Source organism: Dendropsophus ebraccatus, chromosome 8, assembly GCF_027789765.1.
Source record: "Dendropsophus ebraccatus isolate aDenEbr1 chromosome 8, aDenEbr1.pat, whole genome shotgun sequence".
In the NCBI taxonomy this organism is placed as follows: Eukaryota; Metazoa; Chordata; class Amphibia; order Anura; family Hylidae; genus Dendropsophus; species Dendropsophus ebraccatus.
In genome coordinates, this window is record NC_091461.1 from 37,574,691 (window position 1) to 37,696,586 (window position 121,896).

The 121,896-nt window shown below is 43.0% G+C and overlaps 1 protein-coding gene across 2 annotated transcripts; it reads right to left on the reverse strand.

Moving 5' to 3' along the window:
* Positions 1-69,971: 69,971 nt before the first annotated feature.
* LOC138798529 (solute carrier family 2, facilitated glucose transporter member 9-like) lies at positions 69,972-120,023 on the reverse strand. 2 transcript variants are annotated; one of them, XM_069979039.1, is made up of 12 exons: positions 119,804-120,023; positions 107,696-107,794; positions 100,792-100,952; positions 96,575-96,699; positions 95,172-95,317; positions 94,814-94,946; positions 88,063-88,250; positions 86,536-86,646; positions 81,884-81,985; positions 79,443-79,518; positions 71,739-71,866; positions 69,972-70,373 (listed from the first exon to the last, which is right to left on the reverse strand). In XM_069979039.1, exons 1-12 carry the CDS (start codon positions 119,846-119,848, stop codon positions 70,137-70,139), a joined length of 1,551 nt encoding a protein of 516 aa, XP_069835140.1. In that variant the 5' UTR covers positions 119,849-120,023; the 3' UTR covers positions 69,972-70,136. The 2 variants fall into 2 exon arrangements, with proteins under 2 accessions (XP_069835140.1, XP_069835141.1); XM_069979040.1 differs by lacking the exon at positions 119,804-120,023 and adding an exon at positions 117,203-117,325.
* Between the last annotated feature and the right edge of the window lie 1,873 nt (positions 120,024-121,896).

Consider the following 121,896-nt stretch of genomic DNA (forward strand, 5'->3'; position numbering starts at 1 on the left):
CTCAGCTACATCTCTTTGACATGGATAATTCAACGATATTCAGCCTTGTAAGGACACAATAAAAATTGGCAATCAGCGAGATCAGCGCTCACACGCAGGGCCTTTACAAAGCACAACAAATAGCATGGGGACATGGCACGCAGGTGTTTTCTTACTCATCAACTGATTTTTGGCAATTTTACACAGGCCGATTATTGGCCGAATGAGTGTTCCTAGAAATACTCGTTAGCAATACTCGGCCTGTGTAAAAGGGCCTTAAAGGCATACTCCACTTAAGATTTAACCCTGCTCAATCCCCACCCATAATCTACGCTTGTTTGTAATAGGTTTTTATTACATGAATTGGGCCATTTGTCTGCAGCACATCTTGACTCACACCCTGAAGCTCCAGAAAATCCTCACTTCCTGGTCAACTCCTGGTTTCCATTCCTCTGTTACCCCCTCCCTTCTGAGACAGAGGTCACATGATCTCTGTCTCTTCCGTTGCCAGGCAATCTGTAAAACTTTATCTGTAAGTCTGCCCACCACTGACATCACACCAATCAGTGAACACCTGGTCAGGGGGTGAGGAAACAACAGAACACTGACAGCCTCCTGAGCAGTATAGGGGAAGGAAAACAGTTGTTTTCTCTCTCTCTCTCTAATCTATCTATGAAGATTGATTGATAGATAGATTTTTTTTACAGTGTAAAGCAGATGCAGATTGACCTAGCTGTGGGCAGATACTACAAGGTGAGGCGGATACTTGGCAGTTGGCTCTGAGGTGCATTACATGCTTGGAAATGTAGTTTTCCGGACGGTGCCCTCTTGGATATAAACCAGCTTTTAGAAAAACTTCTAACTCAGGAAAGGCAGCAACTTAAAAGACAAGAGATGGCTCAAAATACTCAAGGGGACTTGGTGAGCAATACCAGCTAGCCTTTTATTTTTTGGCTCTTGGGTGAAATACCTCTTTAAGTGTAAGTAACAATCAACCGATGATCATTTCATTGGCTGATCATTGTCTCTATTGGCCTGATCTGGCCAATTATGGCTCTGAGTAATAGGGCTCTTACTCCTCCGTCAGACTCAGGGGAAATGATTGGTACCCCTACAATCAGCTCCTGTCACTCACTGATCTTACCGCCACTGCGCACTGCAGTTTCTTTGCGCCCCCACTGGCAGTGATTAGCTGAGCGGCCTGTCAGCTCAGAGAATCTGCAGTGCGCAGTGTCGAGAAGAGACCAGAGGGCAGTAGGAGACCTAGTAGGTTAGCGCTCGTTACAATAGAGTCACGATAGGGCAAATTAGCAGTGATTACAATGATACAACATCTGTATGGTTTTTGGTTTTGCTTCCCAACCTACAAAAAATAAAAAGTTAAAAAAGGGAAAACAATGTAGTACAACATTTTCAGACCCCCCTCTTTAACATTTATACCAATGTTTTGTGTTGGGGGCTGTTTTTACTGGCACCAATTGGGCATAAATATTTCTTTTTGCTTTTGATCGAGTTTTTTTCTGGTATGTGATGTAACTATCAATCGGCTTTTCTGTGTTTTTTTTTTTTTACCGTGCAGGATCAGCAACCACATGCATAGAAACTAAATATTGTTCTTTTTATTGGGGAGATGGGGGCGATTAGAATTTTTATTACAGGAAAATGTTTTAAATATTTTTAAAACCATTTCATTATTTATATGTTTGTTTGTTTATTTTATCTATTATATTTTCATCTTATATTTTTTAGTTCCCCTAAGAGACTTGTTATAGCATTTATTCGGTTGCTTATACAATTCAATGAAATGTTCAGCAAAGCTTCTTTCTGCACTAGAAAAAAGGGATATCAGCTGTCTTTGTGCCCCTACACAATACAATTGCCTGAATGTATCATTACCTATGGGCATTATTAATATGTTGCTGCAGAAAAGTACAACAGTATCATTAATATGGGGGGCACAAAAGGAGCATTATTACTATATGGGGCAAAACACTGGTTATTATTACTGTGTGGGGCAATAAAACAAGTACTAGTGCTGTGTGGGGCCTAAAAGAGTAACCAATACTGTTAAGGGGTAATGAAAAGATCACTAATGTGTGTGGACTCTTATTATATGGTGTAGAAAAGTTGGCGCTAGTACTTAGTGGGTAAGAAGCAGGATATTTGTGTGCATTGTGTGTTGCACTATTACCATCTGGGGCACAACTACCATCTTCGGTACAATATGGCACACTGCTTGGTACTATTACTTTTGGAGGCAATACCGTTTTTTTATGGGCACCACATAGCTGAAGCTTGTTTTCAGGGGTGCTGTCAGTGTGGGTAGGGTAACTATATGTATGACTACAGTATTAGGCCACATTCACATGCCAAGACAGCGGCTGTTCTGTGACATGGCCGTGTCACAGAATGGCCGGTGTCTGTGAAGTTCAACCTGGCCAGTACTGCAGCACCGGCCGGATGAACTTCACTTATTTTTATTATGAAGGCAGGCGCATTTGGGTGCGTGTTCCGGTGTGCTTGCATTCCAATTAACCATTGTAGACAATGTATAGTGCGGCCGAGCCGTACTTTACATTGTCTGCACTGTCAATTTCATGCGGCCGATTTTCAATAAATAGTGGCTGCACAAGACTGACATGTCAGTTTTGAGTGACAACGACAACGCTCATTATTTAGTGAAAAAATACATTGTGTGAACGTGGCCTTAGGGAGCGCTGTGCATAAAAGAAGGAACAGTAACATTGGCAGATAGCAAGAGCCACAGGATTGGAGGTATTGGTAGGATGGGGAGTTTGTGTAGGTTATAGAAGGTGGGAAGGGCACTTTTAAAGTGTGAAGCCAAAGACATCCGGTATAGATACAAGTTATGGCTGTAAAATGTTGTCACGGTGGTGGATGGAACCAGAGATAAAAGACAGGATTTTAGCCTGGGGGCAAGCACACAGCACTGGCCCATGAGTAACAGGCCAGGGCCCCATGCTTCAAGGACCACTCTGGCCCTTATCTAGCTAGATGGCCACCTGCTCCCATAGTTCTTCCAGCGGCACTGTTCCAACAGTTTGGATAACATCTTCCGCCCTTCCTGTAATTTGTGACCAAGTAATTCCTACTGCACCCTGTGAAGGGGTCAGAAGTCACTTTCCTGTATAAGTCTGTGGGATGGCTCAGCGGTGACTTTAAACCGCCCCATAGACTTACATTGACATTGACTTCTGGCCTCTTCACACAAAGCAGCAGGAATTCCCTGGTCACAAATGACCGGAAGGGCTGCCACTGGCAGAAGTACAGGTCCGGGTTGCCATCGATCTTTCCTGCACTGATGTGAGGAGGGTAATAATAGGTAAGAGCTGGAGTGTCCTTTAACCTGTGAGCATCCCAAGACGTACCTGGTATGTCCTGTTAGGGAGGGGGTTGCGCAATGAGGGGGAAATGCAATGTAGAGATAAAGAGGACCATACATTGCAGAATCTGGTGGGGTCTCAGACAAATAGACAGCGTCAGTGTCTGCGTCAGCACAGGTGACAGAAGGGATTAGAAGGGGAAAGGAGTACAGGAAATTCCAAACTTAAAAAATGCAACATGTCATCCCAGTCTCAGGGGAGGAGTATAACTACTATACGTCCTGATCCCATATAGATAGCAGCAGCAGTATACAGATAGAGCTAGGTGGGGAGGGACAAGGAGGGGTCTATGAGCTGCCTGGTGATGATATCATCCTATAGTTAATAGGAAGACAGGGGACCCAGGACAGATGACTTAATCCGACACAGTAAACACTGTGATTTTCTGTGGGTCAGACAGGTGATCACATGACACATTGATTCAGCCATGCTGGAATGAAGCAGATAGCGCTATAGGAATAGTGATGGTGAGTGTGCATAATATTGGCAAAAGAACGCCCAAAATATATGTTATAGACATTAGGCATAGAAAAATTTGAGGAAAATTAGGCGTGTACTACACACTGTTATACATAAAGTAAGGATTTTTCATGTAGTGATAAAAGGAAGCTCAGTGGTGAGGACACATGCCTAGGACCTGGGGGTACTAGGTTTCAGGCTAACCAAGGGTAACATCTCCATAGTAGTGTTTGTATGTTCTCCGTATGCATGAGTTTCCTTTCATACTTAAAAAAAAAGATTACTAATGGGGACAGGGACTGATGTGAGCGATGACTGATTGTGTACAGCACTACAGAACATGTTGGTGCCATATAAATAAAGTAATGATAATGTAATATTTTGAGGCTTAACATTGACCAGTTTTCTTGTGTGAAAAAATAATTGTTGCCTTTCTCACAATACCGATACAGGGCAATTCTATCAGAGAACTATAACAATCATTAGCCATAAAACATTTACAACACATCTGTCAATTTTTAGACCACTGGAGCACATTTCACATCATCAGGAAAGAATTACACCTCTCGGCCAAACATATAAACAGTTTAGACACTGGGAAATCAGTTTATCCAACTCAAATCAATAGTTTTGGTGTGCTCAGGTAGCAGAACAATCTTTTTCTTACAATGGAAATTTGCACAACCAGATCTCTACTAAAAGCTGATTTCTGTTTTATGGAAAACCGTGTGTGCATAGACAGGTATGGCGTATGGCAAGTGTTTTTGCTTTTGTACTTTTTTTTTCAGCCTTAGGGACCCATCTTTTTTTTGTTCATTATTCTATTCCAAGAGTCATAACTTTTTATTTTTTATTTAGGTGTGAGCGATTGTTTTTTTTCTTATTATTAGTATTATCAGTATTATTAGGGGAACATATAATGTAGCTGCTAGTAATGTATTTGAAAAAGAAAGAAAAAAGGGGAAAGAAAGGCAATTCCAATTTTCGTGTTGCATTTGAAAGCCTAAACTTTTTTTTTTATGTTACAATAAATAGCCATATAATGCTTTGTTTTTTGTTTTATACTAGCTTTTATTATTTTTTTAAGCGTTTGGAAAAAAATTTGATTTAATTTTTTATGCCATTCATGGTGAGATTTCAATGTTACCTTGCTTGCTCCATTATAATCACAGTAATGTCATATATGCATGTTATTTTCTATTTTTTACCCTTATACATTTTACATTGATGCAGAGGGAGTCCTTAACCTCTGACTAATTGCTTACATATGTTGGCTGCTATTGACTGTGGCATCTAAGGAACTAGAATGCCAGGACTGCCACCCTATGGCTGTATCCATGTTTTCCATGACTCCCTATGGCTTGTTCCAACTTTAGCAAACAGTATTCAAATGGCGAATGATCAGACTCGAGCGTGCTAGCATCTGCAGTCATAATCCCTTATACCTGACCCCTAAGTCTTACCGGCATACAATTGCCAGCTCTGCAAGAAGTAGGCAGAAAAAAAATAGAGAATGACTGCAGGATCAGACTACGCTGGGTTTACTTGTTGTCTGTTGCCATGGCACATATACCTGTTTACTTACTGTAGGAACAAAAACATTAGAAATTAATAATCAAAAAACCATGGCAAAGTTGGTTATCTTCTCATCTAAATGCATTAGAAGAACATGAAGCATTGACTGTGAGGACGTACATACAGCAGGCAAAAACTACTTCTTGTTGGCATATTGCTAAATTTATGACTATAGAAAAGAGAGATGTTAGTGATGATTACACCTGTGTGCAGAATATAACAAATGCATTAAACCTGGACTGTGTGAATACAAGCTGATCTTCTCTGCCTCATGCTGGGACTGAAAGGTAAAATCAAGGCTATCCTCTTATCTCTGACCATCTATAATGTCCTGGGCGGCTGTCCTATTAGAAAAACATGGCCACTTTCTTGTCTCCAGAATGAAGCTTAAAGTGTCACTGTTGTTACAACTTTCAAAATCTAAACCAACAGTAGATGTGAAAAAAAAGCAAGTTTTTAATATACATTCATTACTTTTGTCGTTGTTATCATGCTGTAAAACAAATCTATACTTACCAGAAATCCAGGTCCAGTCTCCAGAAGGCAGATTTTCTGACTCTTGTTGGTTGAAAAAAACAGACTAAACACAGGAATTCCGCCCAGTACATAAAAAGTCACATCTCGATGTGTCCATCAATCACATGACTGCCTTCTCTGTGTGAGCGCTCAGATGGCCTGGGATACACAGGACTTCCTGTTTTCTGACTGTTTCTTTTTTTTTTTAGAAAAAAAGATTCAGAAAACAGGAAGTGCTGTGTTTTACATGATAACTAAAAAAAATAAAAATAATGTAAATTGCAAACTTCCTTTATATCACATCTATCTTTTCTTTCATCTATAAGCTTTCTCTGCATAGGGGTGGGTACGGGGGGGGGGGGGGGGGGGGGGGGGCATGACATCACTAGGGCATGGCTTTTCTCGGGCCATTGTGGTGTATAGAACACGGAGTGATGTATGTGTAGATTATATAGAGGGGCAGTATATGGTGTTATCATGCACAGGAGATTGGACATCTATTGTCTGTCATATTCACTATTAATGCTGACATTTACTCCACACTGCACTTATACATGTCTATCCATTGGATTGGATTGGCTGCACATTGTCATGTTGAGGTTGTTGGCCCCTCCCCTGCATATGATGACATCACTGGTTATTGTGGCCCCTCCCCTACACACAATGACATCAAGCATGGCTTCTGTACTGCTCATGATGACATCACGCACAGTATATAAGCACCTGCAGAGCTCTAGAAGTTTCTCTAGGGCTGGAGTGGTTGGTGGAGGTAAGTCTGCTCTGTCTTTTCTTCTCTTCTATAATAATAGGATAAGCTTCAGGATGAAACTATTGCTGGAATATACTGATCCCTACAGGTATATACTATATTATATATCTTGTGAGGTTGCTCCTCTATCCTGATCCCCACAGGTATATACTATATTTTATTTGATGGGGTTATTTCCTGATTTCTACAAGTATATAGTATATTATATATAATGGGGTTTCCCCTCTTTCCTGATGCCTACAGGTATATATTATATTTTATGGGATAGGAATACCCCTCTATCCTGATCCAGGTATACAGGTATTGGATACGGTGGGAATCCCTCTTTACTATAAATGTACAATGTGTCTGATAAGGCCATATGCTGTGAGCTCCCCCTGGTGGATGTCCTGGGATAGACAATAAATATACAATTAAGGGTGTCATATAATGCAGTACCATAAAAGTTAATGTCATTTTGATGATCTCATTTCTGGTACTATGGGGCAGCCATTTTCTGAGCTGTTTTTACCAGTATTTAGTGATATGTTTTATTGTAAGCCCCATAGACACAATAGGCTGGAGCAGCCCCTATTCACATCAATAGGATAGTTTACTAAGCATGCTCTGTGGCCTGTGCAGAGATCATTGTATAGGGAGGTGGAGGCTAATCTCTGACATCTTTGCCTTTGGCTTGCCAGGCATGATGGGAATAGTAGTTTTGCAACAGCTGGAGGGCCATAGGTCCCCCATCCCTAGTATAGATGAAGGAGTTATGGTAATGGTTTAGCCATGTTTTTATGAGCAGGTACCCGTTGAAGGGATTATCCAGGATTAGAAGATTTTACTGCCAAACTGAAACGCTATGAAAGTGGATAATAGGAGAACCCCTTAATTCTGTGCAGCCCCTACCGATGTCTCCGTAACACTGCGGCCTACCACACAGAGGCATCAAACTATGGGGATGCTTTTCACTGGCAGGAAATGGAAACTGGTGAGGATTGAAGAAAAATGGATGGCAGTAAATACAGGGCACAATTGAGACTCTGGCATGGCGCAGCCCATCTAACTTAAAGGAGTTGGAGCAGTTTTGCCAGAAAGAATGGGCAACCTTCCCAGTGTGCAGATGTGCTAAGCTAATAGACATGTCCCAAGAGACTTCAATCTGGAATTGCAGCAAAAGGTGCCTTGAGAAAGTATTTACTATTAGGGATGGTGTTTTCATTATTGTTTTCCAATTAATTTTTGTTTGAGGAAAAAAGATTTTACACCTTCAGGCCATGTTCACACAACGTATCTTTTACATAAATCACGTCAGTTGTTGCAATTTGCAACAACGGCCGTGATTTATGCAGAAGATACGTTGTATGTGAATGAAATCCTGGCCAGAGCGTATATACATAGTATACAATCTGGCTGGGATTCCAACCGGCTGCACGAAAAATTGACATTTCAGTTTTGTGTGGCCGCTATTCATTGATAAGCGGCTGCACAGATATGTCAGTTTACACAATGGAGCATGCGGCTCTATCCGCTCTCTCTATTGTGTACAATGGTGAATTCAACAGAAATTAACATAATGTGGCTGGTACTGTAGTAGCAACGGGGATGATCTTCACTGACACCGGCCGCTACGTGACACCGGCCGGTGGTTGGCATGTTGTGTAAACAATATCAAACTACTACTTGGTAAAGATGAGCGAATCTTGGGTGCATGCTCGGGTTCTTCCCGAGCATCTGGCATTCAATGGCTGAAGAAGTTGGATGCAGCCCTAAGACATGGCTGTATCCATGTTTTCCAGGGCTCCCTAGGGCTGCATCCAACTTCTTTAGCCACCAGTAATAAAAATTGTGCACATTTTGGTTCGGATGAACCCGAGCGTGCTTGAGGTTTGCTCAACTCTACTACAACAAAACAGAACACCACCAAGTGAACTGAATACTTGTGCAAGACACCATAAAGGATTACTTCCACCATCTAGATACTACAGGGTGTTTCCGACATCTTCATTCCATGTGGTAATTTTATTCCAGTGGCATTTATAGGCGTGTATCTGTGTGGGTTTTAGGTAACAATAAATTACATAACACTCATAAATTATTGTAGATAAAACGTTAGTCGTGGTGAGAATGCAAATGTTCCGCCATTTGTTCTGCCAAGATCAGAAGATAGGCATATAAAGACAGCCAGCTCCATGCTCTACAGAACCATAGAATTTTCTAAGCACCTTACCATCACCCAGGGACAGAACTAGAAATCATAGTGGTGGAAGGTGTGCTCGGGGCATTAAATATGTTAAAGAACTGTTCCGTTGGGTTTTGCATATATAATGCGTTTAACGTGTTTGCGTTTTTGCCGGAGACGACTGCCGGTGTTTGTGCTGTATATATTGAGTGCCTTGGGTCAGTCAGTATATGTGTTACACATTGTTGTGTATGTAGTAGTGCATTGTCATCACTGTTTACTGCTTTGATAAACTGGTGTTTGGCTGCCTTGTAGCCATGAGAATTGGTACCTTTAGTTGCGCACCAACTGGAGGAAGAGTAAGAAGCATCTAAAACCTCAGCCTGACTAACAGGAGGGTTGGAAACTTGCATATAAGAGGAGTCTCACGTGGAACAATTATTGCGCTGTTGGGCTGTTTGAGGTTGGGAACTTAGGTGTTGAGATGTTGCAGTTGTCTTGGGCCACTTGAGCGAGAGAGAGGGGAGCTATGAGGTAGGAGATGCTGAAGGCCACAGATACTGAGGGCAGGAGTGGTTAGCAGAGAAGGCTAGAGTCAGTTCCCCAAAGCTTCAGATTTAGTGGGGTGTACACTTAAGAGAAAGAAGAATGCTTGGAAAGTGGGTTACAGGTGTGGTCAATGGATCTTACCACAAGTGGCCATAACAGTGCTTTCACTGCTGCCATATATATCTCTAAAAAGGCTCTCAGAAGCTACCTTTGGGTAGTGTACTTCTTGGTGAGAGATACACGATATGATGCACTCAAAGACATTTTGCCCAGTTGAAATACTTTGAGGGGTCGAATCATTGGACTGAGAGAAACGTGTGGGTGGTTTCAACTAATTGCCCATGCAACCATTGTCACCTTAATGTACGGCAGTGCTGTTAACTAGAAACCTGGACTGCTATGGACTGGAACCATTGAGGGCACGGCAAAGTATTGCTGACCCCCGCCCCCCCCCCCCCCCCCCCCCCCACACACACACACACAGCCGGCCAATGTAAGAGAGTGGCATTGCATATAGCGTATACATCACCCCAAACCAGAGACACATGCAGGATTTTCTAATGGTTTGTCATTTTTAATTTGAACTAAAATAACGCATCCACACCAGAACAAAATATCACTACTAATATTACTAATAATAATTAATAATACCACCCAGTACCATACTGACACTGAGTTAAACCTCTGTCCACAGACCAATAATAATTGTGCTGCAGAATTTGTTGGCGCTATATAAATAAATATTATTATTAATAACCTCTATATAGTGGTGATCCCAGCTCTAAACAGGCTCTGCAGACTGCAGTTACATCCAGAGACAAACAGAGGGCATCTTCTTGGAGTTGTTCTCTTTCCTTTCCTTTTCTTCTCTATCTGACTCAGACCAGCTTGAAGACTTCTTCTAACCATGACTGTCTCCATCCTCCAGACAAATATCTTAGGCTCTGCACTTTTCTAGCATATTTTCCACCTTTCCCTACCCTCAGAACACCTTGGTTCCCTGCATTCTATGAGTAATGCCAGAATAGGTAAAAGCTCCATGTAGGTAGATAATCCCCCCATTAAAGGGGTACTCCGGTGCTGATTAAAAAGAAATCAATCAAACTTAGTTTTTACATTTATCATCTCTCCTAAGTCTGTCTCCATTTTAATTTTCCGCTGTTTGCAGTCCCTGAAGCTCCTGGTGTCTTAATTTTTTTTCACTTCCAGGTTTGGGCTTTCCCATGATGCACTTTGTCTCCTGTGATGTCTAACTGACTCTGTAGAACTGTTTGATGGCTTACAGCTTGTTCAGCCAATCAGAGCTGAGCAACCTGAGTCATCTGACAAAGGAAGGCTGGCCTTACAGGGCTTAGACCCGCCTCCCTCTTGATGATGTCATTGTCACTTCCTGGGGTCAACAGTCATTAGGTAAGAATAAGTTTACTTCACTTCCTGGTGGGGGGTTGAGGGGTGAAAAGATAGGGAGGAGGGGCAGGTGGGTGATTGAAGCATATTATAAAGTTATATAACTTTGTAATGTGTTTCAATTACTAGGAAAAAGCTTTTCACTGGAGTACCCCTTTAAATAGCCCCTTCTCCCCGGTAGGTAGATGCCGCCAGTAGTTGAGACCTCCCATTAAGTAGATGTTTCCAGTAAGTTGTAGTTAGCGATGTAGTTATCCCCTCATTAGGTAGGTTATTCCTCCATTAGGTAGATGCCCCCAGTAGGTGTGCAATCCCATTATTATGTAGTTAAGCCACCCCCCAACCCCCAATTAAGTAGATGGCCCCAGTAGGTATACACCACCCTAATTGCGTAGATGCCTCCTGTAATTATAGGTAGTTAATTAAACCGATTTAAGGGATATTTCTATCAGAGCTTGTTATCTCCTATCCATAGAATAGGAAATAACAAGCTGATTGCTGGGGGTCTGACCACTGGGACCCCCACTATCCCGAGAACACAATTGCCTAGCAATGAATGGAGCATTTGGAAGCACTCACCAGCCGCACAGAGAATGAATGGAGCACAGGTGGTAGTGATAACTCTTATTGCAGGGCAACTGCTTTCCTGATCTTGGGATGGGATAATGGTTTAAAGGGGTGGCATACAGCAGCTGATAAGTACTAGAAGACTTGAGATTTTTAAATAGAAGTGAATTACAAATTTATATCTTTCTGACACCAGTTGATTTGAAAGAAAACCTTTTTTCACCAGAGTACCCCTTTAAATATATCAGCAATCCATTCATGTAGAGATTCTTTGCATTCTGGTGCAGTATTTGTTTTGGGCACTAAGCATATATTAGTGAATGTCCCAGTGACCCTAGACATAGCACTTGGATGGAAAGGGTAAATAAACAATGGGGAGAGTAAATAAAACAATCTGGTTTTACCTATAGCAGTGTAACGCCCGGAGTAGTGGATCCACTGGACCGGCACCAGCGATGACACAAACCTCACCAGGGAGCGGAGTCTAAGGGGCCGCTGGTTTTCACCAGAGCCCGCCGCAAGGCGGGATGGACTTGCTGCGGCAGGCGACCCCCAGGTCGCTACCCCTGGCTTGGTTGCTGGTGACGGCAGGCGAGGCGTGGCAGGAGATGGCACAGGCAATAGTCTGCAGATGAGAGAGCACGTGACAGGCTGGACACGGGAACAGGTGGAGTGACAGGGGAACAGGAACCAGGAACAGGGACTTGGGACCAGGTAACGGACAGGACTCAGGAACAGGGACTTGGGACCAGGTAACGGACAGGACACAGGAACAACCGGGAGCTGGGCCAAACGCTATGGGAAGCATGTAGAGGCTCCAACACAGGGAACAAGGCAAGCTGGGATTTATAGGGGAGTGATTAGGTGCAACTACCAATTAGGAGCGCACTGCCCCTTTAAATCTGAGACAGCCGGCGCGCGCGCGCCCTAGGAGGCGGGGACGCGCGCGCCGGCCGGCACAGCGGGAGACAGGAGCGTGGAGAGGTGAGGCGCCCCCCGGGGCCGAGGTGATAGCAGCGCCGGGTCCCCGACTATGGACACCGGCTGCTGCATGGGGCAGGAAGCGGTCGCGGCGGCGGCCCGGAACGCGGGACGCCGCCGCGGCTGTGACAGTACCCCCCCCCTTTTGGCCTCCCCCTCTTTCTTGCCTGCAGATGGCACAGGAAGCCACAAAGTCTTTGACATCTTGAAACCAACTGGGCCACCAGTAGTGGCGAGAGATCCGTTGGCCGGTCTTACGGACTCCAGGGTGCCCGGCCTCCAACGAGGAATGACCCCACTTCAAAATACCTTTTCGAAGCGCAGGGTGAACATGAGTCTTTCCGGGGGGTACTCTCCGAAGCGAGGAGGTGACGACTGGTGCTAGGCGATCCGGCGGTAAAACATGGCAAGGGACTGTGGGCCTGTGGACGAGGACCTTCTGTAAGTTCTCCCGGTGGTGAGAGGACCCGACCTTAGTCTTGGGTACGGAGAGAGGGTACACCTCAGCAGAGAAGGCATCCGCCGAGTCTTGGTCTTCTGCCGGTAGGTCGGATAGAGGCTTGGCTGGGACAGGAAACGACATAGTACTCTTGGTCTGAGGTGACCTGAGACACTGGTTGGAACAGTCCTGACCCCAACTGAGAATCTCCCCGGTTCTCCAGTCCAGTTGAGGGGCATGTTCTTGCAGCCACGGGAGTCCCAGGAGGACCGCGGGGGAAGAATGGGGCAGGACGTAGAAGGATATCTCTTCTTGATGTAAAGGACCCACCTGGAGGACTAAAGGTGCGGTCTGGTAGTACACACGGTCGGTAAGAATTTCGCCTGTGACCGAGGAGATAGTCAGGGGCCTGGCTAGTCGGGTCACGGGTAGCCGCCATCTTTGGACCAATGTTGCCGCAATAAAACTGCCTGCTGACCCAGAATCGAGGAAGGCAGTAGTCTGATGATTTCGTCCTGAGAGAGTCCGGATGGAAACTGGCATAGACAGACTTGGAATGGTGGCATTCACACCTAGGGACACCTGTCCCACCGGACCTAGGTGCGAGCATTTTCCGGATGTTTGGGGACGTAGGGGACATCCCAGCCGGAAGTGATCGGAACCACCGCAATAGAGACAGAGATTCTGCTCCAGGCGCCGGATTCTTTCATCAGGCGTCAGGTGAGCCCGTTCCACCTGCATAGGAATCTCAGGAGAGGGTTGGGACATCGAAAGGTCAGGATTCTGGAAAACCGGCGCCAGCTGGGGATGGCGACGGGAACGGGTTAGTAAATGTTCATGCCGAACCTCCTCCTCCCTCTCCGAAAAACGAGTATCAACTCGGGTGGCCAGTAGAATGAGTTCGTTCAGGGAGGTAGGCAGGTCTCGGGCAGCGAGCACGTCTCTCACACGACTAGACAGGCCCTTCTTGAAGGTGGCCAATAGGGCGGCCTCGTTCCAGTCCAATTCGGCTGCCAGGGTGCGGAACTGGATGGCGTAGTCACCAACAGAGGAGCTGCCTTGAGAGAGGTTGAGGAGAGCAGTCTCGGCTGAAGAAGCACGGGCAGGTTCCTCAAAGACGGAGCGAAACTCGAATAGGAAGGCCCGGAGATTGGCAGCAACTGGATCATCACGGTCCCACAGTGGCGTGGCCCAGGCCAGGGCTCTACCTTCTAATAGGCTGATGATGAAAGCCACTTTAGAGCGCTCGGTGGAAAACTGACTACTCAAAAGTTCAATGTGCATGGTGCACTGAGTCAAGAATCCTCTGCACAACTTAGAGTCCCCAGAGTACTTGCTTGGGAGGGCCAGTCGGAGTGAAGAAGACGCGTCAGGAGGTGGTGTGCGCTGGGCAGTAGTCTGCTGCTGTAAGGCGGCAGTGAGTTGCTGGATCTGCTGTGACTGTTTCTGGATTTGTTGCGCCTGCTGAGTGACCACTCTGGCGACGTCACGGAGATCGGGCACCTCGCCGGGATCCATGGTTGGAGCCTACTGTAACGCCCGGAGTAGTGGATCCACTGGACCGGCACCAGCGATGACACAAACCTCACCAGGGAGCGGAGTCTAAGGGGCCGCTGGTTTTCACCAGAGCCCGCCGCAAGGCGGGATGGACTTGCTGCGGCAGGCGACCCCCAGGTCGCTACCCCTGGCTTGGTTGCTGGTGACGGCAGGCGAGGCGTGGCAGGAGATGGCACAGGCAATAGTCTGCAGATGAGAGAGCACGTGACAGGCTGGACACGGGAACAGGTGGAGTGACAGGGGAACAGGAACCAGGAACAGGGACTTGGGACCAGGTAACGGACAGGACTCAGGAACAGGGACTTGGGACCAGGTAACGGACAGGACACAGGAACAACCGGGAGCTGGGCCAAACGCTATGGGAAGCATGTAGAGGCTCCAACACAGGGAACAAGGCAAGCTGGGATTTATAGGGGAGTGATTAGGTGCAACTACCAATTAGGAGCGCACTGCCCCTTTAAATCTGAGACAGCCGGCGCGCGCGCGCCCTAGGAGGCGGGGACGCGCGCGCCGGCCGGCACAGCGGGAGACAGGAGCGTGGAGAGGTGAGGCGCCCCCCGGGGCCGAGGTGATAGCAGCGCCGGGTCCCCGACTATGGACACCGGCTGCTGCATGGGGCAGGAAGCGGTCGCGGCGGCGGCCCGGAACGCGGGACGCCGCCGCGGCTGTGACAAGCAGCCAATCAGAGGTCATGATTCATTTTACCGGAGCTCATAAAAAAATAAGAGCTGATCTGTGATTGGTTGCTAATATCTTATGTATTCCTCCCAGATAAAAGCCTTATTATAGCCAATGCAATCTGTACAGCCACTTAGAGAATGTCCTGTCTGTCTCCCCCTCTCTCTCAGTTCTATTAGTCAGAGTTCTTCCTGGCTGTAATTTGCATGTAGCGTGCTCTTCACTTGCTGTCTCCGACTAATCTTTTTGAAACAAAGGCGTGAAAAATCTGCCGAAGCTGTCACCCACTTGAGATGTGTCAGCCTGGGAGCACTATTGCACATTCTCATCAGTACAAATGGAAATTTTTATTTCCGGAAATAACCTGCCAGAATATGTCAGATTCAATCTCGGATCCAGCGAAGAGATTATCAGCGGTGAACTGTTCGTCTTTTGTTTAAAAGAATATAAATGCACCAGCCGCTAACATCTTAACAATGCTAGTTTGGCCTTGTCTTTGTCACCTTTGCTACCTCTCCCCCTCCCTATAGTGCTCCAGTATTACTTGATTTATAGCCAGGCCAACTGACTGTGACCTTGCACTCCGGCTCAGGCATTATAACTAATGGCAGGTCAATAAAGCTACTGCTAAAGTGAACTGGGTACATGTGCTGCATGTAGAGGATTAAGGGCAGAAAGGAGGGGCTGAATGGTACAAAATTAAAACTGCCTTTATTGCTACCGTTTGCATTGTATCACTAGGGACATTTAGGCCAGTAACAAAGATGTGATGGAGACCAAAGAAAACATCTGTGTTGCAGCAGCACATCAGCACTGAGAGATCATTAGAGGCCTAGCAGTCTGAACCAGTCCTTATTCTCCGCTGTGCTTAGTAATAACCAGTGTATCACACAACTTTATGGACTGCACACACAGGACATGGGCAGGCCCAAGACTCGTGGTCAGCGGACTTGCCAAACTGTCTGAGTTTGGATATGTTACATGAACACTCGGAAATTGACTTGATGGCTGAGGAAATTGGATGCCACCACCCTAGAAATTCCTGGAAAACATGGATACAACCTATGTTTATGTTCCCACAAAGCCTTTTTTTATGAAAAAATGGGTGTTTTTTTCGTAATGACAGACGTTATTAATGATCGTGATCATTAATACCGACCATCATAAAAAAACTGCATTTTTTCACCTAGAAAAGATGTTGGAACAGCCATAGGCTGTATCTATGTTCTCCTGGCAGCCCTAGGGTGGCATCCAAGCTCCCCAGCTGCCCGGAGTCAAATGCATTCAGGGTTGGAGAAGGTTGCCAAACCCACACTATTTAGGAAATGTTTAGCCATTAGTAAAATAGAGTAAATTAGTACTGATAGGTTTTTTTTTTGTTTTTTTTTGTTTTTTTTTTTTGTGTGTGGGGGGGGGGGGTTAAAACAACAGTGACCAGGGGTGTAGCTACTACTGTAGCAGCCATGGCAGCTGCTATGGGGCCCCTGCCACATCAGGGGGGCCCATGGCCTGCTCCTGCAGTACATTGGGCCTCCCGAGCTGTCATCATTTGAGGCACCAGGTGGCTGAGCGGGCCTCCCGGGTTCTGCAAATGTCCCTTTAACTGCAAGCAAGTTTGCTATGGGGCCCAGCCATCTCTAGTTACACCCCAGACTTGAACTCCTAGACTCTAATACCAAGTGTCTATAATAATACTGATGCTTTATTATATCACAGAGGGCCCTCTGTTTAACCTCAGGCAACAGGGTGCACCTGAGGACTGATCGACTGAGGACCTTGTGGTGCCCAGGGTGCTGTTTAAAAATTTGCGCTACTGTACTGACACACTGTGCCAGTACAGTAGCTGGAATATTTAAACAGCTTTGGAGCTCCCAGCATCATCATTCATAAACTGTTCAAATACTAATTTTAATTGTTGTATATTTTATTTACACATGCCAACAAGAGACAAAATGTACAAAAAATTAGAGGAGAAAATGCAATAGGTTTCTGTAAGACACAATAGATCTTCAGTCATCAATTGCCGCTATACCAGCGAATGTGTCTTGCAGGAACCTATTGCACTTTTTCATTTTAATTGCTGTATATTTTGTTTACACATCTCTTCAAGGCACGAAATATACAAAAATTAAAGTGAAAAAATGCAGTACGTTTCTGTGAGAAATTAGAACTCCAGCGGTATGCAGTCAATTGCCGGCATGCAGCCGAAATTCTAAAGTGTCTTGCAGTAAGGTATTGCATTTTTTTGTTCTAATTTTTGTATATTTTATCCCTTCAAGGGATGTGTAAACAAAATATACAGCAATTAGAACAAAAAAATGCAATAGGTTTTTGCAAGGTACATTAGAACTCAAGCGGTTTGCCGGCAATTGACGACTGGAGTTCTATATTGTCTTGCATTTTTTTTTCTTTTCTAATTTTTGTAGATTTAGTTTACACATTTCTTAAAGCGATGAAATATACAAAAAAATTGAGCAAAAAAAAATGCAATAGGTGAACCAGCCACCCTACTCTCTGCCATGCAGGGGGCACTTGATTAAATGCTCGAGTCTCCCATTAATTTTAATGGGGTTCATTGCTGAAGTGGAGCACATGAGCATTTTAGTGCTTACACAACACTATGGAGCAGTGGAAAACTCCCTACTGAAGAAAGGATGGCACCATAGTGAACCATTTCTTGGGTTCACCTTTTACCATTCTAGGTTCAGGTTGCCATTAGATATCCCAAAGGTCGGCAAGGTTTGTACATGAGCCCTATTAACATGGAATAAGGTTTGTGTAAGGAACTATTGCCTGGGACACTCCCACGGTGACCCAAGCTTCCATCAGCATCTGCATGCAGAGGTTTCAACTCCTGCATCATGGGAAGTTCCCTTTCAGTGATAATGCCATTGCAGTTGCTTCGGGGATGTCAAAAGTGGAATCCCATTACATATACAGCATGGAGTATTAAAAATGGAGGTTCCTATGATCTTTAGAGTAGAACTTCCAATTCCAGATGAGCACCATGAATGCTGTCTCTGCAATAAACAGGAGATAAACTCCAGGAAATAAAATCTTCTTTCTTTTAGTTTCTATCAGGTCGGAGTGAGGTTTTGCATTCTTTGTCTCCTACTGCAGACATAACTGTGGGGGGAGGCTCCTTCTGCAGCCAGTCTTAGGGTGGTATTACACGGGCCAATGGGGGCCCGATAAGATCGGCGCTCATTTACTGGGCCTATTACACGGCCTGATAATCGTTTAACAAGGGCTGGAAAGACATCGTTACCGATGTCCTTGCAGCCCTTGCTTAAATGATATACATTACCTATCCACGCTCCAGGGCTGCTCCTGTGGTCCACTTCTTCCCGGATCCCGTGCGCTCTAGCTTCAGAGCGGCCTGTCAGCTGACAGGCTGTCAGCCAATCACAGGCCGGGACTGCCGCAAGCCTGTGATTGGCTGAGCCGCCTGTCAGCTGACAGGCCGCTCTGAAGCTAGAGCGCGCGGGACCCAAAAAGAAGCGGACCACAGGAGCAGCCCTGTAGCGTGGATAGGTAAAGTATATCGTCAGTCGCCGGCCACGCACCGCTATTACACGTAGCGGTGCGCGGTCGGCGCCCGACAATTATCGGTCAGAACCTATATCAATGATCAGCCGATGACAACGATCATCGGCTGATCGTTGCCTTCATTACACAGAATGATAATGGGCCGGTTCGGCCGATTATTGTTCCATGTAATAGTACCCTTACAGTCAGACACAGGAATGTAGCAAGGGGACAATGGCTGATCTCAAAGAACACAGAGAATAATTCTATAAAGTTCTCATTGTATTATAAGGGTGGGTACACAGTACAGAATCTGTGCAGAGAGGTTCCAGGAGATTCCGTCGCTTGTACCTGCTCGCAGTGGCGTGCATCTCCGCTGGCTCCATAGACACCATTCTATGGCAGGGCCAATTCCGCTATCCGTCGAAGGAATTGACATGTTGATTCTTTCGGTGGACGGTGAAATTTTCCCGCCCAAGAATTGAGGCGACGGAATTTGACGGAACTTCTCCATGCAGATTCTGTAGTGTAAACCCACCCTCATACTTTTTCCTTTTTTTCCTTCTTTCTTTAGGTAACATAAACTGAAAATCATGCAGAATGATAGTGGCACAATGAAGTCAGTACTAGAACAAAATTGGATTTTTTTTCCCATTCAAATCACAAAACTTCATAGATGTTCAATAAAAAATAAATTAATTGAAAAAAAACCAAACAAACAGCAACTGTCCTGTAACCATATTCTTTACCACCTTTGCAGGTATGACATAGGTCCAGCCTAAAAGGTAATCTGGAAACCTCTTATAAATTATATATATCAATTCATAAGGGGAAGAGAGTAGAAGCAATGTGTGAGTGCCAGTCAGGAAACGTCAATTGTTATTACATGTTATTTGTGTCCATTACGATATAGAAATGGTTAAATATCCCAAGGAAGGCAAACACCTGGACTTGTTAAATGATTTCAGATACAAGGATCTACATTAATAATTTCCCATGGAGAAACGGTTGAGTTTTCTCCTCCGATTTGAGCAATTCTCGTCTTAAATTAAAGTGCTTCATCTACAATGTAATAGCTATAGATCGCCTCCCCTGTGTGTCAGCGTTTCATATTGACCTGCAGAGAAAGCCAAGCTACAATATTTCTTCCTAACACAACAGATGCCACTGTCAATTCACAGCGCACTGCAATTTTCATGACATCATTATTTCTGGGGGGAAATCAAAAAATTTCACTGCTGGAAAATATGACACCTCCCCCCCCCTTTATAGTATTAGAAAGCTTTGGAAGCTCTGTGTGCTGCAGGATTGTCATCATCAATGGTAACTATCCGTATTCTTAACAAACCAAGGGAATTTGTGGTAGAAATTCATCCGAACAATCAAAAATTTAAGTAAATGATTATGTCTGGGGGGTTATAAAAGCAGTGACATAACTAGTTAATTCTACCAATAGATTATAGGCCACAGCCTGTCAACACTAATTGCAAGAGAGTTTATTATCTCTGTAGTTGATGGGGTTAAAGGGCTTATCCATGATTTGTCAAAACATAGCTGCATTTTTCCAAAAACTGCACCAGCCTTGTCCTCGGGTTGGGTGTGGTATTACAACTTAGTACCATTCACTTTAATGGAGCTGAGCTGCAATGTTAGACTCACACTGTACAAAGAGAGGCACTGTTTGTGGCCGGCTATCATTTTCAGTTAAAATAACGGCCATTATTATGAAATAACAGTTGTTATTTTTATTTAAAATGACGACAGTCCAGGGAAAAAAACGGCCAAAAAGGAACAGTGTGGGAACATAGCTTTGAAGTGCAAAATGACTAGATACATTATAGGTTTATAGAGGTTATAATCAAATTATCTTATGTTCTTAGGTGACATCATGTCCCCCCTGTCCACCTCACTCTTGGCAACTGTACAGAATATTTACCCAAATATCCAAGGGTCTCCCATACCCTGGCTGCACTGGGAAATGCCCATATTTGCCTGTCTTGATGTGCTGCAGTATCTAATATTAAAGCGACTCTGTACCCACAATCTGACCCCCCAAACCACTTGTACCTTCAGATAGCTGCTTTTAATCCAAGATCTGTCCTGGGGTCCGTTCGGCAGATGATGCAGTTATTGTCCTAAAAACAACTTTTAAACTTGCAGCCCTGTGCCAAACTGGTGTGACCTAGAGTGTCTGTGCGTTAGGCTGGCACAACCTCTCTGTCCCTCCTCCCCACCCTCTTCATCATTAGGAATGCCCCAGGCAGGTTTTCTCCTATTCATCAGCTGTGTGAGCAGAACACATGGGCTGGATCGTTAAGGCACCTGTGCAGTGCTCACTGCAGAGGAATAGGAAAAATCCTGCCAGTGGCATTCCTAATGATGAGGAGGGTGGGGAGGAGGGGTGGTGCAAGGTTAGGGCACAGACACTCTAGGCCACAGCAGTTTGACACAGGGCTGCAAGTTTAAAAGTTGTTTTTTTGGACAATAACTGCATCACCTGCAGAACGAACCCCAGGACAGATCTTGGATTAAAAGCAGCTATCCGAAGGTACAAGCAGTTTGAGGGAAACAGATTGTGGGTACAGAGTCCCTTTAAAGGGGTACTCCAGCAAAAAAAAAAATCTTTTAAATCAACTGGTGCTAGAAAGTGCCAGAGATTTGTAATTTACTTTTAGTAAAAAATCTTCAGTCTTTCTGTACTTATCAGCTGTTGTATGTGCTGCAGGACATGGTAATAATAATAGATGATTGATGGTGATTTGAGCATTTAGTGGTCCATATGTCTTACACAGTACAGAAATATTTTTGCCATTTTTAGTTTTCCTAAGAGTAGAGCAGCTACACTGACATTTAACCTATCCGGAATTTTCCATATGAACATAACCTGTGATAGAGTGCCAGGCTTGTTACACTGTTTGAGGGAGTCAATCGGCTTATGTTAAATCAATACTAAATCAGTAAATAAAAATCTATAAAGCTTCCATAGAAGACATGATTCTTCCACCAATCAGCTCTAGCAATTTCATACAAGTATCATCACCCCATCAGTCCTAATAATACAGTATATTAAGTAACAGGCCTAGGAGCGGTTATTGGTGGTAAAACCTCTGGATAGTCTTCTCTTATATGATGGATACTCCACTGCGACATGTTCAGTTTCAGACTAGAGGTATTCTACAAAATGTGAAAAACAAGGATGTTATCTTTAAGAAACAGCGCCACACCATGCACTGCCTGGTACTGCAACCAAGCTCCACTGTGTTACATGAGTGTTTCAGTGTCTCATGAAGTCTCATTGTTAAATGGCGTATGTCCACCGTCAACACGGGTTTATCTTTAATATAGATACAATCCACATAAATCATTGAGTAACTTTGTAAATACTTTACGTATCTAGTAAACAAGAGTTACGGCTTGCGTTATACTTCAGAGCTGTATTCATATTCTTCTGTCACTGGAAACAGTTGACAAGCTTATTGACACACAAATCCCCAAGCTATGATGCAAAGGAATGCTGGGAAATTTCAGCTCTAAATCCTTAATTATAAATGCAGTTCTGGGTTGTAATACAGACTGTAAGCTGAGATCTACTAAGCAATAATGTAATCCATTTACAAAATTACCTATAGAGACTCTGTCAGTAGGTTTCTGCCGTCCTATCTCAGCGAAGCATAAACTAGTGACAGAGAAGCTGAACAGAATGATGTATCGCTTACATTGTTCTGTGCAGCTGATCCAGAGATATCCTCCTGAATAACATGGACAATAAGTAGTCCTCTCCAATTATGTGTGTGAGCCCAGTAGTCCTCAATATTCATGAGAAGCAGAAAACTCCGCCCACCAGCTGCTGATTGGCAGTTCTCTATCCATGCTGTGTATAGGCAGTCAACTGTTAATAAGCAGCTGGAGGGTGGAGGGGGGCTGTGGCAAGAATCCTATTCTCCTGCATATTAGGAGAATGGTTAAACAGAGTGATGTAAGTAATACACCGACCTGTTCAGCATTCCTGTCACTAGTTTATGTTGCACTCATTTAAGCTAGCATAGACCTAGTGGCAGATTTCCTCTAACTGTTTATATAGATAGTATAATTATAAACTGTAAAATGGTGTTCAGATCTGGATATCCCTTTTAAGGTTTAAAAAAAACAAAGACGTATATATGTTGCAGTGAAATGATAGAATCCAGGGATTTAATCAAGTCTCGGAAAATGATGAAATGAATACGCTGTTCCATCATTTTCCTAGGGATTTGAACAAATGCCTGACCCCTTTCAGGCAAATGATGGAATGAACGATCGAGGAGTCACCCGGTTCTATGTTTGGTGGCGGAGGCGGACAGGAAGCAGAGCAGCACACCTCCCGGCAGTCATATGGCATTGGGGCGGACGGGGAGCAGAGAGGGACAGACCAGGGGAGCAGGAGGCATGTCGCAGGGTGGGGCGGAGGGGACCAGAGGCGGACAGGGAGCAGAGCGGTACACCTCCCGGCAGACATATGGCATTGTGAGCGGGACAGACAGGGCCGGTTTTAGGCTAAGTGAGGCCCTGGGCAAAATTAAAAGTGGGGCCCCAATTAAATGTACCATGTTTGCTGTAGATTGGATGCAGTGTTTCGTCATTCATTTACACAGCATAGTTCGCAGCGTGAAATCTGTAGCGTAAAATCTGCAGCAAACATAGTACAAGTAAATGTCCCCTTAAGGATGCGTTCACATGTAACAAGTTAGCAGCGGATCTTATGCTGCAAGTTTTTCCGCAGCGATACTCTGTATCATTATGAACTCTGGCCCTGCATTCTGAATACCTGCTGCAAGCATGTAGTGACCGCCATGTTTAACTAATTAGCTGCAGGTAAAAATAGAGAGCAACTGCTTACCTGCCCGCACTCCCTCGTCACTCTCCTCCAGGAGTCTCTGGGTCTCTGCACTCAGCCAGTGTGCTGTGTCCTGTGGCAGGCTGTGATTGGCTGAGCGGCCATCAGTGAGCAGGGACCCGGAGACTCAGGCAGGAGCTTGGGCAGGTAAGCATGAGCAGGTAAGCATGAGCTGGTTATTTTTACTAGCAGCTAATTCGTTAAAAATAGCCGTCACTACATTCTCACAGCGGAATGAAAAAAGTATAGCAGCGGATTTGCTGAGAAATTTGCAGCATAAAATCCCCTGCAAACTCGCTACATGTGAACACACCCTAATAGCTGGGTTCACACTACGTATATTTCAGTCAGTATTGTGATCCTCATATTGCAACCAAAACCAGGAGTGGATTAAAAACACAGAAAGGATCTGTTCACACAATGTTGAAACTGAGTGAATGGCCGCCATTTAATGGCAAATATTTGCTGTTATTTTAAAACAACGGCTGTTATATTGAAATAATGGCCGTTATTTACTGTTATATGGCGGCCATCCACTCAATTTCAACATTGTGTGAACAGAGCCTTTCTGTGTTTTTAATCCACTTCTGGTTTTGGTTGCAATATGAGGACCACAATACTGACTGAAATATACGTAGTGTGAACCCAGTAATCACTGCTGTTTTTACGCAAGAAAATCGTAGATCCGCCCCTGTGATTTTAGATGCAGAAAAATCGCATGAATTGACCTGCGTATTATGTGCATAATTTAAGCTGCGTTTTTTATATATACATAATACGCAGGTCAATTCGTGTGATTTTTCTGCATCTGAAATCGCAGGGGCGGATCTATGATTTTCTTGCGTTTTTTTTGTGTAAAATCAGCAGCAATACGGTATGTGTGAAGCTACCCTAAAGGAGTTTTGCAGGACCTTTCTTCTCTGTTTGATCAGGTAGTGATGCTACTGCACACCAGCTACCACCGCACCCCTCCACCACCTGGCAGGCACTGTACACATGTCCTATAAGGCCATATGCATGGTACCTGCTAGAGATGAGTGAAGCAGATTTGTTTTACTTCGTACGAAGCAAAACCTATCTGCTTTGCTCCTCTCTAGTACCTGCATTAGATGGTTTGCTTAGCAGCTGTGCCACTTGGCGTGCAGCAGTATCTCTACACACCCAATGCCAAATTGGGCAGAAAAGAGCTGCGCTGCACAGCGGTATTGTCACTATGCGGCTATGTTCACACAATGTATATTTTGTATAAATCACACCCGTTGTTGCAATTTGCAACAACGGCCGTGATTTATAGAAAACAAATGTTCTATTGAAATGAATGGATTACCTGCCAGATCGTAAACACATAGGGCCACATGTATCATCCTGCGAACGGATGATTTTCCGCCCCCTTTCCGCCGAGTATGCCAGGGGGGCGGAAAGGGGGCGTGTAGTGGGCGGAACGGAGGGCGCGGACTCAGAGTCCGCGCGATTTACCATCCGTTCCGCCCAAATATACACCGAAAACCTACTCCAGTCCTCAGCTGGCGTAGGATTTCGGCGGTGCGCACCGGCGCGCACAGGATTTATGTAGAGGCAGTCCGCCTCTACATAAATTTCCGTAGCGCCGGAGCTGCGGGGGCATTTTTAAGTCCGGCGTAAAAAACGCCGGACTTAATAAATGCCCCCCATAGTACATAAATACATACACATAGTATACGCTCCAGCTGGGATTCCATCCGGCTGCACAAAAAAACAACACAGAACATGTCAGTTCACACAATGGAGCATGCAGCTCCAGCCGCTCGCTCCATTGTGTGCAGCGGTCAATTGGGATGCAGACGCCCACATCCGAATTCAACGAAGTACTGGCCGGAATGATCTTTAGTAACACCAGCCGTTCCGGTGACCCAGCCAGGTCACAGAACGTCTGGTGTTATACGTAGTTGTAAACCTGGCCTCACACATTCTCACACATATTCAAACACACATTATTATGCATAAACATCCAGTACACACAGACAGACACACCATTGAATATGTCTTATAAAACAGTAAACCCCCCAAACACATTATATAACAGTAGACCCCCCAAACACATTATTTAACCATACACACACACCCCATACACATTATATAGTATCCACATATACAACCTCACACATACCTAAACACACATTATGTATATGTAAACACACACATGCACACCTACACATTGACTATATATTATATAAGAATACACACACCCCATACACATTATATTACAGTACACCCCCCCCCATACACATATTACAGTACAAGCCCCCCCCCCCCCACACACACACACACATTATATAACTGTACACACATACACTATATACATATACTTACACTAGGAGCTGAAAGTAAATAAGCTGATGACAGGGCAGGACTGGGAGCCTCATGCTGCTGCTGCCTGGTGACTTCCTCCTTTTCCCTCTTGTCCCGACTGCTGAGCAGTGTAACATTACACCGGCTGCAGCAGGACAGGACCCTCCATGTACAGGACCTCGAGGGGGAGGGGGTCGGCTTCAGCAGCTGCAGGACAGGAGACCCTCCACGTACAGGACCTTGAGGGGGAGGAGGAGGGGGGGTGTCGGCTCCAGCAGCAGCAGCTCGGTCTGAGCTTTCTCTGCCTTGGAGCAGGCTGCTGCCGTATATTCTTTTATCTGAGGTACAGGAACCACAGCAGCAGCAGAGGGGCCCCTGGGGGATGGGGGCCCTGGGCCTTTGCCCTCTTTGCCCCCCCCTAACGCTGGCCCTGGGGACAGACAAGGGGAGCAGGAGGCATGTCGGGTGGGGCGGAGGGGACCAGAGGCGGACAGGGAGCAGAGCGTTACACCTCCCGGCAGGCATATGGCGGCAGGGCGGACGGGGAGCAGAGCGGTACACCTCCCGGCAGGCATATGGCGGCAGGGCGGACGGGGAGAAGAGCGGTACACCTCCCGGCAGGCATATGGCGGCAGGGCGGACGGGGAGCAGAGCGGTACACCTCCCGGCAGGCATATGGCGGCAGGGTGGACGGGGAACAGAGCGGACAGGCTGGGGGAGCCTGGTATGGAAAGCAAATTCTATGTCACAGGGGGAAATGATAGAGTTCATGGTCAGTGATTTGATCAATTCCCTAGGGAAATGATGGAACGGCGCGGTCATTTCATCATTTCCCGGGATTTGATCATTTCACTGCAACATATATATTGTCCAAGCCTTCACTTACAGGTGAAACTACTAGTTCCTTGCTCGATCAATTACCCTGTAGGCCAAAGGCTGCATTGAACCTACAGTAATCCTGGAGGAGCACAGGACTTCTTTGCTTTGCCCCCTGGTCAGGTGCATGCGCAATGACTTGCACTTGTGCGTGCATGCATGCGTCCGCTGTTAGCAGCGGTGGAGAAGTTTGGCCCTGATGGTAAGGAAGTGGACAGGATGTAAATATAGTGCTTAGAGGATAGTGTAGTGCCTGTTTTTATTTTTAGGTCAAGGGAGACAACTACCTGCTAGAGGCACATATCTACCTACTGGGGGACTTAAACCTACTGGGGGTACATATCCACCTTCTTGGGGGCATCATCCTACTGGTGGAAGCCATCTACCCAATTGGGGGCACTTGGCTATCTACTGGGGGTAAATATGTACCTACGCAATGTACCTAAAGTCAGTTTGCTGCGGCCGCTATTCATTGAGTAGTGGCCGCAGAGAACCTGTCAGTTGACAGTGGAGCATGCAGTGGGGAATTAATCAGAAATAAAGGTAATCCGGCCACGACTACAGTACCGGCCAGGATGATCTTCAGTAATACCAGACGTTCTGTGACCTGGATGGGTGTCTTACGCCATGTTAACATGGCCATATACTGATTTTGTTTAGCATTGTGGTATTATTCAGTCTCTGTGGGGCAGTCTTGGTATGGTGGTATTATATGCCCCTTGTATATTGGCATATATTGGAGTGTAGTGGTAATATGTATGGTAATAAAAATTGTCACATGTATAGTGTTTTTTTTAGTACTTATATGACTATTATTTAGAGGCATATGCTATTATCACGTATACATAGGAATTGTGAGTGTGCTTTTGGGTTGGGGGGGGGCAGTTGGCTAATATGACCCCAGATAAACTTACTGTTTACATCTGTACGGCACAGCATAAGGATGAGTAGTCAGAAAATGTTTCTACAGATTACACAACTGCATTACAGGGTCTAACCATAGTCATTCATTAAAAACTTAATGAGAATTTACTGGATAAATCTGTGCTTGTAAAATATCAATTGATCTAAGGTCCCTGTTTTTATTTCAGAAAGAAGGCGGCCATCCTTACGTAGTCCTCAATGGCCTCTTTGGTTATGTAGACAATTATTAGCCCAGAAATTAGTTGTACTGATAGGGAACAGAAGGGACTAGGAAAACAAAATTAAAACAACCTAAATCTGTGAAGGCCTCTTGTTCTATTTAGGTGGATGTCTCTTCCTCTGTATAGGACTATGCACTCTGGTGGAGTTGGATGATTTTTGAAAGGAATTGTTCATTGCATTTTATGATAATATAGCCTTTTTACAATCGTTGTGCCTCTTGTTCACTAACAGTATAGTTTCTCTAGAAGTGTAAGTCTTGCACAAGTTATTTCCAAAACAACAAGGGCTGGGCCCCCTTCACCAAGCAACCCGATTTTTTTAGTACACCCTAGGGTCTTAGGGTAGTATTACACAGGCCGATGGGGGCCCGATAATACCTGTATATGAGTGCTGATCTGCTAGATCGGCGCTCGTTTACTGGGCCTATTACACAGCCCGATAATCACCTAACAAGGGCTGCAGGGACATTGTTAACGATGTCCTTGCAGCCCTTGTTTAAACGGTATACATTACCTTGCCAGGTGGCAGGGCTCCTCTTCCTCTGTGTTTCTCCTTGGGTCCGTGCACTCCAGCTTCAGAGTGGCCTGTCCCAGCTGACAGGCCGCTCAGCCAATCACTGGCCGTGGCGGTCCCAGCCTGTGATTGGCTGAGCGGCCTGCCAGCTCTGAAGCTGCAGCGCGCGGGACCCGGGAAGAAGCACAGAGGAAGAGGAGCCCCCTGTGCACAGTAAGCACAGGGGGGCCCATGTCGTCCTTTCACTGCTGGCATATAACATACAGTATACAGTATATACCTGTGGAGGCGCCGTTGTTTCCACTCCCTGCTGTCTGTACCTGTGAATTAGGAGGCGAAGCTTCCTGATCTATCTCCAGTGTAACGCCCAGTGTTATGTGATTCTGTGGTGTGGTCTCCTAATGCACAGGTGCGCTCAGCAGAAGAGTCGATCAAACTTCGGGAAATCCTAGGTTCGATTGAACTCGAACACTCACGAACCTGCCGCATTAGATTGCTGATGTCTTCCCAGTCCGTGGGGAAGGAGGAGAGTGTCCAGGTACTGACTGGAATTCTGGGATTCAGCCTATTACCTATTACCTGTTCTGGGTTGTCTACCTATTACCTAGGCTAATCCCAGAATTCCAGGCGGTACCCGGGCAGTCTCCTCCTTCCCCACGGATCGGGAAGGCATCAGCAATCTAATGCGGCAGGCTCATGAATGTTCAAGTTCTATAGAACCTAAGATTTCCTGATGTTCGATCAACTCCACTCAGCAATGGAGACAACAGCAGCAATAACTCCAGTAAGGTTTTCCATCACCAAATTCAAAATAAAAATAATTTAGAAAAATGACTCTTGTATCATGGTCGCTGTATATACAGGTAAAGGTGTTTTATAGATTGGTGTAGGGAACCTTGGCTCTCCAGCTGTTGCAAAATTACAACTCCCATCATACATGGACAAAGCTAAAACTTTGGCTGTCCAGACATGATGGGAGTTGTAGTTCTGCAACAGCTGGAGAGCCAAGGTTCCCTACCCCTGCAGATAGTAGGTTGGTTTATATAAATGTGATATATATATATATTTGGAGAGAGCAGTTATTAAGGGGTTAAGTATAGAATAATGTACAACCAGACCAGACCCCTAAATAAACACTGGACCCCAACTCTCTTATGTGTCTCCCCCATCCCAGACTGGTGTCACCCTGAACCCCCCTGCCCCCCTCCTCACTCCACACTGGGCAACCTTCACCCCCCTCCCCAGACTGTGCACCCCTGATTGTCCTCCCCTTCCCACACACCTGTATCTTCTTTTTACTTCCTCCTCCATAGTGCAGTGTACATACAGGACCTGCGGTGACATTATAGTCACATGTCAAGGTCCTTCACCATCTCTTTTCTGTACTGTTTCCTGGCTGCTGTTTAGCCCTGATTTGCACAAAATCGTGGTAAAAACGCTGCGATTTTGCACAAATTATAGCTAAACAGCAGCCAGGAGACAGTACAGTATGGGAACTACTTCTTTTGATGAAGTAAAAATCGTCTCCTGCCTCCCCACACTGACAGAGGGCAGGAGGCTTCCAGGCTGCCTCATCCACTGGGATCCTTCTCTCTCTGCTCCCTGTGATGGCGCCCCCCCCCCCCCCTGGTCTCAGCGCCCGGGGCAGCTGCCCCCCTTGCCCCCCCCCCTAGCTACGGCCCTGGGTAATGTATTCTTCTTTGCATATCGTCAGCGTCGGCTGCGCACCGCTACCGCGCCCGACGATTATAGGTCAGAACCTATATCAAAGATCAGCCGATGACAACGATCATCAGCTGATTGTTTTCTTTATTACACGGAACGATAATTGGCCGAATGGGCCCTATCCGGCCAATTATCGTTCCGTGTAATAGTACCCTTATTCTGATTACAACAGATAATACAAATGCAGGTTTAAGCTTTGATCACACACTGTCCAAATGACTTCCTTTTTAAGGGCCCACTCACACTGAGTAAAAGAAGCAGACTCCGCTCAGAATGCCACCTTCCTCGGTATGTCAATGCGATGCCTCACAAGTGCCTCCGCTCTCCGCTCAAAGAATTAACATGCGCATGAGGCATCACCTTGACACACCAAGGCAGGCGGGATTTAAAGTGGAGTTTGCGGCAGGGGCTCCGTGCGGAATTCCGCCACTATTCCTTTATTTCACAACAAAAAAAGGCAGTTACTTTAAAACAATGGCCGTTATTCTTATAATAATGGTCATTCTTTTAAAATAACGTTATTTGCCGTTAAATGACCGTCATCCAATTTAGACAGTGTGTGAACAAAGCCTCAATGTTTAACATTCTAGTAAGGAGATTTGTCCTTCTTATATTTCATATGGTGTTGGTTATGTCTGATGAGACTGCAGAGTCTTCAATGGTTTCCAAGAGGATTGATAAGATCAAATAAGGAAATATTCTTCACGACCACTCATTATTTCTAAACCTTGGACCTTATGGGCGGATTGTAGACCAACACATTTCACAAACACATTTTGACCCAAATAAATGACCAACTCACACAGCCAAAAACATAAAACCCCCCACTCCAAAAACGAGTCAGTCAAACAAAAGAAATTTCTAAACAGACATTCTCCCTGTCATTTAGAAGAACACCATATGCTAAAACCCGTAATCAATAAAAACATGTTCCCTTGACATCCCAAAAGCTTGTTCCCATGACAGATGTAGCCAAAGGGGGCATCTGAGCTTCACAAGCGATAATATTACAAGGGGCATGCTATAAAAGGCATAAAAGTTCATGAATTTCGCTAGACAACAATGTCACTTTGGGGCTGGTAATTCTCTGAACAATTTATTCTTTACAATATCTGATAGCTTTCTGTATTTTCTGACAACCTTCTGAGCCACAAATGGTTAATATTTGGTCACAAGGATCCTGAATATTATTAACCTTGTGTTTTCTGACAGATAGCTCCTAGTCTTTAAAGGTGACCCCGCTTCCCTGAGTACATGATAAATTAGGTACCTATCGTCACCTGCCTCCAAATTACAGATCATCCTTCTTACCCTGATAGCGCCCATTAGACACAAAGACACAGTCCTTCTCCCTTGGATGCATCTGTCCGTAGAAAGTCACAGGATGTTGGGGACATCTTTAAAATCTGGAATGTAATATGCATCTATAATTTATATTGTATTCTGATAATAATATCTGTACATATAACTGTAACCCCAAGGGTCCTGTTCACACAGATCCTGCTTCTTCATGGCTCACGTATACAAGTGCATAAACGCTCATTACAACCTGTGAGCTAAATATGGCGGCTACCTATAGTAGTCTATGGCCCATAGTGAGGAACCATATACAGACATGAGGAGAAAGGAGCTGCTGCATCTCACACCTATGGCTGACACTAATGCCTTTCAGCTACATTTAAAAAAAATAAGTGTGGAACCATATGCCTCCTATGTGTTATATAATATTTTCTATAAATATGGCATATGCCCTATCAGATGCAGTATTCTGAATTAAGATTATCTTAATAGCATTGAGTGGCGCATTGGTAACACACACCTATTTAGTATGGAATATAGAGCTCCATTGCTTTATTATCACTCTTTACTGGTCATGGGGCAGGTCACAAGAAATCAGACTTTTTTTTTCAAGCAAAAAATATCTAAAACTTTTAGGCCGGGTTCACACGCTGTATGACACCAGCCGTTCTGTGACCCGGCCGTGTCACAGAATGGCCGGTGTCAGTGAAGTTCATCCCGGCCAATACTGCAGTGCCAGCCAGATGAACTCCGTTTCTGTTGAATTGGGGTGCGGGAGCATCCGTGAGTGCCCGCATCTTAATTCACCATATCACTCAATGAAATGTGCGGCCAGAGCTGCACTTTCCATTGTGTGACCTGTCAGGCCTGTGCGGCGGCTATTAAACGAATAGCGACCGCACAAAACTGACATGTCAGGGTTTTTTTTGCGGCCGTAAGGAATCCTGCCCGGAGTGTATACTATGGGGGAGATTTATCAAACATGGTGTAAAGTAGAATTGTCTTTGTTCCCTCTAGCAACCAATCAGATTCCACCTTTCATTCCTCACAGACTCTTTGTAAAATAAAAAGTGGAATCTGATTGGGCCAGTTTTACTTTACACCATGTTTAATAAATCTCCCCCTATGTGTATACTTTCTGGCGAGGATTCCCTCTGACTTCAATGCAATGTATCTTTTCTATTAATCATGGCCGTTGTTGCAATTTGCGACAACAGCCGTGATTAACAGAAAACATACGTTATGAACTTGGCCTTAGACGTTTTTTTTTTGTTTGTTTTTTTTACTTTTGGGATGTTTTTTGATCCCTGTAAAAATATCTAGAACTCCAAGATGTTGGAATGATGGATTACCGGTGGCTGAAGAAGTTGGACACAGCCCTAAGGAGTTCTTGGACACAGCCTATGGCCGTATCTATGGTTCCAGGACTTCTTAGGGCTGCATCCGACTTTTTCAGCCACTGGTGTTTGGGTTCTGAGGAGGCTATTTTACAACCCAAAAGGACCGTAATATGTACATAGCCTGGATCTTGCTTTACACTTTTCTGTATAAACATTTACAAAATGCATTTACGCATTGCAACTGCAAATCCTATTAATCCCATCCCCATTTTATCTTCTCTATATACAAAGCAATCAAATTATTTCAAACTAGTACTAGTATTTAATGACATAAGGAAACCATTGTATCTATGTGTCCACTATTGTCTTTGTTACCATTTATTTTGATATACGACATGGGCTAGGAAAGGTAACTAGATTGGGGTAAGGACTTCAGTTACGGTAGATAGGAGTATGGATGGGTTCACTCATAATAATCTGGCCAATATTTTTAGCCAAAACCAGGAAAGCAACCATATACGCACACAGAGAGACCTTTTCCCATTGGGAATCCAATGTGGAGAATGTTGCCCTTTTTGAGCCACATGGCAGCCATTTCTGGCCTACTTTACAACATCATGTCCCAAAACGAAGAACGTAATCCTGCCAATCATATACTCCCCCACCTGTTATTCTCACACTGCTTTCAATTGACATATCTAGAGCTTACTCATTCCTTGACCCTTATTCTATACAGAACGTAAGCTCAAACAGGGTGAACATATGTGTTAAATAACTTTCCTGTAACAATGTCTTGACCCAAAGAATGTGCAATGGAAACCAGTATGGAGGATGATGGGCTATATAGATAATCTGAATTTAATAGTGTGAACGTTGGCTAAGAAGAGGAAAATGAGACAGCAATTCAGTAATCAAAAAAGCTGCATGAAAAGGCTGATACGTGCCCTATTGCGTTTCGATGTGTTATGTCTCTTTCTAGATTATATAGAGCAGCATGCAGACACATGACTGTCGGGAGCTTTGGGACTTGGGAATGTGGTGGCTAGTATGACTTGACTACTTGACTGCAGCTTATAGGTGAGGGATTGCCTTTGGCTGTTCAGACTCAATTAGTGCAGCTTGCGTGGCTGGATTTTTTCCCCCCTTTTTAAGACTCCTGTTCTCTCTCTGTTTTCTTCCTTAATTGGAACCCAGAGAGACCAGCCAAAATCGCATTAACGCAGGGCCCCGCCAGAGAGAGCCATCCATCTTTTTTTATTACAGCGTAATGGGGCTGCTCGGGAGCCTCCATTCGATTTGTCACCGGCCTCGTTCGCTGATAACGGGCATTTGTCATCACTTTCTCTCCGTGTTAATGTCATCATCTCGAGCTGACAGCTGGCCCCGTCGAGGGAACACTGGCGACAGAGCACATCCGTCAACATAATATTTCCGTGACTGTGGGGACTGCTGCTGCAATGAACACACATTAAAGCACTTATGAAAAAAAAAAAAAAAAAGAATGTCTTGTCATTAATTAAAATGTTAGTGTGTGCCATACCGGTACTTGTATATGTTCGTGAAGGCTCGCGTGGCACAGATTCTGCTCAGCTAACAGGGAGCAGGAGTGATATGGTGTTAACCACCGCACGCTGATCTGCATATTCCTCTTCTGAATCCTCTGAGAACACAACTAGATTGAGAATATAAAACATCAGAATCTATAAAACATATGTGCATCTACTTTACACCTCTAGGAAGCTTCCGACGAGTTTAGATTTCAAACAAGTATGTTTACACCAACCCGGTGTGCCAGAGCCGTGTGCCAAGCTTTCAAGGGATGCCAGCGGAATTAATTTGCTGTTAGAATGAAGTATGACAGAACAGATTAATATGGATCAATGGTCAATATCACATCATAACCAGTAATCGCACGTTCATAGACGATGGGGCTCTCGGCAAAGCACGGTTAGGTTCCCATTTCACTACATCCTTCTGTGCTGTTGGGCAAAGTGTGAAGGGTGGAGCAAGAGGTTTCTATTTCCTGGAGACAGGTTTCTACAGGAAGTGCCACCTAGGAAACGGGCCTAAACCATTACCCATAAACCATTTCTTTACTAGAACATACTGAATTTACCGATACAGTCATCCGGTCAGGTTTTTGCTACTTGTGTACCGCATCTGCATAAGCTACTGGTTTGGGGAGATGGTAAAAGGATGGGGAGAAGGTTAACAGAGACAATGGGGAGTTTTAATAAGCAGAATGCACCTGAATACAATCTACCCCCCACCTACACAAACAAAAAAAATACAAATTCATTATGTCCTTTCTAACAATTAAATCTATTGTTAAGTTTCTAATAAATGAATATATATTAAATATATATAAAGCTATTTTACTACCATTAATTCTTTCCTTTGCATGTTTGTAGGCTTCGGCTGCAAACTGTCTTCTCTGCTGATTGCCCCACATCCTAGCTAGTGTACATCTTGTAATGGACTTACTGCTCCTGTTGTACACTTCAGCTTGGAATTCAGTCATCTCTATCTTTCTCCTACTATATGAGATGCTCCTGCCGGTGTATAGGGTGGGGTTATAGTCAAGAAGGTATAATGGGGGGGGGGGGTGATTGACTGAATTTCTAGCTAGAGTATATAGCAGAAACAGGAAGTTCTGGATGCACATTAGATAGGAGGTGGGCCATTGAAGACCACATAGCAGACAATCTTCATTAGAAGTGGAAGAAAAGAAACAACAGAAAGGTATTAAAGTAACTATAGTTACCTATATATGTTTAGTTATTAGACAGGTTTCAACATCGGACAACCCCTTTAACTATCTTAACAACACGCACTCACCTCCTCGTCTCCAGCACAGGGGTCCACTGTCCTTGCTTCAGTCCCTGGTCTCTTCCTGGTCTAGAGAGGGTACTTGGGACTTGCTGTTCCAAGCCCACTCAGCCAGTCAGTGGCCGCTGACTGGCTGAGCGGACCTAAAAAGTCACTTCAGATCCCACTAAGACCTAGAAGCATCCAGGGCCCGGAGCGAAGGATAGTGGACTCCTGCACTGGAGCCAGGGAGGTAATCGTTTAGTGTAATAGCTCCTGTTAAAGGACCACAAACAGCTGACATGCAAGATGTTGGCTGATCGTGGTCTTTAAACAGGTTAATAAATCTTGATCACAATAGTGTCGGTCTCTTCAGTGGGCCACCTGGACAATCTAAGGATCGTCCAGGCAACCCCTCCCGCAGCTCCCCGCAGCCCCCCACTCGCTGTTTGTGCATGTAATAGCACAGGCAGCGAGCAGGCAATACGGAGGAAGCAAGAGCTGACCTGACCTGTGCCATGTAATACGACCCTAATGGTGCGTTTAGACAGACAGATTTATCTGACAGATTTTTAAAACCAAAGGCAGGAATGGATTTGAGAAGAGGAGCAATCTCAGTCTTTCCTTTATGACCTGTTCCCAGTTTATAGTCTTTTCCTGGCTTTGGATTCAAAGATCGGTCAGATAAATCTCTCTGTGTAAATGCACTAATAGTCTACTAGTTATAGTATCCTGTTCTGTGTTCTATCTTCTGGATAAATCTCATTATTAATTTATATATATTCCCATGATGTGGCACATCCATCGTGTGACGGTATTTTATATCAAAAGCAACAAACTATGGTGCTGGTCCAGTTGATATTACACTTATCATATAAATGAGTCTATAAAGAGTACCCTGTTATTAGAAAAAAAAACTTGTGACACGTCACAGAGACATGTAAAAAGGTTTTGATCGATCAGTCTCAGAATAGTCAGCGTGCAGCATGTTCTCTCTCAGCTCTGTGTTATGTGACCTGGAGAGCCACATACAGTAAGTCTTTGGATCCATCCCGGTTGGACAGACACAGAGCGAGAAAAAGAATATGAACTTCTCCAAGCTTGTTCCACCAATTGGTTGCAGTCTGAACAGCGTTGTTGCAGGCGATCCAGATGGAGCATGTGAGGCACTAGAGTACTACAAGTGCCAGTCTGTCCAGATATGCATGAAGCTTCTTTAATATAGTCTCAGAAGACAATGGGGGAGATTTTTCAAACTGGTGTAAAGTAGAATTGTCTTAGTTGCCCCTAGCAACCAATCAGATTCCACTTTTCATTCCTCACAGATTCTTTGAAAAATGAAAGGTGGAATCTGATTGGTTGCTAGGGGCAACTGAGCTAATTCTACTTTACACCATGTTTGATAAATCTCCCATAATGGAGGACATTTATGAAGTCCGGCATTTTTTATGCGGGGCTTACATAAATCCCGAGTGCACGGAGCCGGTCCGTGTGAAAACTTTGAAACCTTCACCAGCTCAGTACACTAGCACTTTTTCAGCCTGTTCTGCATTCCCATAAATTCTGACAGCTGCAAGTCAAAGATTTTGGTCTCCCTAGATGCAATGAATTATTTTTGGCCGACCGCCAAACCATATATAGCTTCACATTGACATGGAAGTGATTACAATATGCTGAATAGTATTAATTTGTATAATAGTATTTTATATCTGTAGACCCTCAGAAATTTGGGACATGTTTTATCTGGTAAGGCCCTGTTACATGGAGCAATTATCTGCCTAATCAGAACAGTCAAAAAACTAAAAACAAAAGGTGCAACAGCAACCCACAGGTGTAAGGGCTTACCGTATATACTCCTCCCAGCGTACACACGGCAAACACCTACTCTGTAGATATTAAAAATTAAAATATACCACATTAAGGCGTCCTCGAGACATTGTCCCTACTCTAGCATTTTCACACTAGCAATGGCCTCTCCTGGACTGAATAAGCCTACAACTGGGCAGATAGGAACCAAATGATCTCTTTTATAGCAGCCTTGGGACATGGGTGGAGAGCAGGCCAACAGGAGGTAGCCACACACCCCACATTCAACAGAAAAAAAGGGAAATTTTGGCAGCACATCTATGACTCTGCTCACACTGCTTGTGGCTTAAGTACAGACAAAAAACAAACAGTGCAACAGCAACCCACAGGTGTAAGGGCTTACCGTATATACTCCTCTCAGTGTACACACGGCAAACACCTACTCTGTAGATATTTAAAATTAAAATATAATTTTTTTTTTTTTAGAAAAGTGAGGATCTTAGCAAACTATTTGATCAAACAGAGTGTACCATGTCGCCAACGTTAAGGCGTCCTCGAGACATGGTCCCTACTCTAGCATTTTCACACTAGCAATGTCCTCTCCTGGGCTGAATAAGCCTACAACTGGGCAGATAGGAACCAAATGATCTCTTTTACAGCAGCCTTGGTACATGGGTGGAGAGCAGGCCAACAGGAGGTAGCCACACACCCCTAATCAGAACAGTGTAAAGGCCACGGCTGCATAGATATTGTTAACGATGTCCATGCAGCCATTGCTTTCACATAGAAAATAATAAAGCTAATACTTACCCATGCTCCTCCAGTGTCCTGGTGCCTTTTCTCTGCATTTCCTGCTCCCCAACCCGCCATCTTAGACACTTCTGGTCCCATATCTGTACTGACATATCTGTACTTATATTACTTTGAACAACTTAGGCAACACAAGCCCCTAAGCTGCCACCACCATTTGTTTCGGGAACTGTAGGGCTATCTAAGCATTGCAGTTCTTGATCCTCTGCTCTGATCTAGGGCTGCTGCACCATGCTATTTAGAGCAAGGTCCTGTTCCCCCACATACTCCTACATACAGTACTGTGGAGGGGCTGCCCAACACGATTGATGTGTGCGGCAACTGCTGCACAGGGAGCAGTGGGGGCGACCAGTGGGGGTGAACCCCTCCGTATCGAACCCCACCAAAAGTTAATTTTTCCCGGACAACCCCTTTAACTGTGACCCTTCTGTTGCAACAGAGCACACAGGTAAGTCTATATTGCTCAAATGGTACATTACCAGAAATGCTTCATAGACCACAGAACGGTTGTCACTATATAACACCCAACATATCAGGAGGGATTTAAGAAATTGCTAAAAAAAAATAGGGGTAACAATTTGCATAGTGTGTTCCGCATGGTACCATGGAGCCGTCAGGCTTTATTCATAGGCATATGTGCAGTATTTAGAGGTAGGCAGTATTATATTAGTTTATAATGCTTATCTATTGTGCAAGTGTAAAGCCCCTAATACATGGGGTGATCAGCGGGAGCAAGCAACCGCCGACTCAGGACTTCATAATTAGGCTTTGGTGCTGGATGGACAGGTCCAGGGGTTATCATGTACCACATACTCAAGTTTGTCTATGTTTTCAAATGGTTCAAACTGTAGTTGATGTTCCCTGCCTAATAAATATACTGTATATGAAAGCTAAGGCTGTCTGGAAAACATGGATACAGCCATAGGGCATAGGCCTTATCCATGTTTTCCAGGACTCTCTGCATCCAACTTCTTCAGCCACCAGTAATCAAATGCAGAGCATTCAGGCTTGGAAGAATTCGAGCATGCTTGAGGTTTGATCGTCTCTTTACTAGAGGTATCATACTATTTTGAGGCTCAATGGTCAATGGCAATACAGATATTTTTTTCATATGGATTAAAAAATATTTTTTTCATTTTTTCTTCAATGTTATAAAGTTAATAGGACAAACTTCAACCTACGGGATTCAAATGGCACATGGTACATAACCCCTAAACAAGTGCAAACCACACCATACCACATAAATAAATACAGACCCTTGACTCCCTAAATAGATATAGACCCCAGATTAGACTTTGTATATAAAGGCTCCAGGCCGTTTACTGCCATTGTCGGTGAGCTACATGTGTTAAGCATGTAACTTACAATAGACAGTCTTCAGATATGTCTGATTTATCAATTAGCCTAATATACTTTAACAAATCTGGTGTATTTAAAGACTCGCCATCTAAAGGTGGCCATACACCCTCAATAACTGATGGCTAGACAATCAGACGTCATTTCTTCCTCCCATCAGGGCCTCGTCCTCTACGTAGAGAGCTCTGACTGTGGCTTATCTCTCTCAGAAGAAGGGTCAGGTGGGGATTTTCCATTATATTTGACCCCTATCATTGGTGGGTGGTCAGGAGAGCCCCAGACATCTTATACAGACGGCAAAACCTGTTGCGCGAGAGTTTTAGTAAATGTGGCCAATGTGTTATCTCCAGGCACAAGTTTCATTATCTGCTCCATGCAAAAGAAAAGGGTCCGTGGAGCCTCAGTCACAAATTTCAAAACATGGTATTAGCCAGATATCCCTTGTGGGAACTCTCCAGTGGGGAGATCACCAAATGTTCTCTGCTACAACCATAAGTTATGCCGATAAGGATTGGTCACTGTACCTTCATATTAGTGTGATTCAAGGAAGCATGCAGGGAGCTTACCGAGAGACAACCAGGGAATAAGCCAATATCTAATCAAACCAATCCTCTTAAAGGAGAAGTCTGTCAAAATTTTTTATTAAAGTATTGTATTGCCGCCCAAAAGTTATACAAATCCCCAACACACACTTATTACGGGAAATGCTTATAAAGTGATTTTTTCCTTGCACTTACTACTGCATCAAGGCTTCACTTCCTGGATGAAATGGTGATGTCACAACCCGACTCCCAGAGCTGTGCAGGCTGTGGCTGCTGGAGAGGATGATGGCAGGGGGATGCTCAGTGTCCAGTGCCCTGTGTCCCTCAGTGTCCCCCTGCCATCATCCTCTCCAGCAGCCACAGCCTGCACAGCTCTGGGAGTCGGGGCGTGACATCACCATTTTATCCAGGAAGTGACATCACCATGTTATCCAGGAAGTGAAGCCTTGATGCAGTAGTAAGTGCAGGGAAAAAAGCACTTTATATGTATTTCCCATAATAAGTGTATATTGGTAATTTGTATAACTTTTAGGGGACAATACAATACTTTAATAAAAATTTTCGCCGGACTTCTCCTTTAAGTGCATTTGAAAAGGAAGCAAAAAGGACGGAGAATGCAAAAGAAAAGAGAGGAAACCAAATTAAGAGGAAAGGGAGAGAAGGGAACCAGAAAGATACTAGTTTCGTTTACTAGTTTAGTCCATGTGGCTACTGTAAAGCATATCTCTGAACTGCTGTAAACAGAGAAGAGCGTCAGCTTAGAAAAAATGGCTGCACAATCATAATGTAAAGAAATTACAATAGTAATACAATCATAAAATAAAAATATAACAGGCATATACATTTCATTTGAGGCAGACATATAACAGCTATGTTTTATAGGTATTTTAGTGCAAAGATGGCCATGGACTATGCAGCTGTACTAACCTAGAAGCCTAACCTGTTGGTAAGACCAGGCTTAGCTTGCTGGAAGCAATTCTGTATATAGGCAGGGCTTTACCTCCTAGGTGGTCAATACAGCTGCTATACATCACCCCCACAAGTGTCTTTTTTATATTGTTTTAACTCCTTATGGATATTGAGGCCTCATGGATCTTAATGAAAGAGAAGTGTTAAATAACATCTTTTTATCTTTTATTAAAATATGCAAACCCATTAAAAAAAAAAAAAAAAAAAGGAAAATAAAAAATAAAAACCACCTTTGACTGAGGGCTGACGTGAGTGCGGTGTATAGAAAATCCCTATTTCATGCAAGCAGGTGTTTCATAATCACTTTACTTTCCATTTTAATGAAGTTAAGATAGTGAATCTAGCACGCCTCGCAGAGTGGAACAATCTGATTGCCATTCATCTGCACAGAGAAACAACTGCGCCGGAGATAACAGGTGCATAGAGTGATCTGATTAGTGATATGCTGCAGGGTCTTTTTAATGGGGTAGAAAGCTAGTTTAGGAACCACAGCTAATGATTTATTACACCGGTAAAATACTCTCTGATGTCATAATCAGCTTCTAAATGCTCCAAAACACAAGAGTGTGATTGAAATAAACCGTGGTGAAAAAATGGATACAGATGCCACTTAGAATGGATAGTATTTAGGTAAGTAACAACACATAATAAGGACCATCATCTTTGAATGGGGTTCACTTAGAGTCTGGGAGGATGGTTATGTCTTAGCGGAGAATATTTCTAGATCCAGATCCAAAACCGGGTTGTTCTCCGTATTGGTGGAGGTTTAAAGGGGTTGGATCGAAGTGATCAGATTCATATATTTCCTACTGATAAAAGAGGGATGCGTGGGACGACACATTGAATTCTCATTACAATTAAAGGGGTACTCCAGCAAAAATCTTTTTCTTTCAAATCAGCTGGTTTCAAAAAGTTGTATAGATTTGTAATTTACTCCTATTTAAAAATCTCAAGTCTTCTCATACTTATCAGCTGCTGTATGTTCTTCAGGAAATATTGTTTTTAGAGATGAGCGAACCTCGAGCATGCTCGAGTGGATCCGAACCCGAACTTTCGGCATTTGATTAGAGGTGGCTGCTGAAGTTGGATAAAGCCCTAAGGCTATGTGGAAATCATGGATATAGTCATTGGCTGTATCCATGTTTTCCAGACAACCTTAGAGCTTTATCCAAGTTCAGCAGCCCCAGCTAATCAAATGCCGAACGTTCGGGTTCGGATTGACTCGAACCAAAACCCGGTTCGCTCATCTCTAATTGTTTTCTGTTTAGTGTGACACAGTGCTCTCTGCTGACATCTCTGGCCGAGACTGGAACTTTCCAGAGCAGGAGAAGTTTTCTATGGGGGTTTGCTACTACTCATCAACATTTCCTACAGGACCTACAGCAGCTGATAAGTATGAAAAGACTTGAGATTTTTTAAATGAAAGTAAATTACAAATCTATATAACTTTTTGAAACAAGATGATTTGGAAGAAAAAGATTTTTGCTGGACAACCTCTTTAATATCCATGATAAGTATCTGTCACCAAATGAGCAGAACCATGACCCGCATAGAATGAACATACTGCCTCCATATATCGCTGACTTCCTCAAATATTCCTCCCAAAATGCCACCTCTTTGAGAGGAGCATCCAATGAAAGGTTTTCAGATCTATTATATACTCGATATACCAGCCATGTTATTTAAAAGGACTATCTGTGTACATAAAGCTACTGTATGGAATTTCTCAGCAACCAAAAGAACCAAGAGCAATAGACCGAGACTATATCGGAGCAGTAAATGCTTAAAGTGCATATACTATCAGGTACATTTACTTTTAGTGTTGCACATGAATAGAACGGGGCGTGCGGAAGCCACTGCCGTGGGGTTTCATCACACCGGGGGCAATCTGGCCCGCCTCCAGTGCTTCAGCCCCGGATGGTGCTAAGCAATAGACCGATGCCGTGCGCGGGAACCGGGCCTCAAAAACAGGAAAATGGCACCGGCGCTGTTCTATTCATGTGCAACACTTAAAGTGAATGTACCTGATAGTACATTCATTTTAAAGGAAATTTCTTACTGCCTCCTCTGATCACCTTCCCTTCCATGCCTTACAAGAATGAAGAACAAGGCTTACTAGCGGAAGCTGAACCCTGTGCAATCATGTGGAGCATAGAAGTGTGAGGGAGGAGGCATGCATGCTGTAGCTCAGCACAGCCTCTATGACATTTGAATTTAGACGGACAAAATTATTTTGCAACTTTGCAAACAGCCACCAGCTAAGAAATGGATATCAAATGTTGTTTCAGCTACCTGCCCATGTCCACAGCTCTGAGCGGGATATAGACCTGAAAGATTTCCTATAAGGCAATGTGTAAAAACTGGAGAAGTCAATGCAGCTCTAGGGAGTGGCTGTATCCATATTTTCCAAACAGCCTAGGGACTTATTCCTAAATCCAGTATTTTAAAGACACTACGGACGGGTATCAATATCATGCCAGTAGAGGGAAAACTGTTTGAACCTTCGCAGCACTGTAATGATACAGCCACAAAGATTCAAACACTTTTCCTGCTCTCAGGACCATATAGATACATCATGCCGGGTGGGGAAAGACTCCACTACAGGGTTTCCCCATCCATAGCATTTGTAGAATACAGAACATGGGAATAAGCTCTTAAAAAGCAGTTTGAATCTCTCCCCCCTGTCTTCATGGTTCTCTTATGGAGAGGGGAGGGGTGGAGGGAGATGAGGCACCAAAACAGGACAACAAAGAGTTAATTTACAGCTACATCACCGGCTATCGCCTCTGAAGTCAGCACTGACCTCTCTGACCTCTGAATACCAGCTTTCACACAGGTCCCGCTGTGTAATCCTTTGTTCTCTGCTCTCTGCTGGCGATTAATCTCCCTCCTCCCCTCTCCATAGATTACACAGGGCACGACTGATGTAAAAGAGCCGAGATTTCCTGATAATGAGAGAGAGGAGGGAGGGGGACCTGAGGAAAGTCTTTTTGAATGCAGTTAATGGCATATTTGCCTAATAAGCCCAATTACAAAGTTTCTTAAAATTGCCTGTACTAAAAAAAATAAATAAAAAATACGACAGTAAAACTTAAAGGCTACATACAACTTCTTTAGTCACCAGTTATCAAACGCAATACTGCACACTCCACGTTCTCCAGGTTCGTTCCTCTCTACTGATATGTATTTTTATCCTTAAAATCAAACAAACTGATGCATCAAGCAAATTGCAGCTGAATCAATTGCTGGTGCTTCAAATAACACGTATGAAAGCATAGTAACAGACCAAGGTCATAGCAGCTGTGTACTCTATGGTAGTTACACACTTTCAGCAACAGAATGCACCATCCCTAAAGATCTTATAGCCATGGGTCGGACTGTGTCGGACAGTCGGGCTGTGTTACAAAAAGTCAAAAAGACTGCAGTTTGCCTACGATGTGCGAACAACCTGCAATCCTCGCACTTCTATTGCACTCACTACTATTTATTCCCTAAAACAATTTACGGTGATATATCAACCTAACAGTTTTACTATTGTCTAACATTTCATCAGGCCACACATGAAAGATTGTCAACACTACAAAAAAAGCAAATGAACAAAATATACATCTTTTATAAAATCAGAAAGCTGAACCCATCAAACTGAAAATATTAAAGACTGCAAATCTGCAGGGTTCTTTTTTCTTTTCTTTTTTTTGAACGCATTTGGAACTCTGGGAAATTGTTAAATTCAAAGAATACATAAGATTAGTCACCCAGGGCCAAAGCCACTAGTCTATCTAGGAGAAGAGGTGCCAAGAATAAGTTATGAAATGCCCCAAAGAAAATCTGTCGACTTGTAATTAAGAAAATAAATTGTGCAGATCGTTACAGGCGAATTATCTGGAGATGTCTGATAAGAATTACTGTCCTGTTTATTTCAGATTTTGTTAATTTTTTTTTCCCCAGCAGTGCTGAGAGAAACACGGAAACTTGCCTGAGAGTAATGCAAGGATGAAATAAAAAATAATAATAATAAAAAAAAATAAAAGATAGCGCAATGGATTTTACTGAACTGGTTACTGCTGCTTAATTTATGGCTTGAAAGACACAGAGAATAAATAGAGTTGAGCCTTTGGTGGAGGTAGTTAAGGAAGGTGGCAGGGATAAATTGAATATACATGTGGGACTAATTAACATATTTGCTTAACTAATGCACATTTACTTAGCCACAGAGAAAGGACAGGTTATCCAAGCACGCAGGTTTACAAATGTCATGTGTACATATCTACACCGAAAGGTGGAGTGGGGATTATTTGTAAAATAGCACATTAATGTATCCCCATAGGAAACCAGAAAACTTGTGTGTCCTTGCTTACAAGAATAAATCAATAGATAATCCATGTTGTCTAATGGCACCTTTATGTAGAAGATATAAATAGATATATAATAAAATTTTACCGTACAGTAAATAAACAATACTGCCATATATGGAAATTAAATTATACTGTACCAATATACCATTCTAAAATATAATATATCAAGAACTATATTAAATAGTTGTTAAACACACAGTCAATGAGTTGTGTCTGTGTAGTGTCCCAGGACAAGGTGTGCCACTAAGTCTTTATTGCACCTGGGCAAAGTAACTCACTCCGGTTCCCGCAGCGGGATATTGTTAAAGTGTATTTTGTGTTTTTTCCACTAGGGGTCACTACTGTGTTGTTTGTATGCTTTATGTCAGTGCTTCTCAATTCCAGTCCTCAGGCCTCACCAACTGGTCATGTTGTGAGGATATCCCATATAAAGAACACCTGTGCTAATAGCTGATGCACTGAGTATATTTATATCACCTGTGAAATATGAAGGAGATCCTCAAAACATGACCTGTTGGTGAGGCCTGAGGACTGGAATTAAGAAGCACTGCTTTATGTTATGCACAGCTGAAGTAGGCATTGGGTTAACTGTGTTTGTCACATGTGTGTTTTCCTCAAATTACAGGTGCAGCCTGTTTCCCTTCTTTTTCTTTTTCTGTCCTATCTCTTTTCTTCTCTCTTTGCACCACACAGCCCCACCAATCACAAGTAAGCTAGTTTGCACCTACAAAAGGGAGGTTAGTTCCTGGGTGGAGGAGTTTTCTAGTTTTAGTCACCAGAGAGAGAGACACATACACAGACAGTTCCTGCTCCAGTGAAGCCAGGGCCTAGCATAGGCCAGGACACTTGTCAGGGACCAAGAGACTTAACCTTATTTTTCTATGCAAGTAACCACAGCTAGCATGAAGTGTTAGACCCCTCTGGAGGAAAGGATGTTCTCAGAGGATCACCTTGTCTATGCCAGGGATACTCTCTACAAGATATTTGGCAGTATTCTTGAGTTTGGTACTGACCCCAGCAGGACAAAGCTGCAACTTGCCTACGTATTCTGCTGTAACGCATGGCTGTTTTGAAAAGTTTCGGGAAGTCTGCTCAACCCAGAGTAGGGACCTGGGACCTTGTACTACCCTAATAGGATGGATATCCCGACATTGTAGGGCATAAGGCGGTTAGACGCTCCTCTACTCTTACTTCTACAGTTACTACTTCCTCTAAATCTTGCGTGTACCTGCAGTCACTGAAGCTTTATTTTTTTAATTGCACTAAAGAACTTAAAGCGTAACTGTCATGTTTTTTTATTGCAGAAATCAGTAGTATAAGCGATTTTAAGAAACTCTGTAATAGGTTTCATCAGCCAAAAAAGCCTCCTTCTGTACTCATGAAGCAATCTCCCAGCCTCCCCCCCCCCCCCCCCCCCCGACTTCTTATCTGTGCATTATCAGGCAAACACGTCTTCATTACAGAGAAGCCAGTGAAGACGGGCTCTGCTCTCTCCATTGTAAGCCTAAGAAGGGGGGAGGGGCTGAGGGAGATGAGGGAGCAGGAAGAGGTGACATGAAGGTCAGCTGTTTGTAGACTCTCTGGGCAGCTAAACCGCAGGATTCTGGGGTCAGAAAGGTCAGTGCTTATCTATGAACTTACTGAGAGAAGATTGCAGGGTGTTGTGCTGTGCAGGACTGCTCCGTGCTCAGTCACTTCTAACAGCCCCTCCCCTCTCCATAGCCACATAATGGAGACAGAAATCCTGCTTCATTTGATGTGAGGGGGGAGGCTGGGAGATTGCTTTTTCAGTCCAGAAGGAAACTCTTTTAGTACATAAAACCAATTACAGAGTTTCTTAAAATCGCTTGTACTGTTGATATTTAATGTTTTCAGAAATATTACCCTGAAATGACAGTTACGCTTTAAGTAAACCAACGTTATTATGGTTAAGCCACTGGACTCTGTCTATCATTCTGCACCTACACACCAAGTTACACTTGGGTTATCCAAACCTGCAGAAGCAGTGCCTGTCTGACTGAGGGAGGATACCAACGCCACTCCAGACTGACAAGTGCCCATGTGACTCACACCCACCTAGCTGCCACAACACCGCCAAAGCTACCCCAGCCAATGGCACCCTGACTGCTGTGCCACATCTGGTTTTGCAACTTGATCTCATAAAAGTCAGTAGAGTTGAGCTGCCAATATATTAGAAGTTAAACAAAGTAACTAGAAACTGGAAACTGGTGCTTGGGCACAGGGCCATGGCCACATAGTGTATCCACTAGCAGAGCACATGGTCGTGCGGAAGTGAGGAGAGGTATATTAAGTCCCCTTTCTCTTTGGACACCTCCCAATACCCTTTTTATATGACATATTAGTTTACGAATCCAGGATTTCATTGACCTCCAACTCTGGTGAAACAGTATTGAAACGTCCAGAATTCGCTAAATCTGTTTGAAACCAGAAATGGAAACTGTTCAGAATGCAAATGCTGGAAGGAACTTGGAATTTGTACGTTACAGGACTGATACATCTGAAGAAACCAATGAAACATGGTGCCAAGTTGCAGATGCTTTTTTGTAGATAGCCAGACAGTGATTGAATCTCCAGAAGAAATAGTAGGCCTAAGGTGACATGCTTATTGGTAGCCACCCAATATAACCATATAATAAAGAAAACCACGAACATTAAAGCTTTAATGGAAGATTATTTTGGCTACCTAAGATGCACATGGTAATCCCTGAGGAGGTACGACATTTGCCATCTTTAGAAATGTGTCAACCACTACCCATATAACAGAGTAAAGAGCATTAATGGAAAGAGTCACAGCAACCGTACTTTGATTATTCACCCGGTGTAACAGCAGCATTACTGCTCCTCAATGGAGCCATTTTCAAGCCAGTTTAGAGCTGAATTGATGCTGTTACACTGGATGGATGAATAAACAAGCTATAGTTGTTAGTTTTAGAGTGTTGTTGTTCTTTTCTTTGTGGATACTCAGCATTAGAGGAGAGGATCCAATAATATATAGATTGGAGTAGCCAATAAAAATTATCAGGACAGTCCCTGGTTAGGCTCGATCGAACAACAGAAAAAGCTAGGTTTGATCAAACTTGAACCTAGTCGGACCTTCCGCATTTGATTCCTGATGCCTTGTCGGTCCATGCAGAAGGAGGAGACATCCCGGGGACCGCCTGGAATTCGGGGATTCAGCCTAGGTAATAGGTCCCCGGGCTGTCTCCTCCTTCTGTACGGACCGCAAAGGCGTCAGCAATTAAATGAGGAAGATCCGGCTAGGTTTGAGTTCTATCGAACCTAGCTTTTTCCGCTGTTTGATCAAGCCTATCCCTGGTGGCTTCCGCCTGCTACACCTACCTGGAAATCTCAGCAAACTCTTGAAGTCTGACAGATAGTAAAACCAGAAGGGTCAAGGGGCAGAAGCATGTTTCCTGGATTAAATAGGTACCAGGGTGTTATTACTAACTGGCAACATTGGTGGAACACAAGAAGATGGTGCTAGAGTAAGGAGAAGTTAGTTACATGGAAACACATCCAAATGTTTAAAGGTGTCCATTGTCCAAGTATAAAACATATACTGAACATTGTATATGCTCTAAAATAAGTTTACACGTCTTCATGAGTTGAATGAACAATGGTAATCAAAGTTCTATGATGATGAGGAAAACCAATGTTTGTGAAGCATGTTGTGCACATGATGTTGCTTTAGATTTGTTGGGTTGGGTGGTTGGTACATCATACCTGTGGAAATTGCTAAGTATTATTTTAATGTTTTTATTGGTAATAGTTCTTAGACCCAAGTCAATAAACCATGGGAAATTAGAGGAAGTATCAGTAACTAATTCTAGAAGTTAGGTGTCAGGACCAGTCACACCAAACACAACGAGACAGTGAGCCCTGAGCTCAACCCCTCCCACTGTCCCTACCTAATCCCTACCTAATTGCCGCAATCTGCCCTAAAATGGCAGCGGACAACTTGGCGGCGATCCCTGGCCTGGATACGTGAAACAATGGACAAGACAAAACGAACAAACACAATAAGAACGGTCAGCAATCCGGGTCACAACAGCCTGGCAGCAAAGGTACAAAATCAGGATCCAAAAGAGTAGTAGAATAACAGGCAATAAGGTCAGGGGCAGGCGGCAAGCAAGCGAGGTCAAAAGATACTAAGCAGAATTCAGGAGAAGCACAGAAACAGAACCACAAGCAGGCAGAGACTAAGTCAATAACCGGCAAGGCACAGGCAGAAGCTGAAATCTTAAATAGGACACCAGGAACCAAGTCCAGAAGATGATAGGAGGGACCAGCTGGCAATCACTGAGGGAAAGGCAGGTTAACTGTTACATGACCAGAGCAAACTTAGAAGCACAGACACGGGTGGGGCAGGGAAAACAATTAGCAGACCAGAAGGAATAAGACACAGTTCAGACAGGGCAAAAACAAAGGCAAACAAAACACAGAATAAATGGAATATTATGGCCAAAATCGCAGTCTCGGTCGTACCTTATGCACCGAGGACTGCGCCAAAGTTCCATTCATGACTGTACCCCCCCTTTTATGAGGGGCCACCGGACCCTCATTAGACGTACCAGGAGTGGGTGGAAAATTACCTCTTACAACACATTTTTGATTGTCACTGGAGATGTCACTGTCAGTCTCCCACTCATCAGCGCAAGCATCCAGGTGACTAACTAAAGGTTCACTGACAGGCTCGATATCAGCAATTATGCTACTGGCCACAGACACAGACTCAGCTTCCATGTTGCAATTATTCAAAATTAGTGTGTCATTTTTGGCTGGACACATAGATTTCACACTAGGTTTAGCAGAGCAACAATGCACACCCACACCACTTTGAGGTACCTGTGCGCCCAGGTGACTCTCCTGGTTGTCACCTGGACGCTGATGTTCTGGCCGCAGGGGACGCTTGGGACAGTGGCAAATGAAGTGTCCGTCATCACCGCAGTAGAAACAGAGTCCATATAATCTCCGGTGTTCACGTCTGGTCCTGATGCCTATAACTCCCAACTGCATGGGTTCATCCTCGATGTAATCAGAGGGAAGGACAGGTTTTTTCAAAGACAGAGATGGAGAGACAGAAGGTTTAGAAACGTCAGGACCTGCTTTCTCCTTTTGCCTATCCCTGAGCCTGCGGTCTATGCGTACCGCCAAAGCCATGGCCTGCTTCAGGGTAAGGGGATCTGGATGACCTGTCCAGGCATCTTTAATGCCATCCGACAACCCCTGCTTAAACAATGCTTTAAGCGCAGCCTCACACCACCCGGTGGTCACACTATGACGTCTAAATTCGGCACAGTAATCCTCGACTGGTCTCTTGCCCTGACGAATAGTCAATAACTGTGTCTCAGCTAGACCCACATGATCTGGCTGAGCATAGATGGCTCCCAGAGAAAGAAAAAAGTGCTCTAAATCGCTCCACTCCTCAGCCTCAGGAGGGAGTTTAAGAGCCCAGGCCTGGGGATCTCCCTGCAACAATGAGACAACAATAGCCACTTTTTCCTGCTCTGTAGGGAAGTAATTGACACGGAAATACAGCAAACAAGAATTCTTAAAGGTCTCAAACTTGTCTCTATTCCCCAAAAACCGGTCTGGAAGCAGCATTGTGGCCTTAGCAGATTGCACTACCACTGGGGGCGCCACAGCCCCAGCCTGTTTAGCTGTAAGGACACTAACCTTATCAGCCAGCTCAGCTACCAGTACTGCCAAACCCTTCACTTGGGTGACTAGGTCCATGTCTATAAGCATATTGACCTGGTTAGCCAGCTTGACTACCAGGCCTGACACCCCCTCCACCTGCATAGCAAGATCCTCTACCATAGTCATGGCACCAGAGGGGGCAGCAGATTATTTTGGCCGGTTATTATGTCAGGACCAGTCACACCAAACACAACGAGACAGTGAGCCCTGAGCTCAACCCCTCCCACTGTCCCTACCTAATTGCCGCAATCTGCCCTAAAATGGCAGCGGACAACTTGGCGGCGATCCCTGGCCTGGATACGTGAAACAATGGACAAGACAAAACGAACAAACACAATAAGAATGGTCAGCAATCCGGGTCACAACAGCCTGGCAGCAAAGGTACAAAATCAGGATCCAAAAGAGTAGTAGAATAACAGGCAATAAGGTCAGGGGCAGGCGGCAAGCAAGCGAGGTCAAAAGATACTAAGCAGAATTCAGGAGAAGCACAGAAACAGAACCACAAGCAGGCAGAGACTAAGTCAATAACCGGCAAGGCACAGGCAGAAGCTGAAATCTTAAATAGGACACCAGGAACCAAGTCCAGAAGATGATAGGAGGGACCAGCTGGCAATCACTGAGGCAAAGGCAGGTTAACTGTTACATGACCAGAGCAAACTTAGAAGCACAGACACGGGTGGGGCAGGGAAAACAATTAGCAGACCAGAAGGAATAAGACACAGTTCAGACAGGGCAAAAACAAAGGCAAACAAAACACAGAATAAATGGAATATTATGGCCAAAATCGCAGTCTCGGTCGTACCTTATGCACCGAGGACTGCGCCAAAGTTCCATTCATGACATTAGGCTTATGGTCACATGCTGGAGGTGTGGATGGATTCTCTAAGCGACCATTTATCTGGTAGCGGTGAGACTGGGATAGAGAGGCAGGAATGGGTAATCTGCACCACTCCAGCTAATGCAAAAATTCCCATCATGCAAAGCTTTGACAATTGACATGATGGGAATTACAGTTTTGCAACAGCTGAGGACCACAGGTTCCTCATCCCTGCCTTCAACTCTCAACTCTATCCCAGTCTCATTGGTACCAAATCAATCCACTTGTTCTCACTATTAACGTCTGCAAGAAGGTATAAACTTTGGTGCAGGAAGTTCCCCAAAAAGTCAAGGCCTGGCAGCAGTAGCACAGGTACAAAGTATCATTGTCAAGAACGTCTCAACCGATTGATGACCTACAGCTGCCTATTGATTCCACATGTTCCGTTGTGTTTGATAGGATTGACCATGGGTCTCCAAACTGCGGCCCTCCAGCTGTTGCAAAACTACATTTCCCATCATGCCTGGACAGCCAAATCCAAAGCTTTAGCTGTCCAGGCCTGATGGGAGTTGTAGTTTCGCAACAGCTGGAGGGCCGCAGTTTGGAGACCCATGGGATTGACCAACAAGGGGGTGAGTTGGGAGACTTCTGTACATCACAAACTATTCAGCTATGAGGGTGTACTAGTTTCTTGACCAGGGCTTAAAGACAAAAAAGAAGAGGAAATAAGTAACCAGAGTGGGTTTAGGTGAGTATAAGAGGTTAGATAAGGAACATATGCAGGTAAGTATAAGGTGTAATAGATGGCAGAGGAGGAAATAAGTGGAAGGAATTTGGAGGCAGATGACTGGCTTGTGAAAATGGTCCCTGATGATAATAGTCAGGATATTATGTGAGGAAGTAACCTGTGGTCAGAGTGGGGTGAGGTGAGTATAAGAAGTTAGATAAGGAACATATGCAGGTAAGTATAAGGTGTTATGGAACACAGAGGAGGAAATAAGTGGGAGGAATTTGGAGGCAGCTGAGTGGCAGGTGAAAATGGTCCCTGATGATAATAGTCAGGATATTATGTGAGGAAGTAACCTCTGGTCAGAGTGGGGTGAGGTGAGTATAAGAAGTTAGATAAGGAACATATGCAGGTAAGTATAAGGTGTTATGGAACACAGAGGAGGAAATAAGTGGGAGGAATTTGGAGGCAGCTGAGTGGCAGGTGAAAATGGTCCCTGATGATAATAGTCAGGATATTATGTGAGGAAGTAACCTCTGGTCAGAGTGGGGTGAGGTGAGTATAAGAAGTTAGATAAGGAACATATGCAGGTAAGTATAAGGTGTTATGGAACACAGAGGAGGAAATAAGTGGGAGGAATTTGGAGGCAGCTGAGTGGCAGGTGAAAATGGTTACTGATGATAATAGTCAGGAAATTAAAAGGAATAAATAAAGATAACACAAAGAAATCATTCTACAGCTTCATATCCTGTTTTACCATATTTAGGAGTTAAATATTTCATGTATTTCTTTTTATTTAAGAAATCTGCTTGTACAAGCAGCTGTTGTATTTTCCCGTATTTTGGGATCATATAACATAGCCAGTACACCAGTTTTCATTTTCCAGCTGAATTCTTTCATTAATGAATACTTGTTAAATTAACATCATTGCTTATTCTGGTCCATTAGTTAAGTGTTTTAAGCATTTTTGTAATTTGTACCTTGAAACCTTCGAAGTATTTTGCACACAATAGTGACATTCATATTATGTGCTAAGTACGGCTTTTACAGCTCGCAAGCGAAGGAATGGATGGTCCATACTCATTAGTTGTATCTATTTATGAGATTGGGGTATTTTCTGAGTAAATGGGAAAAACACATTCAAATAAGTGCTTAAAGAGACAGAATAAAAGCAAGGCTGCTCTGAAAAGCAGATTGATTTGATGGTCAATTAACAATAACTATTAATTAAAATATTTAAATATTTAAAGGGGTACTCCTGCGAATATCTTTTTCTTTCAAATCATCTGGTTTTAGAAAGTTATTTTGTAAATTTGTAATTTACTTCTATTTAAAAATCTCTGGTCTTTCAGTAGTTATAAGCTGCTGTATGTCCTGCAGTAAGTGGTGGTTTCTTTCCAGTCTTTCACAGTGCTCTCTGCTTCCTCCTCTGTCCGAGAAAGGAACTGTCCAAAGCAGGAGATTTTTTCTATGGGGATTTGCTACTGCTCTTAACAGTTCTTGTCTCAGACAGAGATGTCAGTAGAGAGCACTGTGTCAGACTGAAAAGAAAGCACCACTTCCTTCAGGACATACAACAGATGACAAGTATGGGAAGACTTGAGATTTTTAAATAGAAGTAAATTACAAATCTATATAACTTTCTGAAACCAGTTGATTTGAAAGACAAAGATTTTCGCCAGAGTATTCTTTTAAATAATTAACTTACCGCGACCCTGTATGACCCCTGTCTCACCTTAGGCTGTCCATTCTGCCTTTCTGGATTCATAGCATACATTCAGACCCCATATGACTCCAAAGCAGTGCTTGCAGGATAGGGTTACGGGCCTTTCACACCTGGCAATTGTTGGCTGAACACACAGATATTGTCTAATGTAAAAGGCCCAGCGAACAGCAGATGAACGAGTGAACGCTCATTCAACGTTGGATGGATTAGCTTGTGTAACCCTAAGAATTGCCATTAGTTGGCCGCACATGTCCTGTATAAACATGGGGTGTGCTGCTGGCACTGATGGAAGAGAACAACTACATGAATGATCGCTCAATCAATCGTACAGTTTTCACTCCCAATAAGTGGGAAATGTGAAGGCTCCTTTTAGTAAGTGATTGACTTGTACAAAGTCATATCGGACAATTACTACCGTGCAAAATAATACATGCAGAATAGCCTAGAACCCAGCCTGCTTTTTCCTCTTGGAAACATACCAGGATTTTAAGAGGAGAGGAGAAGGACAGCTACAGTCTATAGACCTGTGCTTCTCCACTCCAGTCCTCATGGCCACCAACATGTCATGTTGTATGGATATACCATACAAAGAACACCTGTGGCTATACCTGATGCAATCAGTATAATGATATCACCTGTAAAATACTAAAGAAATCCTCCAAACATGACCTATAGGACTGGACTGGACATGAGGACTGGAGTTGAGAAGCACTGCTATAGACTGTGGGGCACGTTTATCAATGTACACAATTTAAAATTCCCCAGCGCACACCTCCTGACAAATCCATCCTGGTGGAGGCTACTGTGCAGGAGGCTAAAAAATCTATGCCTGTTTACAGCTGCCGTAGATTTTTAGCTTGTTTTTGGCCTATCCCAGGCAAAAATGCTGATAAATTTTGCAGTGCCGTCTACCTTAACCCCCCCGCCTCCGCTATCCAAATGGCACAATTTTCCATGTCCATCATCAATAATAACAATGGCATTTCCATCTAGACCCGGAGAGATTTATGGAAATGAATATATTTTAAAGACAATGTATTTCCTGGTTTCACTTACTGTTTACAGTCAAATCCACTGGAGTCTCAACTTTGTTTTAGACCTAGCGGTTAGAATGAAAACTGCAAGATTTCAGGATTATTTTATATTATATAGGCAGTGAAAATGAGAAAATTAGAAAAAAAAAATTACCAAAAATTTTTAAAACTATGTTTAACATAAAAACTTGATTTAAGCAATGTCATTTTCTGATAACACATTTCCTTTAAGGCAGAAATAAAATAGAAATATCCACTGACTTGTGTATACCCTTTTAAAAAGGAAGCTGTCAGGGTGACTGACCTCATTAAACCACTACTACTACTACACCATAGGTGTTATTAACAGCGTGCTGACGCACTTTTTACGTGCTATGCAAAAATTCACAGACCCTGCTCAAAATGTATCATTAGGTGCACAGGCCTTAATAAACCTGCACATTTTTTGTGTGTTTGCACAATTTCTTTTGAGCTGTTTCTGTTTTGAGTGGAGTAATGCTGCATAATTTTTTTTTGTGCAAAAAATTTGCACTTGATAAATCTGTCTCAAAATGCCAACTTTAACCACGCCGCTACCATGCCTCCTCTGAGCAAAAAATTTCAAAAATGGGTCAGCCGGTGTAAACTGCTCAAAAACAGCACAAACTGCTTAAGAAATAATGTGTAAAATATTACATCCTGCGGAAAAACACAAAATACATCAGAACAATGGCACAAAAAGAATGATAAATATGTTAATGCATTACGGCGGGCCATGGCACTCTGCCTGTAATCGGTATTGGGTTTATGTCTGGCCATTAGTAGTGCTCTGTTTTTTTTTTTGTGTGTTTTTGTGTGTGTGTATTCATGCTCAGCTAGTGTGATTGACAGGCAAGAGGCTTTTATGTCCTGGCCTCCTTGACAATCACCAGTTGTGCTCCACTCCTCGCCCTGATGCCTACATGAAGTAAAGCTGGCCATGCACCTTCAATAACTCACACCTGAATGATTGTTTGGCCATCAGTTATGTCTCCCGTCCACCTTCCCCATACGCAGGAACATTCAGCATGGCCAAGTGTTCCTGTATTTTCTGTAGCGAGGGTAGGAGTAAGCCACAGTGAAAGCACTCTCTCCTTTCCACCATGGCCAACTCTTATCACGATCGATATTATCTGCTGGTGGCAGGCCTGTATTTGGAGTACATGCTGCCCTAGGCACTTTTGAGTGCTGCCCCCCCCCCAAAAAAAAAAAAAAAAAAACCATTGAGGGTGTGTGTGTGTGTTTTTTTGTTTTTTTTTTTGTGGGGGGAGGGGGTTGCAGAATTGTCCCTATATTGTCCTTATTTTGTAGACCTTACAATTAGGACAATACGGAGGGAGCATTACATACACCAGTATTAGTGTCCCCAGTATAGAGAGTGGTGTCCCAGGTTCCCAACTGTGCCAACCCTTCAGCTCCCCAGCCTCTGCTTAAACTTAGGTGCCAATACCCCTGGGAAAGCTGGGTGACCTCCATCATACTGAGTATAAGATGCAAGGAAAGCTGGGGGACCTCCATAATACTGACTACAAGATGCTGGAAAAGCTGGGGGACCTCCATCATACTGACTACTATACAAGATGCTGGGAAAGCTAGGTGACCTCCATTATACTGACTACAAGATGCTGGAAAGCTGGCTGACCGCATCATACTGAGTATAAGATGCTAGGAAAGCTGGGTGACCTCCATCATACTGACTACAAGATTCTGGGAAAGCTGGGTGACCGCCATTATACTGACTACTATACAAGATGCTGGAAAACTGTGTGACCTCCATTATACTGAGTATACGACGCAAGGAAATCTGTGTAACCTCCATTATACTGACTAAAAGATGCTGGGAAAGCTGGGCGACCTCCATCATACTGACTACAAGATGCTGTAAGGCTACGTTCACATGTAGCAAAACTAGCATAATTGTCCGCCCCAGAATGCCGCCAGCCTCCCTGACATTATGGGAGTCTATGGGAGGCTTGGGCTGCTGCCCTTTGCGTGCTGAAGAATGAACATGTGAGAGACGCTGTGAGAGCAGCAGCCCAAGCCTCCCATAGACTACTATTATGTCAGGGAGGCTGGCGGCATTCCGCGGCGAACAATTCTGCTAGTTTTGTGACCTGAGTATACAGAGAAGAGGTGGGGGATCCTGTACACCCCATGCCCCCCCCCTCACCTATGTACTGTTTAGGGCCTGGTGCCTATACAGAGGCCCTGAACAGTACATGGGTGAGGGGTGTGTGTGTACAGGATCCCCTCCCCCTCACCATACTGCTTACTAGGCCATGGTTCAGGGGAGAGGGGATACTGTATAAGGATCCCACCCAGATTCTGCTCATGGCCTAGTGGATGCCCTTAGCCACATAAGGCCCCACCCCCACATCTGTGGCCACGCCCCCTTACACCCAAGACCACCACCCCCATTTTCCTTACCCAGGTGACGCCAGATGGTGATGGTCTCCTTCAGGCCAGGCAGGAGAGGGCGCTCCATCTTCTCATCCAGGGCAGCAGGGTGCAGCTCTCACAGCTATATGCTTCAGTGGAGCAGGGAAGTTGTGAGCTGCACTGCCAGCTCCATCACTAAAGCAAGGAGCGCTCCACACCCTCTCCCGTCAGTGATAGTGACTCCGCCCCCTCGATCATGGCCCCGCCCACTCCCACTGACAATCATGGGGGGATTTTTTTTTTTTTTTACTATTTCTTTTTTTCCCTTCCTCTGAAGGTGCCGCCCCCTACAGGGTGCCGCCCTAGGCACCGGACCACGGGTGCCTAGCGGCAAATACTGGCCTGGCTGGTGGTTGATTGCAGGAGGCTTTGGGGTGTATGGACACTTTAAGGTGTATGGGGACCTTTAATTTGCAGTGGGAAATTTAAACTTTATTTACAGTCACGGAAAATCAAGATAGAGACAAGGTAGGCTCACTGTTACTAACACCTATACAGCAGGTGTTGTGTAGTTATGGGCTCAATCCTTAGTTAACGTTAAGGTTATGTTTACACAGAGTAAAATAGAAGCTAAACACAATCATAATTTTAAGTGAAAATAAAACAAAATGTGTACAGATTTTAAAAAAAGTCTGCAGTTTGCAAAAACAGATAGTGTTCTTAAAATATACTTTTATTTAAAGGGGTTATCCAGTGTTTGAAAAACATGGCCACTTTCTTCCAGAGATGACAGCCCCACTCTTTTCTCCAGTTTGGGTGCAGGTTTTGCAACTGAGTTCCATTGAAGTGAATTAAGGTTAATTGCAAACCACACCTGAAATGGAGACGAGAGCCGTTTTGTCTCTGGAAGAAAGCGACCATGTTTCTCTAACGTTGATAACCTCTTTAAAAATAAATTTTGACCTTGAGACAATGGAGCTAATTTATCAATACATTGAAAAAGAAAAAAAAATAACATTCCTTCGTTATTTTGTTAGACAAATTATGACTTTTTGTCTATTTTACACTTTGCTCCCCACTTTTCAAAAAATGTTTGGGGTCATGAAAAGAATGGTGGCCTGCAGTGGCTCAGCACATTTTCTATAGGGCACACCAGAAACTAAATGAGTCTTCATGACTATAACATACATACTTACTTACTGAAGGAACAGTGGGACCTCCTGTGAGTACCGCATCCACTTTATCTCTTACATAGTCAAAATGGCCCATTGATACTGTAGCTCATTCCATTCAGTCCTATATAGATGAACACCACTTCCCTGGGCTGATTGACGGGTTCCTGGAGGTTGTACTCCACTGATCCAACAATGATAGTCTATATTTAGAGTAGCCCATCTATTTTAGGGTATGATCACACTTAGCAAATACGGCAGAATTCCACAGTGGATCTCTCTGCGGTAGAATACCCCCGTGCTCAGTGTCCATTGTGAGTGAATGAGAGAGCGCACGCACCTCCGCTTACCGCTCAAAGACGGGCTATGGGACACTGAGACAGGCGGAATTCTACCAGTTTTACTAAGTGTGAACATACCCTTATAGTCCTAAAGAACCCCTTAAAGCAAATGTACCATCAGGTACATCGCTTTAAGTTTTTTACATGAATAGACCGCCATTGTTGTGGGCATGCCGGTACCCGGTCCTTTTTTTTGAACTGCGTCCCGATTCCCGGGCACGGCACATGTCTATTCCTGGGCACCTGGCCTGAAGCACTGGAGGTGGGTCGGCCGGCCCCCAGTGTGATGGGGGGGTTTCGTCATACTTAGGATGAGTGGGCCTCCAGTGCTTCAGGGCAGGCCGGTCTATTCATATGGGAAAAACTTTTAGCGATGTTCCTGATGGTACATTCGCTTTAAAGCCATTATACATATGGTAATGTCATTAATAGGGTTTTATCCTTAACTCTACCCGTTCTATAACAATAATTCTCACCTCTCCCATCGTTTCTAATCCAACGATCACCAAATAGGAAAGAGTCGAGCACCCCTACTACACAAAAAATAGTTGCAAGCAAGGAAAACGTAGTGCGAGATTTGGAGACACAATTCCCAGATGCGAACTGAATTGCTTGTACTTTGTAAATGAAGAACATAATTAACATTAAATTAAGGTAATACAAATGAACACAACACAAAGCTTGACAACACGAGTGTTTGGGGAGACAGCCGAGATGTGATTCATATTTTTAATTTACTGTACAAATAGACTGGCAAGCCAGGCACACAGGACTTCAAAGTCGAGGGAAAGGGTTTTTTTTCACATTGTTGTTTTGCTGTGCTTAAGTACACAATGACTATTAAACTCAACTGTCCATATAATAGGACATCCACTACATGAGTGAATTCCGAGAGGCAGCTTGCTGTAGCCATAAATTGTTTAATGCTGTCTGCTGGTACACAACCTTGGGGATACATCAAAGGCAATCCTTTTATGTAAATACCCTTTCATCAGAGATTTAAGGGCAACTGTTGACATTGCTCCCTCCAGCGTCTGACAAGTGCTTATCTTGTGTGAACCAAACCAGTGATATTTGGGTATTAGAAGAACAGCCAGCTCTGAGGCTAAACGTTCTAATGTGTTGTATGAAATGACATATTTAATGCCAGGCTCGCTCAAGGGCCGAGGAATTGTCCTGTGACTTTTTGATGGTCTGATCAGGGCCTTGAGGCTTACTTTATTATTTTACAATTCCTTGCATGATCTTAGAACTGTTTGGCTGACTCAGGCCAAACAAATTCAATTGAATTTAGATACTATATCAGGCCGAGACTCTAGATAGGTAGATGGAGGAGGATGTAAGTACAAAGTGCATAATGGGAAATATGTATATAAGTGATACTGGAGATATTAAAAATAAGGGTCTCTGGTCTTCTGTATGTAATGTGATTGAGCACAAAGAACCATATGGTCGATGAGTACTGGATTGCATTTAAAGGAGTATAGTAAGATCTACATTTGTTTGTAGAAACATTTAATTATAGGGGAACTATCAGCAGGTTAGACGAATCTTACCTGCTGATATGTCCCTATTGCACAGGAGACGCAGAAGAGGAAGGTATATCTATTAAGCCCCCATTACACGGGGTGATGTGGAGAGCAAACAAGCGCCGACCTGTCAGGTCAGTGCTCGATTGCTCCTCATACCCCCGCCCGCTGCTGGCGATATTACACGTGCCTACAGCGAGCGAGGAGGAGTGAGTAAGAGCCCGGGGAGGCACAGGGAGCTGTGGGGGGGATGCCCAGGTGATCGGCAGATCGACCGGGCAGTCCATAGGAGACAGCGGCAGTCTGCTGGCGCCGCACCTATTGCATGGAGCGACAGCAGCAGATCATTGCCAGGCTGGTCATTGGCATTTCAGCCTGTTGAAAGACAACGATCAGCCGACATCGTACATTTCATTTAGTGGTTGTGGGAACTTTAGGTATACTGTTCAGTACCACTGACAAGTGCTGCAGTGGTACCAAAACACCTGCTAGAATGAATTCAACACCTTGCAAACCCCTTGGTCACCACACATAGGCCTTCCCTGACAAGCAGAACATAGAATTACTATGCAGAGACCAGGCTGTAAGGAGTGATGGAGCATATGTTCCTGCCAGCACTAAGCTCATCAAGCGGTTTTGTACTTTGCTGTACACACACTCTGATAAGATAAGAGTCATAGCACTTTACTAGATCTTTTACTAGTTACGTTTTGTGGATTGCATTCTCTAGTTTTAATAACTTTTATCATTGACATTAGAAAGGAGTGAAGCAAATCCGTGAATAGAAATTCGCTGCGAATCGGCCATCAATTTGCTTCGTTCTGCGAAGTGAATTTTTGCCAATTCGTCAAGGAAGTTCACCCAAAAAAATATGGCTCCACATGCTGTCTGGAGTGTCACTGGGCAGGAGAAAGGAATTAACCATAATTCCTAGCGCCCATCTAATGAGCTGCAGGCCCCTCTGTGATGTCAGCACCTCCCCCTCACCCTCTATATAAGGTGGCTGGTTTACGGAGGTGGCCAGTCGGCTGTGTGTGGAGGAGAGAGCAGGATGGCAGCAAGCAGTTAGAGCAGAGAAGGGAGAGACTAAGGGTATGACCACACTATGTAATCCTGCAGATCACCCACCACGGATTCTGCAGCTCGTGGCCACGCACGTGTCCGCTGGTCCCATAGGTTTGGCAGATTCTGCTGTCTGCCCTAAGAATGAGCAGGTTCATTGTTTGAGCAGACGGCAGAATCTACCAAACCATAATATAAAGACTAGGGGGAGATTTATCAAAGGGTATAAAATCTAGACTGGTGCAAACTGCCCACAGCAACCAATCACAGCTCAGCTTTCCTTTCAGCACTGCCTAAAGCTGAGCTGTGATTGGTTGCTGTGGGTAGTTTGCACCAGTCTAAATTTTACACCCTTTGATAAATCTCCCCCTATGGGACGAGCAGATATGCTGGGGCGAGCTGCGGAATCTGCGGTGGGTAATCCACCGGGATTACATAGTGTGGACATACCCTTACAGAGCGATTTAGGCACAGAGAGGATAGGATAGTAGGGCTAATTGTGGGTGATTGTTTGTTGTAGCTGCCAACCAAGTGTCTAGTTTACCAAGTAACTGTGTGCCTATATGAATTCACTGGGACCAGTAAAGACACAGTCCATATTATTCACTCACTGGGCACTGTAAACTCCTATTGAGTTATACCAATTTACTGGGATCAGTTAATTGAGTGTGCGTCTTACATAATCAGTGCTCGCACTCCACTCCTACTGTGTTATACAAGTTGGGTTTCATTACTGAACTCAGCATGATCTTTACATAATCAGTGCTCGCACTCCACTCCTACTGTGTTATACAAGTTTGTTTTCATTAGTGAAGTGAGTGTGCACGTTACATAATCGGTGCTCGCACTTAACTCCTACTGTGTTATAGAAGTTGGGTTTCATTACTGAACTGAGCATGATCTTTACATAATCAGTTTTAGCACTCCACTCCTACTGTTATACAAGTTGGGTTTCATTAGATTGGATGATTGACATTTTTTTAAAATTGTGATTTTGCAATTTTTGTCACTTTTATAAGAACATGTGTAAACAAATTTGTCCTTATGTAATAGTCCCAGTACTGTAGCTACTATAATTTGGCTGTTTTATTGAAATTTGTTAATATTTGATTCGCAAATATTAACAAATTTGACCCAAAATTTGCAAAGCTTGCAAAATGAATTTCCAGCTGCTTTACTCATTTCTAATTGTGATGTTGCAGAGACTTATTTGTTTAAATGAAGTCAAGTATAGTAGTGGGGTGGGAGTCCCAAACAAAAAAGTGGATCCTGGACTACTGCTGTAGAGGATCCTTACTGTCCCTAAAAGGTAAATAAAGGATTTTTTCAAATCTTAGCAACAGCAGTAGTTCAGTACTTAGTATAACTCCTTATTTGTTGTGATACTGCTGTTTCAGCTCACACAGCACCTTGCAAAGGCAGTGCATCAGTAACATCCTTCAGCCTCCACATGCCATGTATAGGACCCCTGTAAATCATACCCCAGTGCAGTGCTAGCTTGTCCAGTCCACTGCACTTAAACCAGCAATACATCATAGCAGAGCAAAAAAGGTGATGTTTTGTGATTGGGCAGAGTAGTAAGGGAAAGGAAGTACTGCTGTGATTATTACTGCCAAACAGTGCAGCCCTGGTCCTGCCCCCCGAAATGGAGAGAATAAGAAACAACTGAAGACTCTGAAGGGGACTCTCATGGGCTCAATAACAGCAGGGAGAGTACTAGAATTAGCTTATCACCACCATAAAGGGTTAATGTAACAAAACCATGCAGGTTTTTAAAAATCTTTTGAAATAATGGGTAGAATTTAAATTCCAACCCAATGGACCTCTATCAGTCCTTAGAATGGTTGGCTCTCAATGCTAGTTAAATACTTTTTGCATTTCACTGATTTTCTCTGCCCAGCATGACTTCCGGCCACCCACTAGGCAGGGTGAATGAGATTAAATTGCAGTTGTGTATAGTGGGAACACTTAAGGGTCCTTAGGACCCCATGACTTTGCGGCTAATGACCTACGTGTAAAGAGAAAATGTTAGAAAAATGTGTTTGAAAGCGGAGCAACCCACAAATGCATTGAAAAACTGGAGCAAAAAAAATTAAAAACTCCAACCTGCTTTGCCACCTTTATTTAGTTTTTTTTTTGTCTTTTTTTACAGCACAGAACATTACCATCCTGTGGTATCAGACCACTTAATGAAGTCTAACTGTGTTAGCAGACTGTATATGCATATAAGTAACCATCATTTAACTAAATTCCTGCAGTGCTCCCTGCAACACAAAGTGAACAAGAAAGTATTGCAATGTATCGTTCAATGATTAACAGGTTCTCGGGGGAGGAAGATCTTCACTTTCAAACTTCTAATGTGCTGTGGTCAGAACTGATATCCATAGGAAAAAACAATAGCGAATGTGATTTACCATCTGCTGGCTCGAATCTTCAACACGGTATATAGACTATAAATCACACAAATACACGTGATATAGAATATATATAACACCCAAAGGGAAAGAATTGCTGCATGATAAACTTCCCAATCACTTTAGTGAGAAATAATTATTATAATCTAATTTATTTCTTAAGCTTCATCCTATTCCGAGCAGCTTTAAATAGGAGAGAGAGAGAGATTTGTTTCCTAAGTTTAAATAGAGTAAAGCTCGGCATTTTATTCTGCTCCACGTGCTTTGCCAATGCAACAGAAGTGTAATTTAGCTTTGGATATTATGGAAGTCTCTGTGCTGTAAAACAGCAGGGTACTCAGTGCCTCATTAATAAAGAATAAACTTGGAATCTATTTACAATACACTTTTTAGTTATTTACACTGGGTTGTAGCTATGTAATATACTATTACAATCGTCTGCAGAAAAAGAAGAACACAAAATACCAGTGTAATGGAGATTAGGCGAAATTGGAGGACGGAAAAGTCTCTACTTTTATTTATCTAAATGCAAACTATGCTTTTTTTCCCCCCTACAAAGTCTTCTGAATTAAACAGTTTGCACGTTGCACTATATTAAACCGCAAGGTAATTAAAGGGAATCGGCCAGCAAATTTTTAAGCCCTCAAAACTGCTGAAAGCTGTAGACTTAGGATGGGGAGGGGAGTGTAATGATACTTTATGTTGCGGTCATGATTGAGAAAAACGTTGTCTGATGTGTTGGCAGCTGCCAAGGCCAATGATCAGGAAGTGGGCTCTTCTCCTTAGGTGCACTGAGGTCTCTGTGTTGGAAGCTTCCTCAGCCCCTCCTCTCAGCTGTGATTGACAGCTCTACTGGTGTCCTGATTGGATGCCAAAATCGTCACTCTGTATTGAAGCTTTCCCAACACCTTCTGTCAGTGTTCAGGGCAAAAAAAAAAAGAAAATACCACCTCTACACTTTCCTTGGTGGCCGCCAGTTTGGCTTTACACAAAACATTTCGGTATAGGGTCTTCTTTTGAGAGGCCTGAGCAGGATGATCTGTCAGTGGCCAAAGGGACACATGCATGTAATATATATAGGATGTGGCTTCTCCATCTACCATAACAACAATAACCAAGGTCAAAGGACTTCCCTTATGAATTTTTCTTACGACTGTACACAGGGTCGGCCTTAGGGATGTGCGACCTGTGCCACCTCATCAATTTGTAATATCGGACAGGCCCAATGGAGAATCAGAAGAGCCTCCAGTGGGTGCTGGCGGCTGCAGAGGCATCCCAGGAATCCGGGACACCAGTCCCAGGTGAGCACTCCATTCACCTCTGTGTGCGCTGGTTGCAGGGACTTCCGGCATAGGCAGCATCTCCAACGTGATGGAGAAGAGAGGATCGCTGGGAAGATTACTATGAGGAGAGGACATGGAGGGAGGATTTACTATGGCGAGAGCACATTGGGGGCATTACTATGGGGAGAGGACATGGGGGGGCATTACTATAGGGAGAGCACCTGGGAAGGGGGCATTACTAGCATTACTATGGGGAGAGCACACTGGGGGCATTACTATGGGGAGAGCTCATGGGGAGGGCATTACTATAGGGAGAGCACATGAGGAGGGGCATTACTATGGGGAGAGCATATGGTGGGTATTACTATGGAGAGAATACATGTGGGGGCTTTACTATAGGAAGAGCTCATGGGGGGCATTACTATGGGAAGAGCACGTGGGGGTATTACTATGGGGAGAACACAGGAGGTGGGGCATTACTATGGGGAGGGGCATTACACAGCTGTTAGGTGTGTCAAACAACAGCCGCTTTCTTGCATGTTCACCTGGCCGATACTGCAGTATTGGCTGGATGAACATTATTTTATTTCTATTTGGATTACAGGCACCTTTAGATGTACCCGTGGTCCTATTAAAGGACAACTCCGGCATTACAAAAAAAATCTTATTAACATACATTACAAAGGTATATAACTTTGTAATGTGTGTTAATTAAGCTAAAAAGAAATAAAAAAAATTGCTGGAGTTGTCCTTTAAGCATTGCACACATTGTAAAGTATGGCTGGCAGCTGTACTTTACATTGTGGGCACTGCTATTTTCTACTGCCGCTGATCGTGGCTCTGTCACTAACGTGGCGTAGAGATTCAAACACTTTCCCTGCTTCCGGCATGATATTGATACATCATGCCCAGCAGGGAATCAATCCATTACATGCCTTCACCGTCGGTAAAGTCCGCATACAGATATGGAATACAGAAATGTATGGGGGGGGGGGGTTTGGAAGGGCAGCTGTCAATTGCCTGATTGTTTGACCAACTGTGTTCCCTATGGGGAGGGGTAGACTGCAGACGGCTAGTGGCAGGTTCGGCCAACATAAGTATAAGGGTCTATTCACATGTCAGTATGTTTTTTACTCTGCAAATTTCAGTCCGCAGTTTTTCATCCCCAATCCGCAAAGTTTCATCCGTATTGCATTCATGTTGCATCCGTAATTTTTGCTGATCCTCAAAAATAAAAAGGTTTACTTAATAATAAACTAGTCATTATTTGCGGATTGCGAATCCATATTGCAGAACTCCCGTAGAGTTCTATTGGCACATCCTTAGAAGAATTTCAGTCCGCACTAGGGCCTATCCTTTTTTTTTTGCGGCACAGATCACGTCCCTGTACACACCTACGGATGTGTGAATGGGGCCATTGAAATACATTGACCCTATTTTCTGTCCGTAATTGCGGACAGAACTGCGGACATGTGAATAGGGCCTAAGGTGTATAGGGACCTTAAGACCTTGGTCAATATTTAGGTGCCCAAACACCATCACTGGTTCATAGGATCAGGAGTAAATTCAGAATTTAGGGCTGGAGACGCCTGTCTAAACACTAGACATGCCAATGTGCTGAATAAGAATTGTTGGATTAAACATGTGTGTTTTTCTTTCTCCTATCTACACTGGCAAATAAAGTGCCTACATGCCCATAATGTTTCCTCAGCATGGCGCCACTGTGCAACTTTGCATGCTTTCTGAAAAGCGATGTTTCTATGCTTACCTTTGTAATGGCACATGAGGAAGCAAGGCACTTTAAAGAGGAAGTGGCAGATTAGTCTGGACCTTAGATGTAGCAGAGCACATAGTCTCAGATTTTTCATATCCATAACAAAGTCTACTGAAGTTCAGGCCAGAGGCTGGTAAAAGTATCTGCTCCTATTCATCATTATACAAACTGCATAACACATTGCATTTAATCAATTCACGGATGGCAGTCAACTCAATGAAACTGCTGTTGTCCCATTAATCACCCATCTTTACCGCATCAGATGTGCCGTCTAATTCATCTCACCTCCGTGACATCCTTTTTGCTCACTTGTGAATTACATTGTTATATAAAAAGTAACATTTACAAAAACATGATTCAGCGGGATAATTTGTTCTGATAATCACAAGACCATTTACAGCTTTTCTAAAAAAAATTAACACTTAAGCAGCTGATCCTATGGTTGGGGCTGCTCAGAGATTTGAGTCCATAGGAATGCAGTTAAAGGGGTAGTGCGGCGCTAAACAATTATTCACTAAATAACACACATTACAAAGTTGTACAACTTTGTAATGTATGTTATGTTAGTGAATGGCCCCCTTCCCTGTGTTTCCCCCCACCCACGCCATCCCCAGAAGTGTAGTGCACTATACTCACCTGATCCGTGTCGACCCCCGTCCGCCATCTTGTAACAATGATGTAATCTTCGGGCGGCCGGCCGTACCGCTCTGACCGTCCCTCATGCCGGCTGCGTCATCAGCTGCTCAGCCGTGGTTGGCTAAGCACAGTTATGCTCAGTCAATCGTGGCTGAGCAGCTGATGAGCAGAGGGCGGCCGGCACGAGGGACGGATGGAGCGGTTCGCCCGAAGATTACATCATTGTTACAAGATGGCGGACTGTTATTTAGTGCCGCACTACCCCTTTAAGTAACACTTCTATGGATAATTTTCAATTAAAAAAAAGTTTGTGGAGAAAAAGAAAGTATTCGTAAAAAAAATAAACGCTTGTGCAAGTAATGACAATCAAGGTGTCTCACTGAAACACTATAACCCAAACAAGATTTTCTAAATTATACTAATGTTATCAATAGAGATAAGTGCAACTCAAGCAAGCTCGAGTCCGATCACTTGGCATTTGAATACCGGTGGTTGAAGAAGTTGGATGCAGCCCTAGTCTGGGAAAACATAGATACACCCTAAGGCCATGTTCACATGGGGTAAGACAATGGCCATTCCGTGACCCGGCCGGGTCATGGAACAGCCAGTGTCAGAGAAGATAATCTCTGATCTTCACTCCTGATGAATTGGGAGGCGGGCGCAGAAAATTGACATCTCAGTTTTTTGCGGCACCGCTAGGGGTCCCGGCCAGAGTGTATGCTACCTGTATACACTCCGGCCGGGATTCGATAGACGGCAGCACTACGTAAGTTCCATAGTAATCACAGCCATTGTTGCAAATCGGCAACAATGGCCGTGATTATTACGAAACTTACGTAGTGTGAACATAGCCTATGGTTGTATCCATGTTTTCCTGGACTCCCCAGGGCTGTTTCCAACTTCTTCAGCCACCAGTATTTAAATGCCAAATGATCGGACTCGAGATAATGCTCAAGTTGCGTTTATCTCTAGCCGTCAAGATACACAAGTCCGTCACCACACCTTCTTTTATCCATTGGGGCTTATAACCACCTCCTTGCAGTGGACTGGATAGGATAGCTGAGGCCCCGCTGACACAGTAGGGGAAATTTATCAAACTGGTGTAAAGTAGAATTGTCTTAGTTGCCCCTAGCAACCAATCAGATTCCATGTTTCATTCCTCACAGACTCTTTGGAAAATGAAAGGTGGAATCTGATTGGTTGCTAGGGGCAACTGAGCCAGTTTCACTTTACACCATGTTTGATAAATCTCACCCAGTGTTTTTGGGCCCTTTTCTTTTTTCCAAGATTAGAGAATGGTACCTTAGAAATAGGATGTCTATCCTGTTGTATCCTGTTGCCTGTTATGTTGAGTTATGTGTTAGATAATAAGGATCTATTCTTAAACAGGACAGAAAAAAAGAACCTGTCCTGCATCGCCATTGTGTACTGTTATATACTGTTTTAATAGTAAAAAATATAGTTATTAGTGGTTATTTACTCCAGATAGGCCATCAATATTAGATAGCAGGGAGTTCAGCCCCAATTACCCTTACCGATCCAATTGTCACAGCCTTTAATGTTTACAAATCAATATACTTTTAGCAGTGGTGGTGCAAGGAACTACAGTGTTGCCCCGTTCATTGGAGTATTACTGCATTACTATGTGCGATGGATAAGTACTGGTAAACACAAAGGATGCTGCAGTGCTGGTATGACTATCATGACCCCTTCAAATAGCCAATCAGCGGGGGCTTAGGGGTTCAAACCCCCACAGATATATTATTGATAGCCTCCCGGGAGGATAGATAAATCAAATTTAGAGTCTGGATAACCTCTTTAATGTCAAGATCAGCATTTGATAGGAGAGAGGGTGTAACTTGTTGCTTACTTTTCTGGCTAGATACTGGTGGAACTTTGGTTAGCTTTCTAAAATCCAGACTCCAGACCCAAGACCCTTAGCGAGTGAAGTCTTTAAAGAGATTAAATATCATCTACTAATTTACTATAGTGGAAATAAAAATTCTGTCAATGAGGTTATGAGATTTATTTAAGAAATTTTTTTCATTCCTTATTACACAAAAGTATGGAGATATCCAGATGTCCAAATTTGTCCTTTGGCCCAGTACACCCCATGCACTCCTTCATGGGCCCGGTTGTACCGCTAACTGTGAATCTTCCTCTAGATAGAGTCTTTCGGTAAGTTTCATGCCATGGAAGATTCCAATGAACTGTTCTCTAATGCTCCGTAGCCATTAAGTTTCCGGAGTTTCACATCATCTACAGGTATTGCAGGTTTACACAAGGATTTTCTTGAGGAAAACATTTCATTGATTTCCAAAAAGGTTTTATTCTTCGTCTCCGGAATGACAAAGTAAACATAGACCGCCACAAATACGCAAACGCCACAAAATACCAAGTAAGAAAAGGCTCCTGCTGATTTCTGCAATTAAAAGTACAATATTATAAGTATACAGTATAGATAGTTCAATTGTGAATGGAAAAAAAAGAATTACATGAGTTGTCTAGAAACCCTCCCTTGTCGAAGGACTTTGTTTAGTGCAATACCAGGCATAGCCAATGGACAAGAATCATTTTGACCAATACCATGTCTGTAATTGTAACATAACCCATATGTAGAAGTTGAACTGTTGGGATTAGGGATTATCCAAGTTTATAAAAACATGCCAGTTTTCTCCCAGAAACAGCACCACTTTTTTCCTCAGTTTGGGTGTGGTTTTCCACCTCAGTTTAATTGAAGTGAGCACCGCTGAACTGTAATACCCAAAACAACCTGAGGACAGGGGTGGTGCTGTTTTTGCAAGAAAGTAGCTATTCTGCGATTCAGAATGAAAATTTGCAATGTGAGAGTATGGCAAGTAGCTTCTCCCATTAACAACAGCTTTTTTTTTGCAAGGTTAGACATTTTTAAGGAGCCTGAAACTCCACATTTCAATTAGCCACATAATTTTAGTTTTCTATTGAATATCAAGGTTAAGAGTAAGAACTTTATAAGCCCTCCAATGTACCCTCTCATAAATGTTAGGCATGTGTCGGCAAATCTAGCAGATTCAAGCAGGACTGGCAATCCATGTGATATGTATGGAGAATTTTGAGAATTCCAGATTCATCTTGTGATTGACACCGGTAATACCCAACTTACCCAATTAACTTATAATAGGGTCCAAGAAATGCTATGAGTTTGGGGGGAAGGGCTTCTACTGTAGCTAAAGATACACTTGAAATGTGGACTATAATAAAACATCCTAGGAAGTATCTGGTTCTGAGTAGAGATGAGCGAACCGGGTTCGGGTTCGAGTCGATCCGAACCCGAACGTTCTGGATTTGATTAGCGGTGGCTGCTGAAGTTGGATAAAGCTCTAAGGTTGTCTGGAAAACATGGATACAGCCAATGACTATATCCATGTTTTCCACATAGCCTTAGGGCTTTATCCAACTTCAGCAGCCACCGCTAATCAAATGCAAAAAGTTCGGGTTCGGATCAACTCGAGCATGCTCCAGGTTCGCTCATCTCTAGTTCTGAGATATCTACGGATTTTGACAAGTTGTAATAAAATTATATTGATAGATTTCCATCAGTCACTGGTACAATAGGTGTATATAAAGAATTGTGACTGATAAGAACTACCACCACATTTCTACAGCACTGGTTGATTTATTGTCCATCGGAAACGTCGGTCACTTGAGCATGTGGTGGACCAGTCATCATTTACTCTAACTCAACAACAATGGACACATTCAGCAACGCTAAGTATATGCAGACAAAGTATATATTAGTGCCAGTTACCTGCAGAAAAGGGAACACAAAGCCAACTGCAAAGTTTGATAGCCAATTGAGCGTTCCTCCTACAATAAAAGCAGCGGGACGATGAGACTGCATGAAAAGCTCTCCCGTCATTATAAATGGAAGGCCAGCTGAAAGAAAGGAAAGAAAAATTGAGATATTGACAAACCAGTGGACAAAAGGTAATGACTCATATATAAAAATATACTACTGTGTTATGGAGGAGCACTCTACACAGAGGCATGCAGAACTGAGGTGGGCACACCACTGCTCTGGGCCTAGAAAGGGTGGCAGTGCGCCCATATGTGCTCCAGATGAGGGGTGTCTTTCAACAAAACCCTTTAGCTGCCCATACACTTTGGACAACTCTTACCAGGAGTGCATGTACAAATGTCTGACCAAGCATACATGTGTATGCTTTGCGTTTGCAGTTGTGCAAATACAGTGGTACCTTGGTTTAAGAGCATTTTGGTTTAAAATTTTTGACTTGGTTTAAAAGCATTGCTTTGGTTTAAGAGCTCCCTGTACTGGGTGGGAGGGGGAGTGGGGGAGGTGCTTGGTCTGCATAGCGGGGTCTACAGCACTGTGCTCTGACCCAGGAAGTCTCTGTAACCCCTCTCTCCCCGGACAGAGAGAGCTGCATGTATGTGCCCACATCTGCCCTGCTCATTCCTTTATGCTCCCCGCAGTCTCTGTCCGCCCTTGTGTTTCCCATCCTCTCCATTACTGTATAGAAACTTATATCATCACATATTCTGCTGTTTCTGAATGTTTGTTTCATCTTTTTACATGTTATTCAGAATAATAAATAATTATTTTTGGAGTGTGGAACAAATTGTCTGCATTTCTATGGTTTCTTATGGGAAAATTTGCTTTGGTTTAAGAGTGGATTTGGATTACAAGCACGGTCCCGGAACGAATTATGCTCGTAATCCAAGGCACCACTGTAATTCAGAATATATAGACATTAGTTAGCTAGTCTCACCAAAATTAGGGGGTTCAGCAGATTTTAATGTGCATTCTACCCCGAATGACATTGTTCACAGCTAAAGATGCTCACATTCTGTTTTTATGTGGCACAGGGCCTTGTCTTCCTAGAATTATAAAAGTGTACCTGTCGCTTCAGATAACGCTTCATGATGAGCAGTCCTGTGTATGTACAGGAGGATTAGCACTATACTTGGCCATCATATATCTTATATATGGAATTTTCACCAAGCTAAATCTGTAATTTTTCATTCTCCCAGTGCTGATGGGCACGGTCTAACGTTAATGGTGTCCAAACAAGTCAATACTACAGCCTAAAAAGCAGCAGCATCATGGAAGCTATGATAAAGCCGTAGTGAGCAGGCAAAACTGTGTATAAAGCTTTATAAAAATATCTCTCACCTATGGAACAGGTTTTATTAGCTGTCTCCCTCTGCAGCATGTGTGTTTCCAGTGTGGTGTGTGCCCGCGTGGGCGTCACTTGCCTGATAGTGGAGTCTGACGCCACTACTGTGGTGGTTGGTTGGAATATAGCTCAGCCTGTAGATGTACTGTCGTGATGCCTGTGCCAGAGTGGCACACAGGTATGGGAGCACACCTGCTTTTATTTTAGAGAAGCTGGCTATATCCTTTCCCCTGTGGTCGGTGACCTGCCGGGTTGTGAGGGGGTCCCTTGGGTACTTATCACGGTGGTCCGGAGTGGAGTTGTGACCCACCCGTACTATCGGTACCGCCACCCACAGAAAGTGGAGATGACCCAAGGATGTGGTATCTACTGTGTGGGTGCCAGAACAATAATCACTCCCGTTACCATAAATAAATATTCTTTACTTGTAAATATTCTTTTTGTAGATGTGACAAAACAAAATCTGCGCTGAGATCCTCTAGGGTAGAAGAGCTGAGAGTTGTAAAGAGGAGTTTGTACTGACAGTTCAGAACAGTGGAGACGATTTTGTGCTGAGTCTCCAGAGTTGTAAAGAGAAGTTTGTACTGCAGGTTCAGAGTAGTAGTGAGGAGTCTATCGTGAGAGTTCCAACCCAAGTAGTAATGTGCTCTCCCGGAACTTTAGTAGTAGAATACTTGTGAAGTGAAGAATACTTGTGCCCGTGTTTCGACCTTAGCTGTCGTTATACCACCTGTTGCCCTACAGTGTTGGGTGACCCGTCCTATTAGGGTGACACAAGCCCCAGACCTTGTTACCTGAGTTGAGCAGAGTGGCCAAGTTTACCTGGTTACACCCGCACTGAGAGATAGAGTACGTAGGCTTCTAGCAACTTTGCTCTATCTCGATCAGTTCCTCTTGTTATCAGGATACTGTCCTGCACTGTTAGAGATGTTCACGGCGTGGGTTGGGGTGATCTCTGACTTGTGCTCTCCTTTAGTGACTTAACACTGCATAGTGAGTAGAAGTGCTGCTTTCAAGAAATGGGTGACTGCGTCTCCCATATGCGTCTATCCACTACCACCAACTAGACTACATTGGACACGGACTGGGGTGGGGCCCAGGGCCCAGCTGGACTACAGCAGGGACCGTCCTATCTTGCATCCTCTCTTCATCAAGACTTAGGCAGGACTCACTAAGTGTGGGTGTGTACTTCCTCTCTGCAGGTGACAACTTCCTACAGGAGGTATAATGTCCTCTGTGAGTGCAAAGAAAAAGGAACACAGATCGGTGAAGAGAAAAGAGGGCTCTCATTGGTGTGCAGACTACAACAAACATTAACCCCTTAGTTACCACAGCTGTGCAATACAAGTACAGTTACATACAGTAGTGACATCTAGTGGCAAAACTTAGGTACTACTTCATTACCACATTTACTTGAAGTACAGACTTTTGCGAGGGGTGTAAAATACTAATAACACCTGGCACTTCCCCTCCCATCGCCCTTCACCCCCCTCCCCCCAGTTACAGTTTAGCAGGAAGGAGGGGGGACAAGATACTTAAAGGGGTATTCTCATCATCTAAACTTGCCTTGCCTTGCATTACCAAAATTGCTTAGTTTTGCATTTTGGCTCCTTTCTCTCTCCCTATGAGCTCTGTGAATGGTGGCCGGGCTTTGACACCACTTGGGTGGTCAGGACCTCAGGAGTATGCAGTTTTCCCAGCATCTGTGTCTTCCTTTGAGATCAAACATGTCACCAGGACTTGTAGATTGTCCCTGCAGGCATGTGTAACCCCAGTGGGAGACACAGTGATGCAGAGCCAATTCAGCTCAGCACCACAGCATCCCGTCCTCGCTTTTCCTCCCCCCGCCCTGCCAGATCATAAAGTAAGAGGAGATGCAGCTGTACCAATCTGAAAGTTCTGTATTTGAGAATACCCCTTAAATAGCAGAAGAAGAAACATTTTAGTCTGATTTCTTATAATTTTTCTATTCACTGGATCTATGCAAAGTTTGTTGAAATGACAGTGTCTATGTAAAGATAACCATATACTTGGAGGTTAGTCATATACTTAGAGGTTCCTCCAAAGTACTGGTAGGCACCTTTGCTGTAAGAATTGGTTGTCTTATCAAATATTCCACTGTAGTAAAAAGATTGAGAATTACTTTTATTCATTGGTTGTGGTTACCCGGGAACTTAAAGTAGATGAATCTTCATGGCAGGTAGAGATGAGCGAACCGGGTTCGGGTTCGAGTCCATCCGAACCCGAACGATCGGCATTTGATTAGCGGGGGCTGCTGAACTTTGATAAAGCTCTAAGGTTGTCTGGAAAACATGGATGTAGTCATTGGCTGTATCCATGTTTTCCACATAGCCTTAGGGCTTTATCCAAGTTCAGCAGCCACCGCTAGTCAAATGCCGAAAGTTCGGGTTCAGATGGACTCGAGCATGCTCGAGGTTTGCTCATCTCTAATGGCAGGCCATCAATATTAAATCATGGCGGTCCATCTCTTTGCATCCTTTCCTCTTGAGCAACATTATGTCCCCCATTGTTACACTGCTTTAATCCGCACAACGTTGTCACATTTACAGCAGCTGTGGATAGTATAACACGGTATAACTGCTTTTTTCCCGAGAATTCAAAAAGCTGATAGGGATGCTAAGAGCGGATATGGATAGCCTATCCTAACCTAAATAACCTGATAACTAATATGATCTGATGAACTAAACCAATAATACCAGTTGTAATCACTGAACATCTTCCTAAAAATATTCAAGACTGAACACAGAAGACAGATATACTATCACCGTTATTTATCAGAATTCAACCATTGTTTCCTGGGAAACAATATTCAAAGCTATTTAATTAACCAAAATGATGAAAAGACGCCTAAGAACAAGGGATCTGCATGATGAACACCTAGCAATACTACACTGTGATAAGACGTACTTGTTTCTTTCGGCATTTTTCTTGGCCAGGAGAGGGCAGACACCCTCAGATTTTAACCTTAGCAGAACGTAATATTACAGAAATGACTGAAATCACGCAGAAGAAATAGATGAAAATGAAAATATGCAATTTTAAAATTTCATTTTGAGTTGAATTATAATTTTCATTAGCAATTTCTGCATATATACTGTGCCATTTTCTAAGATTACACTGTAGAAATCTTTTCTCTGAGGTTCTTCGGTAAGGATATCCCTTGCTACTGCTTGCCTGTCTTAACACAGCTTGTACCAGTCACTTGCTGCTCTTTATCTTTGCAGGTCCTCATGGCCACTACCCCGTCACCTTCCACAGATGCCCAATTACCGCACATCGCACAATGCTCTGCACACACAGAAATATGGTCCCAATCCACCAGGTTGCTAACTCAGCGCTTTTAGAAAGTGGTCCAATTTCTTTAACAGGACTGTAACAGCAGGTTCATTTATACAATGATTGATGGTTATAGATATATTTCATTCTATACTTCCACTATGTAGCACAGGTGGAGGTTCACTAGTCTTGTAATTATCTTGTTATGCAGGTGAAGGGGCCCATTCTTATACTTGTATTGTTCTCTAATCACATACTTGGCTTGTCGTTGATCCTCTTGGTCCCACTAGTTCTCTTTCTCTGCCTGGCAGCCTTGAGGCACCCTCTGCACCCACTAAAGCTACACCCCCATCAAGACTTCAATCCACTGGCTTGTGTCATGGTGGCTTTAGATGGCCCTTGTCGCACAACTGTACTTAGGCTCACAGTGTCTCCTTTCTTCTCCTTGACCCCACCGGCACATCTTATGTTAAATTAAATTTTGGGGGGAATCCGTGGAGACTCTTGATTGAGTACTTCATTGGAATTTTTTCACTGATCTCCTTGAGCTCAGTGATTGCTGTGTTTTGTTGGTTCACATCCTATGTTGGCCACACTTGACGGAGAAGGTACAGGAACCTGACAGAAAAACGTGTCTGCTGGGCGTACCAGAGAAGGATCCAAGGGTGAGTACTGCTCTCAACTGTGTCTGCACAATGAGATGATCCATGTGGCATCCAGCAAAGAACATAACCGTTGTACATCAGAATAGGGAGAGGTGAGCTACTTTTTTGTGTAATTGACACAAAGAGTAGACAATTTTAAAAGGGGGGCTTAAAGAGTAGGTGGAACAGCTGGGTGCATATTAATTATATGGGGGCTCCAAAGGTTGCCTAATAGTATGGGGTGGAGGGCAACAAGGGCTCGTTACTTTATTGGGCATTATTACTATTTGGGTCATTATAATTAGAAGTTGGTAAAGTGGTGAAGCATTGCTGGAAAAGTAAAGAACGTAAAGTGCATGTGTAGAAAAACTCTGTAGAGACAAGTGGTGGACAGGAGAAGTCTTCATGGCCATATGGGCCAAAGGAAGAGAGAATTAACAGTGTATATCTCCAATCAGGAAAGACTATCTGTTGTGGTCTTATTGGTATATAAATATACAGGGATTGCTTTTTTTCATGGGGGTTGGGGGTGTTGGCCAAACATATCTTTTTATTTCCTAGCAATCACAGGGTCATGAAGAAAGGTTCCAATATTTGCCCATGACCCATAGGGCTTAGTTAGGCCACTGACCACAAGTAGTGTCAACCTCTACCCTGATATAACGTCCTCTGCTGGAAGCTGGTAGTAAGAAAACCATGTTTCCTGGTGACCATGGACAGTATCACAGGCTGCAGGTGCCCTGTTGGAGGAGGCAAATCCATTTAAAACCCATGTACCTTTTTTTTGTTAAGTAACTTTAGTTAGTAGTTTTAAGTATCACTGTGTTTAAACAAGCCTAAAATATCTATGGCTGCAAGAAAAGCCTCCATCAGTGACAAATCGCGAGATTCTAATCAACTACTAGAACACCAACTGATTATAGTCCAACGTTAATAGAACATTGTCTACATTCAGCCCATTGTTGGTGTAATGAGTTTAAAGTGCTTCACAAGGAAGTTTAGGCACCAGTTCATTATTTCCACACCATGCCACATATAGAACTCCTAACGCAGAGAAAAATCATGCAGAACACAGAGTATATAGAATAGCGTTCATGCAGATTTTTTCCCTAATCCTGGTCGCTTTAAAAGTCATATTCATCATTGTTTATGAACAATGAGCCATAAAAATCCTAATTAAAGATGTAATTACACTGAATAAATTCTTAGCTGAAAATGAATTATAGATTTGTTGGAGGCACAGTTAATATATCAATGGGATAAACCACCACAGTCTTCATCCATCATTTTAAGATAGAGTCTGCAAAGCAGCTAATATGGCTTTAACTCCTTCTTGGTTAAACTTAATGGAGATGGGGATATTGTGTCTATTCTAAGCTTGTTCTATGTGTTAAGTGCATTTAAGACCTTGAAAAATAATATAGAGAGTCCATATACATCTCAACCACACAAATTGCTTATAGTCAATGCTTAAAATGCACTGGGTGAAATAAATCAATGGACTTCTTGCCATACTGATACAAGAGAACCTGTAAAAGGCTCAGGGAAGTAGAATACAGTAAAACGTCAAAGCTTTTACACAGTACCTACAAAAATATATGGGGCCCTGCTCTACCTCCGTATGCCTCAACCTTCCGAGCCCCTCAAGCACCATATTATAGAAATTGCCTACATAACAAGAGGTACCATATAGCCGGACACAGTTCCTATTGCTCTAGAGCAGAGAGCCATAAGGACTCCATATATCTCTGTATAAACCCTGTGCAGATGGCTTTACCGTGTGCATGAGGCCTAATTATGGGTGCAGTTTTTGTTGAGGATCATCAACCACCATCAATAAATTGCCGAGTTGACTGCTGCCCTTGACATCAGAATTGCTGCTGACTTTATTGATGTCTAAGTTCATTAGCTTAAGGATCTACTCCCTAGAAGATGAAATCATGACTGATCTATGAACTGGCAATAAACTCAAATTATTCAAATGATTATACTATGCAAACACCCTATACATACAGCTCCAGGATTTGCTATTTGCCCATAGTTTATGTAGTATTCAGTTAGGACTATCATTTTGTGTTTACCAGTAATAATCTCTGCGTCATGTCACACAGAAGCAGCGATGGACGGCAATAAATATAAGACACTTGACTTCGCTTGGTGTTGATACCGATTTGTGGCTGCCAGTAGTACGGATGGAAAATCCTTCCTCTGACAAAACTGGAAACTTACATGGGCTGGACTGTCCTAGTTGTTTCCTATTTGTGAAGTTGGGCAATTGGGCAGTACCTGTCCACTCTTGATATGAACATGAAAGTTTACAGGTACAGATAGTTCTCTTTCATGTATGCTTATATGACAATAGATAGCACTTACCAGGTCCTATACAGAAACCAGCAATGATTCCAATCACAAAAATCACACTAGCATAGCGCATCCAGGCGATCCGTGCCTGGAAGAGGACATGGAAGACACATCAATTTTTTGCTTAGTTTTTCATACTTATCAGCCTATTTGTTACATTAAAATAATAATAAAATAACTAAAAAAACACCACATTAGAGGCATTGTACAGGATTGGTACCAAGTTGGATGGCACTATCAATCAAGCTGGGGCAGGGTGGAAGTAGGGTGCAGGTAGCAAGACTGGAGATGTTATGGTCCCTCCTCTATGACTGAATACTAGTCATGGTGTGTGTCATTCAAAGCTAGTTTTAGGTCTATAAGGCAGAGGAGAATAGCCTTTAGAATGCGGAATGCTGTTCTCCTTACCTTTAGGTCCTGGGACCAATCAGTGAAACGCCTGGGATCTGAAAAGTTATTTTTAGTTATAAAATCTTCTCTAGTCTACAGGTTCAATTGGTTACATGGAAACATGATGAATTGGTATCCATCCTTTAACCTTCTTAGTGACCACCGATATGACTTTTATAATGGTTTTAGTTATGGTTAGGTTGTTGCATCATCCTAGTGGAAGTGATGCATAGGTTTCCTACTATTGGGGTAGTAGGTGCTCCTGTTCTATTGGTAGGGATCATTTGCTCTGGAAATGAAAAGTTTTACGGCAGCCATCTCCCTTTACTTGCTTCCCATTCTATTAACACCTATTATTAACTTTTGCTTTCTTATTCAAAACACATCAAGACCCTGACCACCTCCTGCCATCTCCACCTTAAAAAAAAAAAATCCTGAATCTGCTCTTTTCTCAACTCAGACTCAACAAAACAGCTGGTACATGCTTTCATTATCTCCTGCTTGGACTACTGAAACCTTCTGGCCTTCCATTTAACACTCTAGCTCTCCTCCAGTCTACCCTCAACACTGCTGCCCGACTAATCCACCTCCACCCTCTTTCTGCCTCCCTTCTCTGCCAAGCCTTTACTGGCAGCCCATTGCCCAGCAAATCCACATTAAAATTGTTGACCATGACATACAAGGCTATGCACAACCTGTCCGCTCCATAGATCTCTGACTTACTATCCCCTTACCGCACCCTCTGATCCTCCAATGACCTCTCCCCTTGTCTGCATCTCATACAACCTCCTCCAAGACTTTGCCCCACCCTGACACATCTGGCTCTCACCCATCATCAAGACCAGTCTGAAAACCCACCTCTTTAGACTAGGCTAAAAACTACAATAACTCTGCACCACACTTTGAGTAGCTGTTCCCTCACCTTCTGTGTCCCTCTCCTTGTAGATTGTAAGCCCTCGCAGCAGGGTCCTCACTTACTATGTACCAGCCTGTTATTCAGTTTATTTATGTAGTTTTTACTTGAATTTATGTTAAGTTCTGTAGGTTAGCCCTTATAATTTGTACAGTGCTCTGGAATCAAGAAAGCTTTACAGACAAATAATACCACCACCAACATCTTACCCCCGGATCACACGCTTCGGACTTTTGTGCTCCCTAAAATATACTCCACCCCATGACATTGGCCTGCTTAATAAGTAATTGCCACATGACCAATCTATATGAGAGGAAATATCCTAAGATCATCCCTATTACTTTACAACCAATGCCCTGCCAGATGCCATCCCGTTGTATAAGATGCTCACAGATGTTTAATACACAGGGTTTTTTTTTTAAAGGGTGGAATGCACTTTTTCTACACTTCTTACACAGATTGAGACCTTGGAAAAAGACAATGGGAGCCAAATTACAGGCCACAAAAGAGAAACATAAAACCTTGTCCTTACTGGAGCTCCTTTAACTAAATGAAGTAGTCATTTCTACCAATTCAGCAATAAACCTTGATGGACCATAGCCAGGGCTCTTCTAAAGGCGGTACTACATGGCACGATAAACAGTCTCCATCCTTACAGGAGACCCAGTCGTGGCAATTGGCAATCTGCCCCTAATTCAAGGCTCAGGACTTGGTTGTCTTATCTGTAGCATTAGAAGACTGTGACCCCCTACTTACAAAGCTAGAATTGCTGGATGCTCCACAGTCAACTAAACATCTCATTCCACAGCTCAGGGCATACACCAAATACACTAAATACACCAAAGGATGATCCAGGTCTTTGCCAGAAATTTCTCCCAACTTCAAAATTTAATGTATCTCTGAAATACTGTTAACAAAGGCTTTGTGTATACCCCACAAGACAGAAGATAACTAACTTGGCCATCACTGGCAGAGAATGAAACACTTCAACTGGTGTACTACATACAGTACATATTATACACAGACATGAATTAAATCAAATATAAGAAATTATTTTACTGTGGCCAATACTAAATATTAATAAATTAAACTATATACAGTACATTAAACCAGTGTCTTGCATCATAGTCTCTTCCCGGTCATTACTTACCTGAAATACAAGTGCTACAGTAATTCCAGCACAACAGAACCCCATAAAACTGAATCCACCAATGATAAGAGGCCGTCTTCCCAACTTCTCCACTGTGAAACACTGAAAATACAGGAAACATGTTGGCGTTTAAATATAAATTTTTAAAAAATGTGCTATTTCTAACCCTTTAAAGAACCTTAAAACATGACCTTGGTTATTAGCCAAACCTGTAGACTGCACTAGAGAAAGATGGTTCTATAGTACAGTTAGAAGACCACCCCAAATTTAATTAAAAGTGGTCTTCTAGCCAGGTTATATTCCTAAAGGAACTGTCCACTGTGCATAATGTATGGTGGACTAAAACTCTGTCAAACAAAATCTGGTCCATATCAGGGGTTGTTCCTCTTATAGAGGTTTCAGTGTAGTAGTTTACTTCCTTCTGAATCCAAGAGTATAGGGAATCTCCTTAGTGCATAGAGTCTCATAAGTCATGTAGTGTTCCATTGGAAAGGAAAAAAATAGTATGCAAAGGAGCTTTCTTCCAAAAGAAAGGATCCTTTGAACATCACTGGGGATTATATGTTTCCAGCCTCTTTATGGGTTAAACATTGAAGGGATGCAACTGAAGTAAAAAACAGTGGCTTAGCTAACATAGATGCAGACCACACCACTGCTATGGGGCCCACAGGCCCCTGGCCCTTTAACAAATAAATGCTACGTTGTTCTGACTCTAATTGGCTTACTGCTCTAAAAGAAAAAGGGTTGTCCCCTTTCCATGTAACATTTAAAACACATATGGATATCAGAGAGGGGGTTCAATGGTCGGTATCTCTCACTAGTAGAAAATTTGTAGAGCCCACGAAAAAGAGTACAATGTACCTTCCCCCAAACTGACATTTGTGATGAGGACAAATGATAGAAGGAGAGTATCCCCCTAAGCAAGACCAGTGCTCAGTTACAGCAAACACTGGGCCATATAATATAGCCCTAAATGGTTTGCCTGATGAAAACCCCTCTGTTCTAAATAGACCAACCTGATGACCCATTCCCATCAGAGTTGACTCTACACACCAATGTTTTTCAATAGAGTAAATACTGAAAGAGTCAATGACTACTTTACTGACAGTTGACAAAGTAAATTTAATTGTGACAGGTTTTCAAATCTTTCAAATAATTTTATTACTACTACTACTATTATCGTTTTGCTTGTTTTAATTGATTTTCAATGCAAAATACAATACGAATGTAATTAAGTTCGGATCTATATTATATCAGCCATATTTCTCATCTTACTGCCCTAGAAAAGACAAAAGCTAAAAAAACAGGACACAGATTACGTACAAAGAAGAAAATAAATTACATCCCAAATTCCATCTTCTAAATTGATCAAAAGATATTGGAGACTACAAAAAAAAAAAACAACACATAACAAAAGTCTCTTTTCAGAGCTGCATTAGCTTCAACTTTCCTTCTCCCCGCTGGAAAATGAGAGGAAGGAAAAAATAAATAAATAAATAGAAAGCTTTGAGCAAAACCAGCAAAAAATATTGACAGCAGAACAAATGCTTGTAATTTTATAACCAATCTCCCAGTGTCCATCGGGTGCCATTTCTGTCTCCACTCAGGACCAATCAGACTTACAGAGCTATGAGTCTGCCTGAGTGAATGTGAGCTGGTTACTGCAAACCCATTCCTCCTGCACCTCTTCAAACACTTTTATTACTGCTCAATAGTAGATGGCAAGGGCGAGGACCATTTAGCGGGTCAGAGTAGCGCTGAATAAAGAGGGGGGATTTGAGAAAGATAGAAAGGGGTAAATGAGCAGAAAGGTTTGGGGAGGGGGGATTCTGGTTCTCCCGTCTACGCTGAGATGCTTTTATTAAAGGAAGGCCGTGCAGTGAGATTTTGCTCCTGGGAGCTGATGGCTCACATTAGTCTCTCTAATTGTCAAAAATCTAATTTAGTGTTATGTAGCACAGGCCAGCCCTGGGTTAAAAATATGGAACGTGTGCTCGGTTATAAATTTGATCTCCGCTGAGGTAACTCTCAGATAAGGAGACTATAAATGGTTGGGAACGAGAGGCTGATGGGGGCAGGTCGAGGACAGGATCAAAAGGGGACAAGACGGAGACATGAAAGTAATCAGCTTGTTAGGTGGCCATTTTTCTTTGTGTTTATAGGGAAGAACAATCGTCAACACCCTTTCCAAGTCTCCGTTGTTGTTTTTTTTTAGTCACACTTGAATTTTTAATATTGAGGAGGTGAAATAAAACCATCATATGTTGTAGCAAGGATATTAAGACCATTGATGTATAATGCCGATAATAAATTCAGGTTTGCACTGATTCTACGAGCTCTGAGTAGTGATGGTTAAACATAGTTCTAGGAAACGTATACACTGTGGAGCAACAAGAGCTTCCAATATATGAGGTATATTGTGGCTTTTTCTGTATACATAGCATTAAAGTTTCTGGGCTCCAATGATAAATCTGTAACAGGGCCCACGGTCTGCTATGAGTAAGGTCGAAAGACCGAAACGCGTCACCTTCTGTCGCGGAGTTTGTTATTTTGCATGTAAATATTTATTTAAGACCGAATTTTGGGCATATCCCAGGATTGCTGGCTTTTATCCTATCCTAGGGCCCACAGAATCCTATGGTATTAATAATGAATAAAGGATAAATGGAGGCACTCACCAGCAGTGTATTCAGACCATCCGGCTTTTATTGCTGTGCGCAGGGGGAGCGGGGGAGACAAGGTGGGTGACTGCAGTTTCGTGGCTTAGTGCCGCTTTGACGAACCCCCAAAGCGGCACTAAGCCGCGAAACTGCGGTCACCCACCTTGTCTCCCCCGCTCCCCCTGCGCACAGCAATAAAAGCCGGATGGTCTGAATACACTGCTGGTGAGTGCCTCCTTTTATCCTTTATTCATTGTTCATACAGCATGTTTATTTCAGATTGAGCACCACAACATACCGGACCCAGCCTGAGATAGTGCCATCTAGTGGAGAGCCAGGCAGTGCCATCACTTTTTTCTTTCTTGTTGGATTGTTCCTATGGTATTAATGATACTGGTGTCTTATGTGTCAGAGAGGCATTAGGCTATAGGCTGCTGCAGCCACAAGTAATGGCTAGATTGTTGGACTTTAAGTCTACTTGATGTAGTTGTGGTCTGCATAGTTACATGTAGATATCATCATTATTATGATCTTGGAAGCTTTGCATCTATGTGTACAGGTAGGCTATATAAATTACTAAGCTGCACTATATGTATTGCAGATAAAAGGGATTATCCAGAAAAACATGGCTTTCTTCAAGAAATGGCACCTCTCCTGTCCTCATGTTGGGTTATTGGGCATATTCTGTGACCTTTGAAGAGGTGAGGTTTATCTATTGAAATCTCTGTCTACTGGTGTCTAGAGATGATCGAACAGCGCTGATGTTCAGGTTCGTTCAAACCCGAACAATCGGCTTTTGACTCCCACTGCCTTCCCGTTCTGTGGGAAAGGTGGAGACAGCCCGAGCACTGCCTGAAAAACAGGGATATAGCCTAGGTAATAGGCTGTATCCCTGTTTTCCAGGCGGTTCTCGGGCTGTCTCCACCTTCCCCATGGAACAAGAAGGCATCAGAAGTCAAATGCCGATGGTTCGGGTTCGAATGAGCGTGAACATCGGCACTGTTCGATCATCTCTACTGGTGTCAACTTTCACTGTAATGATGCACAAATCACTTTCCAGCAGACTCTTCCTTATCATCACAGACAGCACTAGAAGTTTCATCTTAGTATTAAGCCTAATGGTGAGAATAAAAACTGCAAGATTTAGGGGATTATTTGAAAATATAGATAGTAAAATAAAATAAATCTTGAAAATATATTAACATATTTTTACATTGAGTTGATGTTAAAAATTATTATTTCCTGATGACACATTCTCTGTATTGTTTCTTAAAACGGAAACTAACCTGCTGATATGTTCCTTTAGCACATGGGGCGCTGAAGATAAAGGTAAGCTTCTTAAATTCATCCTCAGAGCTGTTTCAGTCATATAAGCAGTTTAATCCATATGCTAATTAGGCATTTTTGTGCACTGTAGGCGGGACTTCTGCCCCCCAGTGCACTGATCTGCCCCTCGGACGAGATTATTTCTCTTTATGGGTGCATTCACAAACAGCGAGTTTGCAGCAGATTTCACTATGTGAGTTTTGCAGCAAAACCGCTGTGATACCTGGTAATATTACATCTTTGGCCCTGCATTCTCACAGTGTACTTTTATTCTGTTGCTAGAATGTAGTGAAAGCCATATTTAACTTATTAGCTGCTGGTAAAAATAATAAGCAGCCAACGATTAGCTGCCCGCTCTCTAGATTTAGTCTCCGGGTCCCTGCTCACTGACGGCCCGCTCAGCCAATCACTGAGCAGTCCTGCTGAAGCCAGTAATTCGCTGAGCAGGTCATCAGTGAGCCGGGACCCGGAGACTGAAGCAGGAGTGCAATGAGGGAAGGACTACATTCTCGTAACGGAATGAAAATGCGCCGCAAGATTGCAGGACTATAATGTTACCGAGTAAAAATCTGCTGTAAACTCGTTATGTGTGAATGCACCCTAAATAAATAAATTATTTCCCTTTAAAGCAATCATTTTTAAATTGAATTTTGAGGTGATACCTACCCCAACCAAACCTGCAATGATCTCAATAGCGCCTGTACCCACAGTTGTGTATGGTATCTCCGCCAAAGGGACGCCAGCATTCTCAAATATGGAGTTAGTATAGAACCAAATCTGCAAAAAGTGATTACATAAATTAAAAGAATATGCAAAAAAAAGAACAGATGAACACTGTATGTGTAATATTATTCAAGGGTAAGTGATGCAAAAATAATGCAATACAATGCACACACTCACTTTGTGGGGTTGTACTGTAGGCACAACACTAATAAAGGCATATATTTGGCAGGACTGCTGCTCTCCACCTCCTGATTTCTCATTGTAGAGCTTGGTAGTAATTAGGACCCAGAAACAGGTAGATGAAAGAGGGCGGATTTGAAGACGTGAATACCCCTGGACAGGGCAGTGACCGGCTTCCCCAATTGGAGGAAGATGGACCAGGAAGAAGATTGTAGAGTGATTGTAAATCTTCTTTTGGAGCAACGTGTTAGGTGGGCAACACTGCTCCCTTCATCAGGCTTCATCAGATGCCCGATGAAGGGAACAGTGTCGCCCCCAAAACACGTTGCCTCAATAAAGATTTACAATTGCTCTTTAATTTTCTTCCAAGTCTACTTTCTTCCAAATTAGGATGCATTTCTGAAAATCCAGAGTCTTCCTTCTACCCGGTTCTGGTTCCACATTAACTAAAAGGATATTTCCAACTCAGACATTTATAGAATATTTCTAATGCTCACATGCCAATTTTAAGCTCTTTCTGTGGTGGATATGGGTCAGCATAGACATTCTACCTTGTACTTGAATACATAGCCCCATATGCAGTACAATGCAATGTAAACTATATTTGGCATATTCCTCCTATAACACCAACATTTTCTAGGGTAGGCCTAGATGAGCAAGCCTTTACTACCTAAATTCATTAATAAGCCTTGGGTGTCCATGACCCTGTTGCTTGTTCTAACCCATTGGTACCAACCACTGGATTTCAGGATCTTATAGAGCCTAGAACTACTAGCAATATGTACATGCCTTGCTACTAATATTGATAACTTTGGAGATACTGATATATTCTAGGTCTGTATTACTAGTCTTACTAAGAATGTTAAGGCACTGCTATGGAAGATACAATTATATAATGGTATCTTATAGAAACTTAGAAGATTGTCAGCAGAAAAAGACCACTGGGTCCATCTAGTCTGCCCTTTTATTATTTGCCTTCTTATTATCCTAGGATAGTTATACGTTTATCCCAGACAGGTTTAAATTTAGTTATTGTAGATTTACCTACTACATCTGCTAGAAGTTTGTTCCAAGCATCTACTACTCTTTCAATAAAGTAATAGTTTCTAACATTGCTTCTGATCTTTTCCCCAATTATATAATGTTATCAAACAAGAAAACCCATTATAAAACAAACAGAACGATGGCTTTGCACCAGGAGCCAAATATTATGTGGCCCAAATTCATGCTTAACCGCGATCATTTTCTAAGGCCACATTCTACCTCTAACATGCAATATGGAGGACTTACTGCGTCAATTCCCGACAGCTGCATACCCATATTTATCACAATAACGGATAAAGTCTGCCAGAACAAGGTGCGGTCCAGGAGGAGCTCACACACAGAAACCGTCTCCACAGAGGTTAGAGAATGCTGCTCTTCATGCATTTCCTCAATAACATCTTGGACATCAAACTCTCCACGGAAACAACGAAGAGCTGGAAAAAGCAAAAAGAATTAGTAGGAAGTGACTATTTTTGTTCCTGGGCCAAAAAGACTTATGCACATGTTCAGTATTTGTTTCATGTTTGTAGATTCCTCCCGCTACCCACCCGTACAATTCACTAAAAATTACAGACTGGGCATACAGTATATGGAGCATCTGTATTTCCGTAAATTTTTTAGAAACACTATCTTTCAACATGTGACTAAGGACTCATCCTTATTTTTTCCAGAAATACGGATACCAAGAGTTTACAATCCGTAGAAAATAGCGGATTACCATTGATTTTCACGATCGCAAAAATAAAAATCAGGGTCCATACGAGGACATGCCCTTTTTTTCAGGAGTGGTTTGCGTACTCGAGTACGGAAATACAGATCAATAGATTACAGGATGTGTGAATAAGGCCTTACAGTAGTGCATTACAGAAAATATTTCTTACTCCTGACTATAGGACTTCTCTTATGCTGCACCTTTTGCAGCTCACTGCCCCAGACCCTTAGCCTTGCTCTTAACCTTCCTCAAAATGAACCCATTCATTTCTATGTCCTTTTTCATTTTTTAATTGAACAGCTTGGTATAGGTTATACATCGAGATGAGCGAACCTGGAGCATGCTCGAGTCCATCCGAACCCGAACATTCGGTATTTGATTAGCGGTGGCTGCTGAAGTTGGATAAAGCCCTAAGGCTATGTGGAAAACATGGATATAGTCATTGGCTGTATCCATGTTTTCCAGACAACCTTAGAACTTTATCCAAGTTCAGCATCCCCCGCTAATCAAATGCCGATCGTTCGGGTTCGGATCGACTCGAACCCGAACCCGGTTCGCTTATCTCTAGTTATACACAGTAGAACTGGCACAGATTCTGGATATCTATTTAGCCTTAGTAATAGTATTCTACTAAGTTGACCACATACTGCTATTACTATGTAATTTGGTCCCATCTCTGAATATTACTAGACAAAAACTAGCTATATTGCAATTGGTCTCAGTGGTCATGCCTTAAAGCAATTCTGTGGAATTGTTCTTTAATCACAATAAAAAGCTTCTAGGGACACTTAAAGCTGCCCAATCGGCACCATGATTATGTAGTCTCAGTGACCTGTACTGCAGCTTCTTCAATGCAGTGCCGGAGTGCCCTGGAGGCTGGGTGTTACGACTGGGGGCTGTACACAACATAGAAGGGCACTAGTATTAAACATGACACATACTACTTACAGGTTGGGGCTACAGCTTTTCCATTTGGGTTTAGGAAATTTAAGTTTCACCTTGGGGACTAGATACCCAATACCGCCGACACCATTTTCTAAGTAATATAGCCATTCACAACTTTGCCAAATGTGACTAGTAAAATCTTTTTAATCATGATGTATTTATATAGGCAAGTAGCAGTTATGTTCCTCAAGTAGCGTCAGCCTTTAAGTAGGTATATCTGAGAAAAATAGCATGGTTCTATATCTACAACCTTATTAACCACAATAAAAAATTGTCTGTTTACCATCTGTACCAAAAATAAAAACTGGCAGTCCTACCAGCGGTGAAGCTAAAAGCACCTGGGGCCCTGACAGATGGTAGACTTTATAGCTGTGAATTCTTACGGGAGTGCTATACAGCGATATCATGGCACAGTGCTCCCAATTTAGAAACTGCAAAATAGCCCAATCTGGAGCTTCCATGATTGCAAAGAGGAGAGAATAAAGCTGACGAACACACAGAGCTCATAGGGAGACCCTCAGAATACCAGTGAAGTCATTAACAGATTCCCAATGATGGACTTTCTAATTTCTGGTCAATTTTAGTCATTGTCCTACAAAACCGTTAAATATTCCTTAATTTCACTTTTAATGTTTTCACCGTAAATTTTTTCTTTCATCCTCTTACATCCTTGTCACCTTCCTACAAAAAACAAGCCCTCATTGGTTATATTTGTTAATATACATCATCTAAATGTACCATCCACTGTATTGCGAAAAGTTAGAAATATTGTGGAGTGGAATGAGAAAAAAAAAAATTCCACCATTGTTTTTCTGGTTTTAGTTTATGGAGCATAATAGAGATGAGTGATCCTCAAGCATGCTCAAATTCATCCTAACCCTAACTCTCGGCATTTAATAACCTGTGGCTGAAAAAGTTTGATGCATCCCTAAGGCTGCTTGGAAAACACGGATACAGCCTAGGGCTACATCCATGTTTCCCAGGACTCTCTAGGGCTGCATCCAACTTCTTTAGCCATTGGTAATCAAATGCCGTGATATTTGGAAGAACTCAAGCATGCTCAAGGTTCGCTCATCTCTAGTGCTTACTATATGGCAAAAACAACATAATTTTACTTTGCAGGTCATAGGAGTACAGTGACATACAATTTATATAGTTTTTGTTATTATTTACTACTCTAAAGAAAAAAAAAAAAGAACTAAAGTACATGAAAATGGATAGGCGGAATCACAGTTTCCTCGGCAGTTGCTTTGCGAGTAGTAATACAAGTATAAAAGTCTCTGAATAAGCTTTTAGTTATTGTTAGTGTTGAACATACATAGCCTTAATGTTGCTAGTGGAGATATGTACAGTCCAACTAAGGTAAACTTTGCTTTACTATGTTTAGAGTCCTTGAACAACTATATATTTCCTATATGTCTTATCCAAAAAAAAGCCTGATTGTCACATAACCATATGCACAATATACTCTATAGTGCAGTGAGCCCCATAATATACCCAGACCTCTCTTAGGTGTAAATAGCAAGTGGAACAGAATTTTGAATTTTTTTTTTTAGCATACAAGCCTTGATGGAAGCTTATAACTAGGAACTGGAAACTAACCTGCAAGACCCCTCCATGTAATTACAGCTGTCTGAGAGAAGGTCATGTGACCAAACTTCCACACATCCTTGAAATATGACAGGACAATCTTAACTCTTGCACATTCATAATGCTTCTGTGTATGCAATACTAGAAGTGTATAGCAGTGTGACAATGTATTGTATGTTAAGGCAAAGTGTATACAAGTTAACTCATGATACCCATACATAGATTTAGACACTGGGACACAGTTTCCTCAACCACACTACAACTTTATACTTTTAGTAGCTGGTACCAGAATACTGCAAATAAACAATCCATGGAAAGGTGTAATAGTAAAAAGTACAGCCATTTGTTTTCTTTACTAGTACAAGCCCCTTTAACCCTTAGAGGGCCGGGCCAATTTCAAATTTTGCGCTTTGGTTTTTCCTCCTTGTGCTTAACCCCTTCGGGACCAGGCTAATTTTCGTTTTTGCGTTTTCGTTTTTTCCTCCTTGTGCTTAAAAGGCCATAGCACTTGCATTTTTACACCTACAGACCCACATGAGCCCTTATTTTTTGCGTCACTAATTTTACTTTGCAATGACAGGCAGAATTTTTGCATAAAGTACACTGCGAAACCAGAAAAAAAATTATATGCGCAGTGAAATTGAAAAAAAAAAAAAACACAATTCTTTTTCTTTGGGGGGGGGGGGGGGGGGATTGTGTTTTTACGCCGTGTGTCCTATGGAAAAACTGACATGTTTTATATGTTCCTCAAGTCGTTACGATTAAAACGATATGTAACATGTATAACTTTTCTTTTATCTGATGGCCGGTAAAAAAATTCAAACCATTGTTAACAAATATACGTTCCATAAAATCGCTCCATTCCCATACTTATAGCGCTTTTATCCTTTGGTCTCTGGGGCTGTGTGAGGTGTAAATATTTGCGCCATGATGTGTTCTTTCTATCGGTACCTTGATTGCGCATATGCGACTTTTTGATCGCTTTTTATTACATTTTTTCTAGATTTCATGCGACCAAAAATGCGCAATTTTGCACTTTGGGATATTTTTGCGCTTACGCCATTCACCGTGTGAGATCAGGAATGGGATTAATTAATATTTCGGGCGATTACACACGCGGCGATACCAAACATGTTTATTTCTTTATTTACTTTTATTTATAACCTGGGAAAAGGGGGGTGATTCAGGCTTTTATTAGGGGAGGGGGCTTTTTATTGACAACAACACTTTTTTTTTTTTTTTTTTTACACATATACTAGAAGCCCCCCTGGGGGGACTTCTAGTATATACACTTTGATCTCTCATTGAGATCTTTGCTGTATAGTTATACAGCAAAGATCAATGAGATCGGCACTCGTTTGCTTTCGGCTGCATCCCGGAGGAGCGATCTCCCCCACTAGACACCAGGGAACGGCTGAATCCGGTAATCGGAGGCAGCTGTCATCTTTAACAGCTGCCTCCGATTATCTAATTAGCGGGCACGCCGATCGGACCATGCCCACTAATAGCCGCGATCCTGGGCTACATGAGGCACTAGGGATCGCGGCGGTTCAGAGCGGGGTCGCCGCGCGGCCCCGCTCTGAACGCCCGCACCCGCACAAGGACGTACAGTTACATCCTCGTGCGGGAAAGGGTTAAAATGCCATAGCAGTTGCATTTTTTCACCTAGAAACCCACATGAGCCCTTATTTTTTGCGCCACTAATTGTACTTTGCAATGACAGGCTGAATTTGTTCATAAAGTACACTGCAAAACCAGAAAAAATTTAATATGTGGTGAAATTGAAAAAAAAACAAACAACACATTTCTTTTATTTGGGGGGTATTTGCTTTTACGCTGTTCGCCCTGGGGTAAAACTGAACACCCGTAGACGATCCAGGACGTACCTGTACGCCCAGGGTCGTCTAGGGGTTAATGTAGCCACACATGGCACAATTTTAAGGTTGTGAGATATCTCCTCTTTCTTGGATCCTTTTGGCCAAATACATCACGTCTTAGGGGCCTATTACATCTGACAGATTTTTTGCAGCCAAAGCCAGAAACAGACTATAAACAGAGAACAGGTCATAAAGGAAAGACTGAAATTTCTCCTATTTTCAAATCCATATCTGGCTTTGGTTTCAAAAATCTGTCAGAAAATCTGGTGTAATAGGGGCCCTAGTTTTGTTCTGGTCCAGTAATGTGTTTCCCTCAGCTGTAATCATTTCTTGAAGGGGAACTATCAGCAGTTTCGCGCAAATGAACCCACTGATATCCCCCAGCAGCTGCGTACCTGGTCTTCCTGGTGCCGGGCTTGTCTTTTTTCTTCCATGGCCCCCCACAGCACCCCTTTCGGGCTGTCCACCGTGTTCTTCAGTGATGCCTATACATGCATATTCATATATGCTAGCCGGTCATACAGGCATGTGTAAGAGTCACCGAAGGAGGCAGTGGGTGGGCCAAGGGGTGCTCTGGGGGGCCAAGAAATGCCTCCGGTGCTCCTAACTAGCTTATTTGCATATTTGGTTTGGATTAAACTTCGTCAAAACAGTGGGACCTAGAAAAAAGACAAGACCGGCACCAGGAAGCTCAGGTACGCAGCTGCTGAGGGATATCAGCAGGTTCATTCGCACAAACCTGCTAAAAGTTTCCTTTTAACACCTGAAACAGATAGATCTTCTTTTCTATGTCACTCAAGAATTAAAGTTTTACCATTTATAAGAGCAGAAAAAGTGAACATTTCTGTAATTATATGACAATAATAAAAAATTTCTAGAAGGGCTAGCTAACCATTAGCGGTGGAAGCAGGAGAGCACTAAACCCCTCCCCTTTCTTTTGTCTCGTAGTTTCCGACCGGTGATTGTGAGTCATTTTAATAGCCAACAGTGTTGTCTCAATAGCAAATGATCATTGCTTTGTGTGTGCCGGGTAATTCAACAAACAGACAGAAAGAAGAGTGAGAGTGAAGAGATTCACAGGTATCTTCTTTAACCTGGGGGGAAGCAATGAATGTGACAGACAAGACTACAAGTGGTATCATCCATTTATCTTCCTAAGAGCAGGAAATCGGCATCAGCAATTCTAAAGGAATGGAAAAGGACAAGCCGTCCAGTGTGGAGGGGAAATTTGCAGAGATAGTTTTGCATGTTCAGAGTAAAATATACTATGTGCATATGGGGCTCATACTACCCAACCTGTCACTCACTGAACTGGTCAGGGCAGAAGGTGATCAGATAGTACACTATCTAAACGTGAGTATGAGTATTCTTCACTCTTCAACACTTCTAACTCATCCTGGCAGAGTACACCACTACCTGGACAAAGCCCCTAAGACGCATCCCTACAACTACTTATAACTACCTGTCACCTGCACCTGCTCTCAGAGTTATTACTGCAACTGTATTGTATTGCACTGAAGTTCTTCCAGTAAAGAAAGTTACCCTGGTTAAGTCACTGGTCTCTGTCCTTTTTGTCGCACCTGCGCCTACACCAACACTTGGGCTATCCTGTCAAGTTTGTCCGGCGGTGGGTTCCAACACCACTTCCGGCCACTGTGACAAGTGCCCAAGCAACCCAACACCCAACTAGCTGCCACAACACTACATAGCTAGAACCAGTACATGGCACTAATAAAAACAAAGCCACTCATTGCTGTTAAGAGTGAGCAAACATATTCAATTTTTATTGATATTTTACCAAAACCCTCAATTTTAGGGTTTCTAGTTTAGAACATTAATTATTAATCATTTATTATTTATTATTATTACTCACCAGCTATTGTAGCATGAACATTGCTCTTGTCGATAAGCAAGTAGCGAGGACTTTCCGGGAAAAAAGGTAACATAGAGACTTGAATAAAAGTGGGAATCACAACCAGGGAAAGAAACAGAGGCCAGGACTCATCCTGACAAAATAAAGCAGATATAAAAGCAATGAGAATGGTGTGAATGTATTACCATAGTCATGTATACTATACTGTAGCACAAAAATCATCAGTAAGATATAAACCAATCACTCTAGTAGTAAACAGTGTGTGACACATAAAATTCCACAGTCTTGGGCTAACGTTCTACAATGGAAACCAAGCCCCATACTCCTCCCCATACTGATCCCTATACACAGTACTGACCTGACCCAGTAGCTCCGGAAGGCCAAGCACCTGGGCGGTAAACACTCCAAGGCAAATGAAAATACTTGGCATTAAGCCTAAGAAGCCTCGTAAATTCTTTGGAGAAATTTCTCCCAAATACATAGGCACCACACTGAGGGATATACCTAAAGAAAAATCCACACACTGAGTAAGATGAATAGACTATTGTGCAATATGGCAAAAACTGTACAAAAACATAACAGTAAATACATAGTCTAATAAAGAACAGGGTGCAGTGTAGCTATAAAATACAAACGGGAAATTGGAAGCTTTTGTAAACTGTTAAAAAAAATTTTAATAGAAAAAAACACATAAAATAGGGTTGAATGCTTTTAAAAACTATTTTTTTTGTTACACTGACAACCAAAAAGCACCACAACAATTTGTCAATTTGTGAAATTTCTACCTTCCTAGATCCACTTACAACTGTGAGCAGTATTATTCGGAAATTAAGGTATCAGGGACGATAATCAATTGTGGCAAAATTGAGATGCTATAAAGTTACAGAAGGAGGTTGCCCTGTGTTAAAGTGTAGAGTGCCGTGCTGAGCAGCTGCATGCAGGTCTTACATCATCAAGCATCAAATGAAAAGGTGGATGGTTGGGCATGGTTGGTTAAGTTTGAGGTGAAAGAACTTGAATGGCAGCACAGAACCCCAAATACCTTTGTAATGAACTGGAATAGAAACTGCAAGTCAAGCAGTCTCATCCTTAAAAACATAGAAAACATAAGACTGTCAGCAGAAAAAGACCACTAGTCTTCCCTTTTAGTACTTCACTTCTTAGGATAGATACATGTTTATCCCAGGCAGGTTTTAATGCAGTTATTGTAGAACTAACCTCAGATTATGGTCCCTTGTTCTTGTGTTCAGTTTTTTTTTTTCTTTTATTAAAAACCCCCTCCTGAACCCCTGCTTCCTTCTTAAAAACCTCCCTTCTGAACCTTAAATGTATCGATCATGTCCCCCCTTTCCTTTCTTTCCTATAGGCCAGACCTCGGCCACATCCGGCCCGCTAACTTGCTCCAACCGTCTCGTGTCAGAGTGTCTGTGCTGCTGAATCAATGATAAATGATACCGCAGCATGTATTAGTCTGGCCCTCGAAAACCATTCCAATTTCTCAAGTGGCCCCATGGGAAAATAATTGCCCAACCCTGCTCTAGACTATACAGATTTAGATCCTTAACGCTTTCCTGGTTTTATGCTTCAGACCATCCACCATTTTTTTTTTTCTTACCTTTGGACCTGTTCTATTTTATTAAAAATACAATTTGAAAAAAAGACGATTTAAAAGCAAATACAATGTATTCAAGTTGAAAATATGATAAAATACTGTTAATGTCTTTGTCAATATGCTCAAGTAATATATTTCTCTCCATTTACCTGAGTGAATACCGGTGATAAACCGTCCAATAATTACCATTTCAGGGGACCCTAATATACGACTGGATCCCATCAAAGTACCAGCTATGAAAACCAGCGGGGAGCTTTTTATTATCGTTCCTTTTCTGTAAAACAAATAAAACGTATAGGTACTTGGGGGGGAAAGTATAGACAAATTGCTTTACTGTACTGAGCAAGGTGGAAACCTGGGAAACAGCAACTTTCCTTCAAAAGCCGCATCACCCCTGTCCCCAGATTTTGTGTGCTATTGCAACTATTCACTCCCAACCCCCGCCGGCTTCCGTAGCGCAGATCCCTGATCGCCACCGGCAGAGAATTCTCCCTCTGTAGAGGGAAAGTTCTCTGTCTGGAGGCCTATAGATGCTGCGGTCGTCCTGACCGCAGTATCTGTAAGGTTAACTTTCAGCATCGGAGCGCGGCTCCAGTGCTGAGAGTTGCGGCAGGTCTCTAGCTATCACCGATAGCCGGGACCGGCAATTGATGACACAGGAGCAGCTCCTGCACCTGTGTCATCCTGGAACGTAAATTAACATCATTGCAGCATCGGGCATAGGCTGCAGCGACATTAATTAACAGTGCGGCGGCAGAAAGGGGGTTAAAAACCCACCCAGACAAGAAAGGTGCTGTTTCTGGAAAAAAGTCACAATGTTTTTCTATTCCTGGAAAAACCCTGTAATTTAGGTGTACACCTTAGTTTGTATTAAAAGGGGTATGATGACACAGGACGGATATGCTATTTTTACGAAAATCAATATAATTTTACATAATCTGCATCCAAAATAGAATTTTGCCATGTTTAGAAATAATTTTGTAGACAGCCATTAATATATGAAAAAAAAAAATATATATTTATAAAACTTGTCACAATGTGTGGATGTGTGTGTTAGGCTAATTAACATCTAAACATGGATGGGTAAATGTGAAGCAAGAACTGTACTACCCTTTAGAATAAGAAACACTACAATTGTAAAACTAGTATGATCTGACATAGGCATATAACATGAGCCTGATATTTTTGTAAATTTAACCACACCCCAAAATGAATACACTAAACAATAAGTATGTGTTCACATACGTTGCAGATTCATTGCAGTTCTGCCATGTTTTCACTGAAATGATGCAGTACTGCAAGGAAACTGCATTGGGTGAACACACCTAAAGGGTCCATTCTAGACATGAGCGAATCAGCGCTTCTCCGCTCCCTGCTACTCCACCCCAGGTGCCGGGGAAAAGCTGGATCCAATCCTGGGAAACTGGAAGAAGTTTCCCAGGATTGGATGCAGTTTTCCCCGGCATCCTGAGAGGAGTGGCAGTGAGCGGAGAAGCGCTGAAAGGCCGGTGGCATGATGAGCGAAGATAAGACAAAGTACTTCGCTTCATTTAGATGAGCGATTCGCTCATCTCTAGTCCATTCACATGTACAGGATCTGCAGCAGATTTGATGGAGTGTTTCATCATTCAGTTACATTGATATCTGCAGCATGAAATCCATTGATTTAAAGGGTTTTTGAGGAGGGGGACATACAACTAAATAGGTCTGCAAATTGAATGCTTACTATTCCTTATTAAAAGAGGCCGTTTATTTACCATAACGGGACCGATACACCTTACTCAAGAGTCAACTGACTTTGGCGGGATCAGTAACTGTCTTAGAGCTTACCACTCCATTCCTCAGCATCAGCGCTGATCCCCACTCCAGCCCAGTGTCCGCCACAATAGAAATAAATGATGAATGGATACAGTGATTCTTCAGGGAAATGCTTCCAATTTATTTTGCAAGTAAAACCACAGTGTTACAGTGCATCGTTATCCTCAAACAAACGGCAACATGTTTCAGGTGCCTGTATAGGTAACTGAAACACATTGGGCTTTGTCTGAGGATTACTATGCACTGTAACACTGTGGTGGTTTTTCTTGCAAAATAAATTGGAAGAATATCCCTCCCAAGAAAAACAAGCCATCACCAGTGAAATAAGCCGCCACCAGTGCTGCCTCGCAGCCACTAACCCCTCCTCTCTCTATAGAGAGCTTATAAACATTCAGCCATGCTGGACGTTCATGTGTATGGGAAGCTCCAGAAATGAAGCTCATGGTCCAAGAAATGTTTGGTGAAAGTGTATGGCTACCTTACGTGAGCGATCCCCATTGAGTGACATAGAGCACTTCTGGCACTGGTTCCTGACTATGGTAGCACTTTTTCTGCATATGGTAAAGGGCCATTTCCATCAATACACTTATTTCCTTAGCTCCTGATGATGTTAAAATATTTTTTTTTACATTGCATAGGATGGAAAATCCATATCTGACAGTAATATGAATATACCCCCCCCATACAAAGCCAGCTGATAAAGCAGTATAAACTGTTATTATCTACAAGTGCAACCTCTTGCCATTAGCAGAAACCATTATGTAAATGAAGAGGCCTGGGTTAATAGTGTGAGAAAGTGGTTAATCTGGAATGGAAGATAGCAGGCAGCCTCGAATGAGGTTTGAAGTAAACTATATTCTGCTCCGGTAGTCACAATATGTTCCCATCATATACATAGCAGTGCTATGCATTTTGAGGAAGTTTGCTATCCCATGGATATTAATTGGTTATGTGTAATCAGTCCTGTGCGGGGAAACAGCAAACCACTAATAAATCCTATGGAGAGAGAGGCTAGATGTGCTTTCTTTATTCAGTTAACCCTTCTGTGCTCAGCTAAGGGGAAAGATACTGTATATGCCTAGAGATCTATATCTTCACATAGAACATGCATCACCTTGATGACATAGAACATCAAAGAATATCAGTCCTCAAAGTATTACACTAACTAAGAACAGATTTAAAAATGGCCACTATAGGGCGTATCATAAAATATTACTTTTCACCTGTGTTTGACACCCTATATTGGTGATTTTTCCGTTAATCTCAATATTGAAGAATTCGAGGTTGGAGGTGAGCTGCACCTATCTGGTAAAAAAATTAATGTATGAGAGAGTATTCACACAGAGCCTGCTGAAAGTATTCTTCAACCAGGAGCCTTGTGTGGGAATGCTGCTATTTCTTCTTTCTAAAGAGATCCTAGCCATGTCTGGCTAGAGCAAAGCGTTGACGGTCTGTGGTGAAAGACGGGACTAACCTCTAAAGGATTCTATGAGTAACTGATGTACCAAACGTGTCAGTAGCTAAGCTAAGTGCAAAGGCCGAGTTTTCTACTGCAAGTTGCTAGTGTGTCCCTTGAGGGTCTCCTGGACAATATCTCTCCCACTAGGTTGGCCTGAACTCCCTGATAGTGTGTCATTCTGTGCCCACACAGTAGCGTAGGCGGATGTATTCTTCCCTCAGATTCAGGACTTTTTCCTCCCATTCTCAGCTGAACCACTTTATCTGAATAGGCCCCAGTCTGTGGCACCAGGATCCCAACTTACCCTTGCTGTACAACTAAAAGACTTTCTCAACTAACTCAAAGTTTCACAAGTGTATTTCAGCACTTCAAACAGCTATTGTCTTCTAAAGATTGCTCAAGTCCTTATCGTTATTTTGTGTATTCTATATTTGTCTTAACGTGTGAGAACACCACAAGTATTACCTCCTACAAGAGTGACTGCAGCTTTAAGCAAGAGCCTATTGTATTCCAGAGACTGTGATATCCTGTACTGTCCTTCAAAGCGATACAGTAAACTATTCTTTTGGTTAAGTCTTCTCTCCCGCTGAACACCTGAAGCCATGCAACTCTCACTAATCTACACAACTGCAACAACTTCAACTCCATGTATTGTGCGGGTGCCGAGGCAGTGCATCCTGGGGTGGCCATCTTGTCCTACTCATGGCTCACCATGACAAGTGCCCGTGTGGTGCTTCCAACCTTAGCCCCCACTGCCACCACTGCCACCACACCACATCATATAATGCTCTTTGGTAAGTTTAACACATTGTATATGCTTTGCTCATCTTGATAAACCATGTAAATATGTTGCCGGATACTAATTTACCACGGAGTGCAGTCACTGGCTATCGTGTTAACCATCAGATCAAAACATGGCTTGTAAAGTGTGATGCCTAGAAATGACTCTTCTATTCATTTAGCCTAATGCCCACATCATACATTTGGAAGAACAGATCAGCCCTGAGCCAAAAGTAAACTGAGACCAAATCCTCAATAGCTTTGAGAAAACATTATGGAAGGAGAAGAGTGGGGGTGTGGGAATCTTACCGTCCAAATCTGGAGACCAGAACACCAACCAGCAGAGACCCCAGCATTCCCCCGAGCGCAAATACAGACACCGTCAAGGCGTATAAGATGGTTAATGGACTTGATTCAAGTGACTCTCCATATCTCTGGATCCAGGTGGCATTGTAAAATGCTTTAATGTGCTGGAAAGTAATGAATCAGCTAAAGTTAATGTCTGAAAATCTAATGAATCCCCAAATTGCTTAGAATTAACCAAAGTAAAACATAAATTAATTAAAACAAGAATAATTAATAAATCAGATTGCTATAGGTAATAAATAGTACTAATTTGGATCTGCTAAATCATAGTTCTTTATGACATGTATAAAACACATGACAGTAAGCTATGTCCGAGGAAGGCATATGATCAGAGAACGGCTTATATCCTGATTGGCCGTAATGTCAATTCCTTTACATTCTGCACCGTTGAGTTCAAGCACATGACTTTGTAGCTCTAAGGTCACAGAGTCCCCACCCGCTACCTATAACAACTCCTTATTTTGTGGAATGAGTATCATGCCTTAAGGCAATGCACAAACTCAAACGACTGATTAAGAATCCCCTTTCCCTGGAATCTTATATACATTAGAGTGAATGTCTGCCATTGTGTAGTCTTTGCCAATTAATCATATTAGGTCTACAATACTGTCACCATAATATATCTTTACACCAGCCCGTGGTCTATTCCTATAATACAGATATCCAAAGGTTTTATCATCCGGCTCTATCACTATATGTGGGCTTTGGAGCTCGGTATCAGCAACTTGGAGCTCTAACCACTATAAAGCGGAGGACGCTCTCTTTGATGTTCATCATCAAGATTAATTTAAAAAAAAAACAATGGATTCTAAGTGCAGGCAGCCCCTAATTCCTCCACCTCTAAACCTTCAGATCTGGAGCTACATTCGGATTAAAAAAAAAAGAAATATTTGGTCAAATGGAAGCAGCCATGGAATAAACCTAAAGCGTACGTCCACATGTAGCAGATATGCTGCATTCTTTAAGCATGTGTGTGTATATATATATATATATATATATATATATATATATATATATATATATATATATATATATATATATATATCACATACACACACACACACACACACACACACACACACACACACACATTAGAGATGAGCGAACCTGGAGCATGCTCGAGTCGATCCGAACCCTAGCGTTCGGCATTTGATTAGGGGGGGGCTGCTGAAGTTGGATAAAGCCCTAAGGCTATGTGGAAATCATGGATATAGTCATTGGCTGTATCTATGTTTTCCAGACAACCTTAGAGCTTTATCCAAGTTCAGCAGCCCCCGCTAATCAAATACCGAACGTTCGGGTTCGGATCGACTCGAACCTGAACCCGGTTCGCTCATCTCTAATACACATATATATATATATATATACACACACACACACACACAATAAAACGTATTGATGATTTCGACTCTCCCATTAAAGTCAATAGAGAAAAACGATATCTAATCCACAGCGCAGGTCAGGTGAAGCCCAGATTCCAGCGTTATTTTGTAGCACAGCACGAGTTTTATTAAAATCTCATTGACATCATTGGTATTGTAATACACTGGATTTGTCACCGTGCAAGTCTTCTGTAGAAAATTAGCAACTTATCTGATCCATGTGAAAGCCCCCTTGGGCTATATTCACACATAGTATTTCAGTCAGTCTTTTGTTCAGTCTTTTTTCAAACAAAATCAGGAGTGAGTTGAAAACACAGATCTGTTCATTATAATTTTGCCCTTTCAGTCCCACTCCTGATTTTGGTTGAAAAAAAGACTGACCAAAAGACTGAGGGAAATACTATGTGTGAACATAGCCGTAGAGTGTTTTCACATTTAAATGCGTCAAAATCATGCAGCCATCTCTTATCCAATAGCTGCACAATGTTCCCAGGATTATCTGCAACATTACATATTGAGGTTTTCCAAAACTCCACTGATAGTGTTGGTGGAGATAGGAATCAAGCGTGATGGAATTTTCCTGCCCTTTGTTTTTGTTTTTCCCCTTTGTTTTCCGAGAGATAAGTCACTTCCAGAGCTTTCAAGCTCTCTGGCAGCAGTTTACCCCTCCTCTTCAAAAAGAAAACAAGGGGCATTCAACAGTGCCGAACATTGATGTAAATGGAGAAGACGGAAGGAAGCGATAACTCTTTGGCCAACGGTAATTAAAGGTAATTTAACCCCTTAAGGACAGAGCCTGAAATGGCCTTAAGGACAGAGACAACTTTTATGAATATGACCAGTGTCACTTTATTCATTAATAACTTCGGGATGCTTTCACCTATCCAGCCGATTCTGAGATTGTTTTCTCGTGACATATTGTACTTTACATTTCTGGTAAAATGGAGTCGATACTTATAACAAATCTTTATGAAAAACACCAAAATAACGTGAAAAATTGTGAAAAAATGCATTTTTCCAACTTTGAAACCTTTCTGCTTATACAGAAAATGGTTATGCCCCATAAATTATATATTAAATAGCATTAGCAACATGTCTACTTTATGTTGGTAGCTTTTATTAAACTATATTTCATTTTTTTAGACAATAGAAAGCTTAAAACATTAGCAGCAATTTTCCAAATTTTCAGTAAAATTTCAAAATCAGATATTTTTAGGGACCTGTTAAGGTTTAAAGTGTATTTGAGGGGACTGTATGTTAGAAAGCCCCACAAAGCACCCATTTCAGAAACTGCACCCCCCAAACTCTGCAAAAGCACATCCAGAAAGTTTTTTTTAACCCTTTAGGGGAGTCACAGAAATAAAAGCCAAGTGTGTAAGAAATTTGAAAATTTTTATTTTCTGTGCAGAGATTTTATTGTAATCCAATATCTTTCATAATGATAAACCTATTAGCAGAGAAATGCACCCCAATATTGATTGCCCCGTTTCTGCAGTTTATAGAAATACCCCATATGTGGCCCTATTGCGCTATTTGACACAACCACAAGCCTCAGATATAAAGGAGCGCCTAGTAAATTTCAACGCCTCCGTTATATTTGGTCATTTTTGACTGTACCACTTCAGGTTGGCAGAGGCTCTGGGGTGCCAAAACCTAAAAAACACCCCTAAAGGGACACCATTTAGAAATCTGCACCCCTCAAGGAATGTAACAAGGGGTGCGGTGAGCATCTGGACCCCACAGGTGCTTCACAGATTTTCAGAACAATGTGGTGTAAAAAAGGAAAAATTCTATTTTTTACACTAAAATGTTGTTCTAGCCTTCATTTTTCATTTTTACAAGGGGATAAAAGAAAAAAAAAAACACCAAACGTGTAGCGCAGTTTCTCCTGAGTACAGAAATACCCCACATGTGGACCCAATGGGGTCACTTGTGGGGGGGTTCAACTGTCTTGGCCTTTTGAATGCAACATGGCCCCTCGAAATTTATTCCAGCCAAATCCAGCCTCCAAAAGCCAAATGGCGCTCCTTCCTTTTGGAGGCTTACCCTGCACCCGCATGGCGCTTTATGTCCACATGTGGGGTATTTCCGTACTCAGGTGAAATTGCTCTACACATTTAGTGTTTTTTTTTATCTTTTAACCCCTTGTGAAAATGAAAAAATCAAGACAAGATCAATAATTTAGTGTAAAAATTAAACATTTTTTACACTATATGTTAGTCTAGCCTTGATTTTTTTCTTCCTTTTCCACAAGGGGTTAAAAAAGAAAGTGAACACAAAACGTGTAGGGTAATTTCCCCTGAGTACGAAAATACCCCACATGTGGGCATAATGTGCCATATGGGCACAGGGCAAGCCACCAAAGGGACAGAGCGCCATTTAGAGGCTGGAATGGAGGATGGAGGCCATGTCGCAATTAAAAAGCTCCTGTGCTGCCAGGACAGTAGAAACCCCCCACAAGTGACCCCATTATGGAAACTACACCCCATAAGGAATCCAACAAGGGGGTACAGTGAGCATATGGACCCCACTGGTGACGGGCACATATGTGGAACATGTACCGTGAAAATAAAAAATAATTTTTTTTCATTTTCACGCCACAAATATGCCTGTCACCAGGGGGCCATATCCCCACTGCCCCCCTCATTAGATTCCTTAAGGGGTGTAGTTTCCAGAATGGGGTCACTTGTGGGGGGTTTCTACTGTCCTGGCCGCACAAAGGCTTTGTAATTGCATCATGGCATCCTCTAATGGGAATGGCGACCATACCTATTTAGCTGGGGAAAAGGGACAATTCTAATTTATTTGGGGGTATTAGGCCAATTATTAGTTTATAAGGTTGAAAATGACAGGTGTCCATCAAATTCAACCTGTGTTGATCCAGAGGAAGGCAAAAAAAAAACCCTCGTAAGGCAGACGACAGTAGCCTCATCACAGGGGAAAAATTCCTTCCCGACTCCATAATGGCGATCAGAATAATCCCCGGATCAACGTGACCCCTGAAATAGGAATAAGGGACAGAATTTAGAAAATGTAGATCTCCAATGACGTGTGGTACGCCTTAAAGCGATCCAGTATGCAGAGGACGAGGGGGATCAGGACAGGTGTCACACTGGAAAATGGTGTCCTTCCTGATCCCCCTGTTACGCCACACTCTGCACTTCTTCTGGGGTCTCCTGTTTTCCAGTGTGGGGGACGTCACCTGGAAAATGTTGTCCTGGTGCGATACGGGGTCCTTCATATCCAGAAGCGCTGGGTCCGCTCCATGGCTGCTAAATATTAGGGCCCTATTACTGCTTCTGATATTTTCGGATCGTGCCGCAAGCTACAGTAGCTCGGGCAGCGAGGGACCAGAAGAGGGGGTGCTGGTATAAAAGTTATCCCCGTACAGGTGGTGGTAACCTTTATCCAGCAGTGGGAAGATCAGTTCCCGGACGATCTTCCCACTAACTTTGAGGATGGGGGGGCATCTGGGGGCTGGATTCAGGTGTCCCTTCCTTCATACACTCTAAGGGTACCTGCACACTGCGGAATGGCGAAGGATAACCCTTTGTGCATTCCGCAGCTGGCACCCACCGGCGGACTGATGGAGGCGCGCGTCTCCTCTCGTGTCACACTCCATTCTATGCACGGGCGAATTCCGCCCTCTGTCCAAAGAATAAACGTGTTCATTCTTTGGACGGACAACGGAATCCGCCCGTGCATAGAATGGAATCTATGACACGGGCGGAGACGCGCGCCTCCATCAGTCCGCCGGTGGGTACCAGCTGCGGTATGCACAAAGGGTTATCCTTCGCCATTCCGCAGTGTGCACGTACCCTAAATCTGTAAGTGTACCCTGAGGTACGCTCACAGAGTTTGTAGAATTTCACGCCATACCGTCATCTCTTATTGGGACGGTACTGGCGGAAAAGACGTGTCTGGGGGGCAGCGTACGCTACGCTATCCCCAGACACGTCACTGGATGATGAGGATGAATGGATGAAAGAAGGATCACCCCATTCATCCTCACGGGCTGTTTCGGTGTCGGAGGCAATAATAGCGTATGCGTCCGACACTGAAAACACCCTGGGGGCCATCTTTATACGGGGATTGGTATATGGGGTATGTAAATGTGTAATGTAGTGTAGTGTAAAACTTTATTCCATGTAGTGTGGTGTAGTGTAGTGTTTTTAACGTGTTTTTTTGATAGTAAGAAAAAATATCCCTACGCCAAGAAAGGAGCTGCTGATAAATGCCGCACTTATGTGCGGCACTTATCAGCAGACAGTGGGGGTAGGATATAGGGGGGAAAAAACGCCCCTACGCCAAAATGGAGGAGTTGCTAATCAGCGGCGCACTTACGTGCGATGCTGATCAGCACTCAGCGGCGTTAGGGCGCAAAAAAATAAAAAAAAATTTAGGAAAAAAAAAATAAAAAAAAAATTTCTTTTTAACCCAAAGCAACTGATCAGTGAATGATATTCACTGATCAGCCGCTAGGGGGCAGTAGAGCGACGCTGCCGGAGATTGCCGAGACCCGCCGAACCCGAGGACGCGTTTCCGAAGATTTCCGACGCTGGACGACCGAACCCGGAAGTGAAGCGAAGACGGCGTGGACCGCAGATCTTCGCTCCAGACGCCCAGATCAGGTGAGTATGGTACACCTGCATCACACACACCTGTTCTGCACCCCTCAGCTACCTAGCTGAGGGGTGCAGAACCCGGCAAAACTGTGTTTTTACAGTATGATCGCCGTGATGGGCCGGCCGGTACTGGCCGGCCTATCACGGCGATCGTGGGGGTGGCATCGGCGCCATCTTTGGTGGGGACACTAATGGCGATTGGTGCTATCTCGGACTGGTGCTATCTTGGTGCTGACCCGGAAAGCTGAATTTAGCTGCTATATGCTGATCTGTATTGATCAGCATATAGCAGCGATCGTTGGCACGGGAGGGGTTAATCACCCCCCGTGCCAACGAGCAGAGATGGCCTGCTATACATTATAGCAGGCCATCTTCCCCGACCGCTGTGTGTGAACACACAGCGATCGGGGAAACATCGGGCGTAAGTATACGCCTGTTTGCGTAAAGCCCACCCTGCTGGGGCGTATACTTACGCCCCATGTCGTTAAGGGGTTATTAAACTTCTTCCAAAGGGCCCATTTCCATCACATTTTAGAGCCACGTCCAAGGAATACAGTGGGAGAACAGCAAAAAGGTATTCTGACATCCATCCTGAATGTATTGTTTTTGGCCCACTACATTTTGAGTCCACCCAAAATAAGTTGGGAAATAGGCCAAAAGCATTCCATAGTGCGTTATGTTGGATCTTCAATGGGCCACTAAGATCTCCAATGGGTTCACTGTGGTTAACGTGGGAAAAACCACTTTGCCTTGGACCTACGTCCTAATTTTTTTCTGTGAATGGAACCTTACAAACATTAGATGAGTGTACATTGGTTGGTTTAGTGTATATATTCTTACCTCTGATGGAGAATTGACAACTGCTAGATTGTAGCCATAAAGCATAGATGACCCGAATGACGACAGCAGGGAGACGGCCAACAAAGGGAAGGTCAGGTGCTAGAAAATATACAATAGTAATAAATAAAAGTGAAAAGATACAAAAATAAACAACATTATCAGGGTAGAGAGGAGCTTCACTGTGTTTGAATACATTTTATAACAGAGGATATAAATAACACTGGTCTCTGGAGGGCTGGGGCAAACCCATCACAATGGGCCTCCTATCCACAATCCCTAAAATTTAACATGATATTATCTAATCATTTGGCCCATAACACCTTATGTTTTTATGTTTGTTCACACATATATATGGCTATGTAAAAAAAAAAAAAAAAAAACGAGCAAAGAAGGGAACCATCCATGTTCTATCCCTATGTGAGGACCCAATTCAGTTCCTCCTATACCTGATAGACTCATGGCCTTTGTCTACCATTATGTCAGGCACCTAGTTATTTAAAGAGCATACAGAAAAAAAAAAAAGAAAACATTTTTTTGCTCACATATATATGTTTTTTGTTGAAAATTTTGGATTTACTTAATTTATATTCATGAGACCCGTCTTATGTTCACGATGTTCTGGTGAAGGATAGATTTCTTATATAATTCAATAAAAGAATGACGGGTCTATTGGAATAGATTATCCCTGCTCCGGCTCTGGCAATACAATTGTCTGGATTAATATATATCTCTCTGTACAACTCTAAACATGCAGCTGTTTTTTTTTTTTTGTTTTTTTTTACCATCAGATACACTGAACTTATCCATAGGGCTTGATTCATATCCATAGGGCTTGATTCAAACAACATATGCTGAAAAGGTATCCCTATTCTCCATTAGACGGCTTAGAATATATCATCAATCCCATTGGGATAGTGCAGATTATGCTGCTCCATATACAGTAAGAAAACGTTCAGCAATGGGGCAACTAAACATTAAATGCTAGAATAAAGTGTGAACTAAGCCTTAGGATTTGTAGCAGGACTTCATTGTGGATTCCTGCAACAAATTACAGTGTAATGCATGTGAATGAGGTGTACAAAACCCTAACCCTATGCCTTCTTGGGTCCTCTTAGACAGGCAGACCCTTGCCGAAAAGTAATGCCAGTCTAGCCAATCAGTGCTCAAGGGGGTAGAATTTTTTTTTTTTTTTTTTTTTTAAATCAACTGGTGTCAGAAAGTAATAGATTTGTAAATTACTTTTATTTAAAAATCTCAAGTCTTACAGTACTTTTCAGCTGCTGTATGTCCTGCAGGAAGTGGTGTATTCTTTTTAGTCTGATACAGTGCTCTCTGCTGCAACCTCTGTCCATATTAAGAACTGCCCAGAGCAGAAGCAAATCCCCATAGAAAACCTCTCCTGCTCTGGACAGTTTCTATCACAGATAGGTGGCAGCAGAGAGCATTGCGTCAGACTAAAAATACACCACTTCCTGCAGCACTTACAGAAGCTGATAAGTACTGTTAGACTTTAGATTTTTCTACTTAAAGTAAAAAAAAGACCATATATTTTTACATCTGATAATAATATCACATCCTATGATCCCTTCAGCTGATCACCTGCCATGTAAGAAAACCATGACATAGTCCCAGCCATGTGAATGAAGCCATTTCACAGTACCTTGCAGATGCATCACACATATTCTTCTCCCTCACACAGGATCTCTGTTCTATAATGTACATCATGGCCTATACCAGTCTGCTGCCAGCTGTGCCTACCATGAATTAGGCAAGTCACTGCTCCAAATATTTGTAGCCGATTAAAAAAACTGTCTTTTTGGAACAATATAAATGCTGGCTTATGGACTGATCTATGTTTACAGCTCCATCTTGGTCTACAACATTGCATTTTTCGCCAACAATAGAAAAAAAGACTGAAGTAGCGGAAGTTGAAAAGAATCTTGATCAGATGCGTTCCCTTGTCTTCAGTCAGCAGTTTATAGCTTACAGGGTATGGACACTCTTCAAAGCATTTTATTCTTGCTCTGTAATTATTATATAAAACATTTGGCTCGTTTCCTCTTCTACCGCCCCCTTTTTTCACATATATAACTGTCTGCTGTCTGAGGGTATGTGCACACTAGGGAATTCTCACAAATAATTTGCTGCGCATTCTGCCACTAGTGCCTGTGGGCTCCCACTATACTCTCTGGCTGCCCTATACACTCTATTCTATGGTCAGGCAGATTTCACTGTCCTTCCATAGAATGGACTTGTCCATTCTTTGGGCGGACATCGGAATCTGCCTGACCATAGAATGGAGTCTATGGGACGGCTAGAGAGTGATGCGGGAGCCCACAGGCACTAGTGGCAGAATGCGCAGCAATTTATTTGTGAGAATTCCTTAGTGTGCACATACCCTTACAGTGAACTCCCATGAGAGGAGCAGCCTGACAGATCTATCTCCAGCCCTTATATCACCTCTCTTAAAGGGAATCTGTCAGCTCCCGGGCCCTACCTAAGGTGCTGACCGTGTGCTGTAGCTGGCAGTCCCTTTGTGAGCATGGTACATTTTGGTAATTTGTCCATGGAGTGGATTGTGCGTAATCTCATGTCGCCTACTGTAATGAAGAGTCAAAGAGGAATTGTTTATGCCACACTCTGGCACACCTCACTACTCCTTCCTCCTCACCCTTCTTCATGAATAGTCTCTGCTCCCCGGTCTCCTGCTCACTCAGCTGTCAGCCAATGTCTCTGATTGCAGATCAGTCCTCTGTAGACAGGTTATGTCTAAAAGAAACACTCAGTGAGGGTATGTGCGCACTGAGGAAATTTCACAGAAAATCTGTTGCGGAATTTGCCTCTCGCGGACTGCGGAGCAGGCCGCGAGGGCGAATTGCACAAAGGATTTTCCGTCAGTGTGCACATACCCTTAGGGCTAGAGCACAATTGGAATTGAAGAGAAATACGCTCTGCTTGCAATTTCTCCCATAAAATATGAACAGAGCAATGTCCCATTGTGTTTAATGAGATTTCCGCTTTGTTGTTCACACTGCAGAATTTCCGAGCAGAATTTTCTGTCGCAGATCCGCTTTCCACACCAAGAAGTAACATGTCCCTTCTATGGCCCCGTTTACACTGAGCAAACATGGCAGAATTCCGCGGTTGAACTCTCCACCGCGCTCAGTGTCCTGCTGTGAGTGAATAAGAGGGCGTGCGCACGCACGCCCTCTCATTCACTCACAGCAGGACACTGAGCAGTGGGATTCCGCGGCAGAACTCTCTGACGTGTTTGCTTAATGTGAACAGGGCCTTTGGGCAGATTCTGCTGAAGGAATCTCATAGAAGTCATATAATTCTGCTTGCATTCCGCTCAAATTCTGCTCCTATTCTGCCAGAGCAAAATAGAGGAGGAATTTTCAAGCGGAAATCTTTCCTCTTCAATTCCTTGTCTATTTCTCAGTGTGCATGAGCCCATATAGTTGAATGGCTGAGCCCAAATGTGTTGGAGCTGTTGTCCAGGGGTAACTTACCTGTCTAGAGACCTGCCAGCAGTTTATTCTTTGATTCAAATCCCTGTTGAAATTGAGTGGATTGCGGCCATTTAATGGCAAATAATTCCCGTTATTTTAAAACAACGGCCATTGTTTTGAAATAATGGCTCTTATAGAGGTGCTCAAAGAACTCTCTAATGGAAAACCCCCAGGCCCTGAAGGCCTCCCGTACTCATACTATAAGACCTTCTCTGCTGAATTATCTCCGTACCTCCTACCACTATATAATTCATTCCTTTCTCGTTCCCCAATCCCGCAACAAATGCTTGATTCTTACATCACTGTAGTGCCCAAGCTCAACAAGGACCACACAGACTGTGCAAGTTACCATCCTATTTCATTACTAAATTCAGACCTGAAAATTTTCACTAAAGTGCTGGCGGTTCGTCTTGGGGCGCTTCTCCCGAAACTTATTGATAAGGACCAGGTGGGTTTTGTCCTGAATCGTCAGTCGGGGGACAATACACGGAGGACCATAGAACTGATCGAAGTTCTCAACAAAACCAGATCTGGTGGGCTTCTGCTGAGCCTCGACGCAGAGAAGGCCTTTGATAGGCTGGGTTGGCCTTTTTTGATGGCCACACTGAAGGCTTTTGGCTTTTCGGGGCCTTTCCTCTCCGTAATATCCTCCCTGTATTCTCTCCCGACTGCAGAGGTACGTCTCCCACATGCAATGTCCCCCCGAATACATATACATAACGGGACCAGACAGGGGTGCCCTTTATCGCCCCTGCTGTTTATCCTTTGTATAGAGCCACTAGCAGCGCGTATAAGACTCAGCCCTGATATCAAGGGAATACTAGTCCATGAGAGGGAATTCAAATTATTCTCCTGACCTTGCGCGATCCCCAGCTTTCTCTTCCCAACCTGCATAGAATCTTGGATGAATACGGGAGGCTATCGGGCTACCAAATTAATAAGACAAAGACAGAAGCCCTCCCTATCAACCTCCCACTCTCCCTGACGGAGACATTAAAAACAACCTTTCCCTACAAGTGGAACGATAATTCACTTAGATACCTAGAAACTAACATCACTCCGACATTTTCTACCCTGTTTAAGGCTAACTTCCCACCGCTCCTCCAGGAAGTGACTGCGCTCTTATCTAAATGGGACCCTCTTCCACTGTCCCTTTTGGGGAGAGTGGCGGCCGTAAAAATGTCCATTCTCCCAAAGCTCCTATACCTGTATGAAACCCTCCCGATCCCAATCTCTAAAAGGTTCTTGACCTCCTTCCAGAAGGTGCTCCTGAAATTCATTTGGAGGACTGGGCGCCATCGAATCTCAACCCAGATCATGACAGCGAAAACAATCCATGGAGGACTGGGTGTCCCAGATGTCCATAGCTATCACCCAGCGTGGACGTCTCTATGGGCGTACACGAAATGGACTCAAATCGAAAAGTTGTGGCTGGCGCCCATTCACCCAAGTGTTTTGATATGGAACCTGCCTCTAGATATCCCGGAAAAAGATATGTTGGGCCCCATGAGACTGACTAGATGATTGTGGTTGGAGGCCAAGGACAAATTTGCCTTAGTGTCTCGGTTCTCTCCCCTGACCACCTTCATATATACCCCGGCTATTCCTGGTAGTATGGTAGCAGAGACAATAGACCCGTGGATTCGCGCAAAAGTCTTCCACTACGCTGATATTACAGACCCTTTAAGGCGGACTATCCTGCCATTTGCTAAACTTCAAGATAGATATGGCCTACCCCATAGAGCCCGCCGCTTTTATGACGACATATGTCAATACGCCGCTACACTACGTGGAGATAGACCTTTCTCCAAGCCCACCTCCTTTGAATGGCTATGCAAGCTAAATACATCCACCAGTGGTCTCATTACCAGTATTAGTAGCTTGCTAGCTTCCCCGCCTGATGACCCCTCCCAAGGTTGGAGTTACATGTCTAAGTGGGAGACGTATTTGGGACGAAGCATTCCCTACACCTTTTGGCAAATTATATGGTCCCAAGCAGCAAAGGCCTCAGTGTGTGGGAGTTACAAGGAGAACAAATACAAAATTCTAATGCATTGGTACCACACACCGGACCTATTGCACCGCTTGTTCCCAACTGCGTCACCCATATGCTGGAGGTGTTCCCGGGCGCATGGAACACTGATCCACATATTCTGGGAATGGCCAATACTACAGCAATACTGGGGGGTGGTCAGGGATTTGATACATACGGTCCTACGCAAACTACTCCCGTTGGACATACTTGCTCAATGTCCCACCCAAATAGATGAAAAAGCCAGAGGCTAGGCTCCTCTTACATATCCTCACAGCGGCCAAATGTGCAATACCGGCGATGTGGAAGAGCACTCAGGCTCCATCCCGAGATATGCTTATTCAGAGAATCAAAGAGGTCAGGCGGATGGAATACTTAACAGCACTGAATGAGAATAGGGTGGAAAAGTTTGAGAAAGTTTGGGAGCCATGGGACGCTACTCTGGGCGCCGTGGCCTCTTCCTAGTGTTCTTACCCTTTTCCCCCCCCCATCTGTTAGTTTGATTGTCTGTCTGTATGTTTGTTTGTTAGTCAGTTGGGTTTGGTTGTTTTTCTTTGTGTGTGTTTTCTTGTTTTACTATATAGTTGAAATCCTAAATGCAGAGGATTGTTGGGCTTTGTCACTCTGGTGAACAAGCGACCCCGTATACAGAACCAGGCGACAGGGAGCAACATGTGATTGATCATTACACTTCATGGTTCGTCTGTGGCTATATTGCCATCTATGCATAGAGCTGTTCATCTAACGAAACTATGTGATGTCTGAGTGCCTGTACAATACTCTGATGCCAATGACTATTGTCTTGTATATTTGGAAATTGTTTTGAAAAATAAACAGTTATAAAAAAAAAAAGAAAGAAATAATGGCTCTTATTTACCATTAAATGATGGCCATCCACTCAATTTCAACAGTGTATGAACATAGCCTGTGTTTTCAATCCACCCCTGGTTTTGGCTGCAAAATACTGACCAAACTACTGAGCAAAAATACTGAGTATGAACATAATTTTGAAAATGATACAATAATGGAAAAAGAAAATTATATATATTTTATTTTTTTCTCACACACACCTATATTTAATTTCTATCAGGGCATTTGAACCAAAGAATGAACTGCTGGCAGGTCTCTAGACAGGAGAGTTACCCCTAGACCACAGCTCCAACCCATTTGGGCTTAGGGATTCAACTATATCTGAGTGTTTCTTTCAGACAAACTGCCTAAAGAGGACTGATCTGCAATCAGAGACACTGGCTGACAGCTGAGCGAGCAGGAGGCCGGGCAGCATTGATTATTCATGAAGAAGAGGGAGGAGGATGGAGTGGTGAGGTGTGCCAGAGTGTGGAACAAACAATTACTCTTTGACACTTCATTACGGTAGGATTGTGCATAATCCACTGCATGGAAAAATTACCAAAAGGTACCATGCTCACTAGGGCACTGCCAGCACCTTAGGTAGGGCCCTATTATGCAGCAATTATCTGCTGAATCAGGCCAATTCAGACAGATATTGCTCCATGTAATAAAGGCAATGGTCAACCTTCCATCGGCTAATTGTTGTCTTTTAGTTTTGAATTTTCAGCCACACATTGCTATGTGCAATAGCTGATGTGCTTTCATGGTATATTTACCTGTTTACATTCCCCCAGTGTCTTCTAGCTTGTTTCTGTGATTCCCAGTTCACCACAGAAACCTCCGGACCAGTCTCTGATGTGACAGGCCGCTCAGCCAATCACTTGCCAGAGCGCTAATCCGCATGTCACTTCTGGACGGGGACAGAAGTGTGAGCTGCAGATGTGGTGACTGGGGAATCCCACAGACACCAGGGGAACAGGTAAGTACATATTTATTATTTTACACCATTAAAGCAAACGCTGCGTAGACTTTGCTATCAATGTCCATGCAACCATCTCATAACAGGGATTCATAACAATCTGGCGTTACGTAAATGAAAATCACTGTGTAATTCATGTTCTAATATTAAATACCCAATTTATCTAGCGTTCCTCTTCCTCACCGTTCAATGCTGTCAATGAATAAGAACATTCTTGTGTACCTAGCCCTGCTCTCTGCTGAGAAAGGTTGTGTCCAGTCTAGAAAAATGCTCTGTGAGCTAAATACATCAGCAGCCACCACACTAGTTATCTCTTCTAATTCTAGTTACCAGGATACTAGGTACTAGGTACTGTATACACAGGTCTGCTGTTTTGAATGCTGACAAGAGGTTTTATACTTGAAAGCGACTCTGTACCCACAATCTGACACTCCCCCCCAAACCGCTTGTACCTTAAGATTGCGGCTTTTAATCCAAGATCTGTCCTGGGGTCTGTTCGGCAGGTGATGCAGTAATTGTCCTAAAAGACAACTTTTAAACTTGCAGCCCTGTGCCCAACGGGAGTATCTGTGCCCTAACGTTGCACCAACCCTCCGTCCCTCCTCCCTACCCTCCTCACCATTAGGAATGCTCCAGGCAGATTGCCTCCTATTCATCAGCTGTGTGAATACTGGACATAGGCTGGATCATTAAGCACCTGTGCAGTGTTCAGACAGGAGAAAATGTTCCAGTGGCATTCCTAATGATGAAGAGGGTGGGGAGGAGGGACGGAGGGGTGGTGTAAAGTTAGGGCACAGATACTCCTGTTGGGCACAGGCTGCAAGTTTAAAAGTTGTTTTTTAGGACAATAACTGCATCACCTGCCGAACGGACACCAGGACAGATCTTGGATTAAAAGCAGCTATCTGAAGGTAAAAGCGGTTTGGGGGTCAGATTGTGGGAACAGAGTCACTTGAAATACCAAGTATATTAGAGAATTGTAGCGATAAAGATGAAACAGGAAAATGCTGGTAAGTTTTTGGCCAGAAAGTTACTTATTGGGAGGTGGGGAGTATTCTCCTTCCCCATCACATGCATGGTATTAAGGAAATACATGATGTACTGTGGCACTGACAATATCCACATGCTGCAAGTAATTGCTTTAGAAACTTCATCTGGAGATTAGGGAAGGATTACAGTGAACTGGTTGTGGCTTTCAGCTGCATTCACACATCACTGCCTCCTGTAACATTTATTCGATAATTGCCACATACAGACTGGATACACAGAGGGGACGGCTTTGTTGCTATGGGCTGACTCTTGGCTGATAGACATTACTGATACTATTGGGTTGTGTTCAGACTGAGCTGTGCTGCAGAGAGTAGATCATGGTAAATGTTCTATAAAAAGCACAATAATGATACTATGTGCCCTATACTTGTCTGCATCCTCCGTGCAGCAAGACTGTCACAAAGCGCTATAACAAGCCAACATAGTTATCAGTGCAAAGGTGGGTGACATTTTACAAATCTTAGTCCTAATTTTGGAGGCAATAGTGAATTATGTTTAAAGGGGTAGTCCAAGGAAACTAACTTTTGCCCTATCTATAGGATAGGGGAAAAATAGGAGATTGTGGGGAGTCTGACCTCTGTACCCCCAACGATCTCTGTATCGGGCCCCCGACTTCTGTATTATGAATAGAGCTGTGGGTACAGCACCTGACCTGCGGCTCTATTCATTCCTATAGAGAGACGGAAAGAGACAACCTGTGGCCCTCCAGCTGTTGCAAAACTAATTCCCATCATGATAGAAATTTTTAAGTTTTACGATACACGGAAGGCCACAATATGCTCTATATGTATCACAATATGCATCCAATTTCATACAGAAAATTAAAAAAAAAAAAATTTGTGGTATTTTCCATAGGATTCCATACACACAGAGGTATCCGCAGATACTGTAAAATCTCCATCACATAGCTGGAATGAAATATGCATTGGGTTTACACAAGGAAAACGCCACCATTTCTAAAGCAGCCAAAACTGTCAAAATTGGCACATGGCGTTTTGTCTGGGTCAAAAACGCTGCAGCCAGATATTAGCAGAGGGCAAAAATATAAAGCAACCCCCACAGGACATACGCAATACTCACACCGTGTAAGTTCCAGTCACAAGATTGAATCAGAATAGGGCTTGTGCACAGAACTCATGGTCATATTCATAGCTACCCGATCTTCTGACGGTAGTACCAACGGCACACAGATTGGGTGTAATGAGTGAACCCTTTTAATATTTTGGCTGCGTCACACATAATGGGGGAGATTTATCAAACATGGTGTAAAGTGAGACTCTCTCAGTTGCCCCTAGCAACCAATCAGATTCCACCTTTCATTTTCCAAAGAGTCTGTGAGGAATGAAAGGTGGAATCTGATTGGTTGCTAGGGGCAACTGAGCCAGTTTCACTTTGCACCATGTTTGATAAATCTCCCCCAATATTTTTACTGGAAACTAGGAGTGGAACCAACATAGAGAAAAACTATAAGGCTGCCCCAGACGCAGCTTTTTTTTTTGGCCTAAAAAAAAAAAAAAAAAGCCAGAAAAACTGCCAAAAATTCTATTGGTGTTTTTTTCTGCTGCTTTTGACTTTAGGTGTGATTGGCCTTATTTTAATTTTTTTTTTTGCCTTTGCCGCTTTTCAGATGAACAGAAGAAATTCCATTTAACTCAATAGAAGAGAAAAACCACAGTTTGCAGAAAAACATGCCAAACCCTCACTATGCTTTATTTAAAAAAAAAAGGCAGAGAGGAGAGAAAAATGCCACAGGAAAAAAAAAACTTCAAGAAAGCATGGCATTTCATAAAATTCCATTGACTCCCGTCTACGGCATATTTTTGCCCTGCAAAAAAAGTTTAGCCAGTTTGAAACCAGTCTACTGTTTTTTCCGTGTTTTGGATCCACTCCTGGTTTTGGCAAAAATCCTGACCAAAATGTTATGGGGGAGACTTATCAAGCAGTAGGAATGCTTCGTGCCCATAGCAACCAATCACAGCTCATCTCTTACATTCTCATGTGCCCTTGTAAAATGAAAGCTGAGCTGTGATTGGTTGCTATGGACAAGAAAGTACATTACTACTGTAGGATGCTTGATAGGTCTCCCCCTATGCGGGAACTCAGCGGTCCTTGTGTATTTGGGCAATGAATCTCAGAAGAAAACACAGTTCCCTCTGTATCAGTAACAGAATATTCCTCCAGCCATATCTGTGGCTTTTCCAGCCACAACTTTTTCAAACCACATGTAAACATATCCATAGAGATCATATATAGCAATGGTTAGCGACAGGCGGAGAAGTCTGAACAGCTAGAGAGCTCAGATTGGGGTTAAGCATCTCCCTAGGTTAGAGCTATATGACCACAATTATCAGGCTGAGACCATGTTCACACACAGTAAAGACTGCTCTTTTGTTTAGCACAAATTTTATAATATATATATATATATATATATATATATATATATATATATATATACACACACACACACATATATACAGTGGTGCCTTGGATTACGAGCATAATTCGTTCTGGGACCGCGCTTGTAATCCAAATCTACTCTTAAACCAAAGCAAATTTTCCCATAAGAAATCCTAGAAATGCAGACAATTGGTTCCACACCCCAAAAATAATGATTTATTATTCTGAATAACATGTAAAACAGATGAAACAAACATTCAGAAACAGCAGAATATGTGATATTATAAGTTACTGTACAGTAATGGAGAGGATGGGAAACACAAGGGCGGACAGAGACTGCAGGGAGCATGAAGGAATGAGCAGGGCATATGTGGGCACATACATGCAGCGCTTTCTGTCCGGGGAGAGAGGGGTTACAGCTATGGAGAGATTACCTCCACAGTCCTGTCCCCTGATGCAAGCCCCAGCCTGAAGTGGATCTGCTATGATTTGGAAGGTGAGAGAGACTTCCTGGGTCAGAGTACAGTGCTGTAGACCCCGTTATGCAGACCATGCCCCTCCCCCACCCGCGCTCCCACCCAGTACAGGGAGATCTTTGCTCCAAAGCAATGCTCTTAAACCAAGTCACAATTTTGAAAAACTTAGAGCTCTTAAACCAAAACGCTCTTAAACCAAGGTACCACTGTGTATATATATATATATATATATATATACATACATACATACATACATACACACACACATTATATATATATATATATATATATATATATATATTTTTTTTTTTTTTTTCAAAATAAAAACCGCCACAAAACTGGTAAAATTTAAAAGCGAGATTTTTTTTCCCCCCCTCCACAAAATAGTATAAGATTGCACATTGCAAAATGAGCCAGCTACAAAAAAAAAAGGACTAGAAAAGCAGCATGTAAACATAGTCTCATAGGTTGGTTTCGTGCAGGCGTAATATAGACGCACATTACAGCCAATCATGGGTCATCAGATACATGGTCGGGCCAGAACTTGTAACATCGTGCACTATGAAATCACGATACAATTTCAGTAAGTCTATGGGAAATTTTCAGGATTTTTTGCAGAACAATAAATCATATACAACACACAAACCCTGGAAAAATAAGCAGTAACATAAAACCACCATTCCCAGCATCCTCATCCTACAGCAGTGTGCATACATAGAAGCAGCCTGGAAAGTGCAATACATTCGTAGTAATAATAATAATAATAGGCCCATTCACACGTCTAATCTCAGCAGCATTAGGACGACTTACCCCGGCTATATGCTTTGCACTGAAGGCTTTCTTGTGGTTATCCATTGAAAACGATGAACTCGTTCACTTGCAAATTAATTTGAAAAATCTTATATTGAACTTTAATAATTCCCAAAATTTAAAAAAAATTTTGATGTTTTTTTATGTATAAGTGCTGGTAAGTGCGGCTGCCCGTAGAGTGGCATTCACCTCCTCTTTAATAACCAGTCTTCATCAGACTGGAAAGCTGTGGGGAAAGGCAGGACTCACATGATTTGGCTTTTTTTAAGGAGGAAATGGGAATCAATTTGTCAAACTGAAGTTTTTTTTCTCTCTGCCTGAAAACTGGAGGCTGCACAGTGTGATGCTGGGGGTGTCACATGTGAGGGTGTCTGATGTGCGTTACTCCACGCTGGGATCAGCTCTCATAGTAAAACATGGTCTAAGATAAGGAAACTGATTGTGAAGCTTAAGACCTCCAGATCTGTCAGCTGACGTAAGGAAACATCAGGAGTTGGCAGAACATGAGTGAGTAGAGAGATGTTATCCAACACTGGCTGGAGGTGAACTCACTGACTAAACTGAATGAAGATGAATTAATAGGGCAAATCTTTTATAGGGACTTCTAAGCTGTCAGTTAAAGGGAGTAACCAAAGTATTCTTGATGGAAAAACTAAATGGAAAAAAAACAACTTTAAATCATCTCTTTGGCCTGGTTCACACCACATCCATCCTGTCCGTCATTCTGTTAAAGTTGTGTTAAAGGGGTTATCCAGCGCTAGAAAAACATAGCCAATTTCCTCCAAAGACAGCACCACTCTTGTCTCCAGTTTGGCTGTAGGTTTTGTAAGTCAGTTCCATTGAAGAGAATGGAGCTTAATTGCAAACGACACCTGAACTGGAGACAGGAGTGGGGCTGTCTCCAGAGGAAAGTGGCCATGTTTTTGTAGCGTTGGATAACCCCTTTAAGCTACGGATTGGCCAGTCACTTCACATTTACCCATTGTGATTAGTGTTGGAGGCTAAACTCTTCGGGTTCAGCCACCTTCTCTGAATGCTCTGCATTTGACTCTAGGCGGCTGCAGAAGTAGTACCTACCAGAAAGCCGTATTTTCCTTCTATATTTAGTTCCTTAAAGAAGACTGTATGTTTCATTATTGTTCGGACTTTTCAGTTTAGCTCCAAAGGATTACAATCAGTGTCGAGCAGAGAAGATGAACTGTTCAGTTAGGCAGCTTTCTCCAAACCCAAACGCTCGGCATGTGGTTCCCCATGGCTGCAGTGGTTAGACACTGCCCTAGGGAGTCCTGGAAAACATGGATACAGCCTATGGCCCATGACTGTATCCATGTTTTCCAGGACTCCTTAAAGTGAGTGTACCACCAAGGCCCAGGCTGAAGCACTGGAGGCGGCAGACCCACCCTTAGTGGGAGGAAACCCCCGCCCCACTATGAAAGGGTTCCATTGATTCTAATAGAGTCATGTCATGGAGGGGCTGAGGTTTCTTCCCACTAAGGGTGGGTCGGGCCGCCTCCAGTGCTTCAGCCTGGGCCTGGTGGTACAGTCACTTTAAGGCAATGTCTAACCACTGCAGCCATGGGGAGTCACATGCCGAGCGCTTGGGTTTGGAGAACGTTGCCAAACCAAACAGTTCAGCTTAAGTCCAAACAATAATGACACATACAATCTTCTAAATATAGAAGGAAAATACGTCTTTCTGGTAGGTACTACTGTATTTAGCGCACTAATAAGTCGGGAGTCCTGCACGCAGCTTCTAGCAGTGTTTGATGTGTGATCCACTCCTCATGTTGGCATTTTTTTCACAGATCTTCTGTGTTCTTTTTTTCCATTCTGGTGTTTGTGGTTGCATTTTTTCAGTAGATTTTTTGTTTTAATCATTTTGAGGATTTCTGTTCAGTATGTAACGCCTCAAAAAGCCTCAACACACATTTATGAATGTTTTTCTTTTTTTAAACAGAAAATAAGCCTGTTTCACCAAAGTATATTAAGATTTAAAACCTGAGCTGTAAAAAAGTAAAAAAAACAAACAAAAAAACTAAGCCCAGAGTGCTGCTTTAGAGGTGCATTCACACAGGAATTTATGAGCCATCCTC

Coding starts and splice junctions, on each gene's coding strand:
- LOC138798529 (XM_069979039.1), bottom strand. CDS start 119,848: ATGGATAACCACAAGAAAGCCTTCAGTGCAAAGCATATAGCCGGG. Junction 100,953..107,695: donor TTGTCAATTCTCCATCAGAG/GTAAGAATATAT, acceptor ATTACTTTCCAG/CACATTAAAGCATTTTACAA. Junction 81,986..86,535: donor TCATTGCAGGTTTGGTTGGG/GTAGGTATCACC, acceptor CTGTATTTTCAG/TGTTTCACAGTGGAGAAGTT.